Source organism: Mercenaria mercenaria, chromosome 10 (genome assembly GCF_021730395.1).
Source record: "Mercenaria mercenaria strain notata chromosome 10, MADL_Memer_1, whole genome shotgun sequence".
NCBI lineage: Eukaryota > Metazoa > Mollusca > Bivalvia > Venerida > Veneridae > Mercenaria > Mercenaria mercenaria.
Window position 1 is genome coordinate 8,743,472 of NC_069370.1, and position 133,903 is coordinate 8,877,374.

The 133,903-nt window shown below is 34.9% G+C and overlaps 2 long non-coding RNA genes across 31 annotated transcripts; one reads left to right on the plus strand and one right to left on the minus strand.

Annotated features, from left to right (window-relative positions):
* Positions 1-26,954: 26,954 nt before the first annotated feature.
* LOC128546308 (uncharacterized) lies at positions 26,955-29,144 on the minus strand. Its single transcript, XR_008365925.1, has 2 exons — positions 29,036-29,144; positions 26,955-28,663 (listed from the first exon to the last, which is right to left on the minus strand). It is a non-coding gene; the product is annotated as an uncharacterized LOC128546308 (long non-coding RNA).
* Positions 29,145-41,542: 12,398 nt separating this feature from the next.
* On the plus strand, positions 41,543-121,542 carry LOC123533680 (uncharacterized). 30 transcript variants are annotated; one of them, XR_008372596.1, is made up of 16 exons: positions 41,543-41,838; positions 48,323-48,387; positions 52,729-52,772; positions 53,061-53,136; positions 58,029-58,188; positions 63,409-63,436; positions 66,657-67,658; positions 70,980-71,099; positions 93,747-93,861; positions 95,458-95,551; positions 96,135-96,259; positions 106,793-106,938; positions 110,475-110,593; positions 119,547-119,671; positions 120,145-120,260; positions 121,159-121,542. It is a non-coding gene; the product is annotated as an uncharacterized LOC123533680 (long non-coding RNA). The 30 variants fall into 30 exon arrangements; XR_008372598.1 differs by lacking the exon at positions 53,061-53,136; XR_008372602.1 differs by lacking the exon at positions 48,323-48,387.
* The last annotated feature ends 12,361 nt before the right edge of the window (positions 121,543-133,903 follow it).

Here is a 133,903-nt window from a genome sequence, read left to right on the forward strand (position 1 = left end):
TATATTTTTAAAGCTTAAAAAGGATGGTGTAATCCTATCGCTGTGCCATTACCTTAAATTGAAAAAAAAGCTCTATATTGTCAAGGACATATTTTCCCAGCGCATATATTGATTATATAACTGTTAGAATTTGTGACAACCTGCCCTTCGACTGACAGTACATTATATATTTTTTGTCTTCTAAAAATATTTATTTTGTACTTTTTTCCAAATTGTATATTACAGTCTATTGATTTGATAGATAGAGCTTTTTCATTGTATATTTTGTCTAATACTTAGAACACGATGTACTCATCAATTAATATATTACTTGATCTTATATTACTTTTTGTGTATGTCTCAAAAGTTTTGGACATTATATCCGATTAGAATACATATTATTAATTAGAAGAAACTTACTCACCAACAATAATATTCTTGCACTATATCTATATGTATTCCAACATCTAATTTGAATATCACTAAATAATGATAATCATTCGTTGAAAATTAAATCCCTCCCTCGCAATAAAACGTTCTCATAAGTAACTGTATTCCTCCTCTATATGTACGTGTATTCCAGATTATATTAAAATTGAGGTCCGATTTGAATATCACATATAATCATATTCCTTCACTCAAAAACAAAACCACTTCTCCGCGAAATTTCAAACTCTGATAAAAACGAAACAATTGATTGTTGTTTTTCACCTTTAGAACACTTCAACAGTGTCACAGCATCATAATGTTCCATTCATGCAAACATCATTGCAATACCTAAAAAGATATATATCCAAAATGTATTGATGCTATATACACAGACTGAACGGATGTAGAGTCAAGGAATGCGAAACCTTATACTGGAATCGTACAGCAATGCATGACCTATATTCGTCGAATTACCATGAAGTATACTCATTAAGTAATTAACCGGATGTACCTATTACGTAAGAAACTGATTCAACTGATACTGAATCAGACATCGATACTGATCCCCTAGAACATTCTGGCACCGATCTTACGGAGTGGTGAGCTCTTTTATTGAACTTTAAACGAATCATTAATTATTTTAACCATTACAAGTCTCTACCTTTATAGAGAGAAAAACAAATGTTTACCGCACCACTTCTGAAACTATTGTTACCAGTATGACAAATTTCTAGATTTAGTCGAGAAAATTTTCAAAAGTATCGTATACTTCTACTTTTGAATTTGAAATGCATAGCGGATCTTCCTAAATAATTATAAACGACTATATAATAATAGTAACTTAGTAAAACATTAATATTGCTGTAAAAAGCATATATTTGTTTGATATTTTAGGTGCACATTGTGGTGTCTGTACTCGAATGCCAATGTCTCCTCCTCAGTTCTTTTCTATATATTTAACTTGGCTACATGATGTGGTATTTTCTTTGAGGGTGGGTCGGATGACAAAAGCAATTTAGATAGTTCAATAATGGGTTTAATGGTGGTAGTTGTATTACTACCAAGATGTAATTGTAATTGTAAACTGAATATTTATGTAATATATCCAAAGATATTTGGTTTATTTCGCAGTGTATAAGAATGTAAAATTTTCAAGATATTGACCTTTGAAGTGACCAGATGGTTATTTGTTAAAATAAGTCACATGCTATAATATTTTGAAGATAAGTAAAGGAGGTGATGATTTATTTCCTTTAGATCATATATAAGTATTGGAGTATTTGGCAAAAGTATGGAACACCAGGCTGGACAAAAACAGGAAAAATGAAATAAAACAACTAAAACCATTAAAGAGATGGACATGTACCGTTATATTACCCTACGACACCAACATTCGGAAATAGGATGTTGTTAGGAGAATGAAGTCGAAAACGGGAGATTTACAATGTATTACCCAGCAAGAAGGCTTTACTGCGAACTGTTTCATCATCGTGTTTTAGAAGCCTCATATTACAAGTTTGTGGAGACTGAGATTACCCTTTGGAAGACCAATTCATACATGAGTAAATAAATTTAAATCCATGAACTGGTGTCTAGGTAGAACACAATTGAAGTCCCCTCAACCACATAAATTTTTAAAAGCTTATAATCTATGCTAGCCCTGGTTGTTTGGATCTAAGTTGTTTTAGCGTCAAGCTATAATTTATATGATTTCAAATTAAGAATAAACGGACTTCTTTCGCATTTACCTGATTTTAGGTAAGAGTGGGTATATTATGATACATACATTAACTCCGACAAGTTGAATTAACCAGTTGCATTGCGGACAATCCTGTCTAGCCGCGAGTCCAACAATATACTATCTAGGTTGGTGTTAACTACCGTAAACTGTTTTGAAGGCATTGAGAAGCAGAAAAAAAGAACGTTGTCTTTTAATTTGAATGTAAGGCATATAAAATTGTCTGTTACCGGTAACATGCTAAAAAAAAATAGGGAAGGTCGGTATTTGTTTTTTACTGTTTGTTGTTTTTTTGGGAGTGGGGTGGGGGTGATTTTCTTTTATTAACTGAGACTTTTTGGAAATTATTTTTGTGTCAAAAATGAATACAAATAAGGGGTGTATGACTTTAGAGCATCAGTAAGTTGATTTCTAACATCTCTGACCATGTTAAAAGCATAAAAGTGCAGTTTTGCCACATTTTGTTAAAAAGTTGAAAAAAAAATCTCCAAGGCCATAACAACATTTAGGGTCGGACAAAAAATTTAGGCTATCATATATCATGATCCATTTCGTTTTAAATGAGCAAATAACTTAACGATGTAAAGTTTGTTTGGTATACTTTTCAAAAACTCCCGCTGTTCTGCCGTTACAAAACTTAAAAATAAACACATTTCCTTATTATATTATGAACGATCAAAACGTTAAAAGGTAAGAATAATATTTTACTTTAACTTACCAACACTGTCAGCATTTTTTTTTTTTCTTGTCATGTTTTAGACAACGTGTGTTGTAGTTGACATTACTTCTATAATGATACAATCTAAGTGAATGGGAATAAAACCATCATTTACCATGGAAAATGCATCAACCACTACAGGTTGCTACTCCAGTGCCTATCTTCTTCTTCTTGCTTACTGATGTCGCTAGAATCTTTATATTTTACGATATGCAGGATGACACTTCAAGAATCATTCAATGTATCTGAAAGGATAAAATTCCAGCATGCACTTAATTGCATATTTGAAATTTTATTAACCACTGTTATATAATATACACTTTGCATTTCTTCTCTTATATAATGATTGAGTGAGTTTTCGGAGAAGGTACTTGCTGAACGTGAACTATTTGCAGTATTTGCTATGTTTGTTGTATTAGTTTACAGTCCCATATGTCCAATAGGTTCTGGTGCAATATCCATAAATAGGTTGAGGTATTCGCAATGTAAGAGAAACATAATTGTGCTTTCTGTCAGCTTTTGTTGGTATATCTTTGGAGCGGTACAAGCAGGAGTGTTTCTGCACACATTTTGAAAATGGATTATATATAAATTAGTTTATTCTTGCTCGCATTTAAGATCAATTTTTAAAAAATGTCTGTTTTATATTTCAAATTAATCTGCATTTTAAAATTACAAATGTGTTTCATATACGAAAATGATGTTTTCAGTGTCTTCATCTGGTCTGGCCAATACAATCAAATATGACGAAACACGGATATTGAACTATTTTGTATTTTAAGTACATGTACAAATGTACAATGTTTATAACGGTCTGCTCGCTGTATGTTAGTGTTGTTTCTTTTTTCACAGTAAATTTTACTTTATGAAACATACAGGTATATCGTTTTTATTATGTTTCGATTCGAAAACATAATGAAGGTAATTGCGTTTAATGAGTTGCTTTAGCCGCAATAACGAAAAATGATGACAACTTTTTTATTTTGCAATCAGAGTACCTATACTCATTTTTTTTTTAAATAAAATGCAGGTCATTCAAGCTAATGTTTTATTCTTTTATTTTATTTCCCATATTTAAAGCACCATTAGTACAAAGAAAGAACGTCGTTTGATGAAAAATAATAATAGATAATACTTCCATTTAATTCAATTAGATCAATTATTTGTATTGAAACAATTTGTAATAGCCGTACTTACGCAAAACAAGTGATTTCGATTATACTTTTGTAAAATGGACTGCCTTCCTCATATATATATTGAATCTTACAAGATACTCCGTCAGAAGAATTCAAAATCATGACTTTTGTGCTTTAGAACGGACAATTTATTGAATATTACAAAATGAATATGTACATTACAAACTCCTGGGCATATTTTTCAATCGGTTGAATGCACTAAAATAAATTTGCACGGTGCTTTTCCTCAACTTTGAAAGTTTACAGATTTGTCCGGTATGCGTTTCATTTACATGATTTTTCCTTTAAACAATATATTTTTGACTGAAAATAATCAAGCTATAACACGTTTACTTAAACCCATTTTCCAACAGCTTATATTTTATGACAAATAGGTAAATAACGTGTATCATACAGATTAAGCAGTTTCATACAAAAAAATCTGGAAATACTAAGCAAGAAAGGTTTTACTCCTTTTTGATTAATCAGTGAAAAATATTATATAATAATCATAATTGAGTGCAATGTTTAAGTAATCAAAATGACATTGCTTTTTAATTGAATATCTAAATTCAGTAACCGTCTTTTTATATATTACCTAATTTATTTCAGTAGAAACTTACATCTAGAAAAAATGACATCCATAACGCAAGGAGTCTTGTATATATAACTTATATTTTATAGATTTTAGGACAGATCAATTTTGTTTGCAAAGTGTAAATCATAAAAACAACGGATGCAACTGAAAATATTGCATACATATTTAAATGTTCAGGTGAGTATTTATTTTGTGTGTAATCGAATGTACTAGTAAATAAGAAAAACAAAACATCAACTGTAAAACATGTGTTATGTGTGCGAGTTCAAATCCGTGCAAAAATGAAAAACATTTAAGAAAAGGAAGTTTTATGTGTACATACCAATTTTTTATCATGTATTTGTTGACTGTCATTTTGGTAACGTAAAATAAAGTCACGTGTAAATATATGCTACATATAATTGTTGCTATTACTTTTTAAAGCTCAAAAGTAGTTTCCAAAGAAAACAGCAACGTTACAATAAAACGTTATTAACAATAAGATAATCAAAGAGGGATCTTCAAATGACGAGTCCGAAACATTGCTTTCTTATTTGTATGATGATGTTTGAGAGAAACACGTGTTTTGATGTAATTGTTTGTACTATTTGAAATAACTTGCATTTGATATTGAAAATTATAGATAGAATTGTAAACCACATAGTATATATTAACACGAAGTACTGCATTTGAATGATTTAGCTATCAAAACATAATTTGCGACTGATCCATATAATAATACTTCAATAGTGTATTTTGTGTTACGCATTTCGTCTTGTAATCCGCGATATTGCTGTTGTTATATATATATGATATGATCTACTGCTATTCTGTCTATGGATGAAACGAAAACTTATGATGAGCGGAATTGTTTTGTAATGTTTTATACACGCTTCAAAATATCCGTTATTGTCATTTTGATACGTTACGTAATATCTTAAAAGGAATACATCTAAGATGTTAAGATAAAAAAATCTACCATGCCTGGCGCTCAGCATTAAAAAGGGGAACTGGCTTCTCTTCTCTCATACCCTCATGGCGACGGATGACATCAGAATATGGTTTGTCGAGAGTGATAAATGCAAGTTGTAGAATTTACTTCACAATCGACCTAGTATATTTCGACGTAATAGCAGTAGATCTATTATTAGTATATTCAATTCATTTATTTCATAGCTAAATTATTCAAATGAAGTATGTTGTTTTAATGTTTTAAAATATCCACGAATCTATTTATAGATTTGATAAAAATAAAGTAGGTTACTTGAGAGGAAGTTCTAATGTATAGTAGCATATTACACATACCGATTAGATATAAAAGCAAACAAGTGGCTGTAAATATGCTTAAGCATATGTCTGAAAAGTAAGTAACAAACAGTTTCCCTGAAAATTGAAATTAATTTATAACTACACAAGTTTTGTAAAAAAAAAAAAATAATTAAAATATGGCTTACCATTTGATCAAACATATTTTATTTGTTGCGACAAAACAATTTCACCTTCTTTTGCTGGCATTTGCATAAGACTGATGTAAGATGTAAAGTTGGGTAGGTGAAGGTATATTAAATTATCTTAAAGTAGATCAGGTTTGATTCTGATATATTTCTAACTGATGTATATAATGATAAGCTACAACCGAAATAAAATGTTTCAACATACTACTTAATATTGAATGGAATGTATGAATTGAAACAAAAAGAATTAAAAATATCAAAATTCACCAGTTCCTTAACGATTTTTGAAATAAATCCCTTAGATGCACTGTGACCCCAACCTTTTCCTGTTCATTTTTAAGGAGTTTTGCTTGTTATTAAATCTCCAAATTATTTTTAAAATCTCAACGCCAGAATTGTTTTCCCAATTTTGCTTTCATATTTCAATACATTGATATTTATACATACATAGCATGCTCATTATATGGATACAATTCTCCTAAAATTTCAATATTACATGTTTCACCATACATTTTTTGTCCATATATTTCAACAAAGTCGGAAAAAATATATATTGTACATAATATCTGTCCCTGAAATGTTTTACAAATAATAAGGAAGGATGGAAAATGATGAATTATCGAATGAGGAAGAGTCCTTAAGGTAAAAAGAAAAAGAACTGTACATATTTGAAGAAAAAATTATTTGTTTTCATGTATGGATTTAGTAAATAAAGAAGGTTTTAGGAAGGAAATGGAATTAAAAGGCTGCTCTGCTCAATCAAAATTCTCTGTTGATCTATATCACCATGAAAGTCAGTCCATTTTGAATGGTATACATCTAACTAATATATTCGATATTAATTCGTTTCTCAAGATAAAGCTTAAATAAATCAAAAGTTTTACTGTTTTACTATATTTACGTCTAAAAATGAAATATTTTGTAAGAATAAGAATATAATAAATGACACTTTTCTTATTTTTCCTAGTTTTTCACCTAACCCCCTCCCAAGATACAGTTTGAAAGTCTAGTGGGGTGTCTAATAGATATTAGAGAGTTTGAGATTTCAACCTTCGCCTTCCCCTTTAACGTCTCTGATATATATTTGGGGTAAAACGTCACCGATATGCGTGTATTTTATTTATATCAGACGTTGCTACTAAAGTTTTCCATGTAATATCAAGTAAGCCTAAGACTTCGCTTTATTACTATGTGAAATAAAAAGCTTAGTTTCAGGATTTCTGCTTATTAAGTTATTCGATTATCCATATGTATAATTGGACTAAATTTGATGCGTTAGCTCAGTAGGTAGAGCGTCGGTCTACGGATCGCGGGGTCGCGAGTTCGATCCTCGGGCGGGGCGTGTGTTCTCCGTGACTATTTGATAAACGACATTGTGTCTGAAATCATTAGTCCTCCACCTCTGATTCATGTGGGGAAGTTGGCAGTTACTTGCGGAGAACAGGTTTGTACTGGTACAGAATCCAGGAACACTGGTTAGGTTAACTGCCCGCCGTTACATAACTGAAATACTGTTGAAAAACGGCGTTAAACCCAAAAAACAAACAAATTTGATGCGAAACACGATCAATAAGTAAAAGAATAATGAAATTTTGTTTGGCTTATGATTTTAACTAAATACATTGAATTGAACCTGGAAGTATGAAGTTATCAATTGATTTTGAGAAACTTTGAGATTTTGTTTAAACTTTAACTTCTACGGCATATTTGTGTCCTCAGGCGGTATTGATTATACCAGATGGGCCTTTTTGTCGTAAGAAGTGAAGTTTTGAACGTCCGAAGATGAGATATCACGAAAGTCAAAACTTCAGTCTTTGTACATATACTCTGTCCACATACTCGGCATCAAAGACTGAAATCTGGATGAAGGCACATGGCATGACAGTCATTTTACTTGAAAAATGAATGATAACGCGCGATTATCATTTGGTGGAACATTTTATTTTAACTTCCAAATGAAATCAATCCGTTTCTGTCGGACACTTAATAAGACAATTACGTTTTAATTATAAACATAAAATGGTACTAGTAAGACGGAAATTTTTTTCTGAAGTATCAGACAATTTCAGATCTATGATATCATGATGCGAGAAGTTTCCTGTTAGCCGTATTGGATAACTCTATTCTTTACATGCACGGACTCAGAGCCTGGCAGAGGAGCATTGTGGGTCAATCCCCCTTTGATTCTTACATTTTACATAGAAACTCGGTGTGACTACCCCCCCCCCCCCCCCCCACGCCATGAATGGGTGACCCCTCTTTAAAGTTGGTATCCCTCTAATCAAAATTCCTATCTGCACATACTTTACTTATGAAATAGTATATTCAAACAAAAAATACGTGTATATGCCCACATGTTATTTTGTGCGACAATTTTCGTCTCCACCTAGCAGTTCTTGACTGTTTCGCTAGACACATTTTGACTTGGCACGATTATATTGTGTTGTCTGAGAGTTTGGCATTGTACAGAGTCAAACTGAGTGTCATGATGCCAAAACGTATGATATCACGAGAGTATCTTACATTTGTTTCAAATCGCCTGTTAAATGTATTCATAAATTGCGTATATTGGCTCATGTTATAAACATATCTTTTAAAAGGTTAGGTTTTCAACAGGTACAGTCTACAAGTAAAACGCGTCTTTTAAGGAATTCGATGTACAAAGTACCAATTCAAAGTAAAAAAATAAAATTTAAGAAAAACTATGAAATAATAGTCAACAGCCTTTTGTGTTTGCTTTATCTCATATATTTAACTTAACTTCAAAGTATATCGAGAAATGCATTTGTAGTAGTTGTAGTCTCATGTTTTTGTTTAAAGAATATTAACTGTAATATATTTCAAGAACACCATCCAGAATAGAATACGTTGATATGATTATCATTTTTATTTCCTCTCATGTATAATTTACAATCGTGCATTGTATACTGACATCATTTTATATAAAATGATTTTTTTTTTGTAATCGCACTAATATCCATGCGATGATTATGTTAACTGAAATGTTTTTATTTAATTTTTATTTTTAAAACCTCTTGTAAAAGTCCTGCAATTTCGGACAATTGATATCAAGATGCACGAGAAAAACGATCATAATTACAGATAAATTGAATGGGCGGGTTAAAAGAAGTAAGGTTCATTCTAAAGTTTGAAATCTCAAGGAATTTTAATCGAACTTCAACTTCATACGTTAACTTCGCAAGAGACGTTGAAGGGGAAGGCGAAGGTTGAAATCTCAAACTCTCTATTTTATACTAAGATAACTTCCTTTATCGCTCAAGAATGTGTGTATCAACTGGCATTCCCAGAACATGTTGGTGTATGTTTGTGAAGACATGCAGCAAAAATCGCATAAATTTGATGGGGAGCATTGTTGGGTACTATTTTATCAAATATTTATGTTGGAACGCTCTAAGCTTAGTATCAATTGTATATATTATAGAGTTAGTATAGATTTTTTTTCCAATAAAGATTATTCGCGTAAAATAATGTTTCCCATTTTTCTTTTTGATTTATTGGTTGTATTTTGTTTTTAAATTCCAAATAATACAGCAATTTATTTACTGTTGTATCTTCATTATTTTTTTCGATAAGGTAATCCGGTTCTTTCACTTCATTTAAGTCTTTTAATATAAGCTTGTTCTTCCAACTTTTTTTTATTTTTTATTTTATTTTATTTTATTGTTTTTTTTTATTTTTTTTTATTTTTTATTGTTTTTTTTAAATAAAATTTATTTTATTATTAGATTATCACCATAAGGAATATCGTACAGAAACTGCAAGAAATCGAATGTGTAGAATTTTTGATCTGTAGTCAAAAATGTTGTAAATACACTACGCCTTTCTCAAGAAGAATGTGTTTTCATTGTTATCTAATATATGACAATTGTACCATAATATTTGTGTTAAATTAAAATTATTTATTTCTTCTTTATAATTAACCTTGCACCATGCTTTTAAAATTTCTTCAAGGAAAATATACTTCTGATCAGGAACATGTTTTTGATCTAATTGGTTTTGAAAAAGGAGAGACCTCCGTGTTTTCGGAGTTCTTGTCTATACATTTGTTGCCATTCTGTATTATTTTCTTGCACTTATCTTTTTTTTATCCAACTAGCTTTTAAGGCAGTTGAAATGCATCTGTATCTATCATTTTAAGCCCCCATTTTCATATTCTTGAACAATTATATTTCTTGCTATTTTATCTGGTTTTGTCTCCCACAAGGAATTAAACATGCAGTTAACATAACATCAAACAAACATAAATTCATATAAATGTATTTGACAAGAAAATACTTAGTATGGCTGCAAATACAACTGGGAAACAATATACATGTGATAATATGCATCCGACTTTAAGTAAAGTACCTAACATCTTACAATCTGAAAGTGTTCAAAGAAATGAAAAAAGTTGTTACCACTTTTTATAAAATGTTATGTAATATATAACACAGCTGTTTGAAAACATCGTCGCTTGTGTAATAAAAAAAAGTGTCAAATAAAATTTGTTCAAAAATTTAAAACGCTTTAGCCGAAAATGTATTTTCCCTATTGAGAATCTTTCCTTTAACTCCTTTCTAATTACCAAGATGTAAGAGAAACAATTACAACAAACCATAAGTTAACGAAAGTTGTATGAAAGTAAAATAAAATTTATTATGTATTTTATAAGTACCTTATCAGTGTCGTGCTTTTAACTTAGCTCATGAAATGTAAATAGATTATTTCTCTTTCAATAGAGTTAAGGAACGTTTGCATTCTAAGGAAATGTTTTTCATGCTTTTGTTTATTCAAAATATTGCATTCATTATATATTTATTATTAATTTGAATAACAAAAGCACATTATTTATCCTCTTAAATTTTATGAATAAACTAATAGCATGTACGATGTAAATTTAAAGACAAGCCTGTACTGCAGCAATTTCAAACGCCAAATATAAATAGATATATTAGCCAGTTATTACTGAAGCGTATACTGACTCCCCTTATATCTTCTTTATAAGTAGGTTAAACGTGGACAATTAAATGCTACTGAAATGATTGAAAATAAGAAAGTTATATGATATGCAAATCTACGGAAGAGAATACTGACCCCATAATAGATACATTCGTCAACACTTAAATGTTATACTTATGTATTTCTAAATTTTTGAGAATGATATATATTATTTTTATTACTGTTCATATTTCTTTGTAATTATATATATTATTTTTTTTTAAAAAAACTGAATATATATTATTTAAAAAGACTGTCAGGTTTCTTTAGAATAACGATTTTCGTAACAAGTTAGATTTTAATGAGAATGTATTTATTTTAGAATAAATTTCAAGGTGTTTTCTATAATATTAACTATTTAAAATGAATTTCAAAACGGTTTATTTATGTCTTAGTAAAAGTGCGCATTACGTTGCTATGAATTGTTATCCGATCTGCTCAGTTTTCCTAAGCAGCTAAGATATTTTGCCGATCAAGTTTTGTTTGATGTAAGTCAATTGATAAATGACTTTGCTACTTTGCAAACAAATTAAATTTAGCTATTTTTGCAATATCGCATACATATAACTTGTACAATAATTAACAATCTGACTGGTTTGGGAAAGGACCAGTTTTTGAAAGGAGCCGAGATCTTTGGCTAATCTTAGACGTGACAAGGTTTGATATAAATTAAATCACGAACCTGCTACAGTGTCCACAAGCTTAAAATAAGCCATTTTGTTATTTCAGAGGCAAGAAGTAATTTCGTTAAAATGGGTCTCCCGTGGAAGGATATTATTTTGTGAATGTCTTCTTAGTCAGCAAAGCATTATTTATGTAATGTGAACTTGGCCTCTGGTGACAATGAACTCAGTTACCTTGATTTATGGTAGATACCCAGTTAATGGCTTCTGCATGAGTTCTAGAATGGTGATCACTTGTGTCAAGTCTTTTCAAAATCCCTTCATGGGTGTAGAATTCATAGCCCTGGCATGAAATAATGAAGAAATTAACAATGACCTTATGATGAGCTTGACTTTTATGCCACACACCCGGGTTATGAGTTATGCATGTCGTCAAATTGTGGTGATCATGTGTGCCAAGAAAGTTCAAAATCCTTCCATAGGTGCTGGTTTGCTGGCCCAAACATACAAAAACTGAGGAAAATGATAATGGCCTTCACTGTGACTTTGATCGTTAGGCCAGTAACCTGGGTGTTGGGTTCTGCATGCCCAAACTGGAAATAAATAAACGCAGTTTGTCTCAGTTTTAAATATATGTCATATAAATCGTACCAATTTTTATTCGAAAAGATATCATCTAGCATATAATTCAATATTTATTTGAAATATTATGTTACAGCATAACTGAAATCGTCTTTTTTATTTATATATTGATAACAATTTACAATTTGAATATATTATGCAACATATAACCAGATCATATTACTCTGAAAGATATATATTAAATGAACTGGGAACAGTATACTCTTCCGTATATGTCCAATCCCTTGGAAGATTATTCTATCTTGTAAATTCTAAAGAAAAAGAGTTTTAGTTTTACGTTAAATCTTCGTAAAATTTCAAAAAATATTCATCTAATTATTAAGGAAACTCAAATTGACCCCCTTAAACTTAAAATACATACGTATGTCATTTATTTTCAATGTGTTATTTGTTATTTGTTTAACATAATCTTGTATGAAAACAATTTATAAACATGGTGGCATGTCATAATGCGAATTATTAATTAAAATGATATAAATATTGTGAGAATATAATATTATTGAAAAAAAAATTACTTTTATATTTTGAAATCATAATATTGGAATTACCTTCAAATAAATATATATAACACAGAAATGTATACTGTTAAAGAAATATTTTGCTTCAGAAATTGGACAAATATTCTATCTTTGAAAAACTCGCGCAACATAAGAATTCAGATGTGGAAGAACATTGTCACAATAGGTCCACCCATGCATCTATATGAGCCCCCCTCCCCCCGACACACACACACACACACACCACGAATGAGTCGATGATTTGTCTTGCAAGTAGAGGTCGGACGAGTAAAAATGGTATCTTGCTGCACCCTACACATCTAAAATGTTTTTATTTAGGAAGTGACTAGAGTTCAAGTAACCATTTTTGGGACCCATTCTCCCTTAAAAATGAATGTTGAAAGAAATTACTCCTCCAACAATATTTTGCAGTTTGCTGCAAAAATTATTAAACATAATTATATAAATATTACACTGGAAAAAACTGTGTAAACATTGATTATTAATATAGTTACCTTTATATTGTGACAGATAGACATTTATAAAAAAACAAATCCCCTTTCATATGAAAATGACTCGAAAAATCCTTCTCAGAGCCACTCGCCCGGTTATCAAAAATTGAAGAGAGGGCCCTGGATATGACTTTGACCGTTTAACAGATAGGTACATGGATCTGTAAACATTTGACAAGTTTCAATAGTTACAAACTTATTTCAGTCGCATTAAATGTTCACCCTAAAGCAACTGATGGCCGGTTTGACTGAGGAGTGAGGTCAACTATTATTCCTCTATTTCCTAGCAAAGCCAAAGGCGTCATTACTCTTTCAATAAAAAGTCCTTGGAAATGCTTATTAATTTTTGTATAGGGAAAGGTAATCTAGAACATGAGGCAGATACCATTAAGTAGATGCGCACAAGTCATTAATGAACATGGTTACTCATAATGTAGATGTCGTAGGGTAAAATAACGGTACATGTAAATCTGTTTAAAGTTTTGGTTATTTTATTTCATTTTCCCTGTTTTTGTTCCGTCTGGTGTTCCATATGTTTGCCAAAATACTCCAATACTTATAAATGGTCCGATGGAAATAAATCATGACCTCCTTTACTAATCTTCCGAATATTTTGGCATGTGACTTATTTTAACCAATCACGATCTGTTCACTTCAAAGGTCAATCTTTTGAAACATATACTTTTATACTTTGCGAAATAATCCAAGTATCTTTGAATATATATATATATTCAGGTAAATATTCTGTGAATTCAATTTCAGTGAAATTGTCAAATAATGTAGCCAAGTGTATAGAAAAGAACCGAGCTAGTTGAGGCGAATGGGTGACATAGAAAAGAATCATGTATGTATGTACATAATTATCTACATTTAAGACAGTTTTATAAAATGAACTATCAATCTACCAAACATTTAACAGTTGGTGAAGGTTTAAGTTGTAAATAGATATCAAAAAGGAAACAGAGTACCTTAGATATATAATCACACAAAACATGTATGTTTTGTAGCATTGATATATAATTCCTAATAGAATTTTTTCTCCTGTCAGTCAAGATAATGTATACAGACTTAATAACCCCGTTTCTCATTTAATAAGGTACTCCCTAATTATTAACATTTTCAGTATTTGATAATTCCATGTTTTATCATTATTCGTACATTTTGTCACGTTACACACGATAAAGAGAAACTTATGTAATGTTTTTCTTCCAATTAATTAACTGTATGCCTTTGGAGTTATAAAAATGGAAGATTTTATGAAACAATTTCAGAACCAGGTTACAAAAGAGTCATTCTTGTTTGTTTTAAACACGATTTTTACATTTCATGGAAGGGTGTTTCATAATATCTGTCCTTATTCTAAACAGCTGTAGTTTCTGCCAACATCAGGATACAAATAATTTGAAGACATATTCGCATAGGAGACAAAACAAATTTTCATTTAACATATAGTTTGCAACCGGAAGTCTATATCCGCTTCATAGATGTTCCTTGCCATTTTGTCACACACAAATATTCTGGCTTGACATGATGTAATATTTTCAAAATATATAAGAAATGTTCAGATTCTCTAAGACATATATGTTTCTGTGTATAAACTTCTTGAGACAACTATTTTTCTCTGTTTAAATTGTCTTACCGTCTAGGATCTGACATGGTTGCCTCTCAAATTGGGTCGTTTGCATGAATAAAAATATGTTTATTATTCTATTAAGTATAAATATACATTGATATAAAATACACGAAGAAAACTAAATGGTGAAGAATTATCAATCTTCAGTGTATATTGCTTTGTGTCATATAGCGTAAACATGTAGTTGGGATGTCCGTTTTCAAAACATATTTGAAATATTACGCAATAATGAGAGAAAAAAATTGGTTAATCTAAGTTTGATAATATGTTGACACATCCGCTGTGCAACACTGACAGTTCTATGGTATTTTTTCATTCATTAATCAAAATTTATCATGTCAATAAAATTGTATATATTTTATCGCATTTCCCGATTATGACTCAATATTACAAACTATATATTAATCTGAATAAATTGACACTTTTTGCTTTTTTATATAGTATTTTGTTAAAGATGCGTTTTGTAATGTTGGACTTTCATGATTATACAGTAAACAAGAAATATGGATATATAATCAGCATTCATTTTAAATTTCAATCTTATAAATGGACAAGCTAATTTACTCCTTCTATGATTTTTGACGCTGTTTTTATCTTTGCTTTCCGTTTTACAGAAAAGGATTGGTGTTGAAACTGATAGTACTTCAATTATTAAATCAATCATTTATTTTCACAATGGTCCCGATTTAGATTCTCGGCCTTCCTAGACATTGGACACATCACAACACATAATTTACATTATAACTTGTAAGAGTAATTATAAGTAACAATTGTCTTCTTAGAAAGTGATTTCAGCTATATGTTTTAGTGTTTAATCACAAAGTTAGTTCTAAAACCGTTAATACCAAAACTGAATTGAATATGAATTGATTTAATGCGTGCCCCGTAATTTTGAAAAGTGATGGTCGGTTCTTAGATTTTAATCTTAAAATCTCTGGTAAAGCAATATTGCAATAGAAAAGATGTTGCTAGAGTAACTGATATAATATTGTAAATATTTAAACAGTAGTATAAATACATATATTGCATAAAATTAAGTTTGAAGAAAAATATATTTTTCATGAAAGTTACTGTTTCTAGTTAATTTATTATCAAATACAATTGTATATAGTTATGTTGTATCTGCCTTTACTGCCTAAAATATTTATAACAAAAGATGTATATATGTTTTATATTGCAAAATGCTGCTGGTAAAATATAGTTTTCGTCTGCCAAAGAAAGCAGTTTTATTATTTAGATGTTAAAATTATTACATATAGTATTAAGATATAACATAGCAGGGACTGGTGCTGATTTCAGCATCTTTAGAAAGTTTCAAAGGCGGTCAAATCGATCAGCTCATAACATTTCACAATGCACGACAACCTGATTTTTGTCATTAATCTTTTCTTTTCAGAATTCAGCATGAACTTGTTCAAGGTGAAAATAATATTAATTTCTATTGACTTTAATATTTCCTCTTTTCTTCTAGTTCACAAGATTATAAGAAATAAGTCAACATTCATATACCATATGTTTGGTATACAGATGCCATTATCATAATTATTTGTGTAGATCTGTTACTTTAGTGTATCAATATTTGAAAATAATGGTTTTCAAATTCAATGAAAATCCTGGATTGCACGCCACACATCTTGAGTTTTTAATGCATTTTCTTTCTTTTCATTTTGTATTTATTATATTAATAAGATGTCCATTTTGACATGATTTTTGTTATTACTTTAATGTCATTGAACTGTCTTTTTCTAAAATATTAGCTAGTTCATTGATGAAACTAGACGCAATCTTGAATCATGACATGGAAAAGTAATAAATGCTTTTGCACAAGTAAATGAAGAAAAGGTTCCATTTTTGGCAGATCTAAAAACTTAAAAACAGAGAAATTGCACGAAATTGTAGACTTTGTTTTCTGAAATTAATAGAAATTATTTTCTTCTGCAAATAATTTACTTTATTTTGCAAGAAAAAGCTGTCAACACCGTTGCTATGCAGTTACGTCACGATCACTAGGCAATTGGTGATCTTTGGATATTATCGTCCGTTACGCATGGTTTCTAGCCAGCATGCTATCATTAAGCCGGGTATCAGTTCTACCAACGGTATATAAGCACCAAAAGTCCGTGCAAATCTCTCTTTCTCGATTCAACACCGAAGATAAACTACGCTGCTAAAAGCTCAATTTTACAGCTGTAAACTATATTACGTTTATCATGCCACGTGGTCGAGCCGTACGGAGGAGGAATTATGCTGCCGCTGGGCCATTGCAGCAAGGTGCTGTGGGTTGGAATCCTAATGCTAGGCGGGCACGCAACGTCAATAATGCCGATGTCAATCCTGTCAACGATGACGCCATTGCCGGTCAAAGATTGGTTGATTCACATTGCCAGACGGACTCTCACCCTCTCCAAATCCGGTGGTAACTACACGGGGACAGAAGCGCACGAGTGATGACCTCGATGGTGCAAGCAACAGCTTATTACAGCCAGATGCGGGTAGGTCTATTATTGATTTTGAAATTATTATTAGGGATTCGGGTGTTCTTCCTCCGGACAATTCACATCAGAGTTAAGGTTCCGATAATTTAAGTCTCGGTGTTGAAAATACTGCTCAGGGTATTAATGTCCCATTTTTTCCCCAGTCTATTTTCTAGTCTACTTCGGCGGCTTGTTTACGCCGCCGGATATGGGTTTAGCAGGAGATCATCTGGCCGCCCATGTTCCGAGGTCAATTAAACAACAAATTTACAAGGGTGAATACACTAAAAAGTTTGTATGGAAAAAGTCGGTTCTATCGAGAGATGGACCGATGCCTTCATAATTTATGCATCTATTTATTTGTCCACACATTCTGATAAAGTTTACCAACTTTTGCATTACATGTTTACCATCAGAGAGTGTGCCGCGCGTCAAGGGGGATTCGCTTGGCGGACCTATGATGAACAGTTCCGCCTCCGACAAGCACTAGTGCCTTCCCCTTGGTCAGCTATTATTAACGATCTATGGTGGCACTGCGTCCAGGTGCAGGATAGTTCTAGGCCGACAACCCCTTTCAGCTAAAGATGCAATGACTTTAATGTCGAAATCTAAAACAGTTAAAAAACTAGGAGTCATACCCTTGCAACCACTTTACATTTCGGAAAGGATGGTCACCTGTTTTTACTAAATTAGTTTTAAATATATTTTTATAACTTTAGGCAAAATAAAAATCAGAAATAAGAGTCTTTGTGTTTTCGTTTTTCGGCAAAGGCCGACTCTGATTTTACCAATTTTATCAAACTTTTATCAAATTTTACCAATCCTAACCAAATTTTAAACAAGTTAAATTCATGGTTAATAGTATAACAAAGAAAATAAAATCAGGATAAAGGAATATCAAATACATGTATTCTGTTTAAAGTTAGGCCAGCAGTGTATATATGTACTAGGGACCTATGGTGGCATAAACAACGCCCAGTCCGAGAAAATAGGTACAAGAAAGACGCCACCATAGGAATAGCCAGTAGTGATGACGATCAGTAAGCATACAGACGACGACAGACAAGGGTAAACAAACAACAGGTAAACAAGTAAATTTTAGGTAAAAATTCTCACGCGTAATTTAGACGTCGGGTACAAAGGATTCACGTGTAAAACATTTATTAATCCATAGTTTTGCTTCAAATTTCCAGTATCGCTAAAGAACATATATTGCTAGACTACTAGAGCATTTTTAGTAAGATAATATAATTAAAACAAGCAAAATCATATAAAAACGGTCGAATTTTGATTAAACCAACTGTAAAATTTCATACAGCGCGATCGTAAATATCTTTTCTATACAATAAGTAAAGTAACTAATACCGACATAATCATTAAATTTAGACTTTAGGCTAGAAAGTGCAAAAAAAAACAGATCTGAAAAGCATTAAAAATGTCAAAATGACAGCAATTTAAAAACATAGAGTAAAACGGTATCGGTAAGGTACATTGAATGTTTTAGAGTATATGGAGTAAGCATATTTATCGATATGACACAATTATGCAGTAGGCGTGGCGTGTAATCTATAAATAACCTGTGTACGGACAACAATCGGACGTATATAAATGATTTTTATTAAATGTGTTTTTTAAAGTTTTAAAGTTTTTAAATTTTTATGGTTAATAAAATAAAGCAGTAGAGTATAGATGTAGTTCATGGTCAGTGGCAGTTTTTCTCAGGCGTTTCATGAGGGTAAGAAAGGTAATAGCGGTTGTTACCCTGGATGACAATGTTTAATAAATTTAATTATATTTCTCATAATCTAATCATTATTTTGGCAATTTAGACACAATTCAGGGGGATACAACAATTAAAACAATGCAAAAACAATAAAATACTCCAGCCAAGACCCAGACATGTTACAAAACTAACACCCGGGCCTTGAATTTAGGTCCCCTTTTAATTATATCGTATGGATCTAATTCTTTGTACCGACCTGTATCTGGCAACGGGTCTCAAAATTCAAATCTCGCTGGGCCTACGATTGATTAGTTTGACGGGAAACAGTCATAACTACGCAGCGCAGAGTAAACAAATAAAAATAAACAAAACAAAACAAAACATCGAAACCTAAACAACGTTTCAAGAAAGCTATGCAATCCCTTATTGGCTCTTTGAATTTTTACTGCCGTGCTGTTGTAGCCGGCAGGCCGTTTATTCGTCGCTTGATCAATGCTACTTGTGGTTTCACAAAACCATTCCATCAAATACAGATCAATAAAGAAATCCGCCTTAACCTACAAATGTGGTTAAATTTCGTTCAAAATTATAACGGGATTTCAGTGTTTCACGACCGCTTTTGGGTCACAAATGAGGACGTTCAGTTGTTTACGGATAGCGCTGGGGGCCAAGACAGGGGTTTTGGAATATATTTCCACAGCCAATGGTGTAATGCTGAGTGGCCAGAATCATGCCACACATCGGGAATAACATCTGATATTACGGTTTTGGAATTATTTCCCATTCTTGTAGCATTATTTATTTGGGTCACTGACTTAAAAAATTAATTGTGACAATATTTCGGTAGTTCATATTTTGAACAAATTGTCGTATCATGCGTTTAGTTAAATTGCTCACATTGAGGTGTTTGCAGTTAAACATCATTGTCAAGGCAAATCATATTCAAGGTCGTTCAAATATCGTTTGCGACGCATTATCTCGGTTTCAGTGGGACAGATTCAGACAGGTCGCTCCAGAAGCAGACGCAGTCCCTCGCCAGATACCTTCCTTTCTTTGGAATATCTTCAATTTAGAGCCGGGCAGTAACAGCCCTGAACTCCCTCTCAAACTACAACGTAGCGCTAAACGTATTTAGGCAATTCAGACAAATTTACAAATTAGGCGATTTTTGGCCAACCCCAATTAAACACATAGTTGTTTTTATTTCTCATTGTTCTGAGAAAGGACTTTTACCGAAAAGCATTTCAACCTATATTTCTGGTTTGAATTACTATCACAAACTGCACGGTAATCACGTCACCACTAGTAATTTTGTTATAAAGAAAATACTCGAGGGTTGCCATAGGAAACGTATTTCTAGGGACAAAAGAGCACCGCTAACTTGGAATGTATTAGTTGTAGTGCTCGGTTTTAACACAGGTCGCAATTAATCATTATGAGTCAGTTCTATTTCTATAGGTCGCATAGCTTTCGAATAGGCAGAGCAACTGATTTAGCGCAGGCGGGTCTTTCGGCTGAAGTAATAAGTCATTAGGTCACTGGTCTTCAAAGTCTTATAGAATTTATATTCTTAATTAGCTTTCTTTTCAATATTTAGTGCCCACTTTTGCTGACGTCAGCAATTAGCCAAGAGTTTATAATTTAAATTTTACTACACTTAGACTATATTAGAGATGTACTGGACGAAAACTTACAGCAATAGTGTTAGTAGTTTAAGCCCTTTGGATGTAAATGTTAATACTACTGCTACAAAAGTCTGCTGAGCTGGAAATGTGAGACTATTACATGAAGGAAAATTTATGCACAGTGTTCTTTAAGAATTTTTGGGGTATAAATTTCTAGAAATTTATTGTGGCGTAAAAATTCTGTCGGTCGAGGGTTGAACACGCGAGCCAGCAAAATTCACTGCTTATACACAAAATTATTCTATAATTTGATATTGTATGGTATCTGTCTGTCGAATTTTCTCCTAAATCGATGTTGGGGCCTTGGCCTCATTCCCGTCGGTTTTGGGGCCTATTCGACTGACGTATTTATAGTAATAATACACAGCGTAATTTGAATCGCGGTTAGATAAATTTTGATTGTAAGCCTGCAATTCTGTTTGCGTTTCTAGGTTTTGCCCAAGTGATCTGGCAATCCTAGCTTGCTTAGTTTACTGTTGCGCTTGCCATATTTGCCTAGTTTGCGTAGTTTATTGTTGCACTTGCCAAGTTTTTTACTTGATTGGTTTCAAGTAAATTTGCGTCTTTGCCCGTGGATTCCAATGATAGCTTGCCTTATTCGCAACAGGTTTTGCCATTTGCTCATTTTGCTATTCATGTCGGGCAGTTGCTTCGGCACTCCCTGTCATAATATTGCAGGCTTGGACAGTTGCTTCGGCACTCCCTGTCATAATATCTCATCCAGGCTCGCTGGTTCTTCTCGACCGACTGTGTTTGGACAGTTGCTCCGGCACACCCTGTCCAAACATTAAGTGGCCTTAAACCTCCAAACTTACCATAATAATGTTATTATACGTTACTTGTTACCCCTTGTGATAAATGTCATATGATGTAATGTTTTACATGATTCTTATTGAATAATTATGATAAATCGTTAAGTATTTTGTTTTATTTACTTTCGAATGATAAAATAAAGATGTTCTTATTTTGACATAAACTATTTGTGACTATTTCAGAAAAGAACAAATTTATGTCTCAATATGTAAGCAAAGTTTAATTTTGGAAATTAACAAATTAATAATTTTTCATTTTAGATTTATTATTTTGTCAAAATTGTTGAAATATTTAGATGTTTCAAACAGGTACAATAAATCAAAGACAATTTTTGCGTACGCTCTGTTTTTTAATTAGTTATCCCTTGCTTGTTACTTTTATTACCTTTTATAGCAAATAATCTAGAAACCACACTAGGGGGTAATAAACTGTAATAATGGGGGTTCATAGCGGGTCTTTTGTACCTTCATGACTTTGCACAATAAACATGTTTCGTTGAAAGAAAGGAGACATTTAATTGCAGCAATAAAATAAAATTCCATAGAATAGTGATAATAATTTTTTATTCCTTAATTAAGCAAATAATGCTTTTTGCCGGCTACTTTAATTTTAGATTTATACCTCGCAACAAATTAAAAGTTTCTTAAATCTTTTAATTGCCCATGTTAAATTATATAATTAAGAAATAAGATATCTCATCCAGTGATTTGTCGTTGAATAAATCATTGTTTGGAGTTCAGATGCGAAGGAATTATATCACGAGGGCGCAGCCCGAGTGATATAATAATACGCATCTGAACGACAAACAATGATTTATTCAAGAGCAATTCACTGAATGAGATATATTATTTCGATTCTAACACGTTACCAAGGATTTTTAAATACATCCTTGACGACATTCATTAAATATTTGCCCGTTTTCAATCGGTTTCTTTTTCAGCGCGCCGCTATGCCATTTGACGCCATGACGTAATAATTGTGACGTTAGAACAGTGATTTGTTGTATAATAATTCACTGTTTTCTGCCTTCTTTGTTTAATAGGAAAATGAATCGGATCGTGTTAGAATGCGAAGTAACGTTATCCTACTGCAAAGGAATAAATGGAAAAATCATGTCAAATCTGAATTTTTTTAAGGCACTGACCTCCAGATGTTGCCTAAAACATGATTTTTCTTTAAAATTGAATATATTACGAACATATGAACATGAGTTTTTTCTTGACTATCTTAAAAATGCGAAATAATAATAATAATAAACAAAAAAAAAAACAAGAAAAACATGCCCAAGTCGGGAATCGGGCCGCCGCGGCAATAAACATTATCTTTCTGTCTTGACCAATACACGTATCTAAAATCGTTAAATATAAAGCTTTATAATTAAAACAGTTTACCTCCGGCATCCCGTTACAATTGAATAATAATAATAATAATATCATCTTTATTTATAGAAGGTAGCACATGAAGATATAGATCAGTACAAAGTACAAATGATACATCTTAATTTCAAATGTGGCCTTCAGAGAAACAACAACATACAAATACAATTTACACTATCACAGAACAGAACAGAACAGAATTTTATTTAAGACTTGTACATGGTACATCGTCATGCATAATAAACAACATATTTTGATAATACAATGTCACGTTAACATGATCTTTCAAACATATGATAATTATGAATAATAAATAATTATTAAACAACAAATAGTAATGTTTAATGATGGAGGATGAACAGTTATAATATAACATTCATAATATATTTATAATAATTCTATCAACAAGTAGGCTTAAATGTGTTGTTAAAGTTGCTAATATAAGACGCATATGTTAGCATTAATTATCACAGAACCTAATTAATATCACATTCATTCTTAGACAAATACCCCTAAAAATAGATATTGCCTTTAAGTATCCATTTATATAATTTTCATTTAGGCAATCAATTAGTTATAATAATCAATTATAATATAATGGCATAGTAATAGAAAAATTTGTAAAAACAACGTATTCTTATGTGTTTCCATAACTTATAATCATTCACTTAGGAAAAAATTAGTAAATTTCTGATATCTAAAAAGTTTCTCTTCTTTAGTTGTCGTACGATGTGGAGATCAGTGCCTATTTTAATTATCTCATAATTATAGCGTCGCTTATTATGTTATAGAAATAAAGATGGAAGGAAAGAATAAATCTATCGGCATATAAATATCGCTTTTCATAGTTTTTGATAAGAGTTAGGACACTTTAATTAAACATGTAAAAGAAAGCGTGTTTTAAACCGTCAGTATTACTAGTAAATGAAGAAACTTATTTTATTGTATGCAAAAACTAGAACGTGATAAATCGCAGACAGTTTATGTGTTTTTATCAATTAAAACAGAAAACGAAGAATTATTCAAGTTATGTTTTGATGGAAGGGAATGCGTGTTTTACAAATATGAAAAAAGAGGGAGGTAGATAACGTTTTTTAAAAAATCATTATGAAGAAATGTTGATATCTAGTTACTTTAGGTATAGCAAAAGAATTAATGTGGCTTCAGTATGTTGACACAAATATTTTCTTCTAGAGTAAACAGATAAAAATATATAAACAATTAAAATAATATGTTTTGGCATTGAAATTTTACTTAATTATAGATCTGTTTGCCTAGATATTTACTGGCGTTTTTCTACCATAAGCATTTAATAGAAAAAATAAGATTGTCCATTGAGCCATTAATTAGATACAGCTTAAAGGGGGATGTTGCTAGCGGTTGGTGGTAATAGCATGTAGCTTATTGTCAGGTTATTAAGAATCATCATTTCATAGTTATGTTTTATTACCAAGTGATTACTGGAAGCAAACATGAACATCCATTTCCAGCTTGACCATCTGGCCTGCTGTGATTATCTATCAGTCAGGAATATGTACTATACATGTATACTATATATTTGCAATGAACAAAAAAAGTACATTGATATACTATTAAACTGATAATTGTCAAAGTAGCCAGTATGTACCCAGCCAGAACGCATGTGATCAAGGACCAAACTGTTTACTAACATGCAAGATATTTCGATTTTATTTTATGCATTTCAAGAACAATTTCTACAGAGACGAATAGTAAGGTTTTCATGAGAAAAAAATTGTTCTCATTATTGTTTATTTGATTGTTTATTCATTTATTTCAATTACCCTGTTTGAAGATATAATTCAAAATTGACTGGCAGGGTTGTCATTAATAATCAAGTACATGTAATCCTGTAATTAATACAGCTACAAGAATAAATTGTGAAATTTCCTCTTTTGAGGTGCATAATATGACACTAGTTTGAGGTCAAGAATATGTGATTGTTACATTGGTCTTTTACATTTTCAAGTATAGTGCAGTACATTGTAATTATATAGTATAATTGTAATTTATCAGAGTCTGAGTGCGGAATGTGGCTCTCAGTTTAAATAATTACATCTAGATACCTCATGACTAGTAAACCAGGCCAAAAAAAGTACCACATTTTATTTTCAATACACTTATAACATTTTCATATGTCTTTCTTAGATCTGCAATCTTAGACAAATAATAGCGCATTTTGTATATTTGAAATTTGAGTGTCGAGTGGAAGTATTTGTTGTAATCCCAGGCCAGGTTTCATACCAACACATTACATGGTGTGATGTATTGAATTCATGCTATGTATTATACTGTGAGGATTGTATACTGCAAATTCATGTTAAAATAAAATTCATAAGAACTCACGTAATCATGAAGATACAAAATTTGCCGTCTTAATATTATAAAAAGGAATACCAAATAATATTGCATTATTAACATTGACACGGAATCAAATGTCTACCAGTCGGCGTGATTCCAATTCAAAGGTTGAACCGCCCCGTCTCATCCTCAAAAGTGTACGTCGACTTATGATCTAGTACGAAATTTAATTTAACTTAAAAAAAAATCGTATATATGGAACATTTGCAGACAAAGCACATAACATTTACGATTGATATTGACCAGCGTATACATATAGTAATCTCATAATTAATTAATATAATTTATCATTGATTACATCACGTTATTTTTTATGAAATGCATCCATAATAACTTTATTTTTGCAAGGTGCAAGACAGTGGCTGAATTTCTTCTAAATAGCTTTCATTATTAGGACCTATAAAATGCTGAGAACTATATTATTCAGCGTAAGAGTTAATAGCGAGAATGGCATTGCAAAGAAAATAATACTACACTGCAGCAAACAGCATCGTTTCCACAATCTATTTTTTATCTTGAAAAAAGTACTGATAACACCAAGCCATACCATATTAAAACACATGTGATGGTAATTAATATGCAAGATAAATATATCTCTGCCGGTCTACATAGCTGACCACTAACTGAGTATCCAGTTTGCTGATGACTATTAATTATTGACATGCTGGAGTGCTAATATGTTTCCCTGGGAAATGAACATCCCCCTTTAAGGCAATTTAAATATCGACATGAAATAAATCACTAATTGCACTCACGCAATTGATATCCATTGAGTTGGGTTTTACACCGTTTCTCACCAGCTTCCAATTATGTCACGGCGGTCTACTTACATAACCTGTCTTCATAGTTTCTAACCAGCAGGCAGTCTCCGTAAAATATTGACAACTTTCCAACTTCATGGAGCTAGTCGGGCTCAAACTTACATGTCCAAATTCCGAAGAAAATTATATTCAAATATATATAAAATAGCTGAAATGGGCTTAAACCAAATAAGAAAAAATATTTAATAATGCAACAAGCCGTAAAATAAAGGCTGCAAATAAATCCTACAAACATACAATGTGAACTTGGTTGAAAAATGCAGAGAAAAGCGTAACGTTTTAACTGTGTTTAAACTTCCCAAATTTCATAGCATCGTAGACAAGGAATTTCATAACCTTATTTTAGTCAAAAACATTTCAGAGATAACTTTCAGAAAATTAAATGATTAATGATATATGGAGGAGAGAACGAGCAGTAAAATGTTAAATAAAAAAGTAACATTTTTATTACGTTTATGTGTCTGAAACATGCATTCATATTTACAAGTGTGACAATAAAAGTCGGAAAGAAATCGGAAAAGGCTCACAAAATTAGAATAAGTTTTAAATTAAATTTATGTTAATGTAAACCCTTTTTTTTTTTTTTTTTTTTTTTTTTTGATTGAAATATTTTCCTTAAAATACAAACAGTTCTTTCAAAATCTGCGAGTGAAAAGGGGGTAGGGGAAAATTTTCAGACATGATAGCGAAAACAAAGTCGGAGACGCCCGCTCATTTTACAGTAATATTAATATATATGATAATATTAGTTTTTTTTATACATGGGACAGTTTTTACACACTACTTAGTCATTCCGCTCGAAAACAATAATTTCGTAGAAAGATTATGGCATGATTTTCGCATAAGAAAGCATTCCTTCGGCGAGTAGTCGGAGACATATTTGAAAGTACATCATCGAATAGGTTTCAACCGGCCTGTTATATTAAATTTTAAAAAATTCTTTTTACTTGAATGGACGTCCCGAAACTAAATTAATCGCCGTTAAAATGCAACGTCACAATTATTTATGGCTAAGCTTAAACGTGATTTGAGTAAAAAGTGTGCATTTGACCTTTTTAATAATTGTACATTGGGTGAAGATCAGCCTTTGCTCTTATCTAAACATGTTATCAAGGATGCAACTTGTTCCTGAAACTACCACTCATTACGCCTTCTTTACCTCAAGAGCTACCACATAAAACAGGTGACCACAATATCCCGTTGATTGATATGAACCATCACATTTATTGACATATGTTTGAAACTTTTCTAAGTGATCATGTACATGTTAATAAGATTATAAAAAGCATTTGTCTTCAAAACGGCAATGCACATTCATCATAATATGTTTGAAAAGTGCTAACTTTAAACAAAAATATACAGCTGTGTTAAACGCCGTCGCTTGTTTAAACGTTTCTAATGATTTTAATATTACAAACGATATTGTGTTTGTAATTAATTATAACAACCTTGTTAATAAACGGAAAGGAAATTAAAGGTTAATATAAGAAAAAATATAAGAATTGAAAAATATACTTCGGACTTCATACGAAATGAATGACAAATAGGCGCACTTCATATATTTGCCTTTCATATTCTGTCGTTAATTTCGCTTTAACTCCGAGAAACAAGTCATATCTTAAGCATATCCATATATTCATTTCAGGCTTCGTTTTTGAAACACAAATTTCTTGTTAACAAGAGTTGATTTTGCGGTATAAAAATGTCAAATTTTACAAAGCATGCATATTTTGCTTAATTTCTTAATTTAAATATATGATATTGTCAGCTACATTTGTATTGCTGGCCATAACATATTTTATTGTTATATTTTCAATTAAGTTATGTTAGTCACGAAATAAAAAAGGTGTATATCTCAAGCAAAGATATTTCATTCTTTATTTTTCAACTAAAATTTTATTTGAAGACACACTCATATTTTGCTTTAGCATACGTAATATTGCGTGAGAGGCACCGAATTCGGAAAGTTGCACAGATCCAAAAATAAAGTAAAAGAATGTATGAGTTAGCATGTATAATCATCTCTCACAAGTAATTTCTCTAAACATTGTTTTATTCTTCTCTTACTGTTCGTATTTGAAAAGCGTTGATTTTATCTATTTTCCTAATAATTATGTTTTACGTATTTTTCTTCAGTAACAAAATACAATGACTTAGCATAATCTCACATGAGTAAGAGCCGTAAATTCAAGGCGAAAGAGAGATAACTATTTTATTTTTTGAAACTCTGGATGCTATTTCGTTACAGTTACCCTAGAAGAATAAAACTTGTTTCTTACATTGGACACATAGCTAAATACCATACTGCATTGACGGATGCCTCATTTAGTGTTGTTGGCAGACTGCTGGCAACCTTTATAGCTATCCTCCGATTGTCTCCTCGTCTCCTATTACTTTTCTGGTGTTTTGTCTAGTTTCTAAAAATGATGAGTTGTATGATATATTTAATCGCAGCATACTGAGTGGCTTATAAGTGCATTCATCTACGCCATTTATTCAAGAAGCCAGTTTTTTCAGGATTGTATAGTAAAGTGTATAATCTTGGGATATAAGGGAACATCAAAATACTCACCAATCGTTATTATTCCTTTACTGTGTATAGTTGAAATTAAATTGAAAATTAAATCCAATTTGAATATTTTTTTCTTACTCTCGTTACACTTAATTCCAAAAGCACAACCACTTCTTCGAAATTTTATATTGAAAAATCGAAAAGAATGTGGTATATTCTATATAATAATTAGAATAACACGTACCCACTAATAATTATATTAATTCTTGATAATTACCTCTTTAGGAGATATATTTTTTTGTCACTTGCAATTACATTTTGCTCCATGAATTTTAATACACGCATCACACTAAAAGAATTTAAAAAGACATCTCTCATGCAGACCTCATTAGCTCAATAACATCTGCTTTTGCTCTGTGTGTCCATCAATATACACAATTGGATGTTTTGTCTAAACATTGATTTACTGTTTCTCACAAATGAAAAGACAAGATCATGTTAAAGGTCACATGCGATGCATAAAATATATTTTGTTCTTCGATTCAAACTTACAAATATTAGTGACCACAACTACATGTTTTCTATCACTTATGATATTTATACATGCTAGTAAAATCATTTAACTGTGATATTATCTTAACCCTGACGGTAATACCTTTTATTAATACTGTCGTGTTACTTTGAAAAATGGAGGGAAATCAAAGTGAAGAATAATGCACAATTGACCGGTTTTGCACAGTTGTACACTGCCCTTTACTCTTTGGTCCAACCTTGTTCCAAAGTTACGAGACTATGTCAATAAAAGATATAGCTGCAAGTATGCATCTGAATACTTAAAGGTCTGTCTATCATGGAGTTCATTACCTGTCCTGTCAGAGGCAATTAACAAAATGTGCAAAACCACTATTAAACGACTGAACGCATAATATGGGGTATGTCTCAAAATAGTCGGGTCATAGCGTCTTTTTAGGAAATGTTTCATAGAAGTGCTAAATACATCAGCAAAATTGCCATTATCCTGAATCGTAACAGCTTTGCATCATAAATAACATAAAAGTAAAAACGTTATTTACCTTTTTGCAAAAGTTTCTTTAGATAACTGTATATTTTAAAACAAATCAGAATGAATTTTGGCCAGATGAAGTTAAATACTTATTTAAGATATGATTAGGATGACCCTGATGAAAAAGTTTGGTGGTAAGATATTTTGAGGTTCTTTGATTTTCATTTCACATGAAACAGCAACCGGAACATACGGTCCTAATTATACACGCATATACAGCTCAGAACTGCAATTTTAATCTTTCAAATCAATATAATTCTTCAAATTTTAAAACTCCTTTCATGTTACCTATGCACTTACATGAAATGCTCATAGATGTGGTACACAGTTTGTTGGGCAAAAGAAACGATCTCTTAAGACCAGATTTCGGAAACACTGTTATAAAATTCGTAATAATAATAATTTCGAAATTTCTCATACCATCATTTTGGTAAAAGCGGACATTCTTTTAAAGATGATTCTGTTCAACCTGTTGAACAATAGAAAATATGAAGTTAACATGATTTCTGGTTTCAAGGCTAACTTTAGACTTTATTTGATCCCTAAACTACAACAAAGCTTGATATAAAACTTGATTCATTGCATATTCAACCTTATGCACTGCAAAAAGTATTTCTCTTCTTTTGGCTTTTTGTCCAACTGCAATAAAAGACCACGTGCAGAAGTATTGCTCCAAAGTATATGAGAACTTGGGGGTTAATCTGTTTTGGTCCATCAAGAATTCTTTACATGTTATCAAAAAAGCTATTAAACAAACAATACAAATGTTCGGGTATAAATACTTATGATTTTTCTATTCTTTATACTTACCGCTTAATCTCATAACGGAAAGACTGGTAGCTTTAATTAAAAAAAAAAACATTCGCAAGAGAAAACGTTAATTACTTGGCATGTTACGAAGCTAGAGCATTTTTTCATAAATCTAACAAATACACCATTTGGAATTGTGATCAGGTTTGTGAAGCGCTAAGGTCTCTGTTAGATTACATATTTATTAAATTTGGCAATAAAACTTATAAACAAGTAATTGGTATCCCTATGGAGACTAACTGTGCCCCACATATTTCATATTATTCTTATACTGTTATAAACGAGATTTCGTGCTCAGTTTGTCCACTAAGACACATTTTGACATTATTGAAGCTTCTAATGGCACGTCGAGGTACCTTGATGATATTTTAAATATCGACAACCTATATTTTTCAGAAATGGTGAAACACATTTATCCAAAAGAATTACAGCTAAACAAGGCTAATACCTCAGGTTTATTAGCGTCATATTTGGACTTACGTTTAACAATTTTGAATAGTAATTAAAAAATATAAAAACAAAAATTATATGATAAAAGGGACGATTGCAGTTTTGAAATCGTCAAATCCCCATCCCCGTACCCCCCCCCCCCCCACCCCACACACACACACACACCCGCCCGCCATCTTTCCAACTTATTCGTTTTCAAGGGCTTGTTCAAAGTAAGAGGATTTTAATGATAGAAATTTTCGTATTATCAAAATGTTATTATAATTGGGTACCCGATATCATAAATTAAGGAAGGCTTTCATAGAAATTTTACTAGAGATCGTCCAAACGTCTGAAGAAATATAACACAAACCTTAAAAACCTGGTCTTACTAATCCTGCATACTATGAGGATGTAGTTACAGAAATAGTAATGTAATTTACAACGTACTAATATAAAATATAGTATTTTTTCCGTCCAAACAATTACACACGCAAAAAACAGAGCAATTTTCCTTGAATAGCACCTATCCCCTTGTGTCATACGATGCATAGTTTCGTTTGTTTTGTTTTTAATTGATACAGTGCATGTGCGTGGCTCTAAGGCTGTGTTTGTGGTGCTCTGTGCTTCCTAGAAATCTACCCTTATCTATTATATTTCTTATATTTACCCAGTCCTTTATTTTGGATCAAGAATAAAGATTGCTCCGCACCGTTAACCTATTTTATTTACTTGTAATATTTTGGAACTGCCCATTCCAATGTGACTATCATTTTGATATTTGATCTCTGGTTTTTATTAGGTGTTGTATAGCCGGTTGTTTTCTATTGTAAATGACATTGTTTTTCTAAAGTAAATTTCAATAAGTTTCACATCTATAGTAACAGACTCGTTTGTTCCAACTGAATCTGTGTCCACGTTTTAAGACAATTCAACCTCCTTTTTTTCAAATGTTATATTCTTTCTTAAGATATACTCTTATATGTATTATTTACTTTCTTTTTTCTTTTTCATCAACTTACTTTTTATCTAATAAGACATGTTATCAATTGAAAGCAAAAGTGAAACATAGGTCGCTCCTGATTACATCAAGATTTAATGAATAAGCATGTTTGCAAATCAATTGCAAGCATTCTTTACGCATCGATTAACGACCTTAAGGTCATGTTGTGTCTGCTTTTTCAATACTAAACTCTGTGTGTTGCTATGTTTACAAGATAACATTGCTGTTTTCACTACATGTTATACGTAATACAGGGTGAAAAGGGGATTGTTGGGTTAGTCCTTAAGTAAGAAAACTAAAACCTTGATGTTCTTTTGTTTATTTTAGTCAAACTGACACAATGTTGGTCATATAGCGACTTATCCAGCTTTTGATAGTGGCGAAATGCTCCATGTGCCTATCCGGGTATTGCTTCAAGCATGGGCGGACAACGAGGTAGAACCACTGACCTTCTGTTAGCCACTTTGATGACTTCCGCACATACTACTACTAATACTAATAATAATAATAACGACTTTATTTCACGAGGCTGCACATTTGGGCAAGCACAATCTTCCGTGTGGGCCTCTAAATATACATATTTACAAGTTACAAATATTTACAAGGCATAAACATGATAACAATACGTATTTGAAATAGAAGTACATTTGTATACAATGCATAGTAGTTTTGTTTTGTTTGTTTGTTTTTATGATATAACATTTTATTAACAATAATTAACAATATCAAAAACCTGAAGATAGAGTAGAAGATACTGTAAATCACATACAACGATAGTACTTCCACTGTAAATAAACCCTTTTAAAATACTGAGTGTTCTCTGACTGACGCACTGACAAAGGTATGTCATTCCATATCTTAGGAACAGAGTATGACAAAGAATTTTTATAAAACTCCAAGTTTGGTTTAGGAATAAGCAAACCTAAGTTATTTGAAGATCTGAGATTCCTGTCATGAATGGAAGATGCTAACTTTTTTTTTTCATGTATGTTGGTGAATTTTCTTGATTTAGTGACTTGAAGATCAAAGTAGCTTTTTTACATACCATTCTGTCAGTAAATTTCATCCATTTTAATTCTTTGAAAAGAGGTTCAGATGGTGCGTCAAAGTCCTTATCAAGGATAATTCGAGCTGCTCTTTTCTGAAACTCAATTATTTTGTCTAACAGATCGTTTGAGCAGTTTCCCCAAACAGAACAACAGTAGCCCAGATGGGGTAAAATATATGCATTGTAGAATAGTTTACGGGCATGCAGGTTGAGAAAACATTTTATTCGTAACAGTAAATAAAGATTGGCATTACATTTTTAGGTGTGTGCTCTACTTGAACAACTGTCAACCTGAACTCCGAGAAGTTTTTCAGTTTATTTTATTTTTCATTGTTTAAGAATAGCTGTAGTTCTGGTGTTGTTTCAATTTTATTTTGCAATTGTGATGAGGCTGATATGTACATAACTTTTGTTTTCTGTGTGTTTAGAATCATGGCATTGTTTTCACATCAGTCCTGCACTACACTGAGGTCACTCTGTAGCATAGAATTTACTGTTTCAATAGAGCTACCTGTCACAGTTTGGGTTGTGTCATCAGCAAACATGTCTGTTGCTGAGTGTGATAAGGCCTAAAAAGTTACTTGTTTCCGCTAACCCGACCGATCCTATTTATTTGCCGCCCACCCTAATACTTTTTTGACAGTCAAAACAATATTCACATTTTTGCCGATTTTAACAATTCGTTTTGTGATTGCCCAAAGTTCAGCCAATTCAGTAGAAAATTTGTTCGTTTGATAGTAAATAAGCATGTACATATTTAAAAATTCAGTGTTTTAGCTTCAAAATAAAACCAAACCATTAAAATAGATTGTAAGGCCGTCGCAACTATATTTTAAAATCACAGGTCGTCCAGTTTAAGCGCGCTGTTGTAAGTCGCCGCCATTTTGAAAATTTTCAATTGGCGTGAAGAAAAAAGCCGAAAAAACTTCACGAATGTAGACTTCACCATGTTTTAATGCATCAATCATATTTTAATTCATGATTTTATTATAAATTTACTTCAAAATTTATTTCAAATACGGCCAGTTTCAATAAATGAATTGCCAGGAAACCGATCCGGGGACCGTCGGAACTCGCGTTCAAAATATTGTAAAAAGATCGCCAATATCTACAAGATTTGTACTGTTTTCGAACAAATTAATGAATAATCATTATTATAAATGTATAAATCTGAACAAGTTGATGCATGAATCGGGCATTATTAAAGCCAGAGAATCGAAATATGTATGAAAATTTTCAAGGCGTTACGATCGTGCACCTTATAAATCTACGAGTTTCGGATAGGGAAATTTCGGACATGAATTAAAGTCGGCTTTTTCAATCAAGCAAAATTGTACTTTGTTTAGAATTAATGATAAAAATAATGCAATATTCAATTTCCTTTTCTTATGTCAAATAGTTATAAATATCGTGTCTATGAAATGCTAAACTGGCACAGAACTATTTACTGAATTAAACAATTCTCACCTCAGCTATTTTAGCAAACTGTCTGAATTTAGTCTAATTCTTATATTTTCTTCACAACATTTTAGAAGTTTTCATTACTTAAAAGCAATTGAGAAAAAAATTGTTTAGCTCTGTATGAGAGTGATATTTAAAAACTTTCCTTCAAACTTTATAGCAATGTATGCATTTATGCAAAAGTAGTGGCTATTTTCGCAACTACATGTGTGACTTTTTTTATCTATACCTACTGATGCTGAAGAAATTCACAGAAAGGATTACATAAATGAAAAGACCAGGAAAAATTACTTCCGATCACCAAATGAAAATTCAGTTCTGTTCTTTTTAATATTAATATAATTCATGATTTCACAGATCCCTGTGGAACTCCAGATGATATTTTAGACGTCCTGAGACAGTTCCGGAACCAGATACCTTTTGAAACCTGTCAGACAAATAAGATTGAAACCATTTTATAGAGTGACATGATATATTGTAACACTGAAGCTTCTCAATAAGTAATGAGTTGTTAATCAGATCGAAAGCTTTTGGTAGATCAAGAAAGATAGTCCCAACAACTTTGTTGTTGTTGATAGCTTCTATCCAGTTGACTGTTAATGCTGTTTCGCCTGATGGTTTGACTTGAGGCCAGACTGTTGCTGGAGTAATATGTTGTTATCTTCAAGAAATTGCTTTAGGTTGTCTGATATATGCTTTTTATGATTTTTAATAATATTGGTAATACAGATATGGGTCTGGCTGAGTTACATGTTTGATTCGTCTTTGCTTTTTAATTGGTGCATATTAGTTTAGGACTGAATAGAATATTTTTATGACATAGTCGAAAGCATCATCAGGGTCATTGGATATGTCAAGAACTGACCAGGGTTGAGCTATTAAATCTGTGATGATTTTTTCTTAATTAGAGAGTTTCATGTTTCTGTAGCTTATAACTTTATGCACAGGCCCATGTTTCAGCCGACTATTAGATTTTCGCACAAAACATACGGGATAATGGTTACTGAGTGATAATGGTCACTGAGTGATACTTCTGATACTTTTATCTTATAGATCTTTTCAGGGTAATTTGTTACATGATCAATAATTGTAGAGTAGTTGAAGTTACTCTGTTTGGCATTTCATCAATCTGTTTAAGATTAAAAGATTCACTGATTTGATTCCATGTTGTATTTACACTTACTGAATTCATAAAATTATAGTTGATATCACCGAAAAGAATAATTTCCGTGTTTTCAAGAAATTATTCAATTCCATCATTCCAGCTAGCTGGAGATGATGGAGGTCTATGAATATAACAAATCACAAAAGGCTTTTTTCACATTTGACATCAATCCATACAGCTTCTGGATTATCATTGTCTAAGCCAGTACTTTGAACACATGGAGAACATGTGTAAAGAATAATTCCACCACCATTTGACTTTCTGTCTTTGCGGAGTAACTGATACTTTTTAGTAAAAATTCATCGTCTAAAAAAGCCTCATTTAGAAAGGTTTCACATAATCCAAGAAAATCTATTGTTGGTTTAGTATCAATGATGTAGTTAATTTCATCAAATATTGCATAAAAATAGTGAACATTAAGGTGCATAAAATTAAAGCCAGATTTGTCAAATAATTCACTGGTCAAAGCTATATGAGATCATGTTGGCTTTTGTTCATTTGTGACATTATCCTGGAACGTATTGCTTCTAGATATTTCATTTATGGCCACCAGTGTGGCATCATCATTGGTGGTAGTGAATGGAGAAATGGTTGGTTCCTCCTCCTGTTATTTGGGAACTGTTTTTTCCATCGTTGCCAGTCGCAATGCTGATGCTTCTGAAGGATGAACTTGTGAAAATTTCTGACAGATTCATTGGAGCTGGCTGGAATTTCAAAGTGAGTGAAAATTGCATGTTTTTAGTTTTTACGAGAGCTGCTGCACCACTTTGTGTTATATGAACCTCGTCATGAGTGATTTGTTCACTTGGTCCATTTTTGATGAAGCTGTCAGTATTGTCCACAAATATATGTTCGTTCTTTTTACAGAATTTTGCAAGGTGTGAGTTCACTTCAGTAATATTCCTTGAAAAGAGTTTGTCATTTTTCTTAGAGAGAATAGAAGATATCAGAAGCCTAGCATTTTTGTTGGCTTTTTTAACTTCCTGCGATAGGTCCTGAAATTGCGACAAGATGGAAGTACTGCTTTTAGCATCTGAAACATTGTTAATACCAGCATGCACTATGATGAAATCATTTTGAGAAAAGTCCTGTTTGTTATTTAAGGATTCCAGGTTTTTGTGATGTCTTGCACTTTTGCTCAAGAGTATCACTTAATATTTTGTGCTCAGATTTTCCCCAGAGAATATTCTCGTGTTGATCACTTTTGTAACCCAGTCACCAAGAATACAGACATGAGGGTTGTTGAGATCTGGCAAGATGATGATGAAGGGTCTTCCTGTAGCACCGCACTGCCAGTATGTGAATGCAGACTGTTTGCAGAGGTGTATTGATTTCACAGTGCTGCTGTTTCATTTCTCCATTTAGTTTGAAAATTTCCTCATATAGTAATTGTACATCTTTGGTTGTTGTTATTTGAGTTATTGCTTGTTTCACTTCACTTACTTTGAGATCAGTAATGTCTCCATCTAATGTTGACAATGTTTATTTGATCAACTCCACTTTCCTTGACTGATATTTTATTAAAAGGTTTCTGCTTTTCTTCACAAATTTGTTTATTAGTCTTCTTTAATTTGTTGCGTTTTTCCTCTTGTATCAGTGATGGAGCCGTAATACCAGATTGTTTTTCTTCTAGGGATTTCACTTTCGCTGTCAATGAATTTATTTCCTTCATGTGCTTAATTTCATTTGATTTAGACTCATTTAGTGCTTTCTTGAGTGCCTCTGAGCTTGCTCATCATTTTTTGCTGACAGATTATTATTTTCATTGTTTTTTTTATTATTATTATTTTCTGTCTTGAGAGCTTCAGCAACATTTAAAAGGATAGAAAGTTATTTGGCTTGTTTAGTACATTTTGAAAATTCAGTATTTTCTCGTGATCTATATACAGTTTCCTCAAATGTTTCTGACAATTTGTTTGTGTCATGAAAATTTTCATCTGTTCTTTTTTCTTTTTTTTTTGCACCCTCTCTTCTGATTTTGTGTTGATTCCATATCAATGGGCATATTTTGTACTGTTTCATCACTGTAGGAAGTTTCAGAGATTGTTGAATTCTTAGGAGCACTATAACTGTCCATTGATATGGTCTCCTTATGCATGATTGCGGCAGGTTGTTGCTTGTTATGTTTCTTGTTAGAAGATATTATTTTCTTTTTCTTTTTGATAGATCCAAATTGTCTTTTGGATTTTTTCTTAGACTTAGGTGCTGGCATGATCATATTATATGTACCATTTTCCATAATCTGGCAGTAACTCTTAGTTTTGTTCATACTGTTATTATCTGTTGTTGGTTTTGTTCGAAGAAATAGTTTCCCTGAGATCTTTCTGAAAACAATATAGTACCATATTCCGTTTCCTAGTTCCTGGACCATAAGTCTGTTTGTTTTAGAGTACAAGGAAATTGTGACTGTCTAGCCATTGTGCAGGGTTTCATAGGCAATTTCACCAATGTTATTCTTGTTCTGGGTAAACTGAATGTTGTGCTCATCTTTCATAATTTCAGCAGCTCTACTATGATTTTATCTCACAATGCAATCAAAAGCTGTTGGAAAATTTGTATAATACAAAATGCCATTATTTGCATCATCAAAGTCTAACATTAGTTCTTCTATAGAACTGCCATCATCTGTAGACATAATGGAATCTGTTGACACATTTGTATCTATTGTTGTCCAATTATCGCTTAGCTTGTGATTGTAGTTAACACTTAATCCAAGTAACACTTAATCCAGGTTTTGATAAATTATTCAAACACCTCAGGAATGTACAATAGCCCTTGCTGAAATAGTTATTTCCTAAATATGCATTTAATAAAGAAATTAATGTTAAATTACCTCCAAAATCACTTTTTTATTTAAAATCCAAGGTCATAAGCAAAAGAAGATAATTTTCTGCACATGAGCATTTAAATTTTATGTATCCAGTTCCGATATACTTAGATTAAATCAAGAGACAGTCAGAGCTAAACATTTTGTCTGTTCTGGTTAACAGCTGGTTATGAGAAGTGTACATAACAATATACATCCCAAGTGAGGTTTGAGCAACACAACTTTGAATGGCAAGTGATTTGTAGTCGTCAGCAAACATAACCATTAAGTCACGGTGAGCCCTGATTTGTCATTTCTGCTGGTAGTATGTGACTTAGAGGTGAGACAGGATGCTACTAGACACATTTACTATAAATAGTACTGTCAAAATGATGCACAAATTTGTAAATGCTGAACTTGTCTTTAATTTGACAAAAGCACTGTTTTCCAAGACGTCTAGCAGTAAGATATCAATGTTTCTTTTTTTTTCTTGTTCTGAAATGATAATTAACCCCAAAAGTATTATTTTGTTCAAGCTTGCCACTCGGTATGAAGAAAGGACTAGTGCTAACTCTTGAGCTAAACACACAAATTAAGCTTTCATCAACTTTGCGTGAAAGTTAAGTACAACAAAAGAAAATCTAAAGCAAGATTCTTGAATGCATAGAATGCAACCAAGTAAAATTTAAGCAGTTTTGCCTTGATTTAGTCTGTTAATGAGATGTGATGAAAAGCACAAAGGGCTTGACCGGAATTCTATCATAAATAACATTGAATAGACCTCATACTCATACTTTCACAATGTCTACAAGTGTCGAGCGATTTTGTACGGCCTTCATGCTATACTAAAAATACAAGTGAAATTTAGTTTAGTTTTCAATTTAAGTGACATGTAATAATTATACAGCTAACCCTAAGATGGTAATGTATTTTTGATCATTATTTTGAAATATATGGTTAAAAGTTTTTTTCAGCAGAATGTTATAAGGTAGAGCTGTCAGCTAGCTTTCCTAATATTTAGTATCATCTGCAATGACTTTTCTTGAAATACACCGAGCACAATGAGGTTATGTTTTGACATGATGATATCTCATAGGGCTTTTCTGTATGTATACCTTATATCAGCTTCTTTCTGTTATCCTAAAAGTTGTATTTGTCTAATTTTGTAACACGTTTTGCATTGCAAAATATACCAAGGACCTGCCACACTTTTCTGTAGCTTTTCAAGTCATGTATTTCTATAATTATTATTCAATTACTTTGAAAAACATAATTTCTCTTGCAATTCTGCAGATAAAATAAAAATGACCTCATTTTGTTTTCTTCTATCATTGGTGCTTGTCAGCAAGAGACAGCCTAGATTACTTTTCAATGCTGTTGTTCACAGAGTGCTATTTGACTGTAAACCATTTCTAGCCGACATGCTACAGATCTTTTCATGCGGATAATACCCGGAAGAAACAATATTGCAAAAAGAGGAATTCCTCCGGGTAGTGTATAATGCTGACTCGGATAAACGACTATTCAAGCTGTATTACTTTAATGGAATTCTTTTGAGGCTTTAGTTTAAATTTTCTGTTTTGGTCTATTCCCTGTCACTATAACATATATGGTCTGAGATAAATATTAGATTTTTGAAAATGAAAAATTAATAAATAAGTTTTATATCCATTGCTTTTTTCTGGTTAAATGTCAATAAAAATAGTAATTATTTTTATTTCAATCTTATAATATGAGACTTGTTTAATTAACATCATTAAAGCTTGGCTTATCTTGAAGTACACGAGCTAAATATTAAAATATAAATATTAATTAATATGAGAGCATGTCCTATCATTATTTTATTTATACAATGTATATTGTATGGCTGAAACATTGTTTTTTCTTTATGGAGATAATTGCTCGTTCATGCTAGGTTCATTTTTGGTTTTGATCTCGACAGACTCTTCGTGTATAGTTATTATTTAAATATTGTATCATTTTAGTAATCTATTCAAATATATATTAATATGTTTCTGGAAGTTCCCAAACAGAACAACTTGTATAAATGAGATAATGAGATAAGCCATCTCGATAGCATAGTGTTAGCGCCTCCGCGTCATGAATTCAATCCTCTGTCGCGTCAAACCAAAGACGTGAAAAATGTACAAGCACATCCCTTGTTTGGAGTTCAGCATTAAAAGGGAAACTGTTTTGTGGGCCTTTTTTAAACGTATCTCTAGGTGTCTTTTTTCTGCTGAGAATTTGAGTATATGCGTGTATGGGTCTTTAGTCAGCTTACTATTTAGAATAATTGTACAAGAACCTAATTAAATCGTGAACGTGAAGGACGTTCATCTAACTGGGATAACTCTTACTGTTCTAGTTGATGTGACGAGTGAGTTATAGTGCGCACCTTAGACTGATTTAAACTCCCTAGTGGTGTTTTATGAACTGACCTTTCCAATATGGTGTTCCACTGTGTTTCCTTTCTTTTTAATTTGTCCAAGTTATCTAAAAGTTTTACCTTCCTTATATGTGCGTTGGGCAAGTGTACGTGCATGTATGCATTGCTTTGAGTTGCAGTTTTGTGGGATTGATCTCTTGTAATCTGAGAATTAAGCAAATCTGCAACTATAAACATACACATTAAGCCAAAACAATAACTCTAACCCTAGAGCCAGAAACTCTAACCTAGGGTTTCAACAGAACATTGTAAGAATGCAAACAAGCAAAATAATAGCAGACTCGGTTTGACTGAGTCTGTTAATGAAATATGTAACACCCAACATGCCCGTAGTACCTGTCTTAGCTGAATTCTATTACATAGATAGTGAATGGAAGAACCAGAAATTTAAAAACACTGATTTTATTCAGGATTAATATTTAGATAAATGAATGTAGACATGTTTGAATATTTGTATTGATTCCAAGCTGATTCATTAACATACAGCGGCTGTAATAATGATTAATTGTAACAAGAGAGCGTCATTTACAGCCTGTAAATCAGTTTTTCTGTATATATATTTAGTTTGAACGCAGAAATTAAATAAGAACTATAGGAATGCCAGCTTGCATCATAACATCGGATAAACAATATAAGGATACAAGCGGCGTTAAGCAATGTTTGTTTAAAATATTTAAAAAATGTTGCTGTTTTATATGTTTCGTGATTTCACAGGTATGGATATACTTGTAGAATGTGATATTTATTATCTGTATGATCTATCTTTAAATGATGGAACTGATGTAAAATGACCAGATATTTGGACAGCCTGGCTGCAAAATTGGACCAAATAAAGGCTCAAATGTTAAGGTATTTCCTTCATTTTCTTTTTCTTTTCATATTATAACCTACAAACTTCTATGTGACTTCAGAATTCAGGAGAACATAAAACATTACAAAATAAGAACAAATACAAAAGCGATATCAATAATATTTGAAACATACATTGTACTTTATGAAATAATTTTAATATTAATTGAAAATTGGAAGAATGCTTACTTCAGAAAGAATATTTAAACGTCAGGCTTGTACTTTGCATTGAACAAGCAAAGTTAAAAAACCCGTTGTAGATTTAGTAATGATATAAGCTGATGTTTGATGCATGAATTTAGTTACCATATCCAGGATCAACGTTCAGAAATGACAATAATACTGTTTATAAATGTAACCTATTAAAGGTATAAAAAAACATATATGTATTTACCCATCAGAATAAAAGTTGTGCTATCTTACTCTCTAATGCCATTGTGAATATGAATGACTATCCACATAAATTGATAATGTCAAATTTACTCATGGTCCAAGGAAAACAGATGTAATTAATATAACTTGTAAAAATGAATAATATGATCAAGAATGTTCTATGCGCATTAATATTAAAAAGGCTTTTGACACGTCTAAAGTTTATTTAATATGTGAAAAGTTAGTAAAGAATCAATATTACCAGGTAACATAAATTTTAAATTTTATGAAAATAACACGTTGCCTCTCAAATAAAGTTTTAATTTGATAAATCATTTTCAATTAATATACATTCTTATTCATCATTTTCTTTATAAAATGCAAATATAACTCTAAATATGCTTCTAAATAAGTTATCGTAGCAATAATGACTAATATTTGTTTCTGTGAAACTGTGCTTGATTTTATATTATTTATGACTGTATTCTTTAAAACTCCATGGCGTCTTTTAAAACCGAACAAGCAGACCCGTACAGTCGTAAAGTTATTTCACCAGATAAACCGCTCAGTCGATCTTAAACTATTAGCGCGTATGTTCTGTTTGGGGTCCCGTCATAGCCGATAAGCCTGTTAAGTAGACAAACTTTCTTGTCTCTGTTTTTGTTTCAAAGCCCGCTTCTTCTTATCCGTACTTAAGCATAAACCTTGCTATATAAGTGAGCTATATTAATCCCATTGACAATATAATAATTAATCCTGACAAACTTATTAAAAATTAACAGCAGAATTTATAGAATGTCAGGCAAAACACAACTCACGATTTTCATTTTAGACCAGTTATTCACTATGTCACTTAAGAAGTACAGATAAGTTTGATTTCCATGTTTAACTGTTTTCCCTAATACCTCATTTTTGTTGAATTGGAATTAATATTTACGTACCCACGGAAACAGATTTGTATTGTCTTATTTTGACATTTTGTTCCTTTTGAAAGTCTTAGTAATACCATTTGCACAGACTGTTTAGGCTTATGTGCTTTCCCTGAGGTTTAATCTATTCGTGTTATCATTGTTAACCAGCATCGACTCATACTTTCAGACTGTTTAAACTCGAGTCGGCTAACTCTACACCCTACTTAGGAAGGGCTAGCCTTGTCTTTTGATATCATCATTATGCTGGATTTACCCAATTACTATGTTTTGAACTTCCATTTTATTCTTTGTGAATGTCTTCTATATAGAAACGTGTATTTTATAAGGATAAATTCTGTTTAAGAAGGTAACGGTTTCTCTTGTTTGAAATGATTTAAACAGTTGCATATATTTGGTTAAGTGTATTAAAACATTTTGACATAATGCGTATTGGTACTTCAACTATAATTTCAAATATAATTCTATTGTTTACCAATAAGCAGTGGCCCTTCATTTTGACACTCATTAGAATCACGACCTGTAAAACAATGGATTAAATGACAACTGAAGATCTTGATAATTAGATAATAAACTTGAATTAATGAAATGATTAGCGAATTAATTCTAATGATTTACTGATATAAAAACACAATGCCATTCAAGATTTGAATTATAAGAGACTGTTTACAATGTAAAAAAAAAACAAGTCTCACCACATCTTGACAAAAAATATACAAAACTAAAAGTTTAGAGACAATCATTATTCAGTAATAATAATAAGTTTCAGAGTGTAGTTATTCCTGAAATTTACCTATAACTTAAACCTGTATATGGCATGTAATGTGTTGCAATATTATATCTTCTATAATTCTATCTATCTATCTATAAATACTGCATGACACCCTTGCGAGTATTTTATGCAGGTGCGCGTCAGTGCATAAGAGTTTAAAAGCAGGAATGTACAGGAGAAATAAAGTAATACATAAAGTATTTGTGAGAATTTGAGACAAAGCTGATAGTGCTAATAAAAAGGCGAAATGTACAGTAAAAGGATTAAAAACAGCCTGGTCACTCAGAAGTCCTGGCCCAGTTTGGTTACCCCTTGCCTAAACTGGTCCAGGATAGGTGCTTGAGCAATGTCAGCCGGCAAAGAATTCCAGAGAATGATGGTAGCCGGGTAGAAAGAGAACTTGTAATAATTACAGGGTGTTTGAATTTGCCGGAAAGATAGGGAATGCATGTGTCTAGTGAGCCGGGTAGCAGGTAAAATATAAGATGGCATCGGCACTGCAACCAGTCCATGGACAATCTTGTAAAACATCAGTAGCCTGGCATCATTTCTTCTGTTTGCAAGGGAACAATTATAATTATTATAATTATTGCCTATCTTTATATACCTATTTAATGTCATAAAATATTTATTGTAAAACTGAAATTTCTTTTCAATGCTTTGATATATTTTTTCTATCTTTTGAAATATTTATTGTAAAACTAAAAATATATCTGCGAAACGACAAAATATGTATTCAATGTTTTCAAATTATTTATTCAATCCTACAAAATATTTATTGAAAAAGTTGTTCAATAAAACAAAAACATTTATTATATATCACAAAATATTTATTAAAAATTTAATATCTTTGTTCAATACTACAAAATTTTGCTCGATGCAACAATAACAATTTTGAGTAAAACGTAAATATTTATTCTATCTGTTTAAAATATATTTCCGAAAGAATTCTGGGTAAATTGCTATTTTGCGGCCAATCTGCGATCAGTTGCGGTGCATTTTATTAATACGCCGGTTTAGAAAAAAAACAGACGAATGATGTGATGTTGCGTGCGTGCGTCCGTCTTTTCGTCCATCCGTCCGTCATAAATTAATGTCCGGAGCATAACTTTATCAACATTAAATGTATTGAATTTAGACTTGGCATATAGGAAGATGGCGATGAGATAATGGGCAGAGCACTTGAAACGGCTTTGCAGGTCAAATGTCAAAGTCAAAAACTATGCTAAAAGGTCAAAACTGACCATCGTTTTTCGTGTCGGGGACATAGCTTAATAATCCTGTAAGGTATTGACTTCAAACCTGACATGTTCTTAGGTGGCGATGAGACAATATAAGAGCACTTCAACTGGCTCTGAAGATCAAAGGTCAAGGTCACAAGTTTAGCTTAAAGATGAAATTTGTAAGTTTAATTTCATGTCCGGAAAAAACTTATTAGCAATTCAAGGTATCGACTTTAAACTTGGGGTGTAGGTGTGTGGTGATGAGTCGATGTTCAGAAGGCTGAAACCAGAGTGGACGATCAAAGGTCAAGGTCACAGCAAGGTCAAATCTCCCCATCATATTTCATGTCCAGAACATATACATTCCCCAGCCAACAAAAAAAATCTTTGTTTTCATTTACACCCAAGCCCAATCTACATTGTACCCCCGCCCCCACCCCCGGCCCACCAACCCCACGCCCCACCGATTATTTTTTCTCTCCCTCCCCCCCCCCCCTCCCTTTTTTCATTTAGCTTCTTGCCCTTTAGTATTCTGTCACATCCAAACCCCAAACACTCTCGCACCCTGCATTTTTTTTTATTTAGTTTCTTGCTCTTTAGTAAACTGTCTACTGTCACCAGCACCGCACGCACACATCCTTCTATCCCTCCCAATCCCTCACATGCCCCGCCAAAAGTCTTTAAATATGTGTCTTCTTTAAATTTTGCTTCCCTCCTCTAAAAAGCCTTTCGGGCGTATATTGCCCCGCTAGGCGAAGCTCTTGTTTGGTATATTTCTGTTTTCGATATGATCTATACCCTCTAACGATTTTTTACTGATAAAATCAGTGAAAAGCATAAAATACATGTAATTGTTTTATCATGGAGGTAATAATATTTGGCCGCATGACCGCAGAATAGGGGTGTCCGCAAAATAGCAATTTATCCATAATTCTTTCGAACAAATATTTTCAGCAGATAGAATGAATATTTACGTTTAACACACGCAATAAGAATTATGATGCAGAAAATGAAGAAAGTAAAGGTGCTAAAGCTTCAAGTAATGATAATTATGATTGTGATTGTCGTGAAGGTGAGTAGCACTCTTAAACAATGTTTAATAGTACATATGCCAAATAGTTTCAACAGTTCAACATATTTATAAACATAAAAAAAACATATAAATGTTTTTAAACAAAGAAAATGATAAAATGGCATGATAAAACAAACAGTTCACTATCTAAGATACACACATGCAGTAACTAAGACGTTTCCAGTTTTGCATACGTATATCAAGTGATGATGTTGACGGTGATGATACAGAAAATTGTAATGGAATTAAAGGAGATCATTGCGTTAATGGTAATGGTTGCTGAGATGACGATGATGATGTTGATTATATGATGATAGCCATGATGATATTAATGGTAATTTTTGCGATGATTTTGCTGGTGGCAATTTTGACAACGGTTAAGATGATTAAATTCATGCTCCTGATGATAGTGGTGGTGATTGTGATGGTAATGTTACTGATGATGTAATGTTGGTAATGATAATGATGGTAAGTAAGTAAGTACGTATTTACGTAAGCAATGACTTGATTTTAAATAGATGACATACATGGTGATTAAGTTAGGTCTACTATCAACATACATAAATGCATACATATACAAAAATGCTGTATATACAATATTTACAAGGGTTTGATACATTAAACCATATAAAAACAAAAAATATATGAAGAAACAGTTCATATTTTCAAGTATTTACATGCAATAACCAAGGCGTTCCCATTTAGAACAAGCTTAAATAATTATTTTGTCTAGAGTACCGTTTTAGTTAAGAATCGCTATCTCTTAATTTAGACACTAACTATTTTACTCAAGTCAGTTACCATAAATGCTATGTTGACGGTCAGAGTGCTGGTGATATTGATGATCATAGTTATTATGATGGTGATGTTGACGATGATGACGATAATGATAGCAAAGATGGTGTTGATGTAATGATGGTGATGATCATTCTTTTGGAGACGGTGATAACGATAATGATGGTGACTGTGGTGAACTTGGATATGATGATGGTAGAAATGATGATAGTAGAACTGATGATTGTAATTGCAATGATGTTGATGTTAAGGTTAACACGACTAACTTTTTATTTTGTAGGGCACCACTTATTATTTTTGTCAGGTCAGATACAATCAATTTCCATTAGGTTTATAAATTCCTCAAATCAGACACCACAGATTATCTAAGAGATATCTCATATACATGTGTAGTCAGACAAAACATATTCTTCACCAATTTGTACAAATATCGGACAGCCCTTACAATCTCTTTGGATTTTGATTTTAAAAGCTCAGACAATGCCAATTTTGGAAAAAAGCAAAAAACATTAATGTACCGTTTTTGGATTATCCCCCTTACTTTGAAAAAAAATTGTCCGGACATAACTCGAATACTGTGTAAGGTACTGAAATGATACTTTACATATTGATAAAGGTCAGTGAAAGGGAAAACAGTGACTGGAAAGCATAACTCTAGTTGATCCTGTAAATCCATTAATTATTTCAAGTGGTTCAAAAGTTTCTGTCTTGAGCTCTAGTAACAACTGAGAGATGTCAGTGAATGGATACTATATAACAAGTTTGATGCAGATACATTGAGCTGTACATGAGTAGAAGCTGTTCAATGCTTTTAAGCACTGACAACGCCTAAAAGAGGGCCTTTTTCTGTTTTTGTTATTCTATTTTTACCTCTGGTGGCCTTTAAAATGGGTCACGTAACACCATGTAGATGCCACAGACAAAGTTATGTGATGAAAAATCAAATGGTTCATGAGAAAGTTGTTTTGCTTTTACATTGGCAGCCACTGACAGTGGTCAAGCGTACCTATTGTAACAAATCTGAAGGATGCTACAGACCGATTCCGGTAAATTTGGATATGGTAAATGTTAGCTCTGGCAGCCATGAAAATGGTCAATTAGAATTATTTGAACACTCTTGAGAGAGGACCATTCAAGGATGCTACAAACCAAACAACCCGTCTACATTTTTCTTTTTGTGGGCCTACTTAGCGATACTTGGTTCTATGGCTGTTTTCGGGGTGCTCTGCGCTTCCGGGAAATCTACCCTTACTTTTTATCTTTGTTTTAGTGAAGATCAAAAAACTGTTTAAGAAATTGTTTGAGGTTTTTTTTATTTCAGCTCTGGCAGAACCATCTGAATAAACTTGAGGGAGAACCATACAAGAGTGTTACAGACCAAGTTTGGTAAATGTCCTTCAAGTGATTCACCAAAACTTGTTGTTTAAATGTACAATGTATCACTGTAAATGTATATCCATTTTTTAGCTCTGGCAGCGCATAAAAGAGGTCAGCTGGAATCAAGTTTTGAGTAATTTCTGCCAGTATTTTCACGGGACTAAAATGTTGGCGAGGGAGTCTAATCCGTCTGCGTATACCAATAGCTCACCTTGAACATTTGGTTCAGGTTCGCTAAAAAGTAAAATAATCAGTTTTAATCACAATTCGATCAATAAAAAGTATGACAGAGTTACCAACATCCTCCGCCTAGGGACTTCTTTTACAAAACATGTTGCCAGCCAATATAACACCTTCGTCGAGCTAACTGGGGCAAAATACTAAAAAAAAAGGTCTACCTTTCATAATATTCTTTATATCAATCATTAGTATATATCATATTATTCATGAAGAGGTATGTAGTTTGAAATTTCTGGACCGTAATTGGTGAATGTAATCAAATATTTTATCATATTAAAGGGAAGCCTATCCCTTTAAACATAATTCTATTTCTAAATTAATTGGAAAACTGATAAAAATCGCATGCACTGTACATATCTCGTGAGAGGGAAGTAATTCCATGTACCAATAAAAACAGAAATTACTTTGGATGACTGTGGCCTTGACCGTTCAGAGCAGGATATGAGTATTGCATGACATTGTTTTGCAATGATAAATATCTATGCCAAGTTATATGAGTATATATCCAGCAACATACCAGACAAAACAAAAGACAACAATCTTTCATCTTCTGTGATCTTGACTTTGGGCTAGAGGTCTAGGTCTTGCAATTCAACAAATACAGTGCGACAGATCATTTTATATCAACATCTATCTATGCAAAGTAAAGTTATTGACCAGACAAAAGAAATTACCAAATGTCTCTTATCTCTAAGTGTGCCCTTGATCTTTGAGACAGGAGCCTGGGTCTAGCATATGACATGTCTTCTCATTATGGGGAACGGAACATCTGTTAAAAGTAATTCTGAAATCTTTTGATGAGTGGCAGACAAAAAAACAGACCCTGTTAATATTGGACTTCAAAGTGTGACCCTGACCTTGGAGATAGGGGTCTGGGTCTTGCATGCGGCATGTGGTCTCATCATCGTAAACATTTGTACCAAATAACTAAAATTCTTTCATGAATACAGTTATGGACTGGACACAAAACAGCTCCCCTTTTAAAACCTTTGACTTCAAAGTGTGACCTTGACCTCAGCTAGGGTGAGCCAAATTATTTTGAAACTCTCATCATAGATGGCAGAGTTATGAAACAAAGGCCATATTTCTTCTGAAAATCACCAAACTGTAAAATGCTGATGATACGCACAACTTGGTAGAGATCACTCTTGTGAAGTTTGGTGTAAATCCGCCATATGACATGTTACCTATCTGAAGAGAAAATGGCTAATTAGTGATGATCAAACCTTGTTGCTTCAAACTGTGTAAACAACCTTTGCATTGAAACCCAGAGCTGTCTTTGAACATTTATTTCTTTTAATTACTTTTCTTGCTTATTTATGCAATGTGTGATTGTCTGATTCTTGAATAAGTTTTAGTACAACTACCCTGTAAAATATTTTATGTTCAGATATCTGGTTTGTCTAAATTGTCTGTATTTTTTGTCCTTAAATGTCTGTTAAAACAAATAACATCATTTTATTACATTTTTAAATTATTTTTAACAAATGCAAGTCTCAAACAACAATAAAGAAAGCACTATTCACTCTAAAACAGGACGAAAAATTTAGTCTCGATGTCGTATTGGTGTAGTCTGATAATTCTGTATATGTAACAACACAAAATAAACATATATCCTCAATAATATTTCATCTGAAATCATCCCACGTTTTTGTCATACACATCCAATTTAATTTACATCATCTAAACACTATCAAAGAATTGATTCCTTATTTATTTTTGGCATCAAACATATAAAATCTGTAAGACCTTTGGAAGCATAGACGGCAACCAAGCAAAACATTAAAGTAGATTTGGTGTGACTGGGTCTGTTCCCGAGAGGACATTTTTTTCAACAACCTTCAAGACCCGTAGCAGTGGCTTAATTTTAAAAGGTTGTATCGATACATAAACATTGAATGAACTCTGTGATCTAAATGGACCAGAAAATATAACAAAACTAACTTGTTTATTTAAATTTTGTACCAACACTATTTCACATCTATCTTGTAATAAGAACTGGAATTTAAATACTGAAAATCTTGCCTCTGTGACAAAGTCATGCCTATTACACTGAATTCCTGTCATACATGATAACAGAGAAATGTTCAGACATTTATAACAACGTAATATTTATTGGTACATCTCAGTATACAGACTTTCAAAACAGCAACATCTAAACTAAAGATACATGTTTTTTCTTCAGCTGCAGTATCATGTAAACTACATGAATAATATGAATCATATGGTTTTTCATTCTTAATATTAAGAAGTCGCTTCTCTGAGTTTGGCTGTTTCACCTTGAATAGATGTATGACACGCTGGGTCGTGAATGTTTTCAACTGTCTTTAGTATAAACTAGTGGCCACTAAAAGGGACCAAAAGCCACCATTTGGACAAATTGAGGGGAGGATCCTACTATGATGCTACAGACCAACTTTAAAATAATGCGACAGACCAAGTTTGGTGAAGTTCCGTGAAATGGTTCACGGAAAGAATTTGTTTCAGGGTATTTCTAATTTTAACTCTAGTGTCCACTGAAAGGGGCTAACATCTCTACTTGGAACATACTTAGAGAGGACCTAAAAATGAGTGTACCAAGCTAATTTATCCACCTAGCAGTTCAAAAAAAGTTAATTCTATTTTAGCTCTAGCGGCCCCTAAAATGTCGCGAGTGCCGTAATTTGAATAGTCTGGGATCTAGTCTGACAATTTCTAGCTTTTTTCTACCCGCAAGTTGACATGTTGTTAATATCAGATATTCGATGAATGCCAATTAACACTAATTAGCGCAAATTAAGTGGGATCTTTAATGCATAGATATTAGGTATGATTTCTTCTGACAAAGCGAGATTCCCAGGCTACCACTTGAACTACTTTTGCAGAATGTCTTATAATGTTGCTATAAACCAAGTTTGATGAAGATCCATTAGGTGATTTTGAGAAGAAGTCGTTTAAAAGTATTTCTAATTTAGATCCAGTGGCACATACAAGCAGCCTAGCTCCCAAATTTGTTCAAATTTTAAAGACAATCTTATAATGTTGCTACAGACCAGGTTTGATGAAGATCGATGAAGAGATTCATGAGAAGAAGTTGTATAAAGATTTTTATATATACATTTGTATTTAGCTGTGACTGCCCATAAAAGCGGTAAAGCAGACCCATTTGAATTCTTTAGAAAGGAACTTGCAGGAGTGCTCTAGAACAAGCTTGGTGTAATTCTGACCTAGTCTCAAAGAAGATGTTTATGAAACTTGCGGGGTGATAGACTACAGACGACGAACGCTGAACCATCCACCTACACTAATAACTCCCCGACTCTTCGAGTGAGCTAAGAAATGATTGCAATATCTTAAAGGCACGGATCTCAAGATCGTGCGAAAACTAAAACAGGAGACAGGAAATATTATTTTTGTTTTTCCGAAAAAGGCCTTTTAAGAAACTTAGTTATTGATCATAACATATGGAAACACATAAGATTTTTTTTTATTTTTCCATTCAAAATTGAAAAGCATTTGAAACGGGGCATCGGAGGTTGCCTGAATTTTAAAACTTTATAAGTAACGACCGTTAAGTACTTATTCCTCCGTGATGTTTTGGTCAACAGTGCAAAAAACATGTTTATTTCCGCGGCGACTCGGTTTCAATTCCCGACTCGGGCGTGCTGTTTTTTGTTGGGTTTTTTTTTTTTTTGTTTTTTTTTTTTTTTTTTTTTTTTTTTTTTTTTTTTCTTGTTTTGGCATTTTTAAGTTAGTTTAGAAAAATACTCATATTCTAATGTTTATAATATGACAAAACTACAAATTTAAAGATTGGTCATTTTAGACAAAAGCTGAATGTCAGTGTTAATAGTTTTTTTTAGTAAATGAACCTTAAACACTATTTAAATTAGATAGGCTTTCTCAAAGTACTGGGCTCCTTTAAATTGTAGGTTTTGCCATATCATGCACTGAACATTACGACTCTATATATTATGAACATTACAACTCTCGTGATTTTGAAAAATGCTACATGAAAGGAACAATACATGTCTTTAGAATTATGCATTTAATCTCGGTCATGCAGTGTAGTTTAAGAAACTAGAATATGGAAATTTATGTAAATACATGTAGTATTCTTTATATTTTCAGAGGATGTAGAATATCAAACAGTGAGAAAATACAAAATGCATAAGGTATTTTAAGATTTCATTTGCCGCAATGCTGATCTATAAACAGCCACTTATGTTTGCACAATGTTGAATTATACACAACTTCCAATACATGTACAGATCCAGAATCAAATACAGCAAAATTAATATCACCATTATGATGACCTGTGACCCCATAACTCTACAGTATCTACAGGAGCCATGACTGAATTTTAATGCAATTACAATATATGGTTATAAGGGTAATTGCTTCACAAGTCAGGGCCTAAGCAGGAGCCGAACATGCCGAATCTATAGTAGTTTCTATTTTAGGGAAATTGGGCAAGAAGAAGGTATGTAACTACAACTGAGTCGTAATTAAATGGACACCCGTCACTGACGAAGTAGAGTAAGTAACCCTTAGGCTAGTAATCAAAGGTATATATGGACATGCTTGTGCAGGGTGCTCATTTTGGGCAACATGAAGTATAATAACATTTACACTGTTTATCGAGTGAGCATGCGGGAGACTTAAATTATCTTACCACCTATTCTCACAATGGGCAAACAACATGAACAATTAATCATTTATTTTAGACCAAAGTGTTTCATAGTGTTCAAAACAATATGTAAACCAGTCTTAAAATTATCAACGATAACATACTGATCTTCTTTATTTTCGGTAGTGCACAGTTACTTCCCTTTAACCAAATACGCCATTTGCACCGAGCCCACGAATGAACATTTGTTGGGTATAGACTGAGGAGCCTGAAATTCTATCTATAATGCTCCAAAATTATAGGAGGGGTCATTTTTATATTTAGCCATTTTGGAGCATTATAGATAGAATTTCAGGCTCCTGTGGTATAGAGAACAATAGGTAACGGTAAATTCTATTCATTCCGAAGTGGTTTAATGGGTTCTTTTTGTAGCATATTGGGTACTTTTTAACAAAAGAAATACCCAATAAAGGTCCATCTGTAGGAACGTCCGGTCGTCCTAGAAGAAAAGAACATTGGGCTCTGTGCAGATGTTTTTGTACCAGTATGCAGGTATTTGCACGTTTCGGGCGTGATAACTTATTTACAGGTCGCTGTACTTCATCATGTCACATGCCAGAGGGTAAAAATGTAAGGGAGTGATCAGTCATTGAATTTGAACGTGAAGTCCACAAGAAAAGTCACAAATTAGCTGCATGTATATAGCTAAATCAAGCTATATATAGCTAGAATTAGCTTTAAAACCAATAATTATAATGCAATATATGTCAAAATCAAATGCAAAATGGTCATAATGGTTTATAAGATGAAAGACATAACAGAAAACCAAGATCTTTGCAGTCATATTTTCAATATATGCAGCAGTATTTTGCAATAAATCATTGAGCAATGTGTCACTTGTGAGAATCATCATTGCATAAGACAAAGTTTGTAATGACTTATTGCAGAAATTCGTAAGCATATAATATGAACTTAGGAGCTACCTAGAGGGCAGAGCTCCCTTGAAAAATCACCAGTGCCCCTTGAAAATTAAAGGAGTGCTGCTGGAATTATCTGGAATTATGGATCCGTTTTAAGAAGTTAATCGTTTTAAGAAGTTAATGTTCTTTAAGATCTATTAAAATTTTAAGAATTGATGATAATTCATGATTTCAGAATGAATGTCTTAGAATGCATTAAGATTAAATCTTAATAAGCGAAAATTCTACAAATATGCTATATACGAACTAAAGAACGGTTCTTTTTAGAAGGAAGAATGTGTCCAACTTTAAGGCACAAATACTGCTATAATAGACGTCTGGTATGGGGGAATGAAAATCATTTACATGTACAAAGCTTGTTTAAAACACAAAAGACTAGCCCCAGAGAAAATCACTGTTTGCTGAAATTCTCGAAAACTCCTGCTTTATTTACTGAACTGCTAAGTTAACAGTCTATGACATTTTTATGGTTAATCTTTTAGCACTGCTGGTATAGAATAGGAATTCAATGGTAGTAGGAGCCTTTTGATGTTTATTGATAATTCTATCCAATAGTTTTTTTTCCTAGTAATAAACTCTGGTCAGTGATTTTTAAGCTTGTGGATGAAATATATGTGAACGGGGAGAAGAGCATTATGTGCTTTTCACAGTTCAATGCCTTTTTAAAAAATAAGTTTTATCTACAGACAGTACATTGGAACCTGACATCACTAACAAAACACTTGTTAACTCATAAAAAAAAAAAAAAAAAAAAAAAAAACACACAAAAAGAAAGAAATTTGAAAAAAGAAAAATGGCTTCCGGTGAGGATCGATCTCCCGACCTTTGATTTTCAACACAAACTCGGTAACCACTGCACCAATGTGGAAGTATGATGTCATCATTACCATTACAAATATAAATATACACAATAAATTTCATTTATGGCAGCGTGACGAAAATCGTTTCCCATTGAAAATATTGTATTTTATCTTTTTTTCTTCGTAGAAGATGTATTTAGCACTAAATTCTTATTATCAGACGCTCATTTACATTTTTATTCAACGTTCAAAGCAGTAAGCAAAACACTTTTGTCAATCGTAAACAGCAAGCGTCTATTGACGTCTTACTGATTAATTACTATGAGAATTGTGTACTGGAAGAAACCCGAACAACACCGATTCCAAAAAGTACCACGAATTTTCAACTCGATAGTAATTCTATACACAGTTTTATTCATTTTCTTTTTCACACGTGTAACTGTAATGCGACGCTGTCGGCGGCGCTTTGCGGCGCCGGTACCTCTGCTATGATTATATTTACTGTTCAAGGGACCAAAAAATGCCATGTCTAGTGGTTATAACTGGAGAGTAGTATGTTGGGTCAAGGCCAAAAGACAAATATTTTCTTCCAGTGTGGCCATTAAAATACCAAGAGTCTCGTGAGAGGAATGGCCATCAAGGACTAGAAGTTATGGACTTTATGGCCCACAGAACTTCAGAAAGATATTTTTTTAACCATTGCTCCCCTATAGCACCGTCCATCCACCCATTTACTTGGCAATACCAGCAGGAATTAACAGGAGCAGCCCGGGTATTAAAACCGTGCAGGTTGTTTTACCCTTCACTATGAACATAGGGGACATCTGATAATCCTCTGCCCAATGGCATTAACACAGGACATCACAGTAATGTTTGTTGACTTGGAACTGGTTTTGCTTAGACATGCTTCTCTTGTGCCTACGACCCTCACTAGCTTGTGTTTGAAATTCTTCAACATTTCATCACAGTTCCAAACCCAATTTAGACTTTACCGTCAAATGCAAATCATCCATTATGTTGCCTGTGAAAGAAAAGAGCACTAATAGCTATTTGAATATACATTAACAGAGCTCCAGATAAGATTTTAGGTTAAAGGGTATTTTACCCTCTAGTTTTTTTTTCAAAGGGTATTTTACTCCTACATATTTTTTCAAAAGGGTATTTTAGAATTCTAAATGGTTTTTCAGAATTCGAAATTATTTAAAAGGATAATAATAATAACTGTTTGTTTGTATAATTTTCTGATATTCATGTGCTCTGCTGAAGTGCCTTTGTCGACCAATGCTGTTTTCCTGAATATTTTTTGAGCCTTCATTCAGATAGTTTTAACATTTTGTTTACTGCATACATTACATCTTACACTACATCTTAAATTAAGTTACTGACCACTGCGATATATCAACAGCCAGTGATACTTTGACTGTCAATGTTTGTTTTTTTTCAGAAACACCCACATGTATGGTGCTTCTGCTTCTTCAACAGTTACCCATAATATATCATAGATCACGTGCTTAGCGATAGGCATTGTCCAAGTCATCTCTTGTCTCACGCTTTAATATACTTGAAGAAAAAAATAACATTATGTTACGATATCGTTTGCGTTTGCTTTTATGAGATGCCATTTTTGTTTGTTGTACTCGATTACAAAAAGGATGTGCTTGATTTATGATAAAATTGGATTACGCTCTTTAATCGAGTAAAATACGTATCCCGTTTTTTCAATGCGTATCAGTACGCGTAGGTTTGATTTTAAATGCGTTTTTTGTAAATTTCAAAACATATTTACGCAAATACGCATCTTATCTGGAGCTCTGCATTAAACAAATAAACAAACAGTTTAGCTGGAATTGATATTAATCTGATTAAAACATACTTGTTATTGAATTATATTTTGCAAAATAGAAGCTCGATTTTCCAGTGGTATAAGGTTTGCTTTGTGTGCGATTTTAAGATCACAAGTTTGATCCAAGGTCATTCCAAAGCTAAGAAAATGTCAGTGACAACTCTCTTGCTTGGCATTCAGCTTTGAAAGAGTAGTGTAAGAAAAAAACGATAAGCATCTGGCAATATAAGTATTTATCACATTTTCGATTTGCAGATAGGAATATCTAGCCCGAGTAACGAGGCTCTGCAGAATAACTTCCTGAGGGCTGTATGTTTCTTTCTTCCTCGGATACATGAGTTAATTAATGGATTGATTAGAGGTTAATACACGACAGAGTCGGGCCGGGAGGTGATAATCGGCCTGGAATATGAATAATGGCCCTCGGCCGATTACCACCTCCCGGCCCGGCTCTGGCGTGTATTATTTTTTTAATACATATGTTTGGTTGCATTACTCAAGGGGAGTAGTTACAACTCCTGATGCTAGTTTTCAGTGGCTAAATAGTTTGGCGGTACTTTTGTCTCTAATTCTGTGTTTAGTCATACCCGGAAGCAATATAGGGTAAACATGGGGAAAATATAAGCAAGTGCACTAAACTTATTCTTGCACATTTAGACGAATTAGACAATAAAGAGAGAAGTAAATTTGTATTTATGTATCAATCCCTATCAAGCTGAGTAAAAGATTATATAGCAGTTTTTTCCTATTATTGATAAGTGGAGATGTATCACTAAACCCTGGGCCTGTAAATTATCCATGTAGCCAGTGTAAAAAGGCGAGCAGTGCTGTGTGAAGGTTGCAATTACTGGTGGCACATTAAATGTGCAGGAATTTCGCTGTAGGATTATAAATCACTGCAATATAGTGACGATGCATGGATCTGTGACACGTGTGGTATTTTTCAGTTCACAGACTCATTCTTTGATGATACTGACACTGATGAACTTAGATCACATCAGAATCAGATATGACTGACTCGACTGCAGAATCTTCTTTTGTGGAAATCAGAGATATCAGAAAGAAACACCCAAATAAATTTATCTTTGCGCATTTAAACATTAACAGTCTTAAAACAAAATTTCATGATATTAGTGAATTACTTAACAATAAAATTGTTGACCTTCTTTTTATTGTAGAGAGTAAATTAGAGAATCATATCATGATAGTCTGTTTGACGTACCAGGATATAAATTAGAACAAAATGACAGAGACATTCATGGTGGAGGGTTAGCCGTGTTCATACCAGCAGATATTGCATCTAGAAGACGGAAGAATCTAGAAAACATTGTAATTGAGGTAAATTTAAATAAGAAAAAGTGGTGCTTCTTGTGCACATACTGACCATCTAGCTTCAAGAATGACATTTTTTCAGACCTATTTAGCAAAACTTTACACAATTGCATCAGCAGCTATGACCACTATGACAGTGGGTGATTTAAATTATGACTTATTAGATGAATCCAAAGGTAGAACACTTTTAGACATTATGGAAGTATTCAATTTAACAAACTTAATCAAGGAGGCAACATGTTTTAAGAAAAATTGCAACCCATCTTTGTTAGATGTTATTCTGACGAATTCTAAGAGTACCCTTACGGAAATATTATAGTTTGCCGCGAACACTTGCTGCGATCATGCCGCGAATATCCGGAGAACATGCCGCAAACACTTTTGATACAATTGGTATAATTGTTCGCGGGATGTTCGTTTGGTGTTCACTTTTCACATGCAAATTAGTTTTGCCGCGAACAAGTTGTCGCAAACTTCCCGCAAACAAGTAGCTGTGAACTTCCCGCGAACTAGTTGCTGCAAACATCCCGCGAACTAGTTGCTGCGAACATCCCGTGAACTAGTTGCTGCAAACATGCCGCAAACTAGCTGAAAACCATCTCTACAAAAAAGCATGCACAGAAAAAGTGCAAAAACAAATAAATTAGTAGGAATCAGGGATATATATAAATTTATTGAATAAACTTGAACACTGAGGTTGTAACAAATTCAAATTATCAATGTCTGAACTTTTCCATATCATATTTTGAGCATTTTAAACAAAGTTTTAATGATAAAATATGTTTGAATTTTAACTGTTACTTGTCATTTCAATAACAGTGTCTGAGTGCATGTATTCATTTCATCCCAATGTTTTTCTTCAAACTGATAAGTTATATGTATCACTACAAATCTGTCATAGTTTTACATGTTCAATTATCAGACTTATGAAGCTAATAGAAATTGTCAAAATAAGCTAGTTTTTTATTTCTTTTTAGATAATCTGATACAGCTCTGCAAAAGGTTAAGCATATCTATTTCATTTTTAAAATTCCTTATGTTTACTGAGATATACGAGTATAGGTATTAAACATAAATTTTCTGACTTACCACAAAAAGTATATATTCCTATCAGCCTCTAAGAATCACTTATGAAAACTGTCTGTAATGCACACAGATTTCCTTCTAAACATGTCCAGAATATCTGGTTGTAATTAACTTATCAGACTCATACTGTGACCTTACAGATAATGTTACAAATTAATTGATCTACAATTACCTGCTCTTATAAAAGCTCTTCAGTATCAGTTTACCAAAAGATTATAATGTTCTAAGTTCTTCTCGCGAACATGCCGCGATCATTGGTCTTCCTGCGAATATCCCGCGAACTAGTATCAAACCAATTGCGGCACGATCGCGGTAGCAGCGAATATCCTGCGAATAGGTATGTTTGCAGCATGTTCGCGGTATGTTCGCAGCTTTTTGACCATTTCGTAAGGGTAGTTTCCCGTGCGAAAACAGGCCAGGAAATCCTGGGATTATCCTGGGATATCTCAGGTTATCTCAGGAGAAATTCCTGCCATTTTCCTGGGATATCTCAAGATTTTTCACGCCGGTAATTGGAACAGGATTTATTCCTGCACATTCCTGGACAATCCTGTATAAGCAGGAAATGCCAGGATGTAAAAAATAACATTTTGAGGGCCAGGAAATCCCAGGATATCCTGGGAAGCCAAGATTGAAAAAGTGTCCTGGGGCCAGGATATCCTGGAATTTCCTGGAATGTAGATGGAGTACCAGGACCAGGAAATCCCAGGAAGCCAGGATGGTAGAGTGTCCTGGGGCCAGGATATCCTGGGATTTCTTGGCAAGTAGAAGGAATCCTGGGGCCAGGACATCCAAGGTTATCCTGGGTGCAGGACTTTACCTTAAATAATTGTTAGAAATAATCAGTCCTTGTGTCTCATTTGGAAAGAATTAAGTTTTTGTAGCTTTAAGATTATTATTAGACTGAAATGAGATCCTAAAGACAAATACAGGTTGTCAGCTTTCCTTTCTTTTTGGGTGAATTCATATAAAAGGTATCTTACAAACACTGACAACTGTATAAACAAAAATTAATGTAATAAAAAATGTCAAATGTCAAATGTTATTTTTATACTTAAATATGATCATATTTGACAGGTTGTATTGTTTTTGTTTTTTTTCCAATTGGCATAATTCAACATCTCTTTTCATACTCCAATTCATTTCATCAACTGCTGAATGTAATTAACCTTTGCCTGACCAGCTTCAGCCTATCCCTCATTATATTTAGGCACCCATGTAATTAAGTCAGTTGTTAAAATTTATTTATATAACAATCACCTAAAATATATACAAGTATTAGATAAACTCTTGTTACAGAAGCATAATTATCTATCCTTCACATATACCTGAACAAAAAATACCTGTGACCAAGTAAAAGTTTAATTAAGACACTGAGGGGAATAAAGATGGTATTTTAGTCTATAATTCTTTTTCTGGTCCTGTGACATTACAGGTTTGAATTACATTTAAAATTAGAAAGTTTAATGTTCTTACCTGATATCCTTCTTAAACTTAAGCATTTTTAGAGATTCCAGTTAAAATATTTTGCTCCATTCCATGTGCCAGCAACAACATGAACAAAGCACTTCCTGTTTACATTCAAATTTTTTTTGGCACATGTATAACAGCTTCAGAAGCCTTCATTTTCATTGGTTTCTATCTTAATGCAGGATTTCTCAGGATATCCTGGGATTTCCTGCATAAAGAAAATTATGATTTACATTTGTTACAGCTTATTGAATCTTATTTGAAGAAGTCCTGGCTTGTCCTGCCTGTTCCTCAATCAATTTATATAAGTCCTGGATTGTCTTGCCTTATCCTGTCTTCATTTATTCGGGTCCTGGCTTTTCCTGTCTTAAGCTGAGCTCTTAAAAGATCACGTAGGATATCCCAGGATATCTCAGGATTTACCTGGGATATCCTGGCCTCCAGGATTTATTTCTGCATGGGTTTATGAGAACTCTGAATTTCCCAACTGGAGTGAGTGACTGCCATAACATGATTAGCTCTGTAATAAATAGTAATACTCCAACTATAGAAAAACAGAAAGTAAATATTAGAAGCTTTAGAAATTTTAATATTGAGGACTTTAACTCTGATATTTCAAAAATTTATTTCCCATATGTAAGGCTAAATGAAAAAACTGAAGTAAATAATGTGTATAACAGTTTTGAATCAAAGCTTACTGAGGTTTTTGATAAACATGCTCCTGTAAAAAAGAAAGTGTACTATACTAGATTTTTGAAGAACAGATGTTCCAAAACTTGGGAAATGTACAGGCAATGGAGAAACCTTGTAAACAGGTTAAAGAAAAAATCTATTAACAATTATTTTCAGGATCGCTGCATTGGTGGCTGCAAATCCACTGATTTTTGGAATACAATTAAACCTTTTATGTCCAAAAAATGTGCTTCTTCTCACAGCAAGGTAATTCTAAATGAAAATGAAACCATGATATCTGATAATACTTAGACATCAAATATTTTAATGACTTTTTTGTAAATGTTGCCAATGAAATTGGCCAGGACTATCATTTTGATAAGGATGAACATCCTATTATTAGAAAAATTTTGGGCAAAAATTTTGGTAGTAATTCTTTTAACTTCTGTCGGTTGAACAGAACAAAGTATCAAAAATCATTGATTCATTTAATATAAAAAAGGCAACTGGCGTCGACAAGGTTTCTGTTAAATTACTCAAACTTGACAGTCTCTGGTCCCTTTTATAACTGACCTGATAAATTCCAATATTTCTACAGGCATCTTTCCTAATAGGCTTAAAGGTGCACAAGTAACACCAATATACGAAAAAAATGATCCCTTGTGTAAATCTAATTATAGGCCTGTCAGTATTTTGTCTGTACCCTCAAAAATATTTGAAAAAGTACTATCTGAACAGATGACTTTATATTTTGACAATATATTTGACAACTTCTTGTATGCTTTTAGAAAGGGGTGCCAGACTACAATCATGAGACTTTTTGGAGGATTGGAGGTAGGCTTTGGACAGCAACCAGTATGTAGCTGCTGTCCTCGTGGACCTGTCCAAGACCTTCAACTGTCTCCCACATGATATTCTGCTGTGTAAGCTGGAATCCTGTGGCCTCTCAGAACATTTGGTTAACCTTTTGTCTTCATACTTGTCTAACAGGAAGCAACAGGTCAAGGTTGGTGGGGTCGTCAGCACTTGGCCTCAGATAAAAAAGGGTGTGCCCCAGGGCTCTGTATTAGGTCCCATATTATTTAATGTCTTCATCAACTACATTTTTTACTTTATTGATAAATGTACATCGTACAATTATGCTGACGACAACACACTTTGTTTTAGTACCCCCAACTTGGAGCAGTTGATTCAGGTCCTGCTAAATGAAAGCAGTATACTTAAAATTGGTTCTCGTCTAACTGCATGAAGGCTAATCCGCCCCATGTGGTTCTGGGACGATCTGTGTATGAAAAGAATTGGAACCACTGCCTTATCCTTGCAAATACCTCATGTTTTTATTTCGATGTAAATGAGATGTGGAACCAAAATTTGTAGTCCTGTTTGGCGCCATATAACCTATACTGTGTAGGTGCGCCTTAAAACCCAAATAAATAAATAAATAAGAAGGCTAACCCTGACAAGTTTCAGGGTCTGGCTGTTAGTAAAAAGACACACAGTAAAAATCCAGTTTTTTGTATTGATAATTCACAGATTAGCTGTGATGATGTGGTTAAGCTATTAGGGGTCGATATTGATTTTAACCTGAGTTTTAATACCCATATACAAAATATATGCAAAAAGGCAGGCCAGCAGCTTAACATTCTGAAAAGAATAGGTAGAAATTTATGTAGACTCAATAGGCTTACCATTTTTCATTCTTTTATTTTGTCTAATTTTAATTTCTGCCCGTTAGCATGGCATTTTTGCACCAAAAGAAATTTTACTAGGATAGAAAAGATTCAGGAAAGGGCCTTACGCTTTGTATATGGGGATTACACAAGCACATATCAAGATCTGCTCGATAAAGCCAAGTTATCATCTTTGCACATCCGAAGAATCAGAATCGTGGCCACTGAAACCTTCAAAATCTTGAACCAGTTAGCCCCTTCAGTTTTGGATGATCTTTTATGTAAGAGAAATTATTCTTATAATTTTAGATATACAAATATTTTACAGGTACCACATGTTAAAACAACTAGATTTGGTAAGAACAGTTTTAGATATGCTGCTCCAGTTCTGTGGAACTCACTACCAGAGGAATTCAGACTAACAATTTTAATCAGTTTAAAAATATGATTTCTTTCTGGAATGGCAAAAACTGCAAATGTGTTGCATGCAACTCTGGATAGTTAGCTCTGCAGATCTGGAAAGGCATAAATCTTCTCTTTAGCCAATCCTATTCCTAGTTTCTCCAGTTATATGCTTAATTAATTTGCTTCGTGCATATGCTTTTCCTTAGTTTTTTTATCCTTATGTGCTGCTTTTATTTGCTTATATACCATGCTTGTGTTTTTAGTTCTTGTCTGTTTACTTTGCTTTGTGAATGTGCTTTCCTTAGATTTATCATTATGTGTGCGTTTAATTTTGTTTGTTTACTATGCTTTCATCTTAGTTCTTGTGCTTTAATTCATTGGTTTTTTAGTTCATGCATTCTTAACAATGCATTTATGCCTTGATTATATATCTTGTTTTGTAGCTGTTTGTATTCTGATGCTTATATACAGTGTATTTTATGCAGTCGGTTAAAAAGCTCTTATGAGCTTATGTTGTATTGTTGTATCCTCTTGCCGACTTTAAATAAAGCTTACTTACTTACTTACTTACTTACTTACTTACTTATGTACTTATCAAACTCATCAAATGGTTCGCCATTCTAAAAATGTGGAACAACACATAATTTGAGCCTAATTTGAGCCATTCCATGAAAAAAACTGCAGTTTTCTTATCAGTAGTTCCATGTTTATGAAAAGCAGTCATAACATTTTCACTGGGAAGAAACCTGCAACTTCCTCGAAATGTTGAAATTGAGTGGTGCGAATCATGCTGTTTTATACCACATATCAGAACACTGTTGAAACTCGGAATTCTAGCTCCAATGTAAATATGTGCATGATGATGTGCTGTTTCGTTACTAAAAACCAAGCATTGCAGTTCTGCGATAAACAACATTTTAGCGTGTGGAAACAACTCCAATGTCCACTTGGGCGTCATACTGAAAGCGCACAGACCATGATGACGTTTTATGTAGCCATTGGATTCACGCACACGTGTTCACCGGGCGGGTTAATATTAAGAATTTTCGGCCCGGGCCAATAAGTGATAATCAGTGTGTGAAAGCAATAACGTGCTGAAAACGCATTCATTTTTGTTACTGTATATAGTAACATATGTATTAAATTTTGTTACAAGGTGCAATTTCCTTGTGTGTTATTTTTATATTACAATAATTGACTATGAATGGAAAAATAATACATAGTGCGTGGGACACGTCATCACACGAGCTTCATCATACATGTGTTAAGGAAGTTTGTACATGCGCAAAAGGGGTGTGGGATAGAGAGCATCTATACAATTATGAGGTAGTACTTTCCGCGTATGCTATGCAAGAAATGGTAAGAAACAACACAAACTTACCCGGGCTCTTGTCGAGGTAAGTTTCTCTGGTTTCTTAATGACTACATCAGGATGGCAGCATTTAACTCAGGACTTCCCACCAGTCTTTGCCCGCTCAAAATGTTGTATAACCTGATCCTATAATAATTTATTTGATCTCTTGCACAAGACCTGTGTTCGTAACAGAATTTGCTTCCTGGTCAGCCCTAATTCCACGCCTCACAGCCATCTTCACACACTCAGCATCCACGCCTCGCAGCCATCTTCACACACTCAACAATTAAAGTTTTTTTGATATCCCTTTGAGTTTGTGAAGGCCTGCCAATAAGTACATGAAGTTCATGTTTTCCCCTAATCCTGTCACCTATGGTTGACTTAGGCACATGGAAGGTTTCTGATGCCTTCCGTATAGACAAAGGCCCATCTTGAACTGCTTTTACAGCAGACTCTAGAGCCGAGGAACTATACAACTGAGTTTTACCCCGCTTAGTGTAAACCCACGTTTTAGGCATACTGAAAAAAAGGATGAAGACCCTTTTTTTTGGCACACTGATATGTTTATCAAGTTATCAAGATATAAGAATATAGTTGAATGAATTTTCACCTGTCTGTTTAATTCATTTAAATGTCCACAGGTTCAAAGCTATGTAGTATGCGGCCTGATACAAGTAAACAAGAACATAATCACATTTACTAAAATATATTGCATGGTTTATTTATATCCATAATAATTGTGGTTGTATTTAGTGGAGCAAATTACCACAAAACTTATAATTAAGTATCTCTACGATTTATGTCTACTAAACATATAAGCTCGCTATCCTTGCATTTTCAGCCAAATTTATTAGCCACCCATACAATACTTATTTCATCTTCTGGTGTAACAATTTCATATTATGCACTCTGTCTGAACCGTATATAAGTACTGACTATCGATCATACTTTTTGCAAGTAAACTAAACACATGTTCAATCCAAAGGCGGTCGAACACATGCTCATATATTATTCATGCTCATATATGTGTTGTAATTGTTCACTAAGTTTAATTTTATCAGCATGTATGTCTAACTGTCCAACAGCCATTTAGCTCTGTCTCAGTAGGGAAACCTTGCTTTTCCACATTTTCACTGGCAAATGCTATAATTGGGAAAGAAAGGTAATAAAAGAACAGAAAAGCAATTATCAGAAATTCAAACAATCAACTAAACTCATCTGTCTGTACTTTTTTGACACATAAAATCGATATGGAAAGTATGGACATTTAGCATTTTTGCATATATTTCGTTTTTCTTGTTGCTTTTCTTTAAAATAATATGTCAAATTTATATTTCAGGCATCATAATATCAGAATGAGTGAAAAAAATATATTCAGAAAATGCTGTTTGTAAACAGAGCAGGTTTAAATGTCGCCGCTTTTGATTTTGACTATGTCAGAAAGGATGTGACATGATTGACTGGTTTCTTCTAGCAAAAAAAAAAACATTACAGGGGAAGGTCTTTCTAATCGAAAATGTAGGTATCACAACGAAAAGGTCCGGATCAACCCATATGACCGTTGACAGTGAATTAATCCATACTTACCTAGATGTCCGTTACCTGGATCGACCCTAACATTTTGAACATTTTGATGTCTACCGCCAGTACTGGTTATGTTAGGATTACAATGCAAATTAAAAACAAAATGTAAAATAATAAAACAATGAATGTTGAAGGTACAATGAGCATGTACACGTCTTAATATTTTGGACTAACCCAGTTGGGGCGTAACTAGTCCAACCGGTTGCATAATTATCACTTTCATTTCATTTCAGTTTGATATAGTGGATGGATCATCAGGGGAGGTAGCTAGAGTTGCAGATTGGGACTAGGGCGTAACTTGCCAACAACAAAAAAAAGAGAAAATTTTAGGTATCTGGAAATTAATGCTTTGTATCTTAAGTCATTAGAAAGCTTTGAAACTTGATTACTCACAGACTAATTATGTTGTGGAAACACATGAGAATTAGTTGTTTTTACTAATTTTTACACTGAAAATTGAATAGTGCTTGTAACTCTTCACTCAGTGTATAATTATTGTCTTAATTATAAATATCAATATTTAACGGCCGTTAAATGCATATTCCTCCATGGTGTATACCGGTAAAGACTTAGTGAAAGTTATTATTGCCATGGCAGCCCGGGTTCGATTCCTGACTCTGGCATTTTTCTTTCTTGATTTGGCATTTATTAAAAATCTCATGTCATTGCCTTCATAATGTGACCAAACTTTACTTTTAAAGAAAGGTCATTTTCAGCGAAAATCTGGCGGTCAATGCTTTTAGCTGTCATAAGTATGAATTCACCCATGGTGATACTTAACAAGAAGGTAGGAAAGTAATTGCTGAGGCAGTCCAGGTTCGATTCCTTACTCAGACATATTTTCTCTTGATTTTGCATTTTTAAGATAGTTTAGAAACAAAAACTCATGTCATTGTGTTCATAATGTGACCAAACTTCAGTTTTAAAGATTTCACTTTTACTTTTAGTCATTTTCTTTTAAAAAGATAAAGCAAATTTTACAATTGAAGGGAGATAACTCAATTTTTAAAAAAGACACTAAAAGCTCTGCTTCATTCTATTGTGTTATATGTGTATCTTATATGGTATTTTATATTATGTATCTTTCTAAACATTTTGAAAAATGTCTCTTTTTGTAGTGTGATGTAAAAGTAAAGCAGAATGACAAGAGACCAGTAACTTCAGAATTGAAGAGATGCAGGTCTTTGTTCTACATGGTGAAAGAGGGAATTATAGTGGATTTTTGGATTTATCAGGTAGATCATTGATACATGTGCCCATGTTTAAGAGGTTTAAATCCATTGGAATGCAGCATGTATCAAAACAGCATTGGATCAAGAACACTTCCTTTTTGAGCCCCTTTTGATGTAGTTAGTTTTCAAGCTCCTTTCCACATACATGTACTACAACCCTTTGTGTTCTCTACTGCAATTAAGAAGTCTTTTTATAGCTACATTTACTTGAATGATTTTACCATTGTCATATAACCCCAGATTTATTGAAGGCATTTTTTAAATTTAAGAATATACAGTGTAATGTCACACAGTGCTTATTAATTAATTTATCAGTATTATACACTCATGTTCTATCCATCTGAAATATTAGAAGATTTTTATGAATTTGTCAGGGCTCCAGATAAGATGTGTATTACACATTGAAACAATGCATATACGCATATCAAGAGTTTAATTACGTATGAAATAACAGAAATGCAATGACCTTTTACTAGCGTAAACAAGAACTAATTCATCTGAATGCTTTAATGTGTCAGTCTGGCTAATATTCCCATTGTTGATCAGGTGTTTGCATTAACATATTATAAGTATGGTACTGTGTTGGTGCAGTAGTATATTTTAAAGTGGGGTTGGTTAAATTATCAACTTCTGGCAAGGTGAAAACAACAAAATGTCACCTTTAAAGAATTTTAAAAGTGAACAAACACTACGCATATTTTAAACCAACAGAAAATGATCCATAAAACATCGTTGAAATTATTGGATTGAGTAATTAATGTATCACCAAACTTGTGTCTGTTTCCGAGAAAACCCTGGCAGTTTGGAATGAGCTCTATTGATTCCGAAGATCCCTACAAATTAAATTAAAATGTGCATTATGCATTTAGTACAAAATTAACAACAGCGTGCTCGACTATTCAAAGGCTTGTCAATAAAATGGATTATATAATAGTACTGCTACAACTGTGTCACAGTAAGGGTCAAAATTATAAAACCTGCTTTAATTTACAAGTACTTACAATGGCAGAAATTTGTATGCAGTATTTACACATTAAGTACAAAAGGGGCATAGTTCTGTTAAATACCTTATACTCTGACTCTTAACATAGCTTTGTAGTCTCAATCCAATAGTCCTAGTACTTAGAAAGATTTTAAGTTGCATGCAAAACCTCAATATGAACTAAGTAGACAAAGTGGTATAATTCTGTTAAAATAAAATTCAGAGTTGTTGGACTTGGCCCAGTGACCGTATGCAATAACCTCAAGGTATGTGTGAAGTTTCAGTACTATAGCCCCCAAATACTTACAAAGGCAGAGAATTGTACTGGGTACTTTGTATTAACACATGAATTTTCTGAATATACAAGGCTCATAATTTTGTTAAAATACAAATAAGACTTCTAGGACCTGGACCTGTGACTGTATTTACTGACCCTAAATCATGTGTGAAGTTTGAATCCAATGTATCAATGCATTGCAGAGATAGTTATCATTATGAATAATTTTAATCAAATTTCTAAGTTAAAAATGGGCATAGCTCTGAAAATATTGCTGACATAGTAATGTCCCTTTTCTTACATGTGCACACAGTCACTATATGCATGTATTCCAAGTCTCAGTTGAATATCTTTGATAGTGTTCAAGATACTTGACTATCAAAAATTTTAACCAAAATTTTTTAAGTTAAAAAGGGGCATAACTCTGAAACTGTTGCTGACAGAGTAATGTCCCTTGTCATATCAGGGATATCATCCTACAAGGCGATTTGAGCGATATCGTCGCTGTAAAGTCGGCCACTTCGCCTAATTATCGCCTCCAGGCGAAATCCGAATCGCCGAGTTTTTCTGAGTGTTGTATTCTGTTTACTTAAAGTTGTAAAACTTGATGCATATTCTAGATTAAATTACCGATAAAATCCATAGTCAACCCCGCCTACTCGCCTGTCAAACTTCAGTCAATCATATCGTTAATATCCCACAGTGTTAATCAATAATATTGTAAGCCGCTGCCATTTTGAAAATTTTCAATCGGCGTGTAAAAAGCCGATAAACTTAACGAGTGCATGAACTTATGCATCAATTGTATATTATTTATTGATTTTATGAAAACTTACTTCAAAAAATATTTCAAATACGGCCAATTTCTGTTAATGAATTGCCCGGGCGCTGTCGATAAAACAAAAATACAATTCCGCGGACGTCTCAACTGCCATACAAATTATTGTAAAAAGATCGCCAATATCTACGAGTTTGGTATTATTTTGATAAAGATTAATAAATATATCAATTAGATGTATAAATCTGAACAAGTTGATGCAAGAATCGGGCATTATTAAAGCACGAGAATCGAAACATGAATGAAAATTTTCATGGCGTTTCGATCGGGCACCTGATAAACTTACGAGTTTCGGACGTGTAAATTTCGGATAAAAATTTTAAGGCGACTTTTTCATAGCTAAGTTAATACTTTATTTAGAAATTCATGAAAATAATAATGCAATAATCAATTTCCTTAAATAATTACTGTTTATAAGTTATAGCAAGACCCACAGAAAGTGGAAATATATAATTATAGGCAGGAAACTGAATATTAAGTTGAATCTTCTCCTTTAATTCCTCGATTTCTCCCTAAATTCTGCAGAGGGAGAAGTCACTTCTACCTAAATTTTTTACCTAGGATGATCCCTGCATATATGTGCACACTGTCACTATATGCAAGCATTCCAAGTTTCAGTTGAATATCTTTGATAGTGTTCAAGATATTTGACCTTATCAAAAACTTTAACCAAATTTGAAAGTTAAAAAGGGGGAAAAACTCTGAAAATATTGCTGACAGAGTAATGTCCCTTGTCATACATGTGCGCACTGTCTCCAAGTCTCATTTGAATATCTTTGATAGTATTCAAGATATTTGACATTATAAAAAACTTTAACCAACACCGACTCCGGGGTGAGTAGTATAGCTCTCCATATTCTCCGAATAGTCGAGCTAAAAATGCGTTTCCTTCATCTGGCTCTAGTAACCTTCAAAAGTCCACTATAGATAGGCAAAACCTTGACTGCTGAATTATAAATTAGCTGCAAACAAACATATATATGCAATACATATGTAAAAAACTGATTTCTAGGTTTTATCATTAACAGAAATTCCCAGGAGTAAAATTACTCCTAGTCAATTTCAGATTGTACTATTTTACTCATTCACAAACATTATGATGAGTAAATACTCATTGGCCTAAAAAATTATCTGGAGCCCTGATTTGTGTTATAACATTTTAAATATGTATCTATAGAACTTTTCTGGATTTACTATAAATTTTTTTTTTAGTCTCTTCTATTGTAGTGAATCCTGTGAAGTGATAGTGAAGCAGAATATTTACAGATCATAAGAGATGCTGGTCTTTGTTCAACATGGTGAATATGGAAAACATAGTGGATGGCCATCCTAGAAAACATTTAATGAGTAAACAGGTTATTTGTATTTAGAACCATTTTCATCAAATCCAGCTGCAGAGTTACAGAAGAGCTGAATACATACATAAAAGTGGTGGACCTGTAATATTAATGTTTAAAAAATTCCATTAACTTGATACAGTCTTAAAGTTTACATTGTTTCACACTGTGTTGCAATTTTTAAACTACTTTTACCTTGTCGCTTTTTTTTTTAATTTCGCATAATTTATGATATTTCCTCAAGCTCAAATAGAGACAGATTTCAAAGTGATAACCACTGTACAAAATGTTCGCAGAGAATTCATTACACCAATAATGTTGATAAAAGAAACCTCTAAGTATTGGTAAACAAGTATAAAACACAACATAAAACTTTCGAGAACGTTTTTTTATTGGTAGCCTTACGTAAAAGGTTTTACAGAAATTAGGCACCAACACTGAAAACTTATGGCCGAGTCCTGTGAGACTGTTTTAAATTTTGCTCTCTACATTCAAAAATAACCATGGGGACAGAAGTAAAACCTACCTACATTCCTTCCACAATATGTAAACTAAAGAGTAAAGGCAAAATAAAGAACTTTTCACTGATTGTAACTCAGTATTTTCAGAGATGTCTAACCCTGCACCCTTCCATATCAAAAGTAAGATCACTTTATAAATAGCAATAAATGGCTTACCAAATAAAAAATTTCCGCTTCTATACAATAAATGATTTATAATTATTAACAAACAGTTTAACTAACTAGAAAAAAGGAATAAAAGTTTGGTCCTAGTGTGGCTTGAACCTACACCCTCCTGTAAAGTCAGTCAAAGTAGGTTTTTGGTAGGAATTAAACACACTCTTCAAATTTTTAAAGGAGGTACATTATTACGGGTCCATTACCTTAAGTTTTCTTAAACACAAAACAAATTTTACAATTGAAGGGAGGTAAGTCAATTTTTAAAAAGAACACTTAAAAGCCCTTAGTAAACTACAGGGTTTGATTTTACAGAAATGTCAAACATTCAAGAAAATAATCATGCAGTTTTAAGTTTCTGTTTGAATATGAAATGTATAAGTACATGTGATTGGAGGTTTAGGGACTTTTGACTTGTTAAAGGGATGGCAAGTATAAAATAGGAGATCATAAATCAAGCCATTCCGATAAGGCAAACAAGTAAAGCTAGAACTACCTCAGCATGTTTAAAATAAGTGAATAAACCATTATTAGTCCCCTACTGGTTGAAAACCAGTTTTGGGGATTATAGGAATGCTCTTTTCCGTCATTCCGTCCGTCCGCAATTTCGTGTCCGGTCCATAACTCTGTCATCCATTAAGGGATTTTAATATTACTTGGCACAAATGTTCCCCATGATGAGACAACGTGTCATGCGCAAAACCCGGACCCCTAGCTCAAAGGTCAAGGTCACAATAGGAGGTCAAAGGTCAACAGGGCTTTTTTCCTGTCCGGTCCACAACTCTCCCATCCTTGAAGGGATTTTAGTATTACTTGGCACAAATGTTCCCCATGATGAGATGATGTGTCATGCGCAAATCCCGGACCCCTAGCTCAAAGGTCAAGGTCACAATTGGAGGTCAAAGGTCAACAGGGCTTTTTTCCTGTCCGGTCCATAACTCTCCCATCCATGAAGAGATTTTTAGCTCGACTATATGAAGTATAAGGAGAGCTATCCTACTCGCCCCGGCGTCGGCGTCTTTCCGCGTCCCCACCTTGGTTAAAGTTTTGGTGCACTTTCTCTTTTTTCAACTTATCTCTGTAATTACTTGATGGATTTGATTCAAACTTGAAATACTTATTCCTCATCATCATCCACATCATCTGACATAAGGGCCATAACTCTGGCACCAATATTTCAAGAATTATCCCCCCTTTTCACTTACATTTTCAGGTTAAAGTTTTGATGCACTTTCACTCTATCTCTGTTATTACTGAATGGATTTGATTCAAACTTAAAATAGTTGTTCAACATCATCACCCACATCATATGACACAAGGTGCATAACTGTGGCACCATTTTTAGCTCGACTATTCGAAGAATAAGTAGAGCTATCCTACTCACCACGGCGTCGGCGTTGGCGTCGGCATCGGCGTCACACCCTGGTTAAGTTTTTCGTACCAGTCCACATTCTGACAAAGTCTTTTGAGATAAAGCTTTGAAACTTTCAACACTTGTTTACCATCACCATGTCCAGTTATAGGCAAGAGTATATAACTCTGTCAAGCATTTTGACTGAATTATGGCCCCATTTGACTTAGAAATCTTGGTTAAGTTTTTCGTACCAGTTCATATTTTGGCAAAGTCTTTTGAGATAAAGCTTTGAAACTTTCAACACTTGTTTACCATCATCATGTCCAGTTGTAGGCAAGAGTACATAACTCTATCAAGCATTTTGGTTGAATTATTGCCCCTTTTTAGCTCACCTGTCACAAAGTGACAAGGTGAGCTTTTGTGATCGCGCGGCGTCCGTCGTCCGTCCGTCCGTCCGTGCGTGCGTGCGTCCGTGCATCCGTAAACTTTTGCTTGTGACCACTCTAGAGGTCACATTTTTCATGGGATCTTTATGAAAGTTGGTCAGAATGTTCACCTTGATGATATCTAGGTCAAGTTCGAAACTGGGTCACGTGCCGTCAAAAACTAGGTCAGTAGGTCTAAAAATAGAAAAACCTTGTGACCTCTCTAGAGGCCATATATTTCACAAAAGCTTCATGAAAATTGGTCAGAACGTTCACCTTGATGATATCTAGGTCAAGTTCGAAACTGGGTAACGTGCCTTCAAAAACTAGGTCAGTAGGTCAAATAATAGAAAAACCTTGTGACCTCTCTAGAGGCCATATTTTTCATGGGATCTTTATGAAAGTTGGTCTGAATGTTCATCTTGATGATATCTAGGTCAAGTTCGAAACTGGGTCACGTGCGGTCAAAAACTAGGTCAGTAGGTCTAAAAATAGAAAAACCTTGTGACCTCTCTAGAGGCCATATATTTCAAGAGATCTTCATGAAAATGGGTCAGAATGTTCACCTTGATGATATCTAGGTCAGGTTCGAAAGTGGGTCACGTGCCTTCAAAAACTAGGTCAGTAGGTCTAAAAATAGAAAAACCTTGTGACCTTTCTAGAGGCCATATATTTCACTAGATCTTCATGAAAATTAATCAGAACGTTCACCTTGATGATATCTAGGTCAAGTTCGAAACTGGGTCACGTGCCATCAAAAACTAGGTCAGTAGGTCAAATAATAGAAAAACCTTGTGACCTCTCTAAAGGCCATATTTTTCATGGGATCTGTATGAAAGTTGGTCTGAATGTTCATCTTGATGATATCTAGGTCAAGTTCGAAACTGGGTCACGTTCGGTCAAAAGCTAGGTCAGTAGGTCTAAAAATAGAAAAACCTTGTGACCTCTCTAGAGGCCATATATTTCATGAAATCTTCATGAAAATTGGTCAGAATGTTCACCTTGATGATATCTAAATCAAGTTCGAAAGTGGGTCACGTGCCATCAAAAGCTAGGTCAGTAGGTCAAATAATAGAAAAACCTTGTGACCTCTCTAGAGGCCATATTTTCCATGGGATCTGTATGAAAGTTGGTCTGAATGTTCATCTTGATGATATCTAGGTCAAGTTCGAAAGTGGGTCACGTGCCTTCAAAAACTAGGTCAGTAGGTCAAATAATAGAAAAACCTTGTGACCTCTCTAAAGGCCATATTTTTCAATGGATCTTCATGAAGGTTGGTTTGAATGTTCATCTTGATGATATCTAGGTCAAGTTCGAAACAGGGTCATGTGCGGTCAAAAACTAGGTCAGTAGGTCTAAAAATAGAAAAACCTTGTGACCTCTCTAGAGGCCATACTTGTGAATGGATCTCCATAAAAATTGGTCAGAATGTTCATCTTGATGATATTTAGGTCAAGTTTGAAAGTGGGTCACGTGCCATCAAAAAGTAGGTCAGTAGGTCAAATAATGAAAAAACGTTGTGACCTCTCTAGAGGCCATATTTTTCATGGGATCTGTATGAAAGTTGGTCTGAATGTTTATCTTGATGATATCTAGGTCAAGTTTGAAACTGGGTCAACTGTGATCAAAAACTAGGTCAGTAGGTCTTGAAATAGAAAAACCTTGTGACCTCTCTAGAGGCCATACCCTTGAATGGATCTTCATGAAAATTGGTCAGAATGTTCACCTTGATGATATCTAGGTCAAGTTCAAAACTGGGTCACGTGCCTTAAAAAACTAGGTCAATAGGTCAAATAATAGAAAAACCTTGTGACCTCTCTAGAGACCATATTTTTCAATGGATCTTCATGAAAATTGGTCAGAATTTTTATCTTGATAATATCTAGGTCAAGTTCAAAACTGGGTCACATGAGCTCAAAAACTAGGTCACTATGTCAAATAATAGAAAAAACGACGTCATACTCAAAACTAGATCGTGTGGGAAGAGGTGAGCGATTCAGGACCATCATGGTCCTCTTGTTTACTTAGAAATCTTGGTTAAGTTTTTCGTACCAGTCTACATTTTGACAAAGTCTTTTGAGATAAAGCTTTGAAACTTTCAACACTTGTTTACCATCACCATATCCAGTTGTAGGCAAGAGTACATAACTCCATCAAGCATTTTGGCTGAATTATGGCCCCTTCTGACTTAGAAGTCTTGGTTAAGTTTTTCGTACCAGTTTATATTTTGTGTAAAGTGTTTGACATATGGCTTTGAAACTTTTATATCTTATTCAGTATTATAGTCTCTATCAATAGGCAAGAGTACATAACTCTGTCATCTTTTTTGGCTGAATTATGGCCCTTTTTGAACGTGGAAATTGGTTCTGTTTTCATATATGTCCATGTTTTGTCAAGACTATTTGACATATGGCTTTTAAACTTTAAACACTTGTTTATCATTATGATTTCCATCTGCAGGCAAGAGTACATAACTCTTGACAACTATTTTGGCTGAATTATGGCCCTTTTTGGACTTTGACATTTTTGTCAAAATATTTGAACTGTGGCTTTGAAACTGTTAACACTAGTATACCAACATGATTTCCATCTGTAGGCAAGTGTACATAACTCTGTCAACTATTTTGACTGAATTATGACCCTTTTAGGACTTGGAAATTAGTTGAACTTTTCATACAAGTCTGTGTTTGCCTAACATATAACTTAATAACATATTTGCCATCATGGTCACACATTGCCACTTAGTGCAAGACTAATCGAAATCCACAAATACAGGAAAAATTTTCGTTTAATCCATTTTTTTCTTTTGTCTGAAAATCTATGAAAATATTTTGACCCCATTCTTCAATCAATTCTTCGAATAGTCGAGCACGCTGTCATCCGACAGCTCTTGTTTCATGAATTATTCCCCCTTTTTATTTAGAATTTCAGGTTAAAGTTTTGGTGCACTTTCACTCTACCTCTGTTATTACTGAATGGATTTGATTCAAACTTAAAATAGTTGTTCAGCATCATCACCCACATCATATGACACAAGATGCATAACTCTGGCACCATTTTTTCATGAATTATTCCCCCTTTTTACTTAGAATTTCAGGTTAAAGTTTTGGTGCACTTTCACTCTACCTCTGTTATTACTGAATGGATTTGATTCAAACTTAAAATAGTTATTCAGCATCATCACCCACATCATATGACACAAGGTGCATAACTCTGGCACAATTTTTCATGAATTATTCCCCTTTTTACTTAGAATTTCAGGTAAAAGTTTTATGCACTTTCACTCTATCTCTGTTATTACTGAATGGATCTGATTCAAACTTAAACAATTGTTCAACATCATTACGCTTATCATATGACGCAAGGTGCATAACTCTGGGACCAATTTTTCATGAATTATTTCCCCTTTTTACTTAGAATTTTAGGTTAAAGTTTTGATGCACTTTCACTCTGTCTCTGTTATTACTGAATGGATTTGATTCAAACTTTAAATAGTTGTTCAACATCATCACCCACACCATATGACGCAAGGTGCATAACTCTGGCACCAATTTTTTTATTAATTATTCCCCCTTTTTACTTAGAATTTTAGGTTAAAGTTTTGATGCACTTTCACTCTGTCTCAGTTATTACTGAAATGGATTTGATTCAAACTTAAAATAGTTGTTCAACATCATCACCCACACTATATGACACAAGCTGCATAGCTCTGGCACCAATATTTAATGAATTATGCCCCTTTTTGCTTAGGATATACTACAAGGCTTTTTTCCTGTCCGGTCCATAACTCTCCCATCTATGAAGGGATTTTAATATTACTTGGCACAAATGTACCTCATAATAAGACTATGTGTCTTGCACAACTTTCAGACCCCTAGCTCAAAGGTCAAGGTCACACTTAGCAGTCAGATGTTAACCTAGCATGAACAGGGTCTGTTTCGTGTCCGGTCCATAACTCTGACATTCATTAAGGGATTTTTATATCACTTAGCACAAATGTTCCCCATGATGAGACGACATGTCATGCGCAAATCCCGGACCCCTAGCTCAAAGGTCAAGGTCACAATTGGGGGTCAAAGGTCAACAGAGTTTTTTTCCTGTCCCATCCATAACTCTGCCATCCATGAAGGGATTTTAATATTACTTGGCACAAATGTTTCCCATGATGAGACGACGTGTCGTGCGCAACACCCAGTACCCTAGCTTAAAGGTCAAGGTCACACTTTGAGATCAAAGGTCAAGAGGATTTTTTTCCTGTCCGGTCTATAACTTTGTCATGCAAAGCAGGATTTAGATATCAGTTGGCACAAATATTCCCCTGGATGAGACAACATGTCATGCGCAAGAACCAGGTCCCTAGGTCTAAGGTCAAGGTCATATTTAGAGGTCAAAGGTCAAATTCAAGAATGACTTTGTACGGAACATTTCTTCTTCTTTTTAGAATTACGTCCCTTTGTTGTTACTATAAATAGATTTTATTGTAACTTTTTTATTACTGGCAGTAGAGAAAAATCGAGACCACTTTTCTGTGGTACAGCATGCATGTTACATCCAATTTTTAGGTGTATTTTGACCTATCTCTACCTGGTAAAGAGTTTCTTGTGGACTTATATTATTTTATTTTTTTTTATTAATTTTTTTTTTTTTAAAGATTAATTTCCCTTTGTTGTTACTATAAATAACTTACATGATAACATTTTTATAATCGGCCAAAAAAATTAAATATGAAAACAACTGTGGGTTTTTATATATGCACATTTTAATCCAAGTGTGTTGTTATAATGTTATAACATATTGTATATGTAGTACAAGATTGTTTATACATTATTGACAGATATCAGTTCATTATGTTATACTGCAGTAGAAAAAATTAGGTGCCTTCCAGTAGGGGACTTTGTATTGCATGGCAATACTTCATTCACTTGTTCATATCATATATATATAATTTTGTTCTTTCCCTTTATATCACTTGTCCCCCAAAGACAATCTTTCAGTAAACTTACCTCCTTTTCTTCTGGTCAACGAATTTGCAATAAATGCATGGAATTTGAAATTAAGGAATTAGTTTCAAGCAAGGCTAAAATGACGTAAAATTTTAAGATAAAAGATTTAAGGTAATTTTTCTTGTTCAGTCTAAACATTTTGTTTATGTGCATGGATTCACTTCCAGCAAACTTTGCATAAAATTTTGCTATAATAAGAAATCATTTTGACCCTAATTTGAAGGTACATGTAGGAGGTTTTAGGAAAAAATCTCTGTAATTATCATTAAATTGTTCAGTGGCTCCTTATATTTGCATCTAATATTTCTTTGTTTTTTATAAACATTTTGAAAAATCTCTCTTTTTGTAATGTGAAGTAACAAGAAAGCAGAATAAGTACAGATCTTTAGTTCAGAACTGAAGAAATGCATGTCTTTGTTCTACATGCTGTATGAGGGAACTATTGTGGAATTTTGGATTTCCTGGCAGTCATAGAAATATTTGATAAATAACCAGATAATTTTACCGGTGTATCAAGAATCATTTACCACTTACAAGCTGCATTTAGAGATACGGAATAGCTGAACAAATACTATTAGTTTTAAAAAAACACCCAAAAAAGGACTGATCTGTCATTCATAAAACAAACTTTACAATTGAAGGGAGCTAACTCGATTTTAAAAATCAACACTAAAATATCCTTGCTTTAATAGAATCTAATCAGTTTTATAGTTTTAGAGTGAGTACGATCACATTGGCATTTTAGAATTAATGGATTATTGAACTCTCATACCAATTAACTGCTACCATACCATATATTTATACAGGTCTATAGGACTGTGATGTGTGTACCAGTCTATCAGGCTATCCAGGCAACAAATTTGCGATGGCTGCATGGATTCTCAAATAACTTGGCATAACTTTTCACAGTAACAAAAAAAAATAACACAGTAAAAATTAAAGAAGAATTTTTTTTATGTAATTTTAAGCTTGACTATACAAAGTATAGAGAGCTATCCTACTTGACCCGGAGTCAGCATCTTTCCGCGTCCACATCTTGGTTAAAGTATTAATGCACTTTCTCTTTATCTCTGTTATTACTTGATAGATTTGCTTAAAACTTAAAATATTTATTCCTCATCATCACCCACATCATATGGCACAAGGGTCATAACTCTCGCACCATTATTTCATGAATTATTCCCCCATTTTTACTTAGAATTTCAGGTTAAAGTTTTGGTGCACTTTCACTCTATCTTAGTTGTTTCCATATGGATTTGATTTAAACTTAAAATAGTTAATTGACATAATCACCCACATCACTTGACACAAGGTCCATAACTCCAGTACCAATTTTTCATGAATTATGCCCCCTTTTTACTTAGAATTTTTTGTAGAATTTTTTGTTAATTTGATGAATTTTCACTATATCTCTGTCAAAAGGGATTTGATTCAAACTTAAAATAATTGTTAAGCATCATCACCTACATCATTTGACACAAGGGCAATAACTCTGACACCTATATTTAATTAGTTATCCCCCTTTTTACTTAAAATTTCAGGTTAAAGTTTTGATGCACTTTCACTCTATCTATGTTTTTACCAAACAAATTTGATTCAAAGTTTAAATAGTTTTACTATATCATCACCCACATCAAATGACATAAGGACAATAACTCTCACACCAATATTTTATGAATTGCTACCCCTTTTTACTTAAAGTTTCAGGTTGGTTTAAACAATATTTATTTCCAAATATGCATTTCATACAAACATATATTAATGTGATGGGATTGAGAAGTAAGCTAAATGCTTGTAAAATTTCAGGTTAAAGTTTTGATTTACTTTCGCTCTATCTCTGTAATAACCAAACAGATTTGATTCAAACTAAAAAAAGTTGTACCGCATCATCACCCACATCATATGACATAAAGGCCATGACTCTTGCACCAATATTTCATGAATTATGCCCCCTTTTTACTTTAAATTTCAGGTTTATTTTGGTGCACTTTCACTATATCTTTTTTATCACTTAATAAATTTGATTAAATCAAAAGGTACTTCCGCCATCTTGAATTTAGAATGACATTCAAAAAGTAGTTGTAAAAAAGTAAAACTGAAATTTGGACATGAACAAAGTAGATATTTTACCTGTAATTTTCCAAATTTTCGGTAGCATTTATAGATCCTTTACAATTGCTTTATTATAAATTCATGAATGGCAAAAGTTAGCTCAAAGTTTCAATTAATGAATAGTAGAATTGTCTTACTGAATAGAACTAAACTTATTTCAAAATCTGTTTCAGATCTGACCACTGCATTTATTAAAAACAGAAATACATGTTGCCATTTTCAGCATACATAAAAGTAGTGCAATTTGTGGACAAGATTTTTACTATGTATGGTGTACCAAACTGCCTAAAATTGTGAGACAAGTCTCAGACGCAAGGTTAAAAGATTTAGAAATGATCCAAAATCGTTTTAAGGATTTTGCAAGTTTAGTATAGGTTTAGTTTATTATACTGGAGTTGGTGTACTTAACGGGCTGCTTATCTCGTGAAAAAATCAGTGGAAATGGAATTTTTGGCACTTTTGGCGATAACAATCAAAATTGCTAAACATAACTTTTACACACATATGTTACGGTATATTTATAAATTATACATACAATTGAAATATTTTCTTTATCACGATATATGCGTACTGGTCCAGGGACAAAACTTCAAGCCGGATATGTATAGGAATTCCTTATTAGATGGTTTGTGCATCTTAAACTAACCAGTTTTGATTTATCCATGTTTTATACTATTTGAGAATTAATGCAGACTGTTTAAACACAGTGTGAATACTTTGCAGAAAAAAGTTTACAACCAAATATTCGAAATAAATCATGTTAGGAGGTTATACAGTTTGTATGTAAATGTAGATAACTTTGAAACATTTAGAAGTTTTGAAAAAACAATGCAATCAGTTGAACCTTTCACACGAAAAGCCTGATGATTAAAATCAGAAATATCTCAAATGTAACTTTTTAGCTCACCTGTCACAAAGTGACAAGGTGAGCTTTTGTGATCGCGCGGTGTCCGTCGTCCGTTCGTGTGTGCGAGCGTCCATGCGTCCGTAAACTTTTGCTTGTGACCACTCTAGAGGTCACATTTTTCATGGGATCTTTATGAAAGTTGGTCAGAATGTTCATCTTGGTGATATCTAGGTCATGTTCGAAATTGGGTCACGTGCCATCAAAAACTAGGTCAGTAGGTCTAAAAATAGAAAAACCTTGTGACCTCTCTAGAGGCCATATATTTCACAAGATCTTCATGAAAATTGGTCAGAATGTTCACCTTGATGATATCTAGGTCAAGTTTGAAACTGGGTCACGTGCCATCAAAAACTAGGTCAGTAGTTCTAAAAATAGAAAAACCTTGTGACCTTTCTAGAGGCCATATATTTCAATGGATCTTCATGAAAATTGGTCAGAATGTTCATCTTGATGATATCTAGGTCAAGTTCGAAACTGGTCGCATGCGGTCAAAAACTAGGTCAGTAGGTCTAAAAATAGAAAAACCTTGTGACCTCTCTAGAGGCCATATATTTCATGAGATCTTCATGAAAATTGGTCTGAATGTTCATCTTGATGATATCTAGGTCAAGTTCGAAAGTGGGTCACGTGCCATCAAAAACTAGGTCAGTAGGTCAAATAATAGAAAAACCTTGTGACCTCTCTAAAGGCCATATTTTTTATGGGATCTGTATGAAAATTGGTCTGAATGTTCATCTTGATGATATCTAGGTCAAGTTCGAAACAGTGTCATGTGCGGTCAAAAACTAGGTCAGTAGGTCTAAAAATAGAAAAACCTTGTGACCTCTCTAAAGGCCATACTTGTGAATGGATCTCCATAAAAATTGGTCAGAATGTTCACCTTGATGATATCTAGGCAAAATTTGAAACTGGGTCACGTGCCGTCAAAAACTAGGTCAGTAGGTCAAATAATAAAAAATCCTTGTGACCTCTGTAGAGGCCACACTTTTCATGGGATCTGTATGAAAGTTGGTCTGAATGTTCATCTTGATGATATCTAGGTCAAGTTTGAAACTGGGTCAACTGCAGTCAAAAACTAGGTCAGTAGGTCTAAAATTATTAAAATCTTTTGACCTCTCTAGAGGCCATATTTTTCAATGGATCTTCATGAAAATTGATCCAAATGTTTACCTTGATGATATCTAGGTCAGTTTCGAAACTGGGTCACGTGCAGTCAAAAACTAGGTCAGTAGGTATAAAAATAGAAAAGCCTTGTGACCTCTTTAGAGGCCATATTTTTCATGAGATCTTCATGAAAATTAGTGAGAATGTTCACCTTGATGATATCTAGTTAAAGTTCAAAACAGGGTCACGTACCTTTTGAAAACTAGGTCAATAGGTCAAATAATAGAAAAACCTTGTGACCTCTCTAGAGACCATATTTTTCAATGGATCTTCATGAAAATTGGTCAGAATTTTTATCTTGATAATATCTAGGTCAAGTTCAAAACTGGGTCACATGAGCTCAAAAACTAGGTCACTATGTCAAATAATAGAAAAAACGACGTCATACTCAAAACTGGGTCATGTGGGAAGAGGTGAGCGATTCAGGACCATCATGGTCCTCTTGTTTTGTATTTTGGTGTCGGTATTTTGTTAAAGAATGATAATTTTTTATTATTTTTCACATTTCATAGATTGAAAACTAATGATAAATGTGTATTGCAATTCCGGCTTAGAAATGGACATAAATACTACGGCTTTACATTACTGCAATGTCAACAGGGGATGCAGCGGTCCAGTACAAAACCAAGGCCGCTTAGCTCAGTAGGGAGAGCGCTGGTCTACAGATCGCGGGCTCGCGAGTTCGATTCCCAGGTGGGGCGAATGTTCTCTGTGACAATTTGATAAAAGACATTGTGTCTGAAATCATTCGTCCTCCACCTCTGATAATTCATGTGGGGAAGTTGGCAGTTACTTGTGGAGAACAGGTTTGTACTGGTACAGAATCCAGGAACACTGGTTAGGTTAACTGCCCACCGTTACATGACTGATATACTGTTGAAAAACGGCCTTAAACCCAAAACAAACAAAACCAAACCAAGAATCACGAGTCTGAACCCATGCTCCTTCATCTGAATATTACTAAAAATAGGATAAGTGTCCAGTCTACATTTAACACGCTAAAGAACAAGGGCAACTTCTGGAATCGGAGGAGAAGCTTCTGTATCTTGCACTATCGTCCCACTAAAATTACTTACCGCCTCGGTAGCCTAGTGGTAGAGCGTCCGCTTCGAGTGCGGGAGGTCGTGGGTTCGATCCCCGGCCGCGTCATACCAAAGACGTAAATAATGGTACTAGCAGCTTCCTCGCTTGACGCTCAGCATTAAGGGGATAGTGCTAGGACTGGTCAGCCCGGTGTCAGTATAATGTGACTGGGTGGGGTATCATGCCACGTGTCTACGGCGTGATATTCCAGTGAGGCAGCACTATAAAGTTGGGCATTGTGCTCACTGCTACAAGTAGACACCGTCGTTTATATGACTGAAAAATTGTTGGAAAAGACGTTAAACCCGAACACACACACACACACACACTAAAATTACTGACAGTTTCTTGTGGGATACAGTTACTATAAGTTTTGATACAAACAGATTTTGCGACATCACAATCAAGCCATGAACAATATGTATACATATATATAATTATTTAGAGGTTATTATGCCACGCTAATTTATTTGAAATGTGAAAATTATAGTCTTGCTATTTGCCTAGTGGACATGTTTTCTTTTGACGTTTATATTTGACTTTGAAATATTCCTACACATGCATTATATATAATGTAAATTCAGTTTATTTACCACGAGGTTCAAAATGCATGGGAGTCTCGTCATAATACATTCCTTTAATTCACATGGTTAAAGTGTAAACAAATAGTTAAATTTCTTTGTTTTATTTCTTGCTGAAAAGATCGGACAGTTTTTGATATTGGAATAATTGTGGAACATATATACATTTAAAGCTGCAAGTCAATTGCTTTCTACAGGACGTAAAACCGAGCATTTCTTCTTTTTCAGCAATTTCACTCACGTGAACTTTGACATTGTTTAATAACAAAAAGAAATCATTTTTGTGGCATTTTGAAATGCGTTCTTCAACTGAAACATATAGTTCCCAGAATAGTTCCAAGATGGTTTATTTTTTGGATCTTTATTTTATTTTATTTTTTGAAGATGATTGATTCAGAAATTGAATTGTTTTTAGAAAAAGTTCCGATCTTTCATTAATACTTTGCCAGCAGATGCTTACAAATTTTAAGTGAAAAGGTTTTCCTGTCCAAGAGAGGTGTGTAAAGTGAAAAAACTATGTTTACACATTGTGTTCATTCTTTAAATGTAAAGGATCGGTAATAGATCAAGAAGATTGGACTGTGCAAAACTATACAATTTGAAAATGGATACCCCATGCAGTGAATAAGGTTAAATATATTTTCCAGTAAGGAAATTTGAGGTAAAAGAACAATCATATATTTAATTCCCTGAAATAAACATGGCGGTGAAATATTTTAGAAAAACTGTACGTGTTTTGCGCATTAGAATGTTTGACATTTTTAGCTCACCTTGTCACTTTAGGTGAGCTTTTGTGATCGCGCGGTGTCCGTGCGTCCGTCCATAAACTTTTGCTTGTGACCACTCTAGAGGTCACATTTTTCATGGGATCTTTATGAAAGTTGGTCAGAATGTTCATCTTGATGATATCTAGGTCAAGTTCGAAACTGGGTCACGTGCCATCAAAAACTAGGTCAGTAGGTCTAAAAATAGAAAAACCTTGTGACCTCTCTAGAGGCCATATATTTCACAAGATCTTCATGAAACTTGGTCAGAATGTTCACCTTGATGATATCTAGGTCAAGTTCGAAACTGGGTCACGTGCCATCAAAAACTAGGTCAGTAGTTCTAAAAATAGAAAAACCTTGTGACCTGTCTAGAGGCCATATATTTCACAAGATCTTCATGAAAATTGGTCAGAATGTTCACCTTGATAATATCTAGGTCAAGTTCGAAACTGGGTCACGTGCCATCAAAAACTAGGTCAGTAGGTCAAATAATAGTAAAACCTTGTGACCTCTCTAGAGGCCATATTTTTCATGGGATCTGTATGAAAGTTGGTCTGAATGTTCATCTTGATGATATCTAGGTCAAGTTCGAAACTGGGTCATGTGCAGTCAAAAACTAGGTCAGTAGGTCTAAAAATAGAAAAACCTTGTGACCTCTCTAAAGGCCATATATTTCATGAGATCTTCATGAAAATTGGTCAGAATGTTCACCTTGATGATATCTAGGTCAAGTTCGAAAGTGGGTCACATGCGGTCTAAAACTAGGTCAGTAGGTCAAATTATAGAAAAACCTTGTGACCTCTCTAGAGGCCATATATTTCAAAAGATCTTCATGAAACTTGGTCAGAATGTTCACCTTGATGATATCTAGGTGAAGTTCGAAACTGGGTCACGTGCCATCAAAAACTAGGTCAGTAGGTCTAAAAATAGAAAAACCTTGTTACCTCTCTAGAGGCCATATATTTCACAAGATCTTCATGAAAATTGGTCAGAATGTTCACCTTGATAATATCTAGGTCAAGTTCGAAACTGGGTCATGTGCCATCAAAAACTAGGTCAGTAGGTCAAATAATAGAAAAACCTTGTGACCTCTCTAGAGGCCATATTTTTCATGGGATCTGTATGAAAGTTGGTTTGAATGTTCATCTTGATGATATCTAGGTCAAGTTTGAAACTGGGTCATGTGCCATCAAAAACTAGGTCAGTAGGTCTAAAAGTAGAAAAACCTTGTAACCTCTCTAAAGGCCATATATTTCATGAGATCTTCATGAAAATTGGTCAGAATGTTCACCTTGATGATATCTAGGTCAAGTTCAAAAGTGGGTCACGTGCGGTCAAAAACTAGGTCAGTAGTTCAAATAATAGAAAAACCTTGTGACCTCTCTAGAGGCCATATTTTTCATGGGATCTGTATGAAAATTGGTCTGAATGTTCATCTTGATGATATCTAGGTCAAATTTGAAAGTGGGTCACGTGCCATCAAAAACTAGGTCAGTAGGTCAAATAATAGAAAAACCTTGTGACCTCTCTAAAGGCCATATTTTTCATGGGATCTGTATGAAAATTGGTCTGAATGTTCATCTTGATGATATCTAGGTCAAGTTCGAAACAGGGTCATGTGCGGTCAAAAACTAGGTCATTAGGTCTAGAAATAGAAAAACCTTGTGACCTCTCTAGAGACCATACTTGTGAATGGATCTCCATAAAAATTTGTCAGAATGTTCACCTTGATGATATCTAGGTCAAGTTTGAAACTGGGTCACGTGCCTTAAAAAACTAGGTCAGTAGGTCAAATAATAAAAAAATCTTGTGACCTCTCTAGAGGCCATACTTTTCATGGGATCTGTATGAAAGTTGGTCTGAATGTTCATCTTGATGATATCTAGGTCAGATTTGAAACTGGGTCAACTGCGGTCAAAAACTAGGTCAGTAGGTCTAAAATTATTAAAATCTTTTGACATCTCTAGAGACCATATTTTTCCATTGATCTTCATGAAAATTGGTCAGAATTTTTATCTTGATAATATCTAGGCCAAGTTCAAAACTGGGTCACATGAGCTCAAAAACTAGGTCACTATGTCAAATAATAGAAAAAACGACGTCATACTCAAAACTGGGTCATGTGGAAAGAGGTGAGCGATTCAGGACCATCATGGTCCTCTTGTCTTGAAGAAGTAACACTCGTTTGCATTATTTTGGTATTTCTTTGATTTGAAAATATATATTTTGTAGCAGTTTGAGTTGCATATGATATCAAAATCCTGCACTGAAAATTTTCATTCATTTTCTTTCAGTGCACTGTGGAGAAAGGCTTCAGCGTAGCTTTCATACTCACAAATTTACTTAGAGATACATGTATATCATTTCAACTTTTGTCATTTATTTTTTGCGTCCTTGCATTTCCCAAGCTGTTTCGAAGATTCTAATTTTTCACATGAATTTCTAATTTCAATTTGTGGAATATCTTTAAATAAGTTAGTCCACATCATTCTCCTCATCATGTGGCACAAGGTCAGTAACTCTGGTGCAAATATTTTTGAATTATTTCCCCTTTTTATATGCCAGTTTGAAAAATGGGACGTATTATGGGAACGCCCTTGGCGTCCACAGACTTTTTCCGGAGCATATCTTCTTCATGCATGGAGGGATTTTGATGAAACTTGGCACAATTGTTCACCATCATGAGACAGAGTGTCTTGCGCAAGAACCAGGACCCTAGGTCTACAGTCAAGGTCACATTTAGAGGTCAAAGTATACAAGAATGAAAACTTTGTCCGGAGCATTTCTTCTTCATGCATGGTGGGATTTTGATATAACTTGGCACAAATGTTCATCACCACGAGTCGGAGTTTCTTGCGCAAGAACCAGGTCCCTAGGTCTAAGGTCAAGGTCACACTTAGAGGCCAAATGTCAGCTACAAGAATGACTTTGTCCGGAGCATTTCTTCTTCATGCATAGAGGGATTTTGATGAAACTTGGCACAATTGTTCACCTTCATGAGACGGAGTGTCATGTGCAAGAACCATGTCTAAGGTCAAGGTCACACTTAGAGGTCAAAGGTCAAATTCAAGAATGACTTTTCCGGAGCATATCTTCATGCATGGAGGGATTTTAACATAACTTGGCGCAATTGTTCACCATCATGAGATGGAGTGTTGTGCGCAAGAACCAGGTCCTAGGTCTAAGGTCAAGGTTAATAAATGGATTTAATTAAACGTAAAAGGACAATTCCACATCTTCACCCACATAATATAATACAAGGTCCATTATGCTGGTACCAATATGTTTTGAGTTATGCCAGTTATGAGTTAAGCCCCCATATTGAGTTACTCCTGTCTGTCCGTCTTTAAAAATCTTTTCCTCTCAAACTGCCAGTTTGATTTCAAAATAGTTGATGAATTCTCAAAAATAAAACATTGCTGCCTGGGATCATGGCTAGTTTTCTCTGTATGGTTTTAAGGAAACTTCAAACATCTCCTCCCAAACTTCTGATTTCAAAACAATTTGACAGCAATGTTCCTTTGGTTACCCTGTACGAAATTCTTCCAAGCCATGTTGATTTGTCAAAAAAAAACATGACTGCCTGTAAGTTAGAGAGTTATTGCCCTTTAATTATTCAAAAATCCACATTAATTTTGTACATAACAAACTAACCAATTGGTAGAACTTCATTAAACTTCTTCCATTTTGTAACCAATAAAACCTGTTAAGAGCAAAATATTTCATAAAATAGCTTTTCAATACAAAAGTAGTCCATTCACATTTTACTGAATTGTAAATCCCCCTGCCCATTGTTTACTTCAGTTAAACACAATAATGAATTGCTTATATATTGCAATAAAAACATTCACCCTTACCTTACAATTTAACTTCTGTGTAATATAAATCATAGTTGCTAACCTGGCATTCATTTACAAAACAAGTGATGACATTTCAACTTGGACAAATACAGCCAAATTGAAATCAAATGTCTGCAGTCTCTACCTATAAATCTGCTCCATTTCTGGTATGAAAATAAGAATTCAGTCTTTCCACAAAGAATGGCTGACATCCATTGAACAGTTATGATAAATACCTGCTTAAAATATGTTAAAAGCCTCAGTATATAACCAGAATCTTCAAAACACAAACTTTGCCATAGTGAAGGTCAGATGACTTACAAACTGTCTTTGTACTGTTCCATACTGAGGTAGAATAGAATAGAACAAATAATGTTTCATTTTATGGTGGCAGTCATAGTGGGAGAGCATGTTGAATAGTATGATCTGCTGAAATGTTGAGGGGCTGCTAGGGCTAAAAATAAAAAATGAAAACTTTGAAGGACTTCTTCTCATGAACTGCATAATAGATATTTATCAACCTTGGTCTATAGGATGATTATAAGGTTCTGTCTAGCATCATTGTAACATGTTCTCTCAGACTTGTTCTGTGAGAAGTTGGCTCCTTTATAGGGCAGCCAGAGCTAAAAATAGAAAAACCTTTAAACGTCTTCTTCTCATCAATAATTATTGTATAAATGATCTTTATCAATCTCGGTCTGTGGCATCATTGTAAGGCTCTCTCTCAAATTCATTCAGATGGGGCTATAGGGGCACTTGGCTCCATTAAGGAGCTGCCAGAGCTGAAAGAAAAGAAAAGTATATTGAACAAATTCTTCTCATGAACTGCTTGGTGGATCAATATAAGGTTCTTTCTTGCCTTTATTTAATCCCCCGCCGTGGCGGAGGGATTATAGGAATGGTCTGCATCCGTCCTTCCGTCCGTAACAAAATCGTGTCTGGTCCATATCTTTTGAACCCATTGACATATTTCCATTATATTAACAACAAATGATCACCTCATCAAGACGATGTGCAGAACCCATGAGTCAGCCATGCTGGCTCAAGGTCAAGGTCACAACTCAAGGTCAAAGGTTTGAGCCTTCCATTTTGTGTCCGCTCTATATCTCTTAAACCCCTTGAAGGAATTTTATAAAACTTGGGTCAAATGATCACCTCATCAAGACGATGTGCAGAACCCATGAGTCAGTCATGCCGGCTCAAGGTCAAGGTCACAACTTAGGGTCAAAGGTTTGAGCCTTCCATTTTGTGTCCACTCTATATCTCCTAAACCCCTTGAAGGACTTTCATCAAACTTGGGTCAAACTATCACCTCATCAAGGCAATGTGCAGAACTTATGAGTTAGCCATGTCGGCTCAAGGTCAAGGTCACAACTGAAGGTCAAAGGTTTGAGCCTTCCATTTCGTGTCTGCTCTATATCTCCTAAACCCCTTGAAGGAATTTTATAAAACTTGGGTCAAATGATTACCTCATCAGAACGATGTGCAGAAATTATGAGTAAACCATGCCAGCTCAAGGTCAAGGTCACAACTAAGGGTCGAAGGTTTGAGCCTTCCATTTGGTGTCCACTCTGTATCTCCTAAACCCCTTGAAGGATTTTCATCAAACTTGGGTCAAATGATCACCTCATCAAGAACTCATGAGTCAGCCATGTCAACTTAAGGTCAAGGTCACAACTGAAGGTCAAAGGTTTCAGCTCTGTATCTCCTAAACCCCTTGAAGGATTTTCATGAAACTTGGGTCAAATGATCACCTCATCAAGACGTTGTGCAGAATTCATGAGTCAGCCATGTCAGTTCAAGGTCAAGGTCACAGCTAAAATCAAAGGTTTACCCTTTCACTATCCATAGCAGTGGTGGGGGATTTAGCTGTCTTTCAGACTGCCTTGTTCCAATGGGAGCACTTTGCCCCTTTTAGGTACAACCAGAGTTAAAATAGGAAAAAACATTAGATCAAGTTCTTCTCATGGCCTGCTGAATGGATTTTCATTAAACTACTTCTATACCATCATTGTGATATCCTCTGTCAAATATACATTTATATTTCAATCCAGACACTTGTCTCCTTTGAAGGGCTGCATGAGCTCAAAAAAAGCAAAATATTTAATGGAGTTCTTCCTCAAGAACCTGCTGAATGTATTTTCATCTACTTGGTCTGTAGCATCATAACAAGATTCTCTTTCAAATTTGTTCAGTTTGGGATGCTTTGCTCCTTTTTAGGGGACACAAGCTCCAAAACTAGAAAAGATTTTAACAACTTCTTCCTGTCAGCCGCCAGATATATCCCCATCAAACTGTACATAGCAATATTATAAGATCCTCTCTTTATTTTGTACAAATGGGAGCACTTAGCCCATTTTATGGAAACTAGAGCTAACAATAGAAATAATTTCAAACAACTTTTTCTCATATGTGCTTGATTGACCTTTATTCATCAAACTTGGGCTGTAGCATTCTTATAAAGTCCTCTATTTAATTTCTTCAAAAAGAGGCACTGGGCCCCTTAAAGGGGACACTAGAGCTAAAAATTGAAATATCTGTATATGACTTTATTCCTTGAACTGCTTGGGGGAGCTTCAGTAAACTTTATCGGTAGCATCTTTTTAAGGTCCTTCAGGTTTGTTCAAACAGGGGTACTTGAACGTTTTTAGCTCACATGTCACAAAGTGACAGTGTGAGCTTTTGTGATCGCGCAGCGTCCGTGCGTGCGTCCGTGCGTAAACGTTTGCTTGTGACCTCTCTAGAGGTCACATTTTTCATGGGATCTTTATGAAAGTTGGTCAGAATGTTCATCTTGATGATATCTAGGTCAAGTTCGAAACTGGGTCACGTGCGGTCAAAAACTAGGTCAGTAGATTTAAAAATAGAAAAACCTTGTGACCGCTCTAGAGGCCATATTTTTCAAAAGATCTTCATGAAAATTGGTCAGAATGTTCATCTTGATGATATCTAGGTCAAGTTCGAAACTGGGTCACGTGCGGTCAAAAACTAGGTCAGTAGGTCTAAAAATAGAAAAACCTTGTGACCGCTCTAGAGGCCATATTTTTCAAAAGATCTTCATGAAAATTGGTCAGAATGTATATCTTGATGATATCTAGGTCAAGTTCGAAACTGGGTCACGTGCCTTCAAAAACTAGGTCAGTAGGTCAAATAATAGAAAAACCTTGTGACCTCTCTAGAGGCCATATTTTTCATGGGATCTGTATGGACGTTGGTCTGAATGTTCATCTTGATGATATCTAGGTCAAGTTCGAAACTGGGTCAGCTGCGGTCAAAAACTAGGTCATTAGGTCTAAAAATAGAAAAACCTTGTGACCTCTCTAGAGGTCATACTTTTGAATGGATCTTCATGAAAATCGGTCAGAATGTTCACCTTGATGATATCTAGGTCAAGTTTGAAACTGGGTCACGTGCCGTCAATAACTAGGTCAGTAGGTCAAATAATAAAAAAACCTTGTGACCTCTCTAGAAGCCATATTTTTCATGGGAACTATATGAAGGTTGGTCTGAATGTTCATCTTGATGATATCTAGGCCAAGTTTGAAACTGGGTCAACTGTGGTTAAAAACTAGGTCAGTAAGTCTAAAAATAGAAAAACCTTGTGACCTCTCTAGAGGCCATATTTTTCACAAGATCTTCATGAAAACTGGTCAGAATGTTCACGTTGATGATATATAGTTCAAGTTTGAAACTGGGTCATGTGCCTTCAAAAACTAGGTCACTATGTCAAATAATAGAAAAACCTTGTGACCTCTCTAGAGGCCATATTTTTCATGGGATCTGTATGAAAGTTGGTCTGAATGTTCATCTTGATGATATCTAGAATAATTTCGAAACTGGGTCAGCTGCGATCAAAAACTAGGTCATTAGGTCTAAAAATAGAAAAAGCTTGTGACCTCTCTAGAGGCCATACTTTTGAATGGATCTTCATGAAAATTGGTCAGAATGTTCATCTTGATGATATCTAGGTCAAATTTGAAACTGGGTCACATGCCATCAATAACTAGGTCAGTAGGTCAAATAATGAAAAAGCCTTGTGACCTCTCTAGAGGCCATATTTTTCATGGGATCTGTATGAAAGTTGGTCTGAATGTTCATCTTGATGATATCTAGGTCAGGTTCAAAACTGGGTCACATGAGCTCAAAAACTAGGTCACTATGTCAAATAATAGAAAAAAAATGACGTCATACTCAGTTCAAAACTGGGTCATGTTGGGACAGGTGAGCGATTCAGGACCATCATGGTCCTCTTGTTATGTTTTAATACTAAACACATTTGTTACCATTCATGGATTAAAGTGTTATTCATGTATTCAAGGTCATATTCTTAAGATCAGGTATGTTTTGTGTAATTCCCCCTTAATAGCAGGGTTTTCTGTATTGCTGATCAACCATTCTTCTGTCACTTGTTTCAGTTGGTTCAATTCTGCTATCAGTTTCAGAAAGAACAACATTGAAAACAAAGAAAACGACTGTCTGAACATTAATTGTTTCAACAAAGCATCACACCACACACTTTGAACAACTCTGATATACTGACATAAGTAATCAGGACCCGCCAGTGGAGCTTCATAACCCTTGAAATACTCCCAGCTTAACAACCCATAAAATTTTATATATAATTGATGTAGACTTGCATTTATAGGAAACACATTTGAATTTAATATAAATATTGTCTTATATTCTTTGAATTTGTAAACTAGCTTTTATGTACATCATACGAGGAAATATCTTTTCTTTTGTAGGGAAATATATGAGGCAGAGCTATCAGCAGTATGCCACAGACACAGCAAGTACACATTGTTTTGCACAAATTTTTGTTCCACATGTATGGCCATGAAGGGATTTTCACAGAAAAAAGTAAGTATATGGTAAGTACTGGTACCCGCTGAAAAAAAATTGTGTAAACAAATCAATATGGCCCTTGTCTCATGTGATGCTAGTGATGATGGGGAACAACTATTCTTTACAACGAAGACTAAAAAGGCTGACTGCCCAGTTTTTTTTCCAGTCAAAGAGGTCACATGTCAATTGCAAATCACCAACCATGGCAAACAGGTAACTCTTGACAGGTTAGAAATACAAGGTTGACGGAATTGTCTCCCTTACCAAATCTAAGTTTTCTTTCTTACAGGTTATAACACACTAAATAGCCAGCACTATATATTCTATATAAAATAGCAAGTTTTCACAATGCTGCAGTACACACCTAGACCCATTTTAAATTTCTTTAACTTAATTTTCTTGTAGAGCAACATTTATACTGTAAAAATATCCAAAGAAAAGTAGGGGTCATGTTTGATGCAAGAAAAATATTTCTGGTCAAACGAACACACCGTAATTTTTACACTGAAATGACAATCACAATTTAGGGTAGGGGTGTATGAATAAATTTCACATGTTAAAGCAGTTTGGAGTCTTTTTTTAACATGCAAATGCTACCAGTATGTCAAGTATAGGCATGCAATATGATTTCAACCAATATATAGCAATGATTTCAAGGAAAAATCCTTCTTACAGCAAAAAGAACTGAGAACTATTTGAATCCACCATTATGCGACTACCATTTTTTCACAGGTGCTCAGGCTATTTAGTGTCTGTATGCCTACACTGTTATAAAAACTGAACCTGTAACATTAAATTTGCATGACAATCGTACAAAATATTTAACTAAATGTCAGATTTTTTTGTCAAATAGTCATTTTCTAGTAAGAACTTTAAACCTAGAGATTACTCACATAAACTTGCCTTTGAAGCCACCTGTACCCAGCAACCACTTGCCTTATAGCAGCCAGTCAGCTAACTTTCTAAATTGACATTTTGTTCTAACTACTTTAGCAGCCGTCTTCCATAAACAGTCACATTGTGCCACTCCTTTGGCTGACTGCTTAAGTTTTTCCTCCGTTTAATAGACAGGAACTGATTTTATACAGAACTAGAAATTTGATTCTATGATTGAAGGGAAGTAACTCAATTAAAAACTTTCTTACTTAATCTTACTATGGTAATCTTGCAATTTCCTTTCCGCAAATATCACATTGAAACATAAAATGATATTTTAACGAACTATAAGTGTTTGTGTGTCTGTTTCGATTATTTGGATTTTTTTGTAGTGAGGCTGCATGACTGCAAAAAGATCTAAAGTTATGAGATATAAGGAGTTGCCTATCAGATAAAGTGCATAAAATAAGAGACTAAATAACAGGATTTTAGTTCAGTATTCTTAAACTAGGTTCTAAATTTAGGTAGAATGAGATTAAACATGCTTTTTACTCCAAGCCTGCTCGATAGCCACATGAATGAAATATATGAATGATGATGAGTTAACTGTTTGTTGGTTTTGTTAATGTTAACATTGCCTTAAACAGCTCTCTACAAGTAACTTTTCTACAAGTAACTGACAACTTCTTCACATGAGCTAGGGAGTAAACATCACATTGATGTTTTGTATTACAGATAGCCATACAAACACCTTCCACGGGATTTGAACCATCAACCTGATAGAAAGTTTTACCTGTTGTGTAAACAGGATGAGCTGGCTTGGTGAAAGGTATATTTAACATACATGTATATAAAACAATGATGAAATTAGACATGAACCTTATATGCATGTATAATTTTTTGTTGAGTCCGCTTGCAGAAGCGAAGAAATAATTGTCCAAATGGCTGTTTGGTGTAAGTCTGTGCGTCCATCCATCCTGATTTGTTTGTTCGGACCATAACTTGGACATGCATAGAACAATCTTGTTTATATTTGGCGTGAATGTTAACCTCAGTGAGACAGAGTGTCAAGCGCAAACCCCAGATTCCTATCTCAAAGGTCAAGGTCACAGTTGGAGGTCAAAGTCATGTCAGATCTTGTCCGGCCCATAACTTTGATATGCATTGAGGAATCTCGTTTTTTATTTGGCTTGAATGTTTAACTCAGTGAGACGGACTCTATCTCAAAGGTCAAGGTCACAGTTAGGGGTCAAAGGGTGGGCTAGACATGTTGTCCATGGGCATCAAATTTTCTTATATTACATGTTGTCAGTCACTATAATGTTTTAAGGATGTCACATTTAATAAGATAGAAATGTGTAAATGAAATATATTTTTGGCAGTTAAAGTCTTTCTTGGTTACATTGTTTAAGATTGTCATGCAGGAAAAGAAGGAAAATGACCTCAGGAAAGGCAAGATACAGCAGGTACAAGATCCTAAGGACAGGAATGTCTGTCATTCATGGTAAAATCAGAGTTGGGCAGCTTATTGAAACAGGTAATTTGACACACAGAGTATTAACAACATCATGGTACATGCTGAATGTGTTAATTTTATCAGTAAGTATCTGAACAAGGAATTGAATCAACATTTATATCTTCTGTACTGTGTTCAATGTACAAGGTTTTACAGCTGAATTTTAGCTCTGCAATTCAAAGAGTAAGGAGGTCCAGTGTCAGTTTCTGCATCTGCATTAGTTATTTTTGTTAATTAAGTGTAATGTATTCTCTGTTACATAAGAATTTCAATTCAAATTTGCTGTACTTGCTCATAATGGCAACATTCATTAGTGTGACAAGTTGTGTAACTCTACTTGCAGTGTAGTTATGCCCCTTCTAAACTTAGAGATGTTAGTTAAAGTTTTTGTAAAGTTCATTATCTTCTTCATTACTTAAGATATTCAATTGAAACTTGCTGTACTGGTCATCGTGACAATGTACATCAGTGTGACTAGATGTGTAACTCTATTTGCAATATTCCAGTATTAAGCCCTTTAACTTAAAGCGACTAACCCACACATTGTGGCATGAGATTTAAAAAAAAAAAAATCAAACTTTTTCTATATTCACCTTCATGTTGCATATTTGATGTTATAACAATGTATTTTCCATCAATTTCTGTTGAAAATCGTTGTTTTCCTAATAAATTATTTGTATTATAAAAGTATTTGTATGCCATTTCTGATAGGGTTTCCCCATGTATAACAAGAGCTGTTGGAGGACAGCAACGCTCGACTATTCAACAGCTGTGTCAGTTGAATAAATACAAAAGTCAAAAGGTTGAAAAAGGGGCATAATTTTGTGAAAATGCAAAGTAGAGTTACTGAACCTTTGCACTGCATGTCATATCAGAACAGTGAACAAGTGTGTGAAGTTTCAATCCTTTTCCATTAGTGGATACTGAGATACCAGCTTACATACAAAAACTTAACCAAAAACTGCTAAGTGGAAAAAGGAGCATAATTTTGAAAAAATGCAAAGTAGAATTATGGGACCTACTTAGTGCATGTCAAATCATGACAGTGAACAAGTGTGTGAAGTTTTAATCCAATCCCATTTGTGGGTACTGAGATACCAGCTTACACATAAAATCTTAACAGTATAATTAATGGTTGTAATCTCCTCTGAATAAGGGAGACTAATCCTGCAGGGTTAGTTAAATGTCAAGGGAGTTAATATGGACTCATTTAACATGTGTAGTTGATATAATTGATAAATAAATAGATATTAACAAGTGGTAGCAGAGAGAAATAATAATATTATTTGAGGACAGTGTCAATTTTGTGTTCAGTGACAGTATTGTCTGTTGGACAGCGAATTTTGTGTGTAAAGTGTAATAATTGATGAAAAAATGGCAACAAAAATAAACCCCCCATCACTGAAATCTAAAACGTATGAACTGTGTAAACATGAACTTTTAGCCTGGAGGGAAGTTACAGACTTGGATAAGAAAAAGCAGGGTGTTGCTATAGCATTATCACTTCCAGAAGATGATGAGAAAAAAATTTGTGAAAAGGTTTTTGAACAATTAAACTTGGATTACTTGAAAAAGGAAGACGGGTAAAATACTTGAATTCATTTTTTTTGGACAAACATTGAGCTAAAGATGATTTGACAGATAGTCTAGAAAGGTTTTAGGAGTTTGAGGATTTTCAACGTTCGGATGGCCAATCAATTATTGAATATATTGCCCAGTTTCATTCAAAGTACAGAAAAATAGAAAGGAAGAGTATGAACTCCCCTCTGAAATCCTGGCATTTAAACTTCTTAGGAGGGCCAATATCTCAAGAGAAGAAAACAGGAATGAATTAAGAAAGTAAGGAAACATTATACGACGAGGCTAAGCGTTCATTGAAAAAGTTCAAGGGTGGTGTTGCGGAGGATGCGTTATCTGCACATGGGACGGGATCAGCCATTAAACTTGAACCAGCATTTCTTGTACAAAATGAGGCAGCATTGCTTGCGGCGTGTATGTGAAAGCCAGGCCAGAATTTGTTCAAAGGGGCACAGAGGTTCAAATTACAAGAGCCGAGAGGGAAATCAAAGCAATAAAATGAATGCCACGGGGGCAGATGGTATGACATTAACTTGTAAATCATGTGGTTTTTACAGACCTTTACTAGCTGACTGTCCTGATAGTTATGAAAACATGGCTAAGGTCAGTGTAACAGAGGATGATCATGTGGTTTTATTTACAGGTTATAATAAAGAAGATTTATCACAGTTAGGTGCAGATGCTCGACATTGTTCAGTCTTAGACAGGGCCTGTAGCAGTACGGTTTGTGGAAAAACGTGGTTGAAAGATTTCATTAAGACTCTAGACACAGTTGATAGAGAAAAGGTAGAGAAAAATGAGGACGAAAAGTAAGGGTTTTAAGGAAAAGATCAATATTGACTTTTTGACCTTTAAGTGTGACCTTGACCTTTGAGTTAGGTCCTGGGTATCACTGAAAGTTGTGCATGACACATCCTCCTGTGATGGAGAACATTTGTGCCAAATAATATTAAAATCCCTTCATACATTGTTGCATTACAGACTGGACTGGAAAAAGGTCCTGTTGACTTTTTACCTCGAAGTGTGACCTTGACCTTTGAGCTAGTGTTCCTAGTTTAGCGCACAACACATCGTCTTATCATGGAGAACATTTTTATGCCCCTGGCATCTACTGATGCGGGAGGCATATAGTGATCGTCCTGTCCGTCCGTCCGTTCGTTTGTCCGTTCGTACAAGGTTAACCAAATGGGACCGTTTCGTCTAGCATCAATACCCCTTACTAGAATGACTTGATACTAATGCATGTGTAACCTGTGACCATTCCCCATCTTCAGACATCTTCTGACCTCAGTTTGACCTTGACCTTGACCTCATTTTGGACTTAGGTTGCTTTATATGGGCCATCTCTTGGTTAACCAAATGGGACCGTTTCGTCTAGCATCAATACCGCTTACAAGAATGAATTGATACTAATACAGGTGTAACCTGTGACCATTCTTCATCTTCAAACATCACCTGACCTCAGTTTGACCTTGACCTTGACCTCAGTTTGGACTTAGGTTGCTTTATATGGGCCATCTCTTGGTTAACCAAATGGGACCGTTTCGTCTAGCATCAATACCGCTTACAAGAATGAATTGATACTAATACAGATGTAACCTGTGACCATTCCTCATCTTCAAACATCACCTGACCTCAGTTTGACCTTGACCTCGTTTTGGACTTAGGTTGCTTTGTATCGACAAGGATGCCACCGGGGGCATCAAGCGTTTATTGAACGCAGCTTCTTGTTGAAAGCAAGGTTAGTGGTAAGGGGTATTTAGGAAAAGATCATAATGCCTCGGATAGTCCTACTGTAGGAAAAGGGGCCATGCATATATTTTTGCCACTTGCGTCACACAATAAATGCACAGAGAACAGATATTAAATCAGCGTTTCTTCAGGGAAAGGAACTTGAAAGGGAAATATTTGTCAGACCTCCAGTGGAGAATATGACCCCAAAAGGAATCATTTGGAAATTGAAACATGGACTTTATGGGCTAAAAGATGGTGCTCGTTAGTTCTGTTTGAGTGTCTGGGAAGAATTAGTTCACTTGGGCTTTATCAAATGTAAGTTTGATCCAGCAGTGTCTCATGTTCAAAAAGATGGACAACGGGGCATTATCTGTTGTCATGTAGATGATTTTCTTCATGCAGGTGATAAATACTTTGACCTGTTAATAGAAAAACTTAAGAGATAGGTTTCTTGCAGGAAAGATAGAAGAAAAAGTCATTAAAACACATTGGGTTTGATCTTCAGCAAAATGGGAAAGATGTCATTTTAAATCATACAAATTATGTTAAAAATATACAGCTGAAAAATCTTTATGCAGCCAGAGCCTCTGAAAAAGAATCTGACCTCAAATCTGATGAACAAACTTGGTTTAGACAACTGATTGGAAAGTTGAATTGGGTTGAAAAGAGCTCCAGACCAGATATGGCTTTTGAAATGAGTACAAAACTGAAACAGGGAACTGTGAAAGATTTATCAAGAGCTATTAGAGTAGTTAGTAGACTGAAAGAATTTGAATCCTTCATCAGATATCCTTGTCTGGATTCAGATATGTCTTTGCTAGTATTTACAGATGCTTCTCTGGGAAATCTGGACAATGGAAAGGGCAGTACAAGTGCTTATACTTTGGTTAATTGATGGTAAAGGGAACTGCTGCCCTGTATCATGGGAAGTAAATAAAATCAAACGTGTTGTTAGGTCTACAATAGCAGCAGAATCTCTCAGCCTTCAGGAAGGTCTAGAAGCAAGTATTTACTATAGAAGTATGTTAACAAATTTGTTTGGAGTTCTTGATAATACAATCCAAATTTCAGCATATGTAGACAAAAAAGTGTCATTGAAGCTATCTTCTCAACTAGACTTGTAGATGACAAAAGGCTCAGGATAGACATTGCTGCTATAATTCAGGAATCAGTAACAAAAAATGACATTAAGTGTGTTAAATGGTGTCCAGGTCAATTTCAGTTAGCAAACTGTATGACAAAATTTGGGGTGTCGGGCCTCCAGTTAAAGTACTACAGACAGGACAGATGTTGAAGGAATTGTTGCAGTATGTGTATTACTTAAAGTTTTTAAGAATTGACTGAGCTAGAACACAGTAAATTACAAATGTAAAGTTATTTACCATTGGTACATATTTACAACTACATTATAATCTTTAATTTTTTTGTTTCAACATGTTGTGTTATTTTATTATATTTTTCAGTATTTGTTTACTGTGAAGTAATGGTTAGATTTTTTATTGTTCCATTTAGGGACAGCTTAATTTTACATTTTTGTCTTTTTAAGTTTAAGAATAATTAACAAAAGAAAGAAAGAATAATTAATGTTAATAGTTGTACCTCCTCTGAATAAGGGAGACTAATCCTGCAGGCTTAGTTAAATGTCAAGGGAGTTAATATGGATTAGTAAACATGTAGTTATAAACAGACATTAACATGAACATCCCACAGACACTCTTTCAGGGAATGTGACACAACTTGCATTACATCATTTAAGAAGTATTTATATTGTCAATCAGACTGTCGTTTCTATCTTGGGAATGAAGGGGGTAGATGATTTAATCTTGCTTTTTAAGTATTGAGGAAGAAAGGCCGTTCTATGTACATTGAACAGTCCACAGATTCTTTCTCAAGGAATGTGACATCACTTGCCATCATCATTTTAAATGTATTAATACATGAATCACCTTTCAAATGCATTAAGGCCCAACTTGCGATCTTGGGTATGAATATGGTAGATCATTCAGTCTTCTACGTTACGTCTTCTTGGAGATCGTCGGTCGTAGCACTTTTGAAGATCCCACAGACCGACTTTCAGGGAATGTGTCACCACTTACCATACATCATTTTAGAGGTATTTACATTGTCTTTCGACCGAATTTAGGCTCCTGTTTTTATCTTGGGGATAAAATGGGTATATCATTCAATCTTCCGTCTTAAGTCTTCTTGGAAAACGCCATTTGGAGTGCTACTGAACAGCATACAGACCATTTTTCAGGGAATATGACAACACTTCATCATTTTAAAGGTACCAATACTGCCTTGCAAATGTATTAAGTACAGGTTCCTATCTATGGGATGAAAACATTAGATCTTTGAATATAAAGTAAAGTTAGTAAAGTGTTTGTTTATTATAGTGTCACCCCTGTTGAAAGGGCCAGCCAAGTTGCCTTATGATACACCTACATACATTGAACAGCATTACTTCCCGATTCCTATTTTTTAATGCCAGGCAACAGGCAGGTAGGCAATTGGTAACCATTACTTTACTAGCTGGCAGCTCACCAACCAGTCTCTCTTCAGTAACAAGACCCACCTCTGACAGGGCTCAAACCTTCGACCTCCCGATTGCGGGGCATGTGCCTTATGCATTAGGCCACCGCACATCTAACATGATGTACAATAAGTGGTGTCATATTCCGTGGCATAAGATTTGAGTGTTGTTTAACATGGTCGCTAACAGCATTTTTCTCTTGATACCATACATACAAAATTGTTTATTACACCATATCCATCCTTGAAGTATGCACTTTGGAATTACGTGCATTTAAAATACATTAAAATGTATAATAAATGGTGTCACATTCCCTGACAGTTTGTCTGCAAGCTGCTGAAAATATCCTAACAGTGATTTACATCGCATGCAAGACCGTATATTTGAAAATTTGCCGTTTAATACACAAATTTTTTTACCCAGAAGTCTTACTGTGGGTAGCCATTTTGTTACTGTGTTCCAGCTATGTATGCGCTCTATTGATGCACACGAGTTGATAGTGTTTAAACTCGTTCTATATTTATCAATGTTTACAAAATAAACTGTTGCAACGGTTTATAAAAGTGATTGAGAAAAACTGTGAAAACTCCCATAATTCTGGAAACTAGAAACTGATCAACCATTAAGTTTTTTGTAAATATATAAAACCTTGACAGAATTTTGCCTTTCAGTGATAAATTATTTTAAAAATCACAAATCACAATGTGTGGGTTAGTTGCTTTAAGATATTCAGTTGAAACTAGCTGTACTTTGCTGAGTGACAATGTACATTAGTTTGACAAGATGTGTAACTCTACCTGCAGTATTTCCAGAGTGAAGCACCTTTATGAGTTAGAAATTAAGGTTTAAGTTTTTCAGAGTACAATGCCATGTTTTTAACCATTGTAGAAACTACCATAAAACTTTACATTCATCATTCAGGTAGTAACAGAACGTTATGGCATCAAATTCCATAACTCTTGCATGAATTTTAACAGAATTATTTCCCTTTAAGTTATTGGATTGCAGTTTTGCATACAAATTGCACTGTCAAAAGTCAATGCAATTATTGAATAGAACATAATACAAGTTATTTAGGTTAACAAAACGTGGTTAAAGGTGCTGTTTTGAGACAGGTCTTGTTAAGACTGTTTGATTGGCTGATACTGTGCTCACTTTTCAAATTGACCAATGACAAGGTTACATGATTGTGCTTATAATGTGATTCCTACTGTTTTGGGGGTTAGTTGGTCAAGGTCAAAGTAAAATGAAAACTGAAAGGTATGTCTAATCAATAACTAGAGAACACTTGGTCTTACAGTGGTCAAAATGTTGCATGGTCTATGCATGAAACAATGTACAGAGGAGCAGCTTGGGTCTGTCTCCACCAGAGGAGCACCTTGGGTATGTCTCCACCATAAAATGCTGGTAAAGTCACTGTTTAGTTTAATAGTCGGAAAATAAATAAATGCAACAGATGTTTTGATTTTTTACTGAAATTTTTATTTTTCAGCTTAGAGCACTTTCAGTCAGGCAGTTACATTAATAATAATACATTGTCATTACATCAGAATGATAAAATACTGGAAATGCCATAAGTAAACATTGTGGCAAACATGACATTACATAGACATTGTGGCAAACATTACATAGACATTGTTGCAAACATTACATAGACATTGTTCCAAACATTACATTGACAGTGTGGCAAACATTACATAGACATTGTTCCAAACATTACATAGACCTTGTGGCAAACATAGACATTGTGGCAAAAATTACGTATACATTGTTGCAAACATAACATAGCCATTGAGGCAAACATTACATAGACATTGTGGCAAACATTACGTTGAAATTTTGGCAAAAATTACATAGACACTGTTGCAAACATAACATAGCCATTGTGGCAAACATTACATAGACATTGTGGCAAACATTACATAGACATTGTTCCAAACATTACATTGACATTGTGGCAAACATTGCATAGACATTGTGGCAAACATTACATAGACCTTGTGGCAAACATTACATTGACATTTTGGCAAACATTACATAGCCAATGTGGCAAACATAACATAGCCATTGTGGCAAACATTACATAGACATTGTGGCAAACATTACATTGACATTTTGGCAAAAATTACATAGACATTGTGGCAAACATTACATAGACATTTACCACAAACATGTAAACCTGATGTTGAAAAGAAGAAAACATACAATATAGTTAAATACATAAATAATTATGGTTATTCATTGTTTAACATGTTGTGCAGCAATATTTCAGTCCTTACCATTTTTAGCCCACCATCATCAGATGGTGGGCTATTCAAATCACTCTGCGTCCGTGGTCCGTCGTCCTTCCGTCCGTCCGTCCGTCATTCCCTCCGTCCGCCCTTCCGTTAACAATTTCTCGTTATCGCATCTCCTCAGAAACTACCAGGGAGATTTTGACCAAACTTTGTCAGAATGATGTATTGGTACCCTAGTTGTGTCCCCCTGAAAATCAGACTGGTTCAACAATTTTTGAATGAGTTATGGCCCTTTGTTTATTTCTATAATTTACATAGATTTATATAGGGAAAACCTTTGAAAATCTTCTTGTCCAAAACCACAGAGCCTAGGGCTTTGATATTTGATATGAAGCATCATGTAGTGGTCCTCTACCAAGATGATTCAAATTATTTCCCTGGGGTCTAATATGGCCCCGCCCCGGGGGTCACATGGTTTATATAGACTTGTATAGGGAAAAACTTTAAAAAACCTCTTATTCAAAACCACAGGGCCTAGGGCTTTCATATTTTGTATGTGACATCATCTAGTGGTCTTCTACTAAGATTGTTCAAATTATCCCCCTAGGGTCAAATATGGCACTGCCTCGGGGGTCACATGGTTTACATAGACTTATATAGGGAAAAAACTTTGAAAATCTTCTTGTCAATAACCTACAACATTCAGATTTGGACCACATGTATGGTTTTGAGTGGCAAGATGAACCTTGACATGAGTTGACCTTGATTTTGACCTAGTGACCTACTTCCACATTTATGTAGCTACAGCCTTCAAATTTGGACCACATGCATAGTTTTGTGCACTGAAAAAAACTTTGACCTTGACATTGACCTAGTGACCTACTTTCACATTTTTGAAGGTACAGGCTTCAAATTTGGACCACATGCATAGTTTTGTGTTCTGAAATGAAATTTGACCTTGATTTTGACCTGGTGACCTACTTTCACATTTCTCAAGCTACAGCCTTCAAATTTGGACCACATGCATAGTTTTGTGTACCGAAACAAACTTTGACCTTTACATTGACCTAGTGACCTACTTTCACATTTTTGAAGGTACAGGCTTCAAATTTGGACCACATGCATAGTTCTGTGTTCCGAAATAAAATTTGACCTTGATTTTGACCTAGTGACCTACTTTCACATTTCTGTAGCTACAGGCTTCAAATTTAGACCACATTCATAGGATTGTGTACCGAAGCAAACTTTGACCTTGACATTGACCTAGTGACCTACTTTCACATTTTAGAAGGTACAGGCTTTAAATTTGGACCACATGCATAGGTTTGTGTTCTGAAGTGTAATTTGACCTTGATTTTGGCCTAGTGACCTACTTTCTCATTTCTCAAGCTACAGCCTTCAAATTTGGACCACTTGCATAGTTTTGTGTACAGAAATAAACTTTGACCTTAAGATTGACCTAGTGACCTACTTTCAAATTTCTCAAACTACAGCCTTCAAACTTGATGCACATGCATAGTTTTGTGTACAAAGAACTTTGTCCTTGAAATTGATCTAGTGACCTACTTTCTCATTTCTCAAGCTACAGCTTTCGAATTTGGACCACATGCACAGTGTTGTGTACGGAAATGAAATTTGACCTTGAGCTAGTCATTAAGTCTTGAAATTTGGAACACTCAAAAATGGCACATTGGTGGGCGCCAAGATCACTCTGTGATCTCTTGTAATGTGATAGAATCTTTTAGTCAAGATTTTTCTTTTATCAATTTCAAAACTTACATTTACAATTACAGAAAATAATTAATTTAAAATTTTAGCAATTAGAAAGCTTTATAATAGTTTCTGGTTAGATGTTAGTGCAACATAATGCGCAACAAAATCTTCAGTCAGTATTATTCGTATGACTGACGGGTTAAAAACCCTGGATTGTACACTTTAACCCTTAGCCTGCTGGTGGCAAGTGATTCTGCCTTTGTGACCAGTGCAGACCAAGATCCGTGCAGTCTGATCATGGTCTGCAATTTAGCAGGGTAAGGGTTAATTGACAAGGTTTTATTTGTTCTGTTTCAAAATGCAGCTAAGAAGCATTCCAAGAAAGACATCTATAAGACTAGAATAATTCATGAGCAGATATTGGTACAAACCTGCTCGTGATGAAATAATGCACAGAGGGGCACCTGGGGTCTTCCTCCACCATCAAAGCTGGAAAGTTGCCATATGACCTGAAAATGGTAGTAGTTACAATATTCATAGAACACTACAAACCGTTCTATATTTGTGCTAAATTGCTTTTCACTTCGGGGTGAGGATTGCTCAGGGGGAAAAAAACAACAGAAAACAAGAAAATGATCATTGACAAGATATTGTATCAGGGTTTAATTTCTAGGTTATATTGTTTTGCACTCGACTGAAAAGCATTCCCATAGAAACATTCATGGTGATTGTAATTTGACAATAAATCCTTAATTTTAGGTTACTGTTGCCCAACTAGACAAATTTCAAGTACACCAAATTGTTATGAATGTTGCTGTGGTTACAAAGTTCTGGCAGCAGCAAGCACATACACGACATTTCCGTCAGGCACATACAAGGACAAGACCGTTTAAAGCTCGACACATGTATGTTTGGATACTATTGCAACAACTCCGATGGAAATTTTTAAAACCTTTTTTGTGTGAAACTGATGGCCTGATTTTAAAATAATTTTACACAAATGGTCCATGTATGACCCTCTACCAATACTGTTCAAATTATTATGATTTGTCAAAAAAACTGGCTGCCAGGGGACATTCACTTTTCCCTATATATATATAGTAGAAACTCAGAAAGCTGGTAGCCAATTTTAAAATAATTTCGCACAAATTGTCCTTGTGTGATCTTCTACAAATCATGTTCAAATTTTTCTGGTTCTTTAAAATACATGGCCGCCAGAGGCTATGGTCACTTTTCATCAACACTTTCTTTAAACAACATCTCCAAAATCATAGAATGGATTTTGATGAAACTTTACACAAATGATCTCTGGGTAGCCCTCTTTCAAAGTTGTTCAAATGGTTCCAGTTTATTGAACATATAGGTCGTTTTGGTTAAAAATAGGCTTTCAGCTATCAGACTTTAAAAATCTTTTCGAGAGCTTCGATATTTGGCATGTGATATAAGTGTTTGACTCTCTACCATAATTATCTAAATTATTGCCCTAAGTACTTAATACAGGCTTACATATAAGAAACTTTGAAAAACTTGTCTGAATCCATGATAGCAAGAGCCTTGCTATTTGGCGTGTGATATATTAGAGTTTTACAATGTTTAGACCTCTGCTAAAAAAAGCAGGTCTTGAACTAGAGCTTTCCAATTATCGTCCTGTGAGTAATTTATCATTTCTATCAAAACTTATTGTGAAAGCTGTTCTTTATTAGATTAAACAACCATGTGAATCAAAACAATCTTTTGCCTAAGAACCAGTCTGCATAATAGGAAATACCACTCCTGTGAATCTGCGCTACTTCGGTTGGTCAGTGATCTAAGTGGTATGGAGAAAAAGGAAGTCACAGCCCTTATTGCGATTGACTTAAGTGCGGCATTTGACACTGTCGACCACAACATTCTTTTAGATGTCCTAAAAACACAATATGGCGTCTGTGATACAGCTCTTCAATTGGTAGACTCCTATTTAAGGCCTCGTACTTGTAAGATTAATATCAACACTGTATATTCATCAGACCACCATCTTGAATGCAGTGTGCCCCAGGGCAGTTGCCTTGGTCCGTGGCTGTATCTCACCTATGCTGGAACTCTTTTTGATGTCATTCCAAAATCCGTATCAGTCTACTTTTTTGCTGATGATCATATAGCAAATAAAAGCTTTCGTCCTACATCTGTTTCCGTAGAATCACAAGCGATCAGAGACCTTGAAAGGTGCGCAGCTATAATCAATGACTGGAGGAATAGAAACAAACTGAAAATAAACGCTTTCAAAACTGAATTTATTATGTTTGGTAGCAGACCTCAATTGAACAAATGTTTCACCAATTCCATTAATATTGCTGGTGATGATGTCAAACGTGAAAGCACAATTAGATATCTCGATGCATTTCTTGACGAAACTTTGAACTTTAAAGATCATGTAAATCGCAAATGTCGTACAGCCATGTTGAATTACCTACAAATTAAGAACATCTGAGCAGCCACTGAAATTTTAGTTTTGTCTCTAGTTATTTCACATCTGGATTACTGCAATGTCATACTATATGGTGTAGCTAACTGTGAGGTGCGTAAGATGCAACGTATTCAAAACATGTGTGCAATACTTGTCCTTAACAGGAGGAAATTTGAAAGTTCTAAACAAGCATTGTATCACTTACATTGGTTGCCGGTGAAAGCAAGAATTGAGTTTAAGATACTTTCTTTCATATATACCTGTCACATTGGCAAAGCACCTCTGTATTTAACAGGATTGCTTACAGACTATATTCCTAGTAGACAATGTTTGAGATCTTCTGAAAATCTGAATGTCATTATGTTGTTCCATACAACATGTGCAAAACATTCAATGATAGAAGTTTCTGTACTATTGGTCCAAAGCTTTGGAATAAACTGCCGTTAGAACTACGCAAAAGTAAATCACTTGACACATTCAAAAAAAAAAATCTTAAGACACTGTATTTCAGAGATTTCACGGCATTGTTTTAAATTTTTTGAAAACTGTTTATTATGCGAAAACAGCAGGTGATAGTTCTAAAATTTTTGTAAAAGGTTTTACATTTCAACATTCATATTTCCAAGGTTTTTTTAATTAAACGCACTTGTTGGTAAGGCTCTATGGGTAGGGTAGTGTGTAGTATTTCTTTCTTAAATAGTATATGATGGCACCACTAACCCGGGGGTTTGAACTTCTATATGCAGCTCATCTGAGCCTACCATGTGATGCTTTAAGCACTGGTATTCGCAATAGGGGTAAAATGACCTCAAGGGGAGGGGTGCGGTCATGAATGTTTGTTACAATAAGGCTGTTTTTATTATTATTGTCATTATTAATATTGTTATAAAAATAATTATTATTATTATGTACAACATCATTGAATATACGGTCGACATTGTATTAAGAGACCACCCAAGGGACTGCTAAGAAGTGGTCTCTTAATGGAATGGTCTCTTAATGAATTTCAATCAGATGAAAAGGAAAGTTATTTTTAACTGTTAATGTAACTGTATTTATTATGAACATACATGTATGGTTTCAAAATCTGTTCTAACATTGTGAACACTTTTCCAAGTCCACAAACCGTACAATTTATGGCTAGATTGTTTGGCAGTTTGACTGATACAAAGGTTAATTGCATTCAGTCACGTGCAAAACGTACTCGCTAATTACACAGGTGAAGAAATGCCCGGTAGAATTTTGGTACCCGGTCGCTTAATAGATACTTTTGTCGAATATTTTACCTATCGGGACTACATTAATGTGGTTGCTAGTCGTTTAATAAAAAAGTCGTTTAATGGAATGAATTTATATACTGAAAACGTTCGGGAGGGATTTTGACTGGTCGTTTAAAACAAAAATCGCTTAATAGAGGTGGTCGCAAGTACGATGTCGTCTGTATCATTGTATAAAAATAGGCGTTTAATCAAATTATTCAGTTTCAGTTACTGTCTACCGTAATTATTCAAATTATTGCCCTAGATTCAAAAATGTGTGTGACATGTATATATAATATAAGCTAACATAGAAGAAACCTAAGCCCGCCCGCTTAGCTCAGTAGGTAAGAGCGTTGGTCTACGGATCGCGGGGTCGTGAGTTCGATCCTCAGGCGGGGCGTATGTTCTCCGTGACTATTTGATAAACGACATTGTGTCTGAAATCATTAGTCCTCCACCTCTGATGGTTCATGTGGGGAAGTTGGCAGTTACTTGCGGAGAACAGGTTTGTACTGGTACAGAATCCAGGAACACTGGTTAGGTTAACTGCCCGCCGTTATATGACTGAAATACTGTTGAAAAACAGTGTTAAACCCAAAACAAACAAACAAAGAAGAAACCTAACTTTGTACTTGTACCATTATGTTATACAAACACACTTGAAGCCTTGTATGCAGGTGAGCGCTTTAAGTTCAGTGACCCTCTTGTATTCCTATTTTTCTCTTTCTCTTGTTTTCAGATAGGATAGTTAGCTGGAAATCCTGCAAGGGTCCACCTCTGCCATGGTCGTTTCAAAGCTGCCTTATGGCCTTTACTGTTGGACAAATTACATTCCTCTGACTGAGTGGAGGAGAAGAGGTACAGTGGTTGATCACTTAGAATATAGATGTTCTGCATGATAAAGTTTCATGGCAGCAAACACAAGTAAGAATGGTATCAAGGTCAGTGACCTTCATGGTAGTTCACAGGTAAGCTGGCAGCAAGAAGGTCACTGAGCTTTATGACAGTGTTTCACAGGTAAGCTGGCAGCAAGAAGGTCACTGAGCTATATAAACAGTGTCACAGAAGCTGCAGCAAGAAAGCCACTGAGCTTTAGCACTGTACGAAAAGGTAAATGCACTCAAGGATGGTCACGTCTGATATGGTTGTACAATGGTTTTATATATTGCATTACTAATATTGTTATAAAAATTTATATTATTAAGTACAACACATGAAAACGGTCGACATGTATTAAGACAGACCACCCAAAGGCTGCATCAAGAAGTGGTCCTACTTAATGAATGGTCACTAAGAGATTTCAACAGATGAAAAGAAAGTTATTTTTAACAGTTAAATGTAACGTATTTAAGAACAAAATGTATGGTTTCAAAATCTGTTCTAACATTGTAACACATTTCCAAAGTCCACAACTGTACAATTTATGCTAGATGTTAGCATCGACTGTACAAAGGTTAATTGCATTCAGTCACAGCAAAACGTTACTCGCTAATTTACACGGTGAAGAAATGCTCGGTAGAATTGTACCGGTCCCAATAGAACTTTATGCGATTTACACTATCGGGACACATAATATGTGCAAGACGTTACATAAAAGTCGTTTAATGAATAAATTTAATACTGAACAACGTTCGACGTATTTGACTGACGTTAATACAAAAATCGCTAATAAGCTGGTCGCAAGGTACGTTCATGTCGACTGTATCACATGTAAAAGTAGGCAAGTTATCACATTGCTTCAGTTCAGTTACGTACACCGAATTATTCAAAATTGCCTAGATCAAAAAGTCTGTGCACATGAGTATAAAATATAAGCAACGTAGCAAGACCTATGCTCGCCCGCTTAGGTACACATAAAGCGTGGTCTGCGGTCCTGCGTGTCATGAGTTCACACAGGTAGGCTGTATGTCCCGTGACTAATGATAACGACATTGTGTCTGAAATCATTAGTCCTCCAACCTCTGGTCAGTAGGGAAGTTGAGTTACTTGCGGACACAGGTTAGACTGGAGCAGAATCCAGGAACACTGGTTAGTTTACTGCCCGCACGTTATATGCACTGAAATACTGTTGAACACGTGTTAAGCCCAAAACAACAGACAAAGAATGAACCTAACTTTGGTACTTAGTACATGAGTTACAAACACACTTAAAGCCTTGTATGCGTGAGCGCTTTAATCAGTGACCCCTTGTATCTATTTTCTCTTTCCTTGTTTTCATGATAGATAGCTGTAGCAGGAAAATCCTGCAAGGTCCACCTCTGCCATGGTCGTTTCAAAGCTGCCTATATGGTCTTTACTGTGACAAATTACATTCCTCTGACTGAGTGGATGGTAAAGGTCATGGTGATCGACTAAATGATGTTCTGCATGAAAAGTTCATGGCAGCAAACACAAGTAAGAATGGTATCAAGGTCATGACCTTCATGGTAGTTCACAGGTAAGCTGGCAGCAAGAAGGTCACTGTGCTTTATGACAGTGTACACAGGTAAGCTGGCAGCAAGAAGGTCACTGAGCTATATGAAAGTGTACACAGGTAAGCTGGCAGCAAGAAAGTCACTGAGCTTTATGACAGTGTACACAGGTAAAGCTGGCAGCAAGAATGTCACTGTGCTTCATGGCAGTGTACACAGGTAAAGTTGTTAGCAAGAATGTTACTGTGCTTCATGGCAGTTTACAGGTAAGCTGGCAGCAAGAAGGTCACTGAGCTTTATGACAGTGTACACAGGTAAAGCTGGCAGCAAGAAGGTCACTGAGCTTTATGACAGTGTACACAGGTAAAGCTGGTAGCAAGAAAGTTACTGTGCTTCATGGCAGTGTACACAGGTAAAGTTGTTAGCAAGAATGTCACTGTGCTTCATGGCAGTTTACAGGTAAGCTGGCAGCAAGAAGGTCACTGTGCTTTATGACAGTGTACACAGGTAAAGTTGTTAGCAAGAATGTCACTGTGCTTATGGCAGTTTACAGGTAAGCTGGCAGCAAGAAGGTCACTGAGCTTTATGGCAGTGTACACAGGTAAGCTGGTAGCAAGAAGTCACTGTGCTTCATGCAGTTACAGGTAAGCTGGAGCAAGAAGTGTCACTTGTGCTTCATGGCAGTGTACACAGGTTAAGCTGGTCGCAAGAAGTCACTGAGCTTTACGACAGTGTACACAGGTAAAGTTGTTAGCAAGAATGCACTGTGCTTCATGGCAGTTACAAGTAAAGCGGCAGCAAGAAGTCACTGAGCTTTATGCAGTGTACAATGTGAAGAGCTGGTAGCAAGAAAGTCACTGTGCTTCATGGCAGTGTACACAGGTAAAGCTGGCAGCAAGGTCACTGAACTTCACGGCAGTGTAGACAGGTTAAATTGGTAGCAAGGTCACAGTGCTTCATGTCTGTACACAGGTAAAGCTGGCAGCAAGGTCACTTGACTTCATGGCAGTGTACACAGGTAAAGCTTGTATCGGGAAACTCACTGTGCTTTTGGCAGTGTACACTAGTAAAGCTGGTAGCAAGAAATGCACTGAGCTTCCTGGCAGTGTACACAGGTAAAGCTTGTAGCACGAAAGTCACTGTGCTTTTGTCAGTGTACACTAGTAAAGCTGGTAGCAAGAATGTCACTGAGCTTCCTGGCAGTGTACACAGGTAAAGCTGGCAGCAAGAAAGTCACTTAGCTTCTTTGCAGTGCACACTGGTAAAGCTGGTAGCAAGGTCACTGGGCTTCATGGCAGTGTACACAGCTAAAGCTGGTAGCAAGGTCACTTAGCTTCATGTAGGTGTACCAGAAAGCTGTAGCACGAAAGTCATGTGCTTAGTGTACACTGAAACTGGACAAAATCACTGAGCTTCATGGCAGTGTACACAGTAAGCTGGCAGCAAGAGTCACTAAGTTTGCTTTCAGTGCACATTGTAAAGCTGGTAGCAAGCATTGGTATCATGCAGAGACACAGCTAAACTGGTAGCAAGTCACTTAGCTCATGGCAGTGTACACAGGTAAAGCTTGTAGCACGAAAGTCACTGTGCTTTTGGCAGTGTACACTAGTAAAGCTTGTAGCAAGAAAATCACTGAGCTTCCTGGCAGAGTACACAGGTAAAGCTGGCAGCAAGAAAGTCACTTAGCTTCTCTGCAGTGCGCACTGGTAAAGCTGGTAGCAAGGCCACTGGGCTTCATGGCAGTGTACACAGCTAAAGCTGGTAGCAAGGTCACTTAGCTTCATAGAGGTGTACACAGGCGAAGCTTGTAGCACGAAAGGCACTGAGCTTCATGGCAGTGTACACAAAGCTTGTAGCAAGGCCACTGTGCTTTATGACTGTGTACACAGGTAAAGCTGACAGCAAGAACGTTACTGAGCTTCATGGCAGTGTACACAGGTAAAGCTGGTAGCAAGGTCACTGTGCTTCATGGCAGTGTACACAGGTAAAGCTGGTTGCAAGGTCACTGTGCTTCATGGCAGTGTACACATGTAAAGCCGGTAGCAAGGTCACTGTGCTTCATGGCAGTGTACACATGTAAAGCTGGTAGCAAGGTCACTGTGCTTCAAAGCAGTGTACACAGGTGAAGCTGGTAGCAAGGTCACTGTGTTTCATGGCAGTGTACACAGGTAAAGCTGGCAGCAAGAAAGTCACTGAGCTTCATGACAGTGTACACAAGTAAAGCTGGTAGCAAGGTCACTGAGCTTCATGGCAGTGTACACAGGTAAAACTGGTAGCAAGGTCACTGAGCTTCATGGCAGTGTACACAGGTAAAAGCATGTAGCAAGGTTGCTGTGCTTCATGACAGTGTACAGAGGTTAAGCTGATAGCAAGGTCACTGTGCTTCAAAGCAGTGTACACAGGTAAAGCTGGTAGCAAGGTGACTGAGCTTCATGGTATTGTACACAGGTGAAACTGGTAGAAAGGTCACATTGCTTCATGGCAGCATACACAGGTAAAACTGGTATCAAGGTCACTGAGCTTCATGGCAGTGTACACAGGTAAAGGTGGTAGCAAGGTCACTGTGCTTCATGGCAATGTACACAGATAAAACTGATAGCAAGAAAGTCACTTAGCTTCATGACAGTGTACACGGGTACAGGTGGTGGCAAGGTCACTGAGCTTCATGACAGTGTACACAGGTAAAGCTGGTAGGAAGAAAGTCACTGAGCTTCATGACAGTGTACACATGTAAACCTGGTAGCACGAAAGTCACTGTGCTTTATGGCAGTGTTCACAGGTCAAGCTGGAAGCAAGAAAGTCACTGTGATTCATGGCATTTTGCACAGGTAAACTAGGTAGCAAGAAAGTCACTGAGCTTCATTACAGTGTACACAGGTACACCTGGTAGCAAGAAAGTCACTGTGCTTCTTGGCAGTGTTCACAGGTAAAACTGGCAGCAATGTAACTGTGCTTCATGACAGTGTACACAGGTAAAGCTGGTAGCAAGGTCACTGAACTTAATGACAGTGTACTCAGGTGAAGCTGGCAACAAAAAGGTCGTACCCACCCACTTAGCTCAGTAGGTAGAGCATTGGTCTATGGATCGCGGGGTCGTGAGTTCGATCCTCGGGCGTGGCATAATTATGTTCTCCGTGACTATTTGATAAACGACATTGTGTCTGAAATCATTAGTCCTCCACCTCTGATTCATGTGGGGAAGTTGGCAGTTACTTGCGGAGAATAGGTTTGTACTGGTACAGAATCCAGGAACACTGGTTAGGTTAACTGCCCGCCGTTACATGACTGAAATACTGTTAAAAAACAGCGTTAAACTCAAAACAAACAAACAAACAAACAAAAAGGTCGTTGAGCTTCATGGCAGTGTACACAGGTAAATCTGGTAGTAAGGACATTGACCTTCATGGTAGTGTACACAGGTAAAGCTGGTAATATGGACACTGAGCTTCCTGGCAGTGTACACAGGTAAAGCTGGTAGCAAGGTCACTGAGCTTCCTGGCAGTGTACACAGGTAAAGCTTGTAGCTGGTAAGGACACTTAGCTTCATGGCAGTGTTCACAGGTATAGTTGGTAGCAAGGCCACTTTGCTTCATGGCCATGTACACAGGTAAAGCTGGTTGCAAGGTCACTGAGCTTCATGGCAGTGTACACAGGTAAAGCTGGTAGTAAGGACACTTAGCTTTATGGCAGTGTACACAGGTAAATCTGGTAGCAAGGTCACTGAGCTTCATGGCAGTGTACACAGGTAAAGCTGGTAGCAAGGCCACTTTGTTTCATGGCCATGTACACAAATAAGCGTCAGGTCACTGAGCTTCATGCAGTGACAAGGTAACAGCTGGTATAAGCATTACTCTATGGCCATTGTACACAGTAAAGCTGGTAGCAAGGTCACTGAGCTTCATGGCAGTATTCACAGGTAAATCTGGTAGCAAGGTCACTGAGCTTCATGGCCATGTACACAAGTAAAGCTGGTTGCAAGGTAACTGAGCTTCATGGCAATGTACACAAGTAAAGCTGGTAGTAAGGACATTTAGCTCTATGGCAGTTTACACAGGTAAAACTGGTAGCAAGGTCACTGAGCTTCATGGCAGTGTACACAGGTAAATCTGGTAGCAAAGTCACTGAGCTTCATGGTAGTGTACACAGGTAAAGCTGGTAGCAAGGCGGCCACTTTGTTTCATGGCAATGTACACAGGTAAATCTGGTAGCAAGGTTACTGAGCTTCATTGCTGTGACACAGGTAAAATTGGTTGCAAGGTCACTGAGCTTCATAGCAGTGTAAACAAGTAAAGCTTGTAGCAAGGATCTAGCTTCATGCGTGACACAGATAAAATTGGTAGCAAGGTCACAACTTCATAGCAGTGTAACAAGTAAAGCTGTAGCAAGGGCGCTTAGCTCTATGGCAGTGTGCACAGATAAATCTGGTAGCAAGGTCACTTAGCTTCATGGCAGTGTACAGGTAAAGCTGGTAGCAAGGTCACTGAGCTTCATGGACATGTACACAGGTAAAGCTGGTAGCAAGGTCACTGAGCTTCATGGCTGTGTAAACAGGTAAAGCTGGTTGCAAGGTCACTGAGCTTCATGGCAGTGTACACAGGTAAAGTTGGCAGTAAGGACACTTAGCTCTATGGCAGTGTACACAGGTAAATCTGGTAGCAGAGTCATTGAGCTTCATGGCAGTGTACACAGGTAAATCTGGTAGCAAGGTCACTTTGCTTCATGACCATGTACACAGGTAAAGCTGGTTGCAAGGTCACTGAGCTTCATGGCAGTGTACACAGGTAATTCTGGTAGTAAGGACAATTAGCTTATGGCAGTGTACACAGGTAAATCGGTAGCAAGGTCACTGAGCTTCATGGCATGTACACAGTAGTGTAGAAGGACAATTACTTCATGCTGTACACAGTAATCAGGTAGAAGGTCACTGAGCTTCAGCATTTCACAGGTAAGCTGACAGTAAGGACACTTAGCTTCATGACAGTGTTTACAGGTAAAGTTGGTAGCAAGGACACTTTGCTTCATTGCAGTGCACACAGGTAATGCTGGTAGTAAGGATACTGAGCTTCATGGCAGTGTACACAGGTAAACCTGGTATCAAGGACACTTATCTTCATGGCAGTGTACATGGGTAATGCTGGTAGCAAGAACACTTGGGTTCATGGCAGTGTACACAAGTAAAGTAAAGCTGGTATCAAGGTCACTTAGCTTCATGGCTGTGTACACAGGTAAAGCTGTCAGGAAGAAGGTCACTGAGCTCCGTGGCAGTGGACTCAAGGAAAGCTTGCAACAAGAAGTTCACAGCACTTCATGGCAGTTCACACAGGTAAATCTTGCAGAAAGAAGGTCATTGGGCTTCATGGCAGTACACACAGGTAAAGCTAGTAGCAAAGTCTAACACCTTCATGGCCGTAAACACAGGTAAATCTGTTAGACAGAAGGTTACTGAGCTTCATGGCAGTGTACACAGGTAAGGCAGGAAGCAAGAAGGCTTGGCTTCATGGCAGTACACACAGGTGAAGCTGGTAGCCAGAATGTCTCTGGGCTTCATGGCAGTGTACACAGGTGAAGCTGGTCGACAGAAGGTAACTGAGCTTCATGACAGTGTACACATGTAAAGCTGTTACACAGAATATCTTTGAGCTGCATGGCAGTGTACACAGGTAAAGTTATTAGACAGAAGATCACTGGGCTTCATTGCAGTACACACAGTTAAAAGCTGTTAAGACAGAAGGTCATTTGGCTTCATTGCAGCACACACAGGTAATGCTGTTAGACAGAAGGTCACTTGGCTTCATTGGAGTACACACATGTAAAGCTGTTAGACAGAAGTTCACCTGGCTTCATTGCAGCACACACGTATGCGTGGAAGTGCATGATAGACAGAGAAGGTCCCTTGGCACTACATATTTGCAAGTACACACATGGTTGTAAGCTGTTAGACAGAAGTTCACTTGGCTTCATTGCAGTAAAAACAGGTAATGCTGTTAGGCAGAAGGTTCCTTAGCTTCATTGCAGTGCACACAGGTAAAGCTATTAGACAGAAGGTCCCTTGGCTTCATTGCAGTACATACAGGTAAAGCTGTTAGACAGAAGGTCCCTTGGCTTCATTGCAGTACACACAGGTAAAGCTGTTAGACAGAAGGTCACTTCGCTTCGTTGCAGTACACACAGGTAATGCTGTTAGACAGAATGTCGCTTGGCTTTGTTGCAGTACACACAGGTAAAGCTGTTAGACAGAAGGTCGCTTGGCTTCGTTGCAGTACACACAGGTAAAGCTGTTAGACAGAATGTCGCTTGGCTTCATTGCAGTACACACAGGCAAACCTGTTAGACAGAAGGTCGCTTGGCTTCATTGCAGTACACACAGGTAATGCTGTTAGACAGAATGTCGCTTGGCTTCATTGCAGTACACACAGGTAAAGCTGTTAGACAGAAGGTGGCTTGACTTCATTGCAGTACACACAGGTAAAGCTGTTAGAATGTCGCTTGGCTTCATTGCAGTACACACAGGTAAAGCTAGTAACAAGAATGAAACTGAGCTTCATGGCACAGGAAAAGCTGTTAGACAGAAGGTCACTGAGCTTCATGGCAGTGTACACAGGTAAAGCTGTTAGACAGAGGGTCACTGAGCTTCATGGCAGTCCACACAGGTAAAGCTCTTAGACAGAAGGTCACTGAGCTTCATGGCAGTGTACACAGGTAAAGCTGGCAGCAAGAAAGTCACTGAGCTTCATGGCAGTGCACACAGGTAAAGCTGTTACACAAAAGGTCACTGAGCTTCATGGCAGTGTACACAGAAAAAAGCTGGCAGCAAGAATATCACTGAACTTCATGGCAGTGCACACAGGTAAACCTAAGCTGATAGCACAAAGGTTGCTAGGCTTCATGGCAGGACACATAGGTAAAGCTAGTAGCAAAAATGTCACTGATCTTCATAGCAATACACACAGGTAAAACTGGTAGCAAGGTCTACCACCTTCATGGCTGTGCACACAGGTAAAGCTGTTAGACAGGTCACTGAGCTTCATGGCAGTGCACACAGGTAAGGCAGGTAGCAAGACTGTTTCATGGCAGTGCAGTAACAAGGTAGCCCAGGTTTGGCATTGGACTTGATATGGCAGTATTTCTCAATGATATAATTTTTGCTTCAAGCAAAATGTTTCAGTTGTCATATAGCCACATCTTATACATTTAGAAAAGTAGTTTATAACTGCCTTCCTGCAAGTTTTTCATTTCTCACAATTGTTCTTCTAGTGTTCTGTATCAGTTCGAAATACCATATATTACATAACAAGTGGATATACATTATTTGATTTAGGAACACTTGCCATATTTATTCTATAGATGACAGTGTAATTAATAAAGAATTTTATTTCTCAGAGTGATGTTTCTAACTTCAGATCATAAAATGACACCACTTGAGATGCAGGTGATCATAGATTGACCATAAAAACGGGAGTGCACAGTCAGACAAAACAGCACCAGTTGCTTAGGTCCAAGTTTCCCAGAAATGGATAATTCTAAGGTAATCTGACTTAAAGTTTATGACGGAGTATTTCTGACATTATGTCATTACCAGTAAATGTTAATTTTATAATGTATATGCATATGGAATGACCAGCAATTAGAACCCAGTTTTGTGTTTTAAACTGGTTAATGTTTGTGACATTTTTTGCAGTACTTACACGAACAACATGACAGTTAAATTAGAAACAGGAGTGAATATAAACCAGCATTATATTCAGAGAATAAAACAGTTATGTGGTAAAGCTCTTAAAGGGCTTTGGACCTTATATAATTTTAAGTTGATGTTAATCAATTTTTTCTGTACTCTGGGTCATAAATTATCAACTCGAATTATATTGATTAATGAGTTATAATAATGTTAAACTCCATGATGTCTCCTCAAAAAAAATACCCAGCATTTTAATGTTTCTCCCACCTTCAATAATGTTTTATGTTTTCACATATATATCAAGTATATTACAACATTTTCAGGCCCATTTAAACCAGAGATTACATTTATTGGTGATAATTGATGAAGCCAGTTGCAGAGTTTTTACATGAGATAGTTAGGGAAAGTGAGTTTACATTTTGCTGGAACCTCGTTACAGGTATTTCTCCATTACAAAAGGAACTGTAGACCTGGAAGATTTATTATGCCTACATTTAATCACAGTGTCATATGTATGTTAGTTAGTTAATTCATCCCTGCTAAGTACTTGGTGTCTTGAGCTATTACTTTTGAACAGTTCAAGGGATTCGAGTGAAACCTTGCACAGATTTAAATCATGTTGAGAAATTGTGTGCCATGTACATGAGATTTTTACATTTAAGGTCAAGGTCACAGCCAATGGCACTTCACTTCATGGGTTTTCATTTTTAGTTTACTGTAATTTATTTTAACTCAATTGTGATGAAACTTTCAAGCTTATTTGAACCACACTCAAGTCCGCTTCCTGGAAAAACCAGTACTGAAGTCATAATAAGATGGTGTGGTCGTGACCCCATTGGGTCTCGAACCTATGACCCCTGGGTTGAGAAACTGACACCTTAACCATTACACCACTGCTTCTCCTTGCCTGTCTGTTACCAGTGACCTCTCTTGTTCAATCTACTCATATAACATATCTGAATAGTTCCGTTTGTGCTCTGTCTTCCACCAGTAGGTCTTTGTACAAGCCAGACAAAAGGTTACAAAAATCATTTAAAAATTTTAATTGGAAGATTTTTTTGCAGATTTACTGGCATTTTAAGATTCAGACTTGTAAGTTCATTTCATTTTGACATTCTTGACAACCATATACACAGTGAAATATTTTATATTTCATTTTTGCAAGAAAACTGTTACTGCACTAATAGATATTAACTTGGAAGTCCTTGCTGTTCTTAGGGGATATTAGAATATTAGATGTCATATGTCTGCATAAAACAGCCAAGAAACACAAAATTATATGGTGACAATATTTTATTATTCTGTTGTTTTCCATATTCATACCAAATTTTTTTCAGGTCCATGTATATACTCTGGTCACAGATTTGCAGTATCAGACAGTATCCTAGGAAACCCATTCTAAATATAGGACCAACACAATCAGACAGACAAGTTGGCATGATATTTACTTAAAAGAGTGGTGACATTCTGCCCAAGATTCAAGTCTGGAGATACCATTGGCGAATCTTATAATCTTTTTTTAGATTTAAGTTTAAAAATGACACTGACTTAAGACTAGATATATACTGGTTTCAGTCAAAGGCTTTTCTCTATTTTTGTTTTTGTCAACATATTAAGATCTGGAAACTGTCTATATTGGAGACAAGTTTGTATGACAAAATAAAAGAAAGAAAAAGGTTTTTATATTAGAAAGATTTTTTAAATAAATTCTTATGAAGTGACTTCATCATTTCTTTTAGATATGCAAAATTGCAGTGATTGCTTTTTTAAAAGGAAACAGCTTTTCAACCTTAAGGTGAAGAAGGTGTAATGAGCGGGATTTTCAAAACCAAGTTGCATCCTTGATAACATACGTAAATAACAGCAAAAGTTGATCTTCACCCGATGTACAATTATTGAAACGGTCAAATGCACACTTTTTACGCAAATGACGTCGAAATTTCACGTTTTAGCCTAGTCGGAAATAGTTGTGACGTTGCCATTTTCATGGCGATTAATTTAGTTTTGGGGCGTTCATTTTATTCAGAAAGTGTTGTTTTTTTTTCCATTTTATATAATATGCCAGTCGAAACCTATACGGTGATGTAATTTTTAAATATATACTCCTGCTATTCGCCGAATGAATGCTTACTTTATGCAAAAATCATGCCAAAATCTTTCTGTTAAATTATTGTTTTCGTGCAGAATGACAAAGTAGTGTGCAAAAACTGGTCCATAGATTTTTTTTAAAAACTAATATAAATTTATTTTCCTGTAAAATGATCAAACAAACATTGGGGGTCACCGACTTTGTTTTCGCAGTATTGTCATAAATTTCCCCCTACCGCCCTTTTCTCGTGCATTTTTCTGACATAAAAAATCAAAAGAAAATCATTTGATAAATCAATGAAATACACTTCTACCAGATAAATGTTAGCCCACAGCGACATTGACTGAACACAAGTTTGTTACGTGATAAGTTTGAGTCTGACCTTTTCCGATTAATTAAGTTGTAGCCATAAATCTTGGCCTGTGTTGTTCCAAAATCTGACCTCTACGGAAGTGACGTTTCTTGTATAAATTGGGAGCATGCATTTACTGGCCCATAGAATTTTTAGAAAATTTACACAATTTCTTTAAAGGCATTTCTCAGCAAAATAACGAAGAAAAAGTCCTTGACTACCGACTTCGTTTTCGAGCTACGAAGTCGCAAAAAAATGATTAGGTCTGAAATGGTGCTATGTGCGGCGTTTGACATTGCGCATTTTCCCGCTTTTTTTTCTGACGTTATGCAAACGTCTTGTTACTAAAATGGCGTATGCTGTTTGCAAATAGATATTTAGCCATTCCGTTTTAAAAATATAATACTTTCTGAAACATACTTTCATTCTTGTATATACAAATCATTATATTTCATAGTTGTCTTTATCACGTGAATATGTGTGGTAATTTTCAAGTTACCTACTTAGAAGATTGTACAATTGCGAGACAAAGTGCATACACATGTACATATACAAATATTCAGTCTGAAATAATCTGAATTTTCTTTGTATACCGCGGTAAAAAAAAAAGCCAGATATTTTTTTTCGCATGAAATGTTAGGACATATGATATTTCAAGAAGATGTGTTATTAAGTATAATTTAAGGTGAAGCTGGCGGTAAATGATATCTTTGCATAGAGAATGTTACAATATAAAATAATTTATTTTTATGTTAATACCGATAAGGAGTTAGGAAACAATAACAGTTAAATTGTCAGTATATCATTACTACCTACAATACAAAACAGAACACAAACATCAAATGTTTTTCATAATTTTTAGCTCCACTATTCGGAGAATAGGGGGGCTATACTACTCGCCCCGGCGTCGGCGTGACCCTTCTTGGTTAAAGTTTTTCGTCATCCTTTGTTTCTCTGTCATATCTTTGTTACTATTGCTTATATCTTACTGTAACTTCACATAAACATTGTCCAGTATACAAACAATATATGTGTAGGGGCTGAGCCCATCATACCCTAGGTCAAGGTCACCAAGCTGTTATACTTAGGTTATTTTTAAGGTTAAAGTTTTTTGGCAACCTTTGTTTTTCTGTCATTTCTTTGTTAATATTGCTTATATCTTACTGTAACTTCACATAAACATTGTCTAGTATGCAAACAAAGTATATGTAGGGGTTGAGCCCATTATACCCAAGGTCAAGGTCACCAAGGTGTTGTACTTAGGTTATTTTTAAGGTTAAAGATTTTCTTTGTTACTATTGCGTATATCTTACTGTAACTTCACATAAACATTGTCCAGTATGCGAACAAAATATGTACAGGGACTGGGCCCATCTTATGGAAGGTCAAGGTCACCAAGGTCTTATACTTTGGTTATTTTTGAGGTTAAAGTTTTTCGACACCCTTTGTTTTTCTGTCATAACTTTGTTACTTGTGCTTATACCTTACTGTAAGTTCTCATAAACATTGTCCAGCATACAAACATAATATATGCAGGGGCTGGGCCCGTTATACCCAAGGTCAAGGTCACCAAGGAGTTATACTTGGAATTTTTTTCATGTTAAATTTTTTTCGAAAGCTTTATTAATAGACATATCTCTGGTAATGACTTGAAATTAAAAACATTTGTTTATAATCATCATCTGCATGTGTGGTTACATACCCCATAACTCTAATTGTATTTTTGACAGAATTATGCCCCTTTTGTACTTATATTTTTTTTGCAATCTTTGCTTTCTGGATATTACTTTAATGCAATATAAGATAACGACTTGAAACTTAAAATGTATCTTTATCTCCATCATCTGCATTTGTGGTAACAATCCCCATAACTCTGATTTGTATTTTTGACCAAATTATGCCCCTTTTACACTTAATTTTTTTTAACAAACTTCATTTTCTGGACATAACTTTGGTACTATATAAGATAATAACTTGAAACTCAAAATATATCTTTACCATCATCATCTGCATTTGTTGTAACAATCCTAATAACTAATTTGTGCATTTGATGGAATTTTGCCACTAGGTGTATCTTCCTTTTATAGTAGAGATCTCTTATTCAGACATACATTCATTTTACTGTCAAATCCCCGAATAGTGGAGCGCGCTGTCTTACGGACAGCTCTTGTTCATGTTTATTATGACAATGCGCTTGATAACTGCTATGGTTGTATGTAATACAGCAATGATATAAAATTCTGAATGATAGATAAAATTTATACACATCAACTGTCTTCAAAATGTATATGAATTTTGAAATAATTCTCAAATGTACCCATTGCCATATAGAAAAGACTTGCACATACACAGCATATATAGTGCTTAACCACCAAGATTATTCAGCCGAGAATGATAAAAAACGTCCGGTGTATCGCCCTACTGCATCCCTCGACGCCATTTTGTTTCCAACAGCTTTATAGAATGTAATGACGCGACGTTGTGAAGTGTAACGTTATGCGTTCCACCAGACGTCGCTGAATTACACCTTCACCTTAACACATGTTACAACAATTTAAAGGACTTCAACAAAGAAAAGTATCATTTATGTCGAGAGTAACACGTATCCTGCCATATGACTTAATTACTTTCACTTTCAACTGTATTGCATGACTTTTGTAAGCTTTAACAGTTTGGTCATTACCACAAAAATATTGTAACACATTCCTAATATTTGGCAAGCTGATCTATTCCATCTGCATTCTTGACGTTTATTGCTTAAGAGTAATAATTGAAACTGGAAATGATGATTTTATAACTTTCATTTTTGAAAACTTTGAACAATACCTTGATACATTATTTATTGTAAATGTGTAAATCAAAATCAATGTCAAGGTCACTGTGCTCTTGAGTCTGAAAATAGTTCCCGCTCAGTAAGTAAAGAACATTTCGACTTAGAGTTTTCAATCACCATGGTGATTGTCTGTGGTTAGTAGATGACCCTATTTAGGGGTCAATAGGTCAATGGTCAGTCACAATGACCTCGAGACTTAAAACAGTTTCTGCTCGCTACCTTCAAACTTCGTAAGACTTTGGCCTGTGGTCAGTAAATGATCTCTTTTGTTTTGGGGTCAGTAGGCCAAAGGACAAAGTCATAGTAATCTATGTAAGCAGTTTAGGAGGAAATGTCATACAATGTTAACATTTTAACAGGACCTGATTTATTTTCCTGTAAAACAAAAAAAATCTGAAACTGTGATTTTTTAATACAACAAAACCACTGCTTTTACTTCACAGTTATTACGCCATGGCATCAAATGTCATAGCAGTGCGCTGGAAAAGAAAACCACACAAAATCAAATATTTGGTAACTTTTCGTCAGTTATGCAGATATTAAAGGCTCATATTTTAACTGGGGACCATACGCCGCTTTTCATGGAATTACATGCTAGTGTAGCATTGAAGGTTCCATGTGCACTGCCATATGAACACATCTGCGGATGTCTTTAAAAAAATTGTTTGTACTTTTAGCATGTGTAAATGTTGAGTTCTGCTCAACCCGTAGCTAGATGGTGTGGATGGTAGCATGCATTTCCACTACCGTCCATGAACAGGCTCAATCTAACCAAGCCTGCAACATTTTCATTTTTGTCGTGTTGAGCAACCTGTGGAGTTTCCACTTTTTCTATTTCATAATGTCTTTTATAATGTGGCTGCCACTGCTTTTGTTACCAGCATAAAATATGTCTATTTCTTGTTAAATCCTACTTTTGGATAATTGTTGTCTCATGTATTTTCCAAAGGTTTTAATACTGACTTACACAGCAGAAAATATTGAATCAGTTGTTTATGATTACCTCCCTTTATTGCATGCTCTAACTGGATTAGTTCATGGTAATTTTGGAAAAAAGTGATTTTCTGCTCATGGAATTATGCATAATGTCTATTTGGATAGATGTCTATTTGGATAGCTGTTTGATCTGTTTTTAACGTAAAGCTTAAAAGCCTTACCGCCAGAGCTAAAAATAGAAAAATCTTCAAACAACATTTCCTCCTAAACCGATGGTCTGATTTTGAAATAGTTTCAAACAAATGGTCCTTATGGCACCCTCTATCATATTGTTCAAATTATACCGATTCGTCAAAAAACATGCCCGCCAGGGGGTGTGGTCACTTTTCCCTCTATGTATATAGTGGGAATTTTTAAAAAATCTTCTTGTGTGAAACTGCTGGCCTGATAATATATATATTATATATTATAACATGAATCAGAGGTGGAGGACTAATGATTTCAGACACAATGTCGTTTATCAAATAGTCACTGAGAACATACGTCCCGCCCGATGATCGAACTCGCAACCCCGAGATCCGTAGACCAACGCTCTTACCTACTGAGCTAAGCGGGCGGATACCATATTGTGCAGATTTTTTACAGTATTTGATAGCATGGTTTTTTCACCTCTGCTACAAGATACGCCAGTTTTACAGAGCACAAAGGTTGCGGGAAGGCAAGGTCCTTCTTCACATGATTTATTTTCGGTTTCGATGTCCGGTACCCCCATTTAACTGTCGTGTTTAGTGTTGGCTGCCTACAGCAGTTACGAAAGCCAGGTACCGGTATGTTATAATTTATCACCTACTTGCTGTGATATGTTTTGGGAGCAAAAAAGTGTCCTGGACATCATGCAGGCATGAACCATGGATATAGTTGCTTAACTTGAATTACAAACTGTTTCAAACTATTCCAGTATTTTAACCGTGTCTGTGAAAAGCTAACATCAACAACAAAATATACAGAGGCTTATGCTAAGAACTCTACACAAGGGGAAAAATCCCTTTATAGAGTGAAATTGTTGAGTGAACACTGTTCCTCAATCATTATCCTGTCCATGTTATATCAGTACAATGGAAAAGTAAGCTATCTATGTTACCTGCTGTACATGATAACACAGTCATGCATCTAACAATCCTGAGAGTTTTTCTCATATTTCTAGGTATTTTTTCCATACTTTGACGCATATATATGGGTAGTAGAGATCGTTCTCTTTCCAGCAATAGCTTTCTCAACATATTTTACAGTGTGAAATTCTGTGGGTTTTCACATTAAAAAATAACGTGTTTGTTGACAAATTTCACCACAAAAAATGTTGCACTTTCTCTCAGGGCATTAGATAATTTGATCTTTACATACGTTTCTTTTCAAAGTTCTGACCATTACAGTAATTATGCATGCTTTTTTCGTGCCTAGAGGTAAAAAGTACATGGTTTGCATGAGATACTATGTGCATAGCCACCTAAGCCTACAATAAAATTTTAGTGGAGTCGGGAGTTGTCTCCATTTTTTTTTGCAAATATTTTTACCCAAGATGACTTTTTCAGCAGAAATAACTCTTTTTTATAAAATGATGTCTTAAATATTTTTTCAGACTGTGTATTTTAATGCAGTTAGCTACACACATATCTAAAATAGATAGTGCCTGCTTGAAATTTGTATTTTTAGTTCTAATGCCTAAAATATATTAGTATTTCAAAGCCTTTGGATGTGCCCTATATACAGTCTCTACGTTAAGGTGCTATTTTACAGGCCCCGTAATGGGACAACCCAATGTAATTTCTCCTTCGTAGGAAAAAAAAAGGATCGGAGAACATCTAGTATTACAAAACCACATGCATAACTAATAGTATTTATATACATGAATCAATAAATGTACATAATTTCAGTGAAGTTTGATCACACAACTTCTAAACAACACCAATGCAATTATAATTTATTTTTAAGGTAGAAAATTGTTTATGACCCAATAACTCTCTCCATAGTCATTTAACTGTTTTAGTACGAAAATTGCAAAGGTTGATATATTTAGCTTGTTACAATATGAATTACTTTTTAAGGGAGATAATTCTCTGTGATTCCATATATTTGAGTTTTAGGTTTGCTTCCCCTTACATGAACTGCACAAGTGTTTGTGACTGGAAGAGTACATATGTGGGCTCTCGTCTCATTTTTAGCTCGACTATTAGAAGAATAAGTAGAGCTATCCTACTCACCACGGCGTCGGCGTCACACTTTGGTTAAGTTTTTCGTACCAGTCCACATTTTGACAAAGTCTTTTGAGATAAAGCTTTGAAACTTTCAACACTTGTTTACCATCATCATGGCCAGTTATAGGCAAGAGCACATAACTCCATCAAGGATTTTGGCTGAATTATGGCCCCTTTTGACTTAGAAATCATGGTTAAGTTTTTCGTACCAGTTCATATTTTGACAAAGTCTTTTAAGATAAAGCTTTGAAACTTTCAACACTTGTTTACCATCACCATGGCCAGTTATAGGCAAGAGTATATAACTCCATCAGGGATTTTCGCTGAATTATGGCCCCTTTCGACTTAGAAATCTTGGTTAAGTTTTCCGTACCAGTTCATATTTAGACAAAGTCTTTTGAGATAAAGCTTTGAAACTTTCAACACTTGTTTACCATCACCATGTCCAGTTATAGGCAAGAGCACATAACTCCATCAAGGATTTCGGCTGAATTATGGCCCTTTTTGACTTAGAAATCTGGGTTAATATTTCGTACCAGTTCATATTTTGACAAAGTCTTTTGAGATAAAGCTTTGAAACTTTCAACACCTGTTTACCATCACCATGTCCAGTTATAGGCAAGAGTACATAACTCCATCAAGGATTTTGGCTGAATTATGGCCCCGTACCAGTTCATATTTTTTGTAAAGTGTTTGACATATGGCTTTGAAACTTTTATCACTTGTTTAATATAATAGTCTCTATCTGTAGGAAAGAGAATTTTTACATATTAACATAGAAACCTGGTTGCTCTGGCTGGCCAGAGTGGCCGAGTAACCAGGATGTCAATTGCTCTGGCTACTTTGGTTAGGCAGAACAGCCAGAATTTCCGAAATGTCCATTGGTTCTAGCTACCTAGGCTGGCCCGAATAGCCAGAGAAAATACTGTAATACCTATTGCGAAATGACCCTTTTGGTTCTCTCAGGTTTGATTTTTGAGTGTTTTATATATATCAAGTGATTCATAAAACGGACTTCAAAGAATTGTCTTATCTTTTAGACTGCAGCCAGAGTAGCCAGACGTTCTAAGATTTTAATATGTTCTAGCTAGTCTGGTCAGCCAGAGTAGTCAGAGTGACCATGATTTCATTTGGTCTGGCTACTCTGGCTAGCCAGAACAGCCAGAATTTCCGAGATGGCCATTGGTACTAGCTACCCTGCTTATCAGAAATAGCCAAAGAAAATACATTGAAACCTGTTACCATAGTAACCAGAGTAATCAGAACTCTGGTTACTGTGGCTGACCAGGACAGCCTGTTTAATAATTTTCACATAGTCTGGCTACTATGGCTGGCCAGAGTAACCAGGAATAATTGAAATGCGCACGGGTTCTGGTTACTCTGGCTGGCCAGAAAATACAGACAAACATGTAAACTAGAGCCATTTTTAAAATGTATGACCCTTTTTCATAAAAATCATATTATACATGATTAGGCTGCACTAACTGTTGTATATAATTATAATGTAAATAAAAAGTTAGACCTGTTGCGTTTTGTGTGTGTGGTATATGAAGGCTGAAATTCACAAAGATTAAAGCGGACAGGTCTATATATTTATGGTAGATTGAAAGTCTTTAAAACACGCCTAAAAATATAAAATAACAACAACAACAACAAAGAAACTGCAAGACGGCATGATTTTCGAACAAAGTTAAGAGTAACACGAAACAGAAAATGACACTTTCCAAAAAAAAAAGTAACAGGGTATATGCAAAGGCTGTTTGTTTATATACACTCAGCGTCACTGAAAAGTTACCAATGACCCTTATATTTTAAAAATCGCACTGGACTGTGTTAAAGGTATAGCACGACTACATTTTTGACGCAGCTGAGACGTCACTGGTGTAAAGATTTGTCAAATTCGATTAACTCCATTTGAGGCACGGGCTGCACTTGCAAAATGACTTATTCCAGCAATGTTGACATGTACGAATTTTCTATCGCAAATCATTCATCGCACTTAAAAGTTAGTTGACAGACTAAAAGGAATACGTCAAAAAACCCAGAATATCCTTGCGAAGAATGCCACGTTTAAGGCACGATCAACGCCATCAGGCCATTGGCATGGTTGACGCCAAACTTTCATGTCGCGAAATTGCACGTCGTATATGCTGTTCTCACCTGACAGTCATGAAATGGGTTAGGAGACATGATCAGACAGGGTCTATGAGTAATAAACCGCGCACAGGCCATGAAAAAGTGACGTCGATATTGTATAAAATAGTAAAGAGGTATATATTAGGTGGTTACTTTTCAGTGACGCCGAGTATACATTGTAAATAATGCTTAGGTATGTTTTCTTTTTCTATAATTGTAATTATACAAAGTAGCCTGCAAGGTCTGTGGCAGAATATATCAGCATTGATATTTGATATTACAGCCCACATCTAATTGATTTTGAACTGGTAGGCGTCCAGGATTTTGGACGTTTTCAATCCACTACTTTTGAAAATATTTTATCAAAATATTAAATTGACAACTAAGATACAAAAACAAAATTTTGATATTCCTTCAAATTTCTTCAAAAATGACCTTAGTTTCAACGTACCTCAAATCGGGTTGTACAGTTTTCTATAAGCTTATACAATGCATTTCCAAATTCATTGTTCTCAGGACTCTTAATGTAAAACTAAGAAGTCGTAAAAACATTGCGAGTCCGGATATTCAAGGCTATATTATACTAGTAATATGCCTGTATCATGTCAAAAGGTATTTTTCGATACAAGTTCTTAGAATATCCTTTAACAGTTTATACAGGTCCTGGCAACTTATTTATTACACACGATGTCAACCATCCACACGATAGCTACATTTCGGTTGCCCATGGCTAAAACCAAGTTACTAATTGATATATTGCAAATACCATTTTGTATGATGTTGCACCTTTTTGAGAAACCTTGTTTAAATAATTCCGCCTCCATAGCTCAGTGACTAGAGCGTCTGTCATCTAATCCGACCGTCGCGAGTTTGAGCCCTGGCGGAAACGGACATGTATGTGCCTGCCATGTTGGGGTCAAAATTACATCATGGCGAATAAAGGCTAAGCCCGGCATGGCACGACGATTAATGGAGCACAATTTTTTAAAAAATTTTGTCAATGTCCAGTTTTGAGCATGCCTTGAAAATAGCGTTGTCATACAAACAGTACAGATATTTCCCCATAAGTACGATGTTCCGTTTGGACAGTCATGACTTTTTATCTAATACTAAATCGTGATGCACAATGGTACAATGACGAAAACGCGATGGCATGATGATGAAACAACGGTTGTATGATGGTGAAAACACTGGCGCGATGGTGAAATGTCGATGTAATATCGCGTTTTCACCGTCGTGTTTTCGTCATCGTACCATCGTGTTTTCATCATCGTACCATCGCATTGTCACCATCCGGAGGTCATGCGCAGTGGTACAATACATGTTTCAGTAAAATACAGGCTTGATACAATCTCATTTTCACATTGCAATTTTACAGTTTTATTGAACAGAGCACTGAACATTTTGGAAAACAACAGAATCTAAATGGTAAATTTCTTCTCTCAAAATACATTTAGATACATTCATCTATTGTTGACAAAAAAAAATGTGTACGGGACTACGCATTTCTAACTGGAAGGCTATGGTACGATGGTGAAACCACGATGGTACGATGATGATAACGCGATGGGACGATGGTGAAACCACGATGGTACGATGATAACGCGATGGCACGATGGTGAAACCACCATGGTACGATGATGATAACGCGATGGCACGATGGTGAAACCACGATGATACGGTGATGATAACGCGATGGCACGATGGTGAAAACGCGATGATATGATGGTGAAAACGCGATGGTACGATGTTGAAAACGCGATGGTACGATGATTGAAACGCGATATTACATCGACATCGCAAAATCTCGATTGCAGCATCGTACCATCGCGTTTTTACAATCGTACCATCATTGTTTCATCAATCGTGCCATCGCGCCATCGCGTTTTCGTCATCGTATCATCGTGCATCGCGGTTTAGAATTATATAAAAAGTCACGATTGTCCTAACGGAACACCGTATCTCATAGACCATTCTGCTGGCAGAAACATAAATGAGACGGGAGAGACTTGTAAACCATTTAACTGCAGGTATTTCATAGTTTATAGGAGAATTTAAGGGTAAATGGGACAATTTCCTATAGGGCAAAAACTTTTCCTACGGGCAGTATTTCTTTAAACTTTGTATACTTACTGAGAATCAAGTTTAGAACGAAAATATGTATTAAAATCATAGGTACCCAGGCTTGATCCTGAATTTTCTGCCCTTGAAAGTCGGTTTCAAGGGCAGAAAATTCTTGATAGAAATAGATTAAGAACGCTTCAATGATCTTTAAACGATACGGATAAATGTATAAGGGGGAAGGGTAGGTTTTACGGCCTATTACACATCTGAAGGAAACTTGTAAAACTGATTTTAATAACACAATTTAACTGCTGGCAGTATTATATGTAGGACACTGACAAAATAAATACCTTATGTCATTCTCATCATCTGGTAATACAGCTTTGTTAACTGTTATAATTGCTGGCAGTAGTAGCAGTTAACTGGTGTTAGTAAACACGATCAATTGCTGTAACTAGTGGTAGTTAACTGCGACAGGCAATAAACTGCTGTAACTGCTGGCAGTAGCAGCAGTTTACTGCTGTAACTGCTGGCAGTAGTAGCAGTTAACTGCTGGCAGTAGCAGCAGTTAACTGCTCCTACTGCCAGCAGTTACAGCAGTTAACTGCTCCTACTGCTGCTACTGCTGTACTGTCAACTTCACGCCGATCAAGGGTACTAGTAAGAGCTGAAATAGTTTGCATGTAAATTAGCAAAATTTATAATGGAGTTCTTTCAAACTTGATTGAATCACCACCCCCGGGGCAATATAAGTCTCTCTCTGTGGATTATCAAGTATACTTTTAATCTTATACAATATAAGTTTAAAATTTCCAGAATACCCAGAATTTAGAGTTGACAATTACAAATTGTGAATTTTTACTATGACTGTCATATCCCACAAAGTCCAGGTAAGCGATTCAGGACCACAAATGTCCTGTAGTTTATACTGATATCATAAACAATTTCAGTGAATTCCATATAACTTTGAGTGTAAAAATAAAGAATATTTATTTGAAGGCTTCTTGTTTTGTATTTATCTAACTTCAGTGTTTGCCTTGAATTTGTACCAAATAAATTAACTTGAAGACATAACGATAATATAAAGAAATTGGAGAATAAATTTTTCATACATGTTGACAACAACCAATTCCTGAAATTTGCATATTAAAGTTGTGGAAGTTGACGAAATGTTGACATGTGAACACATACACTTAAAGCGGCTTAATAACGGTATTTCATCTAAACCCTTGGAAAAAGGTAGGTAGCTGTGGCATGAAATCAAAACGCAAAATGCCATTCAAAAATTGATTGTGGTCACCTTTTGCCATCAGACAATCAACATTCCATGTTGTATTAACTCGGTATCACTTGTGTATGTGTATGAAACGATACTCACTGTGTTCGGATTAAACAGTTATAGGACTGCTAAATGATAAGA